This window comes from Bos indicus x Bos taurus, chromosome 28 (assembly GCF_003369695.1).
Source record: "Bos indicus x Bos taurus breed Angus x Brahman F1 hybrid chromosome 28, Bos_hybrid_MaternalHap_v2.0, whole genome shotgun sequence".
Taxonomy (NCBI): Eukaryota; Metazoa; Chordata; class Mammalia; order Artiodactyla; family Bovidae; genus Bos; species Bos indicus x Bos taurus.
In genome coordinates, this window is record NC_040103.1 from 26,634,197 (window position 1) to 26,775,600 (window position 141,404).

The following is a 141,404-nucleotide window of genomic DNA, read 5'->3' on the forward strand; positions in this document are numbered from 1 at the left end:
GGAAATGACAACCCACCCCAGTATTCTTGCTTGGAGAATCCCATGGACAGAGGAGCCTAGTGGGCTACAGTCCATTGGATCTCAAAGAGTCGGACATGACTGAAGTGACTTAGCACATAGTTGATTTGCAGTGTTGTTAGTTTCTGCTGTACAGCAAAGCAGATCAGTTAGTCATATAAACATCTCCACTTAGAAAGGGGAGCTTTGAAGTCAGGTTGCCTGTTGTGAATCCCCGCTCGGTCGCTTACCAGCCATGTGCCCTGGGGCAGATCATTGCCTCTCCCGGAGCCTGCATCTCCTTACCTGCTAAGGAGGAGGTAAGGAAGGAGGAGGAGAAGATGCCTGCTGCCTCCTGGGGCGGGGTGAGGCTGCAGCGGGTTCGTGCATGTGAACTGTGGCACGAAGGAAACACTCAGTGTTTCCCTTCCCCTGCAGGGGAAAGACCATGCAGGGAGGGTGGCGACTGCCATCTCTGAATCTGTGCTTCTGGATTGGGGGATTGTCTGTGCCCCTCTGAGCCTTGGTCAGCACACTCTTGAGAGTGGATGGCATCGCCTAGTCCCCTGCCATATTCAGGTGGGAACACTACACCCTGGCTTGGTCAGGGGGCAGGCCAGAATCTCAGTACAAAGGCAGGCTGCTAAGAGTTGGATTGGCCCATGAAAGTGGAAGAAAGCCTAGGAGTCATTTGTCCCAGTAGTTCCCAAACACCAGACGGTAGACTGTTGCCTTAGAACCACCCAGGGGGCTTTCCCAGGCCCCAGCCCTGGTCACCCTGGCTTAGGAGGGCGGGAGTGGTGCCTGGGAATCTGTGGTCGAGCCCCTCTCGCAGGTGACTCAAACGCACACGTATGCTGGCTGGGAACAACTGCCTGGTTCTGGTCTCAGCTTTACTCCTGACTGCCCGGACGGTGAATGTCTGTCTCAGATGGCTTGGTGGGGGCGGTTGTTTGGGGGGAGGGTGTCCGGAGAGGGCTTCTAAACCAGCAGGTCTTCAGTGGCCTCTAGTTAACGGGACTGTGCATAGCATGCCATTATGCTTCTGAGTTTGTTTTGGAAAGGAAGGGACTCTAATGAGCTGGGCTATTACTCTGTGGCTTCGAGCTGCTCCTGCTCATGGCTGGGTGCCTCCCAGACAACAAAGGGAGTGTGGAGGGGGGAGGTGTCTGCCACTTCTGAGAAGCCTAACTCTAGGCCATCAGGACAAAGAAGGAAACTGGGTCAGGAGTGAGCTCCTCGTCTCTGGGGACAGTCAAGCAGAGACAGGGACCACTAGCCCTCAGAGATCTTGTACAGGGGGTCCCTCTAGGTCTGGCCTCTGAGACTTCATGGCTTTAAGATGTGTTTATTACATCCATCATATTCTGATGGAAGTTGGAGTGAAATAGTGTGATATTTGGGGGTTGCTTTAAAATACTCCAGAAAGAAAACCAAAAGAGGAAAAAAAAAAAAAAAAACTAATGGTAAATGAAGCAAGTGTGGCAAAATCTTGATAACTGTCATATGTGATAGTGGGTATATAGAGTTGATTATGCTGTTTTCTACTTTTGTGCATATATAAAGTGTTCAAAATGAAAATTTAAAATGACATTTATGAGGAAATTCCCTGGTGATCTAGTGGTTAGAACTCTGTACTCTCACTGCCAAGGTCCCAGGTTTGATCCCTGGTCTTGGAACTAAGATCCCACTAGCTGCATGGCACATACAGAAAAAATTTATGAAAATGACAGTTATTAGACTTTATCATGGATGCCCAGGGTTTAAAAAAAAACAAAAACAACTGTACAAAAGGATAGTGAGTGGAGGGCAGGTCTGATTCTCCTCCCCAAGCCTCCTGCTTCCCTTCCCCAGGCCTCAACTATCCTACGAGGGCTGAGCCTTCTTCCCAGCATCTTTGGTAGCTGTCCAGAGATTAACCCCATGTATACAAGCCTATCAGCTGAGAATTCTCATCATTATTTAAAAGTAGGATAACACATCCATGTGGAACAAAATTCAAAAGCACAAGAAGGTGTGCAGTGAAAAGTTTCCCTCCAGCCACCCAGTTCCCTGGAAAGAAAGTGAAGTTCGCTCGGTTGTGTCCGACTTTTTGCAACCCATAGACTACACAATCCATGAAATTCTCCAGGCCAAAATACTGGAGTGGGTAGCCTTTCCCTTCTTCAGGTGGATCTTCCCAACCCAGGGATTGAACCCAGGTCTCCTGCATTGCAGGCAGATTCTTTACCAGCTGAGCCACAAGGGAAGCTCTGCAATACTGGAGTGGGTAGCCTATCCCTTCTCCAGCAGATCTTCCCGACCCAGGAATTTAACTGGGTCTCCTGAACTGCAGGCTGATTCTTTACCAACTGAGCTATCTGGGAAGCCCCAGATCCCTGGAGGTGACTAAAATCACCAATTTCTTATCTGTCCTTCAGAGACATTTAATGTGCAGTTGACTCTTGAACATTGCAGAGGTTAGGAGGGCCCACCTCCGTGCAGTCAAAAATCTCAAAAATTGTAATGTCATGTAATTTATAGCCAGCCCCTAGTGCTATCCCCTGTTCTCCATCTCCAGATTCAACCAACCATGAATCTTGTAGTATGTATTCATGGAAAAAAATCTGCATGTAAGTGGTGCCCTGCAGTTCAGACCCCTGTTTCAATGGTCAACTGTAGTTCATGTCTGTATGTATATATAGGCAACCCTCTGTATCCACATGAGCTGATGCTACTGTATGTACAGCTGATAGGGCTATTACTATATAAGGGACTTGAGCATCTGCAGATTTTGATACCCAATGGGTCCTGGAACCAATCCCAGTGGACCTTGAGGGACAATATCTATACGGCTCCTTAAGTGCTAGAATATGAGAGACTCTGTCCTTCAATTTTCTCTCCTCCCTCCCCCCTTCTCTCCTTCCTTCTCACCTCAGCTGCAGAGCTGAGTAAATAAATTTCCTTAAAATATCATCACCAGTACACGCAAGGCCTTTCTCTTACATTGTCCTCTTTGCTTTATTTCCCCTTCATCGCATTCCTTTTTCTCATAGGCACCTGTGGTAGTGTGTCTGATAAATGTTTTTGCATAATGCACTCATTCTCATTAAAAAAAACTATGGTGATTTTTCTGTGTATGACTGTGGTTACTTTACATCAATGGGTATTGTATGGCTAATCCAGCTCTATTATTTTATCACAGGATACTGTTTTCAAGCTCGTTCCACATTTCTGTGTGTGCACCTGGATTGTTGGGTGTTTCTGTTGAACGGGATTCCGTGGCTGGAATCCGTGTGACTTATCTATTCCCTTAGAGATGGGTGCCAGGGCTGGCTCCGGCACCACTGTCCAGACCACAGTGCCCCCCACTGTGTCTGTCAGTGTTCACTCCCAAACTTCGCTCCCAGCCCTTGAGATCGTTTTCTGTTAGCCCACATACATCTGCCTCGTGTTTTCAAATATCTGTATGGCATTTCCAGTTTCTTGGGTGTTCCAGAGTTTATCTAGCCTATCATCTCTCTGTCCACAGACTTATCGCTTGTTTCCAATCTTACACCGTCTCAAACAAGGAATAACTCTATGCGGTTGTTAATCTGTCAGTTGTGTGGGCACATCTCTAGGCTAAATTCCTAGAAATGGAATTGCTGAGGCGAAGAGTCTGTGCATGTGTCATGTGGACAGATGCCATCAAAAAGTGTGAACGCATCCCTTTCCTATCCTCTTTTGGCATGAAGATTTCTTTGAGGCTCAGAGAGGGTGGGCAACCTGGTTGGAAAAACACAGCCTGTGAATGTTGGCACCAAGACTAGACCTCAGAAGGCTGGGCCTGGGCAGTTATCTTGCCAAGGCACTTCACTGGTTCCCATGTGTCCGAAGCTTTAGGGAGTCTGGGATCTTCCCTGTAAGTCCGGGAAGGTCTTGGGCTCTTCTGGAATGTTTCTGGTACGCAAGACACCTCCCTGCCCACCGATCTGATGAGGGGTCAGCCCAGGAGCTCTGTTCCTGGGGACCAGGGTCTCGTCGCCATACGAAGGCCTTGGGAAGATGCTGCTGGGCCGCTGTGGCTCCCTTGACCCCTGCCCTGTCCCTCCTCCCCTGCAGCATCTTCATAAATGGCTCTGTCAGAGTGAGACATCCTTGGGAGCCTGAGTGGTGTTGCTTGGATACAACTGGGCAACAGATCTGGGTTATTTAAGGGAGAGGGAGAGTGGGAGGGAAGGGGTGACAGCCTGTTTATTCAGGGATGGATGGTCTTCCTGCTGCAAGATTTGGCAGACCCCCTCGCGCCGCCCCCATCCCACCCTGCCTCTTTAGTTTCAGTGTCCAGGGCCTGGGATTCTGCAGTGAGACCCAGCAGAAGGCCACTGGGCACTTCTTACTGATAGCAGTGGGGGAGGGGATTTTCTGTGCGTTTGGGAGGCACTATGCAAATAGGGGAGGGGGAGAAGGGAGGAGGTGAAGGCAGAGGGAGACACCTCAGAGGGGGTCTTCTTTTCTCCCTCTCTCTTTTAATATTTATTTTTTATTTACTTGGCTATGCTAGGTTTTAGTTGCAGCATATGAGATCTAGTTCCCTGACCAGGGATCAAACCTGAGCCCCCTGCCTTGGGAGCTCAGAGTCTTAACCACTGGACCATCAGGGAAGTCCTTGGAGGGGATCTTCTGATGATGCTAGCAGCCATAACTACTGTTATGTTACTGAGCTTCTTCTTGGACAGCAAATATGGGCTTTGAATTTGTTAGTTCACCTAATCTTAAGTGAAGTTGCTTAGTCATGTCTGACTCTTTGCGACCCCATGGACTGTAATCTACCAGAGGAACCTGGTGTGGGGTTTTCCAGGCGAGAGTACTGGAGTGGGTGGCCATTTCCTTCTCCAACCTAATCTCAAAATCTTATCGAAGTGTGTGTGACTATCCTGATTTTATAAGATTTTTTTTTGGCCTCACCATGCAACATGCAGCATCTTAGTTCCCTATTGTTTAGCCGCTAAGTCATGGCTGACCCTTTGCAACCCCATGGACTGTAGTCCATCAGGCGCCTCTGTCCATGGGCTTTTCCAGGCTAGAATACTGGAGTGGGTTGTCATTTCCTTCTCTAGGGGATCTTCCTAATCAAGGGATCTAACCAGAGTCTCCTGCAGTGGATGTGTGGAGTCTCAAATATTGGACTGCCAGGGAAGTCCCAAACATTGGACTGCCAGGGAAGTCCCAATCCTCATTTTCTAGATATGGAAACAGAGGCTCAGAAAAGCTCAGAAACTTGCCTGAGTTCATATAGCTCAGAAGTGGCAGAAGTGGAATTCAAACTCAAGTCTGTCTGATGCCAAAGTCAAAACAGATCTCTTTACATCACTGAGCTGGTGGGACATCCACTTCCACTCAGAGCTAACTTGATCCCCCAGTACCCCAGTTCCCACTCCACCCTGCAGGAAACACATCATTTTGAAATATCAGTTTACTGGTCTGCCTGCCCAGACCTGTGAGCACTTTTGGCAAAGTGGGGTCTTCTCCCTGAGCCCAGGTTCAGGCACATAGTAGGTACTCAACATTGCTGCTTGGAGCTCAGATGCTTGAGCAGCTCACCTGAGGCAAATCCTCTCTCTCTCCCTGATAGCCCTGCGGGGACCAGAAGACAGTGTTCTGCCACTGAGCCTTCTCTGCTCCCACTGAGCAGACCCAGAGCCTTCAGCATTTCCTGGGCTGGGCTCCAGATCTCTACTCCTGTGCTGTCTTGCTGGGAGTCAGCACCCATGTTCCCTGGGCAGGTGTGACCTGATCAGCAGGAGTCTACAGAGGTGTAGGGTAGGGTGATGAAGGCTGCTAGGTATCTGTCCCTGTGTGGCTTGGGAAGGAAAGAAGTTAACTCCTTCAGTGCCCCAACTTTTAGAGGTTATAGCTCCAACTGGGCTGGGCTGAACTGTGTGGGGAGGTGGAAGTAGGGAGCTGTGGCTTGGGAAATGGGGAGAGACAAGCCAGCTGAGCTGTGCAGAGGGACAGGTCAACACATGCGTGGGTCCTGGGCTTGTGCTGTAGTCAGCACTGTCCCCTCTTCCTCCTCTGAACCCCAGTACAACCTTACACTTTGCGGAACATTATCACAGCCTGCCTTCAACCACGGTTATCCATCTAATAATGATAAGCATAAAAGCCGTTCTGTGCCAGGACAGTGCCAAGTACTTTGAAGTCATCATCCCATTTAGGTCCCTCAACCAACCACCAGCTCAGGTGAGTGAGGTGTGCATCTAACCTGAGGGTTAGAGACTCCCATCATTTCCAAAGTGGCCCACCAGTACACTTTTCTTTACTATTCTATTGTATTATTTTCTTCCTAGCTAAGTCACTTAGGAATGATCTTGCTTCTGTTGTTATTAATATTTGCTTCTTTATTGTATCCCCCGCCCCCACTCTACTAAAATGTCAGCCTCATGAAGGCAGGACCTTGTCTGCCTCATTCACTGCTCAAGGCCAAGGTTTTGGACTATAGAAGGGGCTCTGTAAATGTTTGTTGATTGACAGTGAATGAATGGGATATCTGTTGAATGGATGAACCAAGATTCCTTCTCTCATTTTCTTCTGATGGAGCACTCTCCTTGTAGTACTTGAGGAATGTTCTGGAGGTAGAATCACCCTCCTTCCACTTGTCCTGGGCACTCTTTAGTCATGCTCTGAGTGGTGCTGGGGTAGGCCTCTAGGTTCTCTTGCCCTCGGGACCTCACTGTTCTTTGAAGCATTTTCGAACTGCAGGTCACAGATAAAATCAGTTTTGTGCACTGCAATCAGTAAAAACAAAAAGAAATAGGATAGGATACATTAGAAAGTATCAGCGTGCATCACATGTAGTAAAGCTAAGCATTTTTTATATATTTATGTCTCTGTATAGCTGGTGGTCCCAAAGTAAAAAATATATATATATAATACATAGATATGTGTATATATATTTGTATGTGTATATATATATATATGTATTGCTTGGAAAATCCCATGGACGGAGGAGCTTGGTGGGCTGCAGTCCATGGGGTCTCTGGGAGTCGGACACGACTGAGCGACTTCACTTTGACTTTTCACTTTCATGCATTGGAGAAGGAAATGGCAACCCACTCCAGTGGTCTTGCCCGGAAAATCCCATGGACGGGGGAGCCTGGTGGGCTGCAGTCCATGGGGTCTCTGGGAGTTGGACACGACTGAGCGACTTCACTTTGACTTTTCACGTTCATGCATTGGAGAAGGAAATGGCAACCCACTCCAGTGTTCTTGCCTGGAGAATCCCAGGGACGGGGGAGCCTGGTGGGCTGCCATCTATGGGGTCGCACAGAGTCGGACACGACTGAAGCGACTTAGCAGTAGCAGCAGCATATATATGTATAATTGATTTACAATATTGTGTTGGTTATAGGCCACGATAATCTTATGTTAATACAGCAAAGTGATTCAGCTATATATATATATTTTTTCAGATTCTATTCCACTATAGCTTATAAGATGTTGAATATAGTAGATCTTGTTGCTCATCTATTTTATGTATAGTAGTTTGAATTTGTTAAGCCCGTATGCTTAACGTGTCCCTCTCTCCCTCCCGCTTTGGTCACCATAAGTTTGTTTTCAATGTCTGTGAGTCTGTTTCTGTTTTGCATATGGGTTCACTTGTGTCATAGTTCAGATTCCATGTATAAGTGGTATTACACAGTATCTGTCTTTTTCTGACTTCACTTAGTATAACATTCCATCCACATCGCTGCAAGTGGCAATTATTCATTCTGTTTTACGGCTGAGTAATACTCCATCGTATAAGTGTACATCTTCTTAAGCCAAATGTTTGTTTAAAAAAATTTTTTTTAGTTTATTTTATGACTGTGCTAGGTCTTTGTCGAGCTTCCCAGGTGGCTCAACAGTAAAGAATCTTCCTGCCCAAGCAAGAGATGCAGAAGATTCTGGTTCAATCTCTTGGTCAGGAAGAGGGATTCCTCCAGAGGAGGAAATGGCAACCCACTGCAGGATTCTTGCCTGAAAAATTCCATGGACAGAGGAGCCTTGTGGGTTACAGTCTCCTGCTTCTGCTGCTGCTGCTAAGTCGTTTCAGTTGTGTCCGACTCTATGCGACCCCATAGACGGCAGCCCATCAGGGTCTACCGTCCCTGGGATTCTCCAGGCAAGAACACTGGAGCAGGTTGCCATTTCCTTCTCCAATGCATGAAAGTAAAAAGTGAAAGTGAAGTCGCTCAGTCGTGTCCGACTCTTAGCGACCCCATGGACTGCAGCCTACCAGGCTCCTCCGTCCATGGGATTTTCCAGGCAAGAGTACTGGAGTGGGGTGCCATTGCCTTCTCCGGGGTTACAGTCTACGGGGTTGCAAAAAGTCAGACATGACTGAGCGACTGAGCACACACATACGGGTCTTCATTGTTGTAGTGAGCTGGGGCTTCTCTACCCATGGTGCAAGGGCTTAGTTGTGCCACAACTTGTGGGATCTTCCTGTACCAGAGATTGAACCCATGTCCTCATATTGGCAGGCGGATTCTTAATCACTGGACCACGAGGGAAGTCCCTAAATGTTTGTTGATGGGCACTTGAGTTGGTTCCATGTCTTGGCTATTGTAAACAGTGCTGCTGTGCACCTTGGGGTGTATGTATCTTTTCAAATTAGAGTTTTGATTTTTCTGGATTTATACCCTAAAATGTATTTTTTACGTTGAATCTCTGTCAAAAAAGTTTGAACCTCGTGTGTGAATTTGGGAGGTAGGAGATGCTATCCTTGGACCTAGACCCAAATGAAAGCCAACCAATGAAATTAATAATCCTGCTGATAATTATTAATATAATGTCAATTACTGGCCATGTATCCTGTGCCAAGCAGGAGTGCTCAGGCCCCAGCTTCCTGCATAGAGGTGATGGGGAAGGAGTCCGGAGCAAACTGAGATCCTGGAAACAAGGAAGGCTGCCTGGAGGAGGAAGACCCTGAACTCAGCCTCGAAGAACCCCTTGGCCCTGGCAGGTTTGGGACTGGGTCAGAGTGTGAGTTCAGGTGGCAATAACAATAATGGTAACAATAGCTTCAGTCAGTGAGCTCCGGCTGAGTGCGAGCACCGGCTGAGTGCCAGGCACTCCTTTAATCTTCCAGACATTTTCTGGAGGCATGAATAGCTCTTCATACCATTTTGCAAACAAGGAAAAGAAGACTTGGTGAAATATGGTGACTTTTAGGGTAGGGGTCTCATAGTGGTAAAACTGCCAAGGTTAGGTCCAGGGCAAGTCAGCCCTCCTCAGAGCCTGGGTCTTTCAGCCCTGACGGCAGAGGGAAGGGCCTGGACAACGGAGGGCTCCTGGATGCTGGTGGTGGGACACTGGGCCTGGAGGAGCAGCCAGGGCAAAGGGGAATGGTTCTGTGTTGGGGCTCAGAGACCACGTGGCTCTCAGGGAAGAATGCAGGTTCCAAGACACCTGTCCTGGAGGGCCCACATGGGTCCCAGTCTTGGCAATAAGGGGGAGCAGAGCCAGGACAGCACCCTCCCTGAATTTGTTCATTCCCTGGGCCCAGTGTCCCCCAGCCTGTGGCAGGCTTGGCACGCAGTGAGGAGCAGAAAGAGCAGTAGGGCCTGTTTCTCATCTTTTGTCGTCTCATCTCTGTTGATTTGAACCCAGCTCCTCTGCTTTCCAGTGAATTGTTTCTGCCTGTCAGGAAATAATTCTTGGCTTGAGTGTTCCCACAAGGGAACTGGATGTTTGCACAACTTATGGTTCTTCGAAGGGACTGAATTTGGGACTTGCTTGCCTGGGCAGAGGGGCTGTGGATGGCCACTGGTGATTCTCTTGGAAGCGTGAGTAATGGGGTGGTTTACTATCCTTTGCAGTAGCAGCTTGCCTGGTTTTGGATGGTGGTGGGTGAGTCTGTGTGTGTGCTACACTTGCCCACATACACACGCATGCTCACTTGGACATACACACTCATGCCCACTAGACATACCCACACAAACATGCACATTCTCATTCACATCTCTGCAAACATACATGAGCAACACAAGTCCGTATGTGTGGATACATGTGTTTACACGCAAGCACACGGTTGTTGCAGGGCCCCCACTTTAGATGATAAAGGGGTGTTCTGGGTGTTTGTGCATCTGGGGGTGGGTGGTGGCAGTGCTGGTTGGGGTGGCGGGTGAGTAAGGGCGGGTCTTGAGCCATCCAGTTTCTGAGATCCTGTTCTGGGACCATTGATCCTTTATCTGGGAACTTTTGGGCTTCTGCTCTGAGTGTCCAGACCACTCCAGGGGCTTCTGTGGCAGTCTGCACTGAGAGTATTGGCTGAATTGATTCTTCCCTTCTGCCTCGGGTTGGAGAGCAAAGGCAGAGTGGCTTCTTCTGGGTATACCTAGGGCTGCTGTGTCCTTTCCTTTTTCTCTTCTTCAACATTCAGTCCCCGTCCCCCTCCCAGGTGCCAGGGGTAGGGGGTGGGGAAGGAAGACAGCCTGCAGGCTCTCTTGTGGTTGGGGGGAACCCCTAGGATGCTGCTCTGAGCAGGGACTTGGCAGAAGCTTAGAGGCTGAGGGTGGCTTGCTGAGGCTGGACACTGTGGACTGGACACCATCTGTACTTGTCTCTGAGATAACCTTGAAACCCTCATCCCTTTACTTCTGGGGTCTATCAGCTGAGCCCAGAGGCTGTCCATAGGAGCCAGAAGGGCTGTGATTCTGGCTTTTCTGGAGACATCTCTGTCCTGGGCTTTTTGTTTGATTCAACAAGAACACCTACTGTGTGCATGGTGAACACAAAGAAATGAATGTGCCGGGCACTGTGCTAGGGACCGAAAGACAGTTCAGACATGGACTTTTATCCTCCAGGAGCTCAGTCTCGAGAGGCAGCCAGCCATGGATCCCAGCACCTGAGGGAGGAGGAGGGATGCGTGTGCATGTGTGTATGTGTAAAGGTGTGCGCTTAAGCACAGCCTTAGTACACATGCGCACCCCTACCATGGTCCTTGCCGCAAGGGCACATTATCCTGGAACTCAGCACGCTCTGCCTGATGCAAAATCTGGAAAAGACTTAGATGCTGGGAAAGACTGAAGGCAGGAGGAGAAGTGGGCAACAGAGGATGAGATGGTTGGATGGCATCACCGACTCAATGGACATGGGTTTGAGCAAACTCCAGGAGATAGTGAAGGACAGGGAAGCCTGGCGCGCTGCAGTCCATGGGGTCATAAAGAGTCAGATATGACTTAACCACTGAACAACAGGAACAGCACCCTCAGTATGGCAGGGCATCAGAGGGGAATCTGCAGGGGCGGGGGGTGGGGGTTGTGAGGTTGTGCAGAAGAGTTAGGAAGGGAGCAGTGCCTAAGGATGGAGCCACAGTGTGCCATGCGCCACACCAGGGCATCACAGGCCCCAGCTCCCTGACTTGTCAACACTTTGAAGGAGGACAGGCTGTCCTCTGGCTGAGGGACTTGAAGACAGATTATGTCACAGACTATACAGGCAGTAAGGTATGTATCAGCCTGAGCCTTGCTCTACTGGTCTCTGAAGGTAGATCTGCTTCCCAAGGCCACTCCTGGGCTTCCTCTGCTCCTCTCCTCTTCACACACCTTGGATGGGACAGGAGGAAGCCCACACATTAAAAGAGGGGTAATAAAAGTAGTCATCTCATAGAATCACCCAGTGAAGTACTTGAGACCTAGGTGCTGGAGGCCTGGTAAGAGCACCATAAACAACAGCCATTCCTCCTGTCTTTCTTTGTTCCTGGGCTCACAGGGGCTGCAGGGCCTGCATGTCCCTCCCCTAGCCCAGTGCCTTCTGGCCTGACTTTGGAGAGAGGGCAGGCCTGCACTGCCTTCATCACCGGGCAAACTTGGACTTCACTGACTCCCGCTCCATCCCTGCTTGTGGGCAAGGCAGGCAGCGACAGGTGAGGAAGACGCAGGTCCCCAGTGCAGGGCAGAGAGAAGGGGCAAGTGACTCACTAACCACAACCAATTTCGTCTCCCTCAGAAAAACAGTGGTGAGAGAGTGAACGCACCAGCGTTCACTTGGAGGCGCGCACCCGCCGAGGGCTGGCAGGGACTGCTGGGCGTTCCGGGGGGCCAGGCTGGACTGCTTCCCCCTGTCAGGGGAGCCGGGGACAGGCCCTCCTGGGGGTTAGGATTGTGCCTGTCACTGCAGGGAGCCATGGGTGGGGACAAAGGGACCTCTCCCCTTCCGAAGTGTCTGCCGGGTTCTTCCCTTTTTGTCTCCGGGTTCTGAGGGTGTCCAAGGTTTGGGAGAAGCCCACCACTGAGCGGACAGTCTGCTCTTAAAGGGCTCAACCGTTGACTCCTGTGGTGGCGAGGTCCAGGGAGAGCAGTCGCCTAGCCCAGGTTGCACAGCAAGGGAGGATTCTTCCGGCGCCCGCCGAGGCTTGGCTTGGCTTTAAAAAGCAGAGAGCGGCGAGGGCCCGCCGATCTCCCGGGGAGCTGGAGTCTGGGCGGGGGTGTGGCGCCGAGAGCTTTTGCTTCTTTCTCCTGCCAGGGAGGCTGGATGTAGGGTTTGGGCTTCTTCCAGAAAGAGCCGAACTCATGACAAGGGAAGCGGAACTGGTTTCCCAGGCGGTCTCCCCCGCCCCAAACTTTTCCTCCTAGGCGGAGGGTGGGCTGGGGGAGGGAGGAAGAGGGGCCGAGAAAGGTGGGGCCAGCCGTTCCCTCTCCCCCAGGCAACAGCTGCTCTGGAATGCCAATCCGGACGCGGCTTGGTGAGTGTGTCTTTAAATCCGAGACCCCCGCCCCCCTCGGCGGCTGGGGCCCGGGCTCTGGCTGGCTGGACTACGGCGGGCGCGGTGATTGGCGGCCCCGCCCGGTCCGCCCTCGGCGTGGGGGTCGCGGGGCACCGGGAGCCGAGCGGCCCGCTCCTGCTGGGGTGCGCGGCTCTCTACTCAGGCGAGCGCGGCCTCCTGCGCTTGTGCCCTCGCCTCGTCGCACCCGGCCTGCCAGCCTCCGGAGCCGCCTCTGCCCACGGATGGGCTGGGGAAGTTGGGAGGAGCGAGCCGGAGCCAGTACCCGGCGCGACCCGCCGCTGCCTAACTCGGCGCCCGCAGCTCGGGCGCCGCGCGTCTGCCGCAGGAGCGCGGATGCCCCCCGGAGCCACGGGCTGGCAGGTACCGACGCGTCAGGACCCGGGGCGGGCGAGCGAGGGCTGATGAGGGACTCTTCTCGGCACTCCCGGGCCGGGGCTGCTCCGACCATCCACTCCCCATCCCCTAGATCACAAGCCTCCCTGGGCTCTGTGGAGAGGAGAGATCCTGGCCCCCACAACGAAACCCGCACGGGATCGGTGCCTGGGAGAGAAGCGGAACCACACATTAAACAGGAGTTACTGAGTCGTTCTATCTGTCCGATTCTGGGCTACGCACTTTCTCCAGGAGCTTTCTCTCCGACTAGGGTAGGTGTGGGATGACGACACCTCCACCCTTGATGGCTGGTCCTCGGGCGAGACCTGAGAGCTGGGCTTCCCGTGCAGCTGCGGCGAGGCAAGCAGCCTCATGTTCCACACCTGAGGTCCCTGGGTTCCTCTTTAGGCACTTGAGGTCCACGGAACTGGGAAGAGTCCAGAGATCCCAGTGGGTGCAAGCTTTGATGTTGGGCCCCATCTGGTTCTTTCCTTCTGTAGGCCTGGGTCTCCCAGGGGAACCCTTTTTTCATCTTCAGAGGTTTTTCTTGAAGGGGCAGGCGGCCTGTCAGAAAGCAGAGTGCAGTGTCAGGGAGACTGCTGCCCTGGACTCTTAAAAGCATCCAGGACCTCTTAGGGAGTCAGAAATGGAAGAAAAGCTCCCCTGACTTCAGGAAGCTTCCAGCTTCTCGCTCTCTCCACCAGAGTTCCAAGCAACAACTCCTTGGCTTCCTGAAGAGCAGCCTGGACCCAGTGACAGCATCTCTTAAATGCCAGGCACTGGGCTCTGCCAAGGAGGATGGGAGTGGTGGAAGGAGTTGGAGGGTTCTTCCCTTAGGTGGCTTAGCCCCACTGTGCAGCCAGGTGGGGGCGGTGATAGGGGTGGGACACAAGGCATAAACACAGAGAAATATCGTTAGTATAGGGTTTCCATACCAGTCCTGGACTAATAGTAACTGGAAATACCAAGAGAATACACATGATTACTTGCTGAATGAGGGACACAGGCTGTAATTGCCAGGGAAGCTGGGATGCAATTCTCATGCAGCCAAGCAAATATGTTTGAAATATTCTTGTTCTGCCTCCGTACCCCTTCTTTCTGATTACCCTGCTGCTTAGGACCTCTCACCACCTCCAGGGACAGGGAGCAGCAGAAGTGTGCCCCAGCCCCACTCCCAGTTTTTTTTTTTTTTTCCTGCCGACTGAAGCTATTCTGGACTTCAGGAGAATTACGTTTGGTTTCTGGGGTCAGGCTGACCATAGGACCTTCCTAGCTTCCCTGGGGCTTCTGAGGTTTGGGGTCTAGATCCAGCCTTACAGGAGGAAGTCCTCACTTCCTTTCTGAAGAGCCTCTGTCTGTGGCGGCTGGAGATGAGCTTGGCAGGCTGGAGCCAGACACTGTTTCCTGTGAGCGCAGACGGACAGTCTTCCTCTCCTTGGCCATTGGGGTTGGAATTGGGGTGTTGGAAGTGGACAGGCCCGGCAGAACTGGCTTGAGGTTAGTGGTACCTGGGGCATCTCTGACCTCACCTCTGAGGTTCTGCTGTGCCTTGGGCTCTGCTCCCTCCCCCATCATCCCTGGCAAGATGTCCTGGAACACTTTGTAGAGGTGGCAGTGAACTCATGCCTGTGGCCTTGGACACTGTTCTGGGAGTGGGAGTTGCTGAGCTTACTCTTTAGCCCTTGGCCGGCACTGTGAGTACTTGGGTGAACACATACCCACCTGCTTCCAAACAGGTGGCGCCCACAGGGTCACCCAGGAACAGGTGGGGAATGCTGGTGTGGGCAGAGATGTGTGCCAACGTGCTCAGGTTTATGGCTGCGTGGGCTTGGCCGGTGAGGAACTGGATACAGTGGACATGAGAGCAGACCCAGGAAGACAGTGGAGGTGGGCAAGCAACTCAGGGCACAGACATGTGCAGGGGCAGACGGTGTGAACACACAAGTGGGGACAACGGATGGGCTGCAGGTACTGTACAGACAGATCTGTGCCATCGTGGAGACTTGGCTGGCAGAAGTGGACAGATGTATTGGTGGGCCCAGACGAGCACAGACAGGGATGTCAGCTGACATTCACTGTCGAGAGACAGGGAGCCACATGGATGTGACTTGAATCCCTGGGCAGACATGGAGTTGGCTGTGAGCACCTGAAACACAGACACTTAGACCTGCTGAGTCACCGGGCAGCAGACGGCAGAACACAATCAGAGGTGGTACCGAGAGCTGTGGTGCTGGAGAAGACTCTTGAGAGTCTCTTGGACAGCAAGGAGATCAAACCAGCTAATCCTAAAGGAGATCAACTGATACTGAAGCTGAAACTCCACTACTTTGGCCACCTGATATGAAGAGCTGACTCATTGGAAAAGACCCTGATGCTGGGAAAGATTGAGGACGGGGAGAAGGGAGTGACAGAGGATGAGATGGTTAATGGCATCATTGACTCAATGGACATGAGTTAGAGCAAACTCCAGGAGATAGTGAAGGACAGGGAAGCCTGGCGAGCTGCAGTCCATGGGGTCACAACGAGTTGAACAGAACTTAGTAACCAAACAGCAGCAACCAAGATGTAGTCCAAGGCAGGCGTTGTTGAGTTTTTCCTGTGACTCTGTGGCAGCGGTGCCTGAAAGTTGACTTGTTTGGGATAGTGGCTGTGCAGGTGCTGAGTGGTGTGGCTTCATTTCTAGACTCCTGCTTTGGGGTTTGGAGACCCCAAAGAGCTCAGGAGCCTCTGTTTAAACCTGAGAATTCTTTGACCTCCCTATTCTCTAAGGGCTGGGCGCATGCCTTAAGCACCGGCAGAGGCTCCTTGAACTTTGAGGTTCATCTCCTCTAGGTTTGTACAACTTCCTGAAGTGAGACTGTAGGGCCAGGGTAGGGGAGGAACCTGCTGGGGACTCCCCTTCTTAGCCCAAACCTGAGGGTTTCTTGCAGGGAAGGGACAGTCCGGGGGTGGGAGGGGGGGGAGGGGAGAGAAAGAGTAGACTTGCAGTTGGATCTTTGGTGAGACCTTTGCTCTCTAGTGTGGACTGCCCCTCCCCCAAACCTTGGACTTGGATGGGGAAGGGCCCCGCCCCACCATTTGGCTCTGGCCCAACCTGGAGATGGGAAATAAAGTTGACACTAACTCACTGTGTTACCTGGGCAAGCTACTCAATGTCTTAACTCATCTTTAAAGTGCAACCCCTCATCTTTAAATGGGGCCAGTAATCCTTCACCCTTGGGATGTGGCGAGGGTTTAATGTGAATGGAAAGTGTGTGGCCCAGGGTCTGGCACAAAGCAAGCCCTGTTGGTGGAACTTTGGTGACGGGACTTGCTCTGTGGCCAGGACCCCCCAGAGCTGGTCAGCAGCCAGGTGGCCAAGCCCTGGGAAGGTGAGCAGCCCAGCACCTCTGATTTGAAAGCTCGAGGGCTTTGTTCTCACCTCTCACCCCGCAGTTGCTCCTTAGCCCCTGTGGGACCTCTCCATGCTTGCAGGAGGCTGTATGAAGCTTGGGCCTGGCCTGCTGGCCTCTGGGAGGGGAGCCAGTGGTTTCCTAAGAATAGCCCCAAATTATGGCTCTGCCTCCCAGCGGACAGCTGTGTACCTCCCCAGTCTGGGCCAAGGGGCTGGCAGATGGGCCTTTTGTGTTTCTTGTAACTGGCACTCAGCACAGGGTCGAGCTTGGGAGCAGCAGGCTGGATCTGGGCAGAGGCCTTGCTGTTCTTCCTAAGTCTTCTGCTGGGACCAGGGAAAGAGAAGGCCCAGGGAGAACTAGCATTTAAAACCTCCGAGTTCCTCTTCCACTCAGAGCTTGTCCTGACAACTGACCATCTTCATACCTGCAATACATCTTAGTGATTAAGATTACTGGGTCCAGAACCAGATCACTAGGGTCTGAATTTTAGCTTCCTTCCTCACTGGCTCTGTGGCATTGGGCAACTCACTTAACCTCTCTGTGCCTGATTCCCTGTGTAACAGGATTAATAATAGTAACTCCCTTGGAAGAATGTCACAAAGATGAAAGGAGGTAGCCTATGGAGTGCCCTCGCAGTAACGTGTGGCTCATAGTAAGTGCTCAGTAAACATTCGGTGCTGCTCTTACCATGATTACAGTGATCTCAGCAGAGCCACAGGCCTGTGAAACCACAGAGGCCAGGCTGTTTGCACAGTGCCTCAAGGTGAGAGGGCCCCGGGATGCTATCTTGGCTCCAATTCCTGGCCTTTCATGCCCCAGGTTCAGTGTGAGGTGCAGGGGACCCAAGGTGAGTGAGACTTGGTCCCTGCCAGGTGAGGGAGGCACCTGTGTACATTCTACTTGGTACCTGCTGGGGGCCGTGTCTGCTATGGTCAGAGCTGAAGGGAGGGAAGGGCTTGCCTGGGCACGAGGTGATGCTTCGGGGGGCTTTGAAGGATGGCCTAGAGTTTGCAAGGATGAAAAGGGCTTCCCAAACAGAATGAGCAACCCATGCAGAGATGTGGCCTCTTGGCATGTCTAGGGAACATGAGCAGATCCACAGACCTGGGGTGGGGCCCAGGCTCAGCATTCCCGGCCTGTGATCTGCTGTTCCTCCTACACTGGGCTCAGAGGCAGTCCTGGCCTCCCTCTTAGGACATGAGACGCCTAGAGGCCCCTCCTTTTACTTTAAGGAATCGCTTTCGCTGTCTGTCTCCCCATTCTCCAGGGGACCTCCCTGCCCTCTTATGAAGGCCTGCCAGCCCTCTCTGTGTGTTAGTTGTTGTGTCTGGTTGTGTCCAACTCTGCGACCTCATGGACTGTAGCCTTCCAGGCTCCTGTGTCCATGGGATTCTTCAGGCAAGAATACTGGCGTGGGTGGCCATTCCCTTCTTCAGGAGATCTTCTTGACCCAGGGATTGAACCCGGGTCTCCTGCATTGCAGGTGGATTCTTTACCATTTAAGCCACCAGGGAAGCCCTGCCAGCCCTCCCTGGGACCCCTCATTTTTGAGCTGGGGGCTCCAGACTGCCCCCATTGCAGCATCAACATGCCTATTTTTGCTCTTAGCTGAGATACCTATAGGTTAACAGATCCCCTTTCTCAGGAATGAACTGAGGCCTTTGAAACCTCTCCTAAGGAGAGAATGTCTAATAGTGGAATTCCTGGACCTTGGAAGCTGTTTTATTTTCTGTACCTGACGTGTACTGGATTTTCAGCCCCTGCTTGGGCTGGAGCTGAAGCATGCTGATGAAGGAGAGACATGGGGCATCTGGGGTTACCTTCATGCCCATGGCAGGCAATAGGGAGCATCTGGGAACTGGGTGTGCCGCTCCTGACCCTGTGGGCTCCCAGGGAGCAGGGCTTTTGGAAATTCCAGGCAGAGGGAGGGTGTGGTGCTAGGACGGCTGTGGGTCCATGGCTGGGCTTCCCGCCCTCGCCCATGAGAAACAGGCCCCACTGCCAAGAGGCTGGTGCAGGGGCATTTAGGGGGGAGAGAAGTGGGTGCCCTCAGACGACCCTGGGCTTTGCCGGCCTCTACATGCTGCTGGGCCCTAGGCTCTGCTGTCTGCAGGCGGTGGCCTCTGTCCGGGCCCTCCCCAGAGTGGAGACAGGGCCAGTGGGTGTTTTTGAAGATTCTGTTTAGAAAGCACAGAGGGGAACCTCTCCTCCTCTCTTCTTTTCCTGCAGAGCTCAGGAAGACGTGAATCCCTCTCCTGCCAGTCACAAAGAGGCTGGTGGATGTGTCTACTCTGACTGCCGTCCTGTAGTTGCTGAGGCCTTCTCCTTGGTCCCTGAGGTTGGTGCTGACCCCTCGTTTCCCTAGGGCCCTGATTGGCAGGGCCCAGAAGACCTCATCTAGCCTGGATCTGATTGGGCTCATCCCCATCCCCATCCTGGCTTTAGCCTTAGTTTGACCACTTTCTTGCTGATGCTCGGTCCCTGCCACGGATGCAGCCCTGTCGGTTGATGGAGTTCACAGCCTTCAGGAGTCCCTGCAGGTGCCGCTCTGCTGGCTCACTCTGGGGTTTGTGGGGAAGCTCTGATTTTCAAATACCCTAGAGAAAAAGACCCAGAGCCCTCCCTGGAGGTAGAGGCCCAGCATTGCAGAGCCTTCTGGGGAAGTCTGGAGCAACTCTCTCGCCTCTCCTGGGCTCTAAATCAGGTCTAAGGTGCAGGTGGATAAACCCGGGACTAGCAGTTGACTGCTTCCTCTGAGCCCAGATTTCCATCTGCAAAATGGGCATAATAATGTTTCCCTTGTCTGCTTAAAAATTAAAAAAAAATGAGGTGAAATTGACTTGATATAAAATTAACCATTTTGAAGTACAGCTACAAGTGGCATTGAGTTTATTCACAATGTTGTGGCACCACCTCCGTCAAGTTCCAGAACATTTTCATCACCCCAAGGGAGACCCCCTTCCCCATTAAGTGCTGGCTCCCTTCCTCCTGCCTTTATTGAGGTGTGTGCACCATAACATCCACCCAGCCTACAGGTGCAGCTGGCTGAGTGTTGGTGAATCCATGGGCATGCAGCCCCCACCCCATCCATGTGGGCACACTTCTGTCACCCAGAAGTTTCCTGGGGCTCCCCTGCAGTCCGTGGTTGCTCCCGTGCCTGGCCCCAGGCCGCTTATCCCCTGTCACTCTGCTTTTGCTTTTTTCTAGATTTTCACATAAGTGGACTCATCCAGTTATCAGGTATTTTTTATTTCTGCCTAGTTTATTCAACATGATGTTCTTTTTTTTTTCCAATGTATTTTTGGCTGCACTGGGTCGTCTTTGCTGTGTGTGGGCTTTCTCTAGTTACAGTAAGTGCAGACTTCTCTCTAGCTGTGGTGCATGGGCTTCTCATCGCAGTGACTTCTCTTATTGTGGAGCGCGGCCTCAAGGTTTGAGGGCTTCAGTAGTTGTGATGCTGGAGCCTAGGTGCCCCAAGGCGTATGGGATCTTCCCAGACCGGTGTTGAATCCTTATCCCTTGCACTGGCAGGCAGATTCTTTTTTTAAATTAATTTATTTTTTATTGAAGGATAATTGCTTTACAGAATTTTGCTGTTTTCTGTCAAACCTCAACATGAATCAGCCATAGGTATACATATATCCCCTCTCTTTTGAAACTCCCTCCCATCTCCCTCCCCATCCCACCACTCTAGACTGACGCAGAGCCCCTTTGAGTTTCCTGAGCCTTACAGCAAATTCCCGTTGGCTGTCTATTTTACATATGGTAATGTAAGTTACCACCTTACATACACCCTCTCCTCCCCTCTCCCTCTGTCTGTAAGTCTATTCTCTATGGCAGGCAGATTCTTAATCAGTGGGCCGCCAGAGAAGTCCTCAACGTGATGTTCTCGAGTGTCATGTCATGTGTTCTGGGAGTGTATTCCTTTTTTCGTTGCTGGATATGTATCCCAGTGTGTGTAGGACCCATAGCTTGCTTACCGAGTTCCCAATTGATGGATGTCTACCCTGCTTTTGAAAATGTTTTCAGTTAAAAAAAAATTAAGTAGTTATCTTTACAAAGGATTCAGGTAGTAGCTTCCTAGAGAGAGGGAGTGAAATGTGAAAGCCCTTCCATTCCTTACTTCCTCTCTTGGCCCGAGGTGTCCCTGTCAGCCGTTCGTGGACATCCCCCAGTCATCTTTCCTGTGCCTCTGTGTGCATTTGTGTAGTTTTAATTTGGGGACAGAGAATTGTACTTGGCCCATGACTCTGGCTCTGGGCCCACTTCACTTAGCGCTTTGTCTTGGGGGTGTTGCCAGCACAGTTATCCAAGTTCTCCACCTTCCCTGGGAGCCATCCCTGAGCTGAGGGCCCAGAGGTGGGGGTCCTGGGCCAGGCAAACAGGTGTCTACTCCTCCCCCGCCTCTGGCTCCAAGCTGGGGCTCAATGAGCCTTTGCCGGAGACAGAATGAAGGCTTTGTGGAGGTGGTCAATTCCAGGCAGGTTTCTAGAGAAGGAAGGCATTGGGACAAAAGGGGTCAGCCTGTTATGGGTAGACGTGCACTCCGGCTGGCTTTACCAGCGCCTCCTACGCAGCAGCTGCCAGCAGGGGCTTCCTCTTCCTGTCTCTGTGAAGTGTCGCTGGAAGGGCCGAAGGAGAGGGAGGTTTGCTGGGTGGACAGAAGATGGACTGAGGCCTCCCTTCTTGTTGCAGCAGAGTTGCCCCTTGCTGAGGCTGGCTGCAGGCAGCATGCTGGGATGGGGACCCTCTCCTGCGCTGCAGGCTGTGCTGGGCATGTGTGGGTGGAGGGCGGGGATGGCAGCTGCCTCCCCAGGAAGCGGGGCTGCCTGTGCTCAGTTTCGGAGTGCTCCTGCCTCTACCCAAATCCCAGCCAGTTGGGTCACTGGGGTGCTGAATCTTTATTGTCATGCATCCTCCCTTGCCGCTGCCTTTGAAGTATACAAGAATCACATTCCCTGCTTACTTACTGATTGGTTGTATTCATTGTTTTTAAGTTTTTCCCAGTTTAATAATTCAAAACAGTGCCTTAATACTGTTCAGGAGATAGGAATCCTGAGTTGTGATGTCCCAGGGTAGCCACCTGCTCACCCCGGGAGGGCTTAGCTTGTGACTTAGGGTTCCCTCTTAGCCTCTTCTGGCTCCAGAGCCCTTGGGGACAGTACAGGGGAAGGGAGATGTGGAGTGGGCCTGGCAGGGAAGCCATGAATAGGTGGGTTTGTTCATTTCTCTGTGATTTCTCTAGCTTAATGCTGTTCAAACCTGGGTAATAGGTCGACTCCCCTTCCCCCACTCTTAAAAACAGCTTTATGGAGGTTTAACTCACATGCTGTACAATCAGGCATTTAAGGTTTACAATTCAGTAGCTTTCAATGTATTCACAGAGGGGTACATCTGTCACTACAGTCTCATTTTATAATATTTTCATCAGCTCAGAAAGATACCTCGTACCCATTAGTCATCACTCCCCACCCTCCAAGTTTACTGTTTGTCTCTATAGATTTGCTTATTCTGGACATTTCGTATAAATGGAATCATAAGTATGTGGGTTTTTTGTGGCTCTTTAAAGGAAAAAAAGCCTCACTTGTTTATTTGAATTTTCTTAGAATATAACTTAAAGGTACAAATATAAAACTAAGTGTAAATGCCCTAGACATGTTTACATGGTTTTCACATAACTATAAAGCGAGCGTGAAATGAAACCAGAGTAAAACTAGTAAAACCAGAAAGCCAGCGCATTTCAAATGAACAATGTTAATTTAATTGGAAGGATGTGAACTGAAACGAAATTGCCATTGTTGGGTTGATGGCAGAGAGCTGGCGCCTTCTGTTTGCCCCGCTTCTGTCTCTTGTGCCTGCTGCGCAGAGGGGCCTTAAAAAAGGGGCTGGCTGGCTGGTTTGGGGTAATTCTGATTACAGTTGTCCCTCCGCAGCATCTTTGGCGGTGGCAATGGTTTCAGAACCCCCACGGATTCCAAAGTTGGATTCTGAAGTCAAAGAAGCTGAAGCCCTTATGTAAAATGGCATAGATCGTATTTGCATATGACCTATACATATCCTCCCCTGGCTTTTAAATCTTCTCTAGATTACTTATAATACCTAATATAATGTAAATGTTATGTAAATAGTTGTAAATACCATGTAAATACTATGTAAAAAGTTGTCAGCACACAGCAAATTCAAATTTTGTTCTTGTAACTTTCAGGAGTTTTTTTTTTTCCCCCAAATATTTTCCTTGGATGCAGAACTCAAAGATGTGGCTGGCTGACTGTACTAACATTTGAGCCTGAACTGCCAATGAGTAATCCCCAACTGTCTGTTCTAATAGAACATCACTTGATAACCTGGAGCTCTGGCTTGTTTGATCAAAGATAAGGCTGAAATAATGGTGTTATCAAAATCTGCATGTTGTGGCTCTTCAACCCACTTCTTGTGGGAATTTGGCACAGAGGTGGGCTTTGCTCTTTTCACGTGGATGAACATAGTCCTGACTGCTAAGAGACCAGGCTTTTGCACTGGGCATGTCCAGGCTGCTATGGTGGCTCAGTTCTCCACCCTACACCCCTTCTCTTATTTGAACCACAACCTTTGTTTGTGCAGTGATGTCATTTGGCATTCACAAAGAAGGAACTGAATCGTGAATGCAGGAGTGGGCTCAAGCCCTAGATTGCACTGTAGCACTTGCTTGGGAGAGAGAGTCATTTGGATGCATGGACATGCTCTCAGTACTTTTTTTATGAGGTGAAATTCATATAACATAAAGTCGACTATTTCAGAGTGTGCAGTTCAGTGGTATTTTGTATATTCACAAAATTGTGCAAATGTCATGTCTACCTAACTCCGAAACATTGAAAAAAATCTCTTATTTTATTGTGGTAAGAATACTTAACATGAGAACTACCCTCTTAACAAATTTTTCAGTGTATAATATCATTTTTGACTATAAAGGTAATGTTGTGTAGCCGATCTCTAGAGCTTATTCTCCTTGCTTAACCAGAACTTCGTGCCTGTTCGTTAGTAACTTCCCATTTCCGCCTCTGTCCAGTGCCTGGCAACCACCGTTCCACTCTGAGTTTATGAATTTGACTATTTTAAAACAATTTTATTTTATTTATTTATTTTTGGCTGGGCTGAGTCTTTGTGGCTGGGCGGGGGCTTTCTCCATTGAGGTGAGCAGGGACTACCCTTCTGCGCACAGGCTTCTCATTGTCGTGGCTCCTCTTGTTGTGGAGCAGGGGCTCAGTAGTTGTGGCTCGAGGGCTTAATTGCCCCATGGCATGTGGAATCTTCCCCGACTAGGGATCGAACCCGTGTCCCCTGCATTGACAGGCAGGTTCTTATCCACTGTACCACCCCTGGAAGTCCTGAATTTGACTATTTTAGATACCTCACATAAGCGAAATCATGTAGTATTTGTCTTTCTATGACTAGCTTATTTTACTTAGCATAACAACCTCAAGGTTTGTCCACGTAGCATACTGCAGAATTTCCTTCTTTTTAAAGATTGAATAATATTCCATTGGGAAGCACCAACTGGCTTTGGTAAAGTGGTAAAGAACTCGCCTGCCAGTGCAGGAGATGTAAGAGACGCAGGTTTGATCCCTGGATTGGGGAGATCCCCTGGAGCGGGGCATGGCAACACACTCCGGTATTCTAGCCTAGAGAATTCCATCCACAGAGGAGCCTTGGAGGCTACAGTCCATGGGGTCACAAAGAGTCGGTCGTAACTGAAGCGACTTTGCACACACGAACAATATTCTGTTGTGCGTATGCACCACATTTTCTTTATCCACTCCTCCAACAATGGACATTTGGGCTGCTTCCACCTCTTGGCTGTTGTGTCCGGTGCTGAAGTGAGCATGAGTGTTGTGCTGATACCTCTTTTGAGATTCTGATTCAGTTCTTTTGGATAAATACCCAGAAGTGGGATTGCTGGATCATCTGGAAGTTCCATTAATATTTTTAATTTTTAGGAACCTCTGTGCTATTTTCCATTCCCACCGACAGTGTGCAAGGGTTCCAATTTCTCCACATCCTTGCCAACGTTTTGTTGTCTCTTTTTTTGATAATAGCCATCCTGACAGGTGTGAGGTGATATCTCACTGTGCTTTTGATCTGCATTTCCTGGATGATTAGTAATGTTCAACATCTGAGACATATTCATCACCTCAAAGGAAACTCTGTATCTATAAAGCAGTCACTCCTGATGACCCGCTTCCCCCAGCCCCTGGCACCACTAATCTGCATTCTCTCTCTATGGCTTTATCTATTTTGGACTTTTCATACGAGTAGAATCGTACAGTATGCAACTCTTTGCGTTTGGATTGTAATGTATGGATATACCATGCTTTGTTTATCAGTTATTATTTGATGGACATTTGGATTGCTCCTACCTTTCAGCTGTTGTAACCAGAACATTTGTGTACAAGTATTTGTTTGGATACCTGTTTTCAGTTCTTTTGGGTATGTGCCTAGGAATGGAATTGCTGGGTCATATGATAATTGTATGTTTAACTTTTTGGGTTTGATATTCCTGAATTGGGGCTTCCTTGCTTGCTCAGACAATAAAGAATCTGCCTGCAGTACGGGAGACCTGGGTTCAGTCCTTGGGTCAGGAAGGGACCCTGGAGAAGGGAATGGCAACCCACTCCAGTATTCTTGCCTGGAGAATCCCGTGGACAGAAGAGCCTGGTGGGTCACAAAGAGTCAGACATGACTGAGCGACTAACACTTTCACTGTTCTGGGATTAGGTAGCCGTGATGGTGGCACAATAATGTGAGTGTATTAAATACCACTGAGTGGTATAATTCATTTATTTGTTTTAATATTTTTATTTATTTATCTGGCTATGCCAGGGCTTCCCTGGTGACTCAGTGGTAAAGAATCCGCCTGCAATGCAGGAGACCTGGGTTTGATCCCTGGGTTGGGAAGATCCCCTGGAGGAGGGCATGTCAAGCCACTCCAATATTCTTGCCTGGAGAATCGCTATGGACAGAGGAGCCAGGTTGGCTACAGTCCACGGGGTCTGAGAGAGTTGGACACGACGAGCGACTGAGTGCGTGCCAGGTCTCACTTGTGGCACGGGGGTCTTTGTTGTCATTGCAGCATGTGGGATCTTTCAGTTGTGTCCTGCGAACTCTTAGCTGTGGTGTGTGGGATCTAGTTCCCTGACCAGGAACTGAACCCCTGCATTGTGCGCACAGAGTCTTAGCTACTAGACCACCGGGGCAGTTCCTGAGTTGTATATTTTGTAAGGGTGAACTTTATGGGGCATGAATTAAATTCTGATGAGGGAGTGGGTGAAGGAGGGAAGAGCTCCTGACTCCCAAAGCAGATATCCTTGGAATCTGGATTTGAGTCCTAGTCTCAACTCTGAGAAACCCAGAGTCCTCATCACCTCTCGGGATCCTGTAGACTTCCTGGTTGGTGGGGACACTGGGTTCAGCCCCCTGGTCCCTGATTGGGATGGTGGGTGTGAGCTGCCTGCCACCCCGCCATACCTCATCCTGACCCTTTCCAGCTTCTAAAAGAGAGGTACTCACTGTGAAACTCAGTTCCCTCAGTTTCCCCACCTGTGAAATGGGTCCGTGAGCAGCCAGTCATGGCTGTGGCCCAGGCTCTGTGGGCAGCAAGGCCTGTAGCGGGTCATACATGCTGCTGTGATTTCCCTCTGGCCTCCTTTCCCCTCTCTGACTTTCATACTGCTTCCCAGAGGGAGCCACACAGGCCTCTGGATCAGCTCTTCTTTCTTTTCAGGTCCCTGTGGCTTCCTTCTGAGACTGAAGTAGAGACTGCAGCCCCCCACCCTTATCTGTCCGCTCACTCCTCACTGCCCGTGGTTTCCCTTTGTCTCGTCTTAGGGAGTGGCAGGTCTGTCCTGTAGTTGTCCAGGCCAAACCTGAAGTGGCCCATGGTTCCTTTGTTTCTGTCACACCTCAGTAAGCCCTCTTGGCTTCACCTTCAGAATAGGTCCAGAGCCACACTGCTGGTCTGAGCCATCAGGATCTCCCGCGTGGTTGTGGTGGACTCCTAATAGGCTGTTGGGTTCTGCCTTTCTCTTCTGCCCTGTCTGTGGAAAAGACTCTTCTAATACAGCCCCGGGGTGACCTTGCTGAAATGTCAAAGTCTGATCAGAACAGTTCTCTGCCCCAAGGCCCCCAGTAGTTCCTCATTTACCTGCAGTGAAGGCCACTGTTCTTACTGTGGCCTCCATCTAGTACTCACATGCTCGCTCCCACCTGGCTCCAGCCGACTGGCTGCCCCATGGCTTCTTCAACACAATGGGAACCCCAACCGCAGGGCATCTGCATGGCTGACCCTGAGCAGGGATGCTTGTCCTCCCCAGAGTCACAAAGCTTGCCTTGTCACTTCCTTCTCCTCTTTACTCAAATGTGAAGCCTGCCCTGGATGCACTAAAATTTCATACCTCATCCACAGAGCCTTTTTTTTAAAATCACTCATCGCCCCCTGATATGCCATATATTTGACTAATTTATAGTTTATTTCTGTGTGTTAAGCTAGCATGTATGAAGCAGAAATTTTATTCTGTATTGTTAACTCCTAGAACAATGCCCTTCATATTGTAGCTGTTGTTCGGTCACTCAGTCCTGTCTGACTCTTTGTGACCCCATGCACTGCAGCACGCCAGGCTTCCCTGTCCTTCACCTTCTCCTGGAGCTTGTTCAAACTCATGTCCATTGAATTGGTTATACCATCCAACCATCTCATCCTCTGTCGTCCCCTTCTCTTCCTGCCTTCAGTCTTTCCCAGCATCAGGGTCTTTTCCAGCACCAGCTGGCCGAAGTATTGGATCTTCAGCTTCAGCATCAATCCTTCAATGAACATTCAGGTTGATTTTCTTGAGGACTGACTGGTTTGATCTCCTTGCAGTCTAAGGGACTCTCAAGAGTCTTCTCCAATATCACAGTTCAGAAACATCAATTCTTTGGCGCTCAGCCTTCTTTATGGTTCAGCTCTCACATCCATACATGACTACTGGAAAAACCATAGCTTTGACTATAATACGGACCTTTGTTGACAAAGCAATGTCTTTGCTTTTGTAATATACTGTCTAGGTTTGTCATAGCTTTTCTTTCTTGGAGCAAGCATCTTTTAATTTCATGGCTGCAGTCACCATTTGCAGTGATTTCAAAGCCCAAGAAAATAAAGTCTTTCACTGTTTCCATTGTTTCTCCATCTATTTGCCATAAAGTGATGGGACTGGATGCCATGATCTTCGTTTTTTGAATGTTGAGTTTTAAGCCAACTTTTTCACTCTCCTTTTTCACTTTCATCAAGAGGCTGTTTAGTTCCTCTTCACTTTCTGCCATAAGGGTGGTGTCATCTGCATATCTGAGGTTATTGATATTTCTCCCGGCAATCTTGATTCCAGCTTGTGCTTCATCCAGCCTAGCATTTCGCATGTTGTACTCTGCATATAAGTTAAATAAGCAGGGTGACAATATACAGCCTTGACGTACTCCTTTCCCAGTTTTGAACCAGTCCGTTGTTCTGTGTCCATTTCTAACTGTTGCTTCTTGACCTGCATACAGGTTTCTCGGGAGGCAGGTAAGGTGGCCTGGTATTCCCATTTCTTTAAGAATTTTCCATAGTTTGTTGTGATTCACACAGTCAAAGGCTTTAGGGTAGTCATTGAAACAGAAGTAGATGTTTTTCTGGAATTCTCTTGCTTTTTCGTTGATCCAGCAGATGTAGGCAGTTTAATCTCTGGTTCGTCTGCCTTTTCTGAATCCAGCTTGAGCATCTGGAAGTTCTCGGTTCACATACTATTAAAGCCTAGCTTGGAGAATTTTAAGCATTACTTTGCTAGCATGTGAGATGAGTGCAATTGTGTGGTAGTTTGAACATTCTTTGGCATTGCCTTTCTTTGGGATTGGAATGCAAACTGACCTTTTCCAGTCCTGTGGCCACTGCTGAGTTTTCCAAATTTGCTGGCATATTGAGTGCAGCACTTTCACAGCATCATCTTTTAGGATTTGAAATAGTTAAGCTGGAATTCCATCACCTCCACTAGCTTTGTTTGTAGTGATGCTTCCTAAGGCCCACTTCGCATTTCAGGATGTCTGTCTGGCTCTGGTTGAGTGATCACACCATGGTGGTTATCTGGTTCATAAAGATCTTTTTGTACAGTTCTTCTGTGTATTCTTGCCATCTTTTCTTAACATCTGCTTCTGTTAGGTCCATACCATTTCTGTCTTTTATTGTGCCCATCTTTGCATGAAATGTTCCCTTGGTATCTCTAATTTTCTTGAAGAGATCTCTAGTCTTTCCCATCCTATTATTTTTTTCTCTTTCTTTGCATTGATCACTTAGAAAGGCTTTCTTATCTCTCCTTGCTATTCTTTGGAACTCTGCATTCAAATGGGTATATCTTTCCATTGCCTTTCGCTTCTCTTCTTTCCTCAGACAACCATCTTGTGTTTCTTTTTCTTGGGAATGGTTTTGACCACCACCTCTTGTACAGTGTTACAAATCTCCGTCCATAGTTCTTCAGGCATTCTGTCTATCCTGTCTAATCCCTTGAATCTATTTGTTACTTCCACTGTATTTGTCACTTGTATTTGTGGCTGTAGTTGTATTTGTCACTTGTATTTGTATTTGTCACTTCCACTGTAAGGAGTTTGATTTAGGTCATACCTGAATAGTCTAGTGATTTTCCTACTTTCTTCAATTTAAGTCTGAATTTGGCAATAAGGATTTCATGATCACAGTCAGCTCCCAGTCTTGTGGTTGGTGACTGTATAGAGCTTCTCCATCTTCAGCTGCAAAGAACATAATCAATCTGATTTTGGTGTTGACTATCTGATGATGTCTATGGGTAGAGTCTTCTCTTGTAGATGCCCCAGAAACGTTGGTAGAATGGCTACATCAAGAGAGAGTGATTTGGCCCATTTTATAGATGAGGAAGCTGAGTCTCAGAAAGGTTGACTTGAACCTAGTCTCTTGACTCCCAGCCCAGTGCTCTTTTGCTGAGCCATAATTCCACCTCCTTCTCCCTGTAGCCCTGTTTCCAGGGACAGCCATGCCAAGCCTCTGGGGTTTGAGGCGTCCAGGCTCCCCATAGAAGCTCCCTGTGTTAGCATGGTGACTATGGAGTTGGCATTCGTGTAGGTGATGGAACAGCAGGCCCCATTTGTTGAGTGCTCACTCTGTGCTAGGCACTGGGCTTAGCAGGTTGGTGGATTTATTTCTCAGTTAAACCTCACAGCATCCTGAGGAGGAGGGTTTGTCGTTTACCTTCTTGTGAATTGGGCCTGGAGAGTTTTCCTGTGGAAGTAGAGAGCTTTCCTGTGGGCGAAAATGAAGAGGATCTGTAACTTTTTGAACCAGTGAGGCTGTGGGGAAACTGGCCCTCTTAAATGATCCTGGTTGCTATATGGAGTCCTACAACCTTATGGAAAAGTAATATGGCAGTATCTACTCTAGTTTTTAAAATTCACATGCCTTTTCATCAGAGCAGTCTAAATTTCGGTAGCCTATCCTAAAGAAGTAGAACAATCAGGATATAAGACTTTGCTCCAGAGACTACACTGCCTCCTTTCACTTCTGTGTCCTCCTCACGGCAGGACCCTTGCACGGGCTGCATCCTCTGCCTGGCCTGGTTTTCACGTGGCCCGAACCTCCCTGTTCTTTGGATGCCAGTGTAGGCCTTCTGTGACCATCATATCTCAAATATAGACGGTCCCCAACTTACGGTGGTTGACTTAGGGTTTTTTGGCTTTATAATGGCATGAAAGCGATGCATCCATGGAAAACTGTATTTGGAATTTTGAGTTCGGATTGTTTTCTGGGCCAGCGATGTGCAGTGCACTCTTCTTGTGATGTTGAGTAGCGGCAGGTCCATCAGCCACGCCCTCAGTTCAGTTCAGTTCAGTCGCTCAGTCGTGTCCGACTCTTTGCCACCCCATGAATCGCAGCACGCCAGGCCTCCCTGTCCATCACCAACTCCCGGAGTTCACCCAGACTCACGTCCATCAAGTCAGTGATGCCATCCAGCCATCTCATCCTCTGTCATCCCCTTCTCCTCCTGCCCCCAATCCCTCCCAGCATCAGAGTCTTTTCCAATGAGTCAACTCTTTGCATGAAGTGGCCAAAGTATTGGAGTTTCAGCTTTGGCATCAGTCCTTCCAAAGAACACCCAGGACTGATCTCCTTTAGAATGGACTGGTTGGATCTCCTTGCAGTCCAACGGACTGTCAAGAGTCTTCTCCAACACCACAGTTCAAAAGCATCAATTCTTCGGCGCTCAGCTTTCTTCACACTCCAACTCTCACATCCATACATGACCACAGGAAAAACCATAGCCTTGACTAGACGGACCTTTGTTGGCAAAGTAATGTCTCTGCTTTTCAATATGCTATCTAGGTTGGTCATAACTTTCCTTCCAAGGAGTAAGCGTCTTTTAATTTCATGGCTGCAATCACCATCTGCAGTGATTTTGGAGCCCCCCCAAAATAAAGTCTGACACTGTTTCCACGGTTTCCCCATCTATTTCCCATGAAGGGATGGGACCAGATGCCATGATCTTAGTTTTCTGAATGATGAGTAGCGGCAGGTCCATCAGCCATGCCCTCAGGAGGGTGAATAATCAATACGTATGTTACCTGCATGTAACATCATTCTGCATCCACACAACCCTTCTGCTTTTCACGTTCAGTGCCCTATTAAATAAATTACATGAGGGAGTTGGGATTCGACATTGTTATAAAATGTATAGGCTTTGTGTTAGATGATTTTGCCCAGCTGTAGGCTGATGTAAATGTTCTGAGCATATTTAAGGTAGGTTCGGCTAAGCTACGATGTGTAGTGGCTAGGTGTGTTTAAGCGTGTTTTTGATTTGTGATAGTTTCAACTTTTGATGGGTTTATTGGGACATAATCCTGTTGTAAGTTGAAGCTCTATATATCTTTTCCTATCTTATTTTCTAGCTGAGCATCTCAGCCTTCGGAGCCCTCATAGTGTACACAGCGTGTCATTATTGTATTTATTTGTCAATTTCCTCCCTTCCATCCTTTTTCTCTGTTGTGGGAATGTCTGTTCTCAGATGCCTATCTGGTTGACAGGGTCAATAGTAGCTATCTGCTGAATGAGTAGTGATACAATGAAATGGCATGTCACCATTAAACAGACAACAGAGTTGGAGATCTGTGCAGTTAATTGGAGGGGTTTCTGTGTTGTGATGTTAAGGGAAAAAGTCTTGTTATAGAAGGATGCTTAAGTGCTGGGCTTAGAAGGGGATGGGAAGGGCATAGACTTTTTCTTTACGTGTTCTTGTTTGACTTGTGGCATTAAGTACAAATTTCATGATGAAAAGTTTGGCCAACAACAACAAAATCACAAAAGAAAAAAATCATATTCAGTCAGAGGGAGCATCAGCACTTGAACCCCGGTCCTTCTGACTCCCAGCCGTGTTCTTACGCACCACGCAATACTTCTATAACCTTCCCACATCTGGCTTCTCAGAGTCACCTCACTGCAGTTCTCAAGACAGAGTATGAGTTACTAGCTGTTTGTATTTTATTTTGTAAATTGAGATATAATTTTCAGACAGTAAATCAGGGTGTAGTTTGATGAATTGTTACAGGTGTATCTCCTGTGCAACCGGGATCAAGATGTGGAACATTGTCAGTGGCCTGGAAGGTTCCTGGATTCCTTTCCCAGCCAGTTACTGGACCCTCCCCTCCTCTCAAGTGGCCACGCTTCTGAGTGCCTTTCAAGGATTGGTCTTGTGTGTTCTTGAACTTTATGTGAATGGAATCATAGGGTATGAGGTATTTTTATCTGGCTTCTTCTGACTTCTTCCTTTCAATGTGAGCCCTGTGATTCATCAGTGATGCTGCAGCTTGTTCCTTTACACTGCTGTGTAGTATTCCATCATATGGCTGTATCACTATATATACATATATATATATATATATTTTTTTTTTTTTTCTGTAGCTGGACTTTTGTCTTGTTTCCAGTTTCGGAGGGATTCTGAGAAAAACTGCTGAACACTCTTGCCATCTCTTGGTGGACAGAAACACTCGCTTCTCTAGGATGTAGATTCAGGGGTGCTTGTAGGGTAGAATCCTGGTTTTACAAGGAAGGCAGTGAAGGAGATTTCAGAAGATCCAGAAGGGGAAATGACTTGCTCAAGGTCACACGGTGACTTATGGGGGAAGTTCAGTCTACCCACCCATCCCACCAAGGCCTCTCACCTGTGGTCTTACCCACTTTCGACCCTTGGCCTGCTTCTTCCCAGCGTTGGTGCGTGTTGGTCAGTTTATATAGGAAGGGGCCTGGCTGGGGCTGCCTCCTCACAGCCCTCCCAGGCAGCCTTTCGTCTCTTTGTTTAGCTTCCTCCACTCAGGTTGGTGCTACCAACTTCCTGGCAGGTGGTGCCTTTAGCTTTTCACATACCTGTTCCAGCTCTCGATCCTGAGCTCTCCAAGGAATATGAACATTCACAAAAAATGTTCTTAATGGGTCTTAAATTTTTTATTGAGGTGAAATATACAGACCATAAAATGTACCCTTCTAACCGTTTCAAAGTGTGCAATTCACATTGTTGTGTAACCCTCATCACCATCCAGAACTTCTTAGGCTCCAGAACTTCTTAATTTTCCCAAACAGAAACTGCGCTTATGAAACACTAACTCCCCATCCCCTGCGGCTCCTTGCTGTTTTCTGTCTCAGCGAATTTGACTTCTCTAGGTACCTCATACAAGTGGAATCATTGTAATTGTCCTTTTGTGTCTGGCTTTTTATGCACTTAGCATGTCTTCAAGGTTCATCCAGGTTGGAGCATGTGTCAAAATTTCATTCCTTGTGAAGGCTTTAATTGTTCTTTTGAGCACATTTTAAAGGCACCTCAGATCTTCAGGATTGAGTCAGGGGATCAACTTGACGGTGCGAGTGAGGAATAAATAACATTTATTCACATCTACTAGGCGCCAGCCCTTCCCTTATGCTGTCTCATGTAATCCTCACCATATCCTTATGGAATAGGTACTAATATTATCCTCAATCTACAGATAAGGGTATTAGGCTCAGAGAAGCTCACTAGCTTGGCCAAGGTCACACAGCAGACCATTGGTTAGCTGGGATTGGATGCTGAGTCTGCCTGCCTGCACAGCCTATGATCTGAGTCCCCACCACCACCCAGGGCAGTGCCCAGCCCAGGCTTAGAGTCGTTCCCTTGAATCCTTCTCATCAGCTGATGGGAGCTGAGTATGGAGCCAACAGGTGCCAGCTGGCGCTGAGGAGGCAGTGGCCGCGGCCCCTCCTCCTTGGCCTGGGTCCCTCTTCCTGGGCCCTGGCTTCTGTTGAAAGTCCCTTTGTGAAGCAGCGTTCTTGGGCCAGATGGAGCTGCAGGGGTGGGTGTGGGCCTCAGTGTCCCCTGCACTTCATCCGGCACAAGCCTGGCTGGGCAGTCACCAGCAGGATGTCTCTCTTGGCAGACCTTGCTCTGGACGAATGGCTACCAGGAGCTCTGGGTTTGAGAGGATAGATAAACAGGAAGAGGGAGAAGCTTAGAAATATTTTTTTCCCCTTCTGTGCCCTGGTGTTTGCTCCCTGCTCTTTCTTTGGCCGCTGGAAATTTGAGGTGGTAGAGTTGTTCACCTGTCAGAAACCACGCTGAGGCTGGGGAGCCGAGGCCGGCAAGCTTTAGGTCTTAGGGTTTCAGGTTTTTGTTTTGCCTGATGGGCTGGGCTAAGCCTGGGTCTGGCCTGGGTTTGAATCTTGGCTCTGCTATGTCTTTGGCATGTGATCTAAGCTAACTCACTCTGCCTCACTGTGGGTCAGAATGGAGAGATAACAAACTGCTGCTGCTGCTGCTGCTGCTGCTAAGTCGCTTCAGTCGTGTCCGACTCTGTGCGACCCCAGAGACGGCAGCCCACCAGGCTCCCCCGTCTCTGGGATTCTCCAGGCAAGAACACTGGAGTGGGTTGCCATTTCCTTCTCCAATGCATGAAAGTGAAAAGTGAAAGGGAAGTCGTTCAGTTGTGTCCGACTCCTAGCGACCCCATGGACTGCAGCCCACCAGGCCCCTCCGTCCATGGGATTTTCCAGGCAAGAGTACTGCAGTGGGGTGCCATTGCCTTCTCCGAGATAACAAACTGAATATGCATTGAACACGGGCTGTGGGTGCTCAAGTGGCGTGTACAAGGATTATCATCTCGGTTAATCCTCACAGTCCTCAAAGTGGGGCAGGGGTTTGTCTTTGTGTGACAGCTGTTGAAGCAGAGAGGTCAAGTGTTTCTGTCAAGGTCACACAGGTGGGGGTGGTGGAGCTCACAGGAACCTAAGTGGCTGTGTATGTAGGGCCCTGCTGTTTTATCAGTTTGGCATCTGGTGCAGACCTGGGCACACTGGACTATCAGTTCAGATCAGTTCAGTCGCTCAGTCGTGTCTGACTCTTTGCGACCCCATGAATCGCAGCACACCAGGCCTCCCTGTCCATCACCAACTCCCGGAGTTCACCCAGACTCACATCCATCGAGTCAGTGATGCCATCCAGCCATCTCATCCTCTGTCGTCCCCTTCTCCTCCTGCCCCCAATCCCTCCCAGCATCAGTCTTTTCCAATGAGTCAACACTGGACTATAGGTAGTATGAATACCTTTCCCTTCTCTTTTACAGAGAAATCAAGTTGAACTGGGTGTGATGGCATGGTGGAGTAAAGCCAGCTGAGTTCTAGGCCCCAGACTTCCCCCTCGCTAAGTTGGCTCCCTTTAGGTTGCCTCCTCCATGCAGCCATTTTGGGTTGACACAGGGCATTGTCATGGCTCTCTCCTATTGCCTTGGCCTGGACAACACATCTCACCACACAGAGCAATATTCTAACTCTCTGGCATGGTCCTCAAGACACTTGGGACTTAAATCAACCTTACCTTATCCTGTATTCTGGCCTCACAAGGCCAGAATAATATTACTTCCTAGAGGCTCTGCACAGTGCCAGGCATCTCTCTCTCTATGCTGTTCCCTCTGTGCTGAATGACTTTCTTATCTGTCATGTGTTGCTCATCATTCAAGGCCCAGCTCAGTGGCCTCCTCTTGCAGGAAGTCTTCCCGGAGTTCCCAACTCTGAATTAGCATCTCCCTCCTCTATGCAGCTCAGGGTAGTGGGAAAGGTCTCAGAGCCTCTGCTCTGTTGTCAGCCTCTCCGAGCCTCACTTTGCATCTGTGGGTTGGGGATCCAAGGACAGAGGGAGAGGAGAAAGCCTTCATTCTCATGCCCTGGCCTTTGTAAAGGTGGCTGGGGCCAGTGAAGCGTGGCCACCTCAGGGTTAACTCCTTGCCCTGCCAGGGGCGGAAGCGAGGAGGACTGAATGTGAAATGAAGTCACTTCCCTGCCTGGGGTCTGCCGTGTGCCTGGCTTTCCGCCGTAAATCCTGTTTCCTCCTGGACTTCTGAGTGCCCACCCACTCCTGGCTCCCATGACCCTGAAGGTCATCAGCAGGTGGGGCTCCCCATGGAATGTTCGGCCTGTCATTCATCCGGCGAGGTCACTTCCTGTCTGGATAAGCCAGCCACTTTTCCTGCCACAGCCTTGCATGTGGGGGTTTCACAGGAATCATGGGTGTGGGGCCCAAGGGAGGCTACCTGAGGTCAAGTTCAATGTCCAGCTGATGCCTTTTATTCTGGGGGCACTGAGACCCAGGGAGGGCAGGGCACTTCCTGAGGTCAGGACTCTGGAGCACACTGCAATTGTAGGGCCTCTGTGGGTTTCCCCTGGGGTCGCAGGCCTGCAGGGTAAAGGGAGGAGGTCGCTTGGCCTCCCTGGGCCTCCTTTTCTTCTTCTGTGGAAGCTGGGGGAGCTTGCTGTCAGATCTGCCTCTAGAACTGATCTGGTCAGCCCTGGACATCCTTGACCTTGTTTAGCCCTCTCTTCGCTGCAGGACCCTGAGTCTCATGGAGGTTCAGGAACTGACCTGGGTCTCTGTCGGGAATGGTGCTGAGGGTCTAGCCAGGTCTTTCTGACTCTAAAATCCTGGTTTCTTCCATCTTCCAGGGAAGGTATTTAGCTTTTCCTCAATGACGACTCAGGAACAGCCTCACTCTTCTGACCTTTTCCTGTGGATCGTGGTCTTCTTGGGCTGTCGAGTTGACATGGAACCCTGGTTCCTGGCATCAGTGTAGTGTGAATATTCTTTTATCCCCCCTCTTTTTTTTTTTTCTCTGTAAATAGTCTCTGTTCACATAGGAAAATCAGAGAAATAAAAGATATGCAGAAAGGTTAGGAAAATCATCCATGGCCCCACTTCCCGGTGATAACGACAGTGATAACCATTCATGTTTGGAGATTTGTTCTTCCAGACATTTTTCGTTGTGTAGTGTGAGTGCGTGTGCTTGTGTACAGGATTCCTCTCTCCTTTTTAATAGGGCAAAGCTCTAAATTGCTGTTTAGTGTCTCCCCCCCCAACTGAACATACAGTAGATATTTTCCTATCAGTAAATAAGGGGCTCCTTCTTTCTTTGGAAACTCTTACATTGGAGCTTAACAACACATCACAGATGTACAGCTTGAATTGAGCACAGCCTTCGGAGCCTTACCAGGTCAAAGAACATAATTCCTCCAGCACCCTGGCCCTGTACCCCATCGCCACCCCCTCCTTCCTGCTCCAGACGTGACTTCCAGCACCATGCACCAGTTTGGCTTGATTTTGAGTTTTAGACAAATGGAATCATATCGTGTTTGCTTAGTTTGGCTTCTTTGGCTCCACAGTCTGTTAGCGACGGTCATCTGAGGTTCCATCTGTTTGAATGATGATGTGATGACGTCTGTGGTATGTTCAACTTCGACCACTGTTGATGTGAGAGATGTTTCCAGTCTTTGACTAATGTAAACAAAGCTGTACCCAACACCTTTGTGGCCATATCTTTGAGTATTTCCTGTGACTTGATTGAAACTTTGCTGATTGCAAAATTTAGAATGATTGCCAGTTTGTCCTCCAGGGAGCCATGCCAGTTTACACCTTGCCCCGCCCTTAGGAGGGCGCCCATCCCTGGCACCCTTGCAGAGACCAGGTGTTTTCACCCTGCTGAACCTGTGAGGCCATGAAAGGCAACACGTGGCAGCCGCTCCCAGTTTTAAAATTACAGCTTAGGGTGAATATCTTTTCTCACATTTATCAGTCATTTGTATTTCTTTGTTGTGTCTTTGGGTTTTTTTTTTTGTATGCTTTACTTTTAATATATACTTGTTTTCTCATTTTAAAAAAATCCCTCTATATAAAATGATAAATAATAAAAATATGTTGAAAATATTTTTATCCATTTGTCAGTTGTCATACAACTGTGGTTTTTCTGTGTTAGATGAAACCTGACCATTAAAAAAATAATTTTTAATTGGAGGATAATTGTGTTCCAGCGTTGTGTGGTTTCTGCTCTACAGCAGTGCAAATCAGCCGTAAGTATATGTATATATCCCCTCCCCCCTTGAGTCTCCCTCCCCACCCCCAGTTCCACCCTGTAGTCATCACAGAGCTCCAAACTGAGCTCCCTGCCTTCTACAGCGGCCTCCCACCTGTTACCTGTTTCACCTTGGTAACGCGTCTCTCAATTCGTCCCGCTCTCTCCTTCCTCTGCTGTGCCCACAAGTCCATTCTCTATGTCTCCGTCTCTATTCCTCCCCTGCAGATAGGTTCATCAGTGCCGTTTTTCTAGATTCCATATATACGCACTAACATATTTGTTTTTCTCTTAGGTCTGTCCACCTTGGTTCAACTGACTCAAATTTGTTGAAAAGCTGACTATTTTATAATGTAGTCTGCTCCATCAATATTTTACTATATTTATCCCCTAGCATTTTGCATAGAAAGTCCTTTTCTGCCCCAAGAGTATATACGTATTAACTTACGTTCTCTTTTTCCGCTTCCGGGTTCCCTTTGTAGTATGCTGTTGTTCATCCCTCTCTGCTTACCTCGGAGCCTGACGTTAGCTGAGGGACAGCTTGGTGGTTAACAGCCTGTGTGCGCGTGGAGGCTTTTGGCCGCCTGTGTGCCCTTAGGCAGATTATGCAGTCTCTCTGTGCCTCCGTGTCTGTACCTGCAAAAAATGGGATGCTAGGCCACAATAACCACTGGGTTATGGTGGGGGTGAAACCATGGCTATTTGCAAACTTTTTAGTCTCAATACTGCTTCCTTTATACTCTTTATACCCTTCTTTAATACCCTTTTTATACTCTTAAAAATTGAAGCCTCTTGTTTATGTGGGTGATATATATTTATAAATTGATATTGACCATGTTAAGAATTAAAACAGTATACTTAAAGACATATTTATACATTCATTTCAAAATAACAATAGCAAACCCATTATATGTTACACATAAATAATTTTTTTTTTCTGAAAAATAACTATGTTTTAAATATAGTGGGATAAGTGGCATTGTTTGGCCAATCTATAAATCTCTTTAATGTCTGGTTGAATAGAAGACAGCTGGATTCTGATATCTGTTCCTGCGTTTGGTCTGTCATGATATGTTGATCAGTTGAAGTATAGGAAGAAAATCTAGCTTCACACAGGTAAGTCATTGGAAAGGGCAGGAATATTTTGTTAGCCTGAGGATGTTTTCCTTTGATGCTGCATAAAAGTAATAATTTCTTAAAGGGAATGTAGAATCTGAAAACACATTGATGAACTTTTCATATTTTGTTACATATTTTGTTACAATGGCTTTTTGACCAGGTGTGGTTTGGTAACATATATCAGTGATTGGGAAAATACTGGTTCAGTGAGTTTGGATCTTCCAAATGTGGGACAGTTCATTTCATCATATCCCACAATTGCATGTGTTCGCATCATCAATCATATCATTGCAAAATCTTTATGTTTTAGGAAGCTTTCAGATTCACAGTGACTGATTCAGGATTTCCAGAATTCTGATTTTTCTTTAAATGTTCAAACTTATCACTGGCAACAAATGCTGTCGGTTATTTTCCTTGAAGGGACAGGCTCACTCTGTTCGTTTTGGAGAAAATGTCTACCAGATATCCAGTTCTGAATAACATTTTTTTGGTCTGTCAGCCATTCTTTTGCATAAAAGGGATGCTCCACGGACGAAGGGGCTGCTTCAGCCGACAGTGCAGACCAGTTCACGAGGGTTTATCTTGCAGACAGCTGTCGTGTGCTGGAAACTAGTCCATGTGCTTCTTCCCAGGTTATTACCCGCATTATTGAAAAGACATGTACTCCACTGCTCTATCAAGGACGTCCTTAAGCGACACTGGTGTATTTTGTCATCGCAATTGACGACCAGCCCAGTCTGGGGCCACTGCTGAGCCTCCTGCTGAGTGTCTAGCACTTCCACCCACTGTGGCCTTTGCTCCTCATGGTGAGAAGGGCAGTGATGGCTTAGTACCTGAGATCACTTTGACCCTGTGCTTCATTCGTTGGAGCAAAAGAGCTCTTCCTGGTCAGGGTCTTCCCTGCTCAGAAAAGTGAAGCAGATGTACAGGGAGGTGAGGGAGAAGGGTAGGAGGCCCCCGGTCCTGGCTCTTTCTTCCACTGTCTCTGTGACTGAGCAGGTCTCTGGACCTCAGTGTGCTCTTCTGTAAAATGAGAGGGACAGACTGGACTCTCAGAGGTGGGTGTGACTCTAACTTAAGATACATGTTGGTGCTTAAGGGGAATTTAGACCCTGTCCCATGTCTGCATGTGTGTGTGTGCTGGATGTTGGGGGATGAGCCCCAGGGCCGGGGGTGGGCTGGTGTGAGCCCCTGCCCTGGGCCCAGGCTGAAAATCTGAAACCCTGCTCTCTCCCCTCCTCCCCAGCTCTCCCCTGGCCCCACCCACAGTAGGGGAATCCTGGAGCATGGTGACTTCCTCTGTGTTTGTTCTGTGGCTGAGACAGATGTTTCCTGCAGCTGGCCACTCAGCCTCCTGCCCTATTTTTAGCTCCATTGTTACCCGCCCCAGGCATCTGGCTGCCAGCGGTCCGTGAGAGGCTGTGGCCCTGGAAGGGGTGCTCTTCCCTGGGTCCAGCTTGTTCTCTGCCTGCTGCAGGTCCCTGGGTTAAGCTTCCCAGTGTCTTTGGGGAAAGTGAGGCTGGCTTCAGGAGAAATGGGAGAGTGATGGGTGGACAGTTCAGTGGAAAGGGCCCAGGCTGCGGAACCAGAGGCCTGGCTCTGTTATGTTGTGTAGTGAACTCTCTGAGCCTCAGTTTTTCCATCTGTTAAATGGCACAAAAGCGTGTGCGTCTGCCTTTCTCATAGAGTTGTTCTGAAGCTGAAATGATGGTAGATGTGCAATTTGTTTAGCACAGTGACATTTGGAACCTACAACTACTGGGGATTCTACCCTGGGCGGGGGGTTGGAGTGGGGGCGGTGCGGAGGAGCATCAGATCCAGAGTGGGGAGATGAGGCGTCTACTTACCAAATGCCAGTCCAGTGGGTTCAAGGTCAGGGTCGTTTGGGGTCCAGCCTGTGTGTTAGAAGATTTGGAGGGGACAGGGACATTTCCACTGCATGGTAATGGATGGGATGAAGGCGTGAGGGTAGGGATGGCATTCCTGGTTGTAGGACCAGGAGGGCAGAGGCGTCGAGACAGGGAAGGGCCAGATGCATCCTGGGAGATTCCAGCAGTCAAGGGCCTTGAGCATCTCTGGCTAGCAGCTCTGGCGGTGCTCCTCCCTAGGAGGGGCCCCACAGTGGGTCTGGGGACCAAAAGCTTGGCAGCCCTCTTCCTGGGCTAGCGGTCAGCACGGCAGCTCTGCTTCTAGTTGTTTTATACATTGAACTTCTGTGAAAGATTGATTTTGCGCAGAGGGTTGAGCTGCTAAAATCTCCTCCTACTAATCTTGACCAGGCCTCCTACTTCCTAGGTGGACATCAAGTGTGACCCACAGAGGGCTAGGTTGAATTTGAGGCTTCTCAGAGAACCTGTGCTGGAGGGGAACATCTCTTGGAGCTTGACTTGCTCCATCCCATGGGGCAGCTGAGAATTTGGCTTTGCCTGGAGTGGCAGGGGTGTGGAGGGTAAATAGGGGATGCTGAGGGTGGGAACGGGAGGCTTGAAGGCCAGGCAAGGGAGTCTAGACTGGAGGCCACAGGGCTGGGATGGATGGGGACAAACTGCAGAATTGGGTCATCGTTCTTCCCAGCTCCTTAAAATGATGCTTCAGGTCCCTATGGCATTGCTGGAGGTCAGGAATGGGGTTCAAGTGTAAGTTCCCAGTGGCCCTTTGGAGCCCAGTCCCTGGAAGCAGCCAGCAGAGTGTTGGCAGGGTCAGGGCTCTAGGTGTGGTGTCAGGAGACTGTAGGCTCTGCTGGCCTAGAAAAGCCCCAATGGCCAGCTACTTGGAGCACCGTCACTGGGCGTGGGGGTGTCCAGGTGCTTCTAACCCTGCTCTCTCTGAGGCCCTCCCACTATTCCTAATCCTAGATGGAGAGGAGCTTCAGCCTCTTTCAGGCACAGAAGGAATGTCCTTCCCAGAGTTGACTGACACCTCCCTAGGGATGTTGATACTCCCCTCCTGTTCGACAGAACCTATAGGCAGAGTCCCTCCCAGCCAGATTATACCTTCTTGTTTTCTGCAGAGTTCTCAGAAAGGCCTCGAGAGGGACTCGGAGAGACTCCAGATGGGGAGACTTGTGGTCTCTCTCTTCCATTTCGGAGGAATGGAGCCCAAGCCTCTATCTATAGGGTAGAACAAACATTTAGCAGCTTGGAACCTTCTAGATTTCTGCAGCTGACTTGGAGAAGGCTTCTGCATCACATGGTCTGTCAGTCAATCGTGGCGTGACATTTGTGCATATCCTTAGCTACCCCTTGGGCCCTGGTGGCTGTGGACAGTGTCTTCTGTATTCCGTGAGCCGCTGTGGCTCCAGCGTGGGCTGGACTCACGGGATCCTGGTGTTGTTGACCTGCCGGAGCACGACCAGAAGGAACTTGATGTTCTGAGAAAGGAGGAAGAAGGAAGTTGTGCCTTGCAGCTTGTGGTCATTGAGGGCCATCCCTAAAAATAACAGAGTGCATTCGTCAGGATTAGATTTGGCTGCGAGTAGTAGGAAAAGCCAAATGACAGCGGTTTACACAAGATGGAAGTTTATTTCTGTGTCCTGTCCGAGCCCGGAGCTCTGCAGTCCAGGCCACGATATGGTGATTCTGCTATACAGATTCCCGGGGTGTGGCTTCATGTGCTCACAGCTCAAGACGGCTGCAAAATGTCAGCCATCATGCCTGTGTTCCAGGCAGCAGGCTGGAGGAAAGGAGTAAAGGGGGCTCATAGGGAAGGATCCGGAATTTGCCAAGGACACTGCCCCTCATGTTTCATTAGCTAGGATTAGTCACCTGGCCCAAGTAGCTTCGGGGGAGATCAGGAGTTTGGGCCTGGCTGTAGGCAGTCACATGCTCAGCTAGCTGCCCTGTCCCTCGTCCGGTTTGTTTAATACAGATGAAGGGAGGGAGTGGGGCTGAAGGGGATGTGGGCCTTACTTTTTTTGGGGGGGGCTGCTATGCATCTTATGGGATCTTAGTTCCCCAGCCTGGAATTGAGCCTGTGCCCCTTGCAGTGAAAGCACAGAATCTTAACCAAAGGACCACTGGGGAAGTCCCCACTGTGGGCATTTACCGGAGGTTTTTCTCAGGCTGAGAAGCTGAGCCAGTGGTTCAAAGGTGGCAGAATCTCCACCAGGGAGATTTCTATGGAGGAGGCCAGTCCTGCCTTGGGACCAGAAAGCCACATGCTCCAGGACAGGAGTGGAAGCAGGGGCTGAGCCCAAGACAGAAAGGCTTTCCAGGGGCTGGAGCCAGCCCCATGGAGTGGTCACAGTGAGGGAAGTGGGCCACCCTATTCTCAGAGGGTTGGTGTGTGCTGAGACAGTGTGGGCCTGTCTGGGCTGCTAGGACCTGGGGGAAGAGGACACGCTTGGGAAAGATGGAAGACCCACAGGGGCGGGGACACAGGTGGACTGGATACGGTGCTTGTGGGGCTGGCCCAGGACGAGGGCTCTACTTGAGCACTGTCCCCACCTGGCCCACAGGCCTGGGGGGTGGCAGGGGCCCCTCCAGGGGCGTCCCACAGCACCCTGTTGCTGGGCATATTTGGGTTCTCTGGAGATCTGGAGTTGTATTTGAAATTCCTTGACTTTCAGGTCCTAGCAGCTAATGAGAATGGAAAGAAACAAAACCACAGGGCTCAAGCACTTTGCCTGTGTGGACTGAAGACTTTCTCCTTCCAGATGAGCTGCCTTCTCTGAGGCTTCAGTGAGGGGAATGTTTGGGAAAGTAGCTTCTTATAAGGCACAGTACAGTTCAGTTCAGTCGCTCAGTCGTGTCTGACTCTTTGCGACCCCATGAATCGCAGCATGCCAGGCCTCCCTGTCCATCACCAACTCCCAGAGTTCACCCAGACTCACGTCCATCGAGTCAGTGATGCCATCCAGCCATCTCATCCTCTGTCGTCCCCTTCTCCTCCTGCCCCCAATCCCTCCCAGCATCAGAGTCTTTTCCAATGAGTCAACTCTTCGCATGAGGTGGCCAAAGTACTGGAGTTTCAGCGTTAGCATCATTCCTTCCAAAGAAATCCCAGGGCTGATCTCCTTCAGAATGGACTGGTTGGACCTCCTTGCAGTCCAAGGGACTCTCAAGAGTCTTCTCCAACACCACAGTTCAAAGGCATCAATTCTTGGGTGCTCAGCTTTCTTCACAGTCCAACTCTCACATCCATACATGACCACAGGAAAAACCATAGCCTTGACTAGACAAACCTTTGTTGGCAAAGTAATGTCTCTGCTTTTAAATATGCTATCTAGGTTGGTCATAACTTTTCCTTCCAAGGAGTAAGCGTCTTTTAATTTCATGGCTGCAGTCACCATCTGTACTGATTTTGGAGCCCCCCCAAAATAAAGTCTGCCACTGTTTCCCCATCTATTTCCCATGAGGTGATGGGAAGGGTAGCTAAATTTTAAACATTTTTTAATTTTAAAAATACTTTAAATACCAATTTTTTATTTTGAAAGATTTCAAACCTACTGAAAAGTTGAAAGAAGAGAACGCAAGTCCCTCCTCACCAGTTGCTAGTATTTGTTCCCTCTGCCCCCTACTCCCTAAACCATATGAAATTCATAGATGTTAGGATCCTGCACCTGTAAACCCTTCAGCTTGTATCTCCTAAGAATGAGGACATTCTCCTTGTTTCCACATTTCATTATGGCATCCAAGGAAGTTGAGCTTATTTATCCAACAAAATATAATCTGTGTTCAGATTTTCTGACTTTAACTCAAAATGTCCATTGTAGCCCCCTGCCCCCATCTCCAATCTAAGGTCCCACCACATAGGCAGAGTTCCTCTCAGGACAGCTGAGCCACCATGGGGAGCTCCTGAGGTAGGGAGCTCCCTAAACCTGGAGGCAGACAACGAGGGGTGCTGGAAAGGACCCTTTTCCTTCCTGAGGGTCCCAGATTCCAGGAGCCTGCAGGCCCCACTGGAGCATCTGGTGACATGTGCCAGGGTCTTTGCTGGCTGCAGAGCAGGCAGGAGTCCCCTCTCTGTTCTCCACCTGTCAGGTGAGCTGAGAAGGAGGCTCCTTTACCCTTCAATGAGAGTGGGGGCCTGCTGTTCCACCTGCAGCTTCTCCCAGCCCAGGGGTCCACCTGCAGGGTGATCCCCTTACTCTGACCTTGGCTCCCACTCACTGCAGTTCCTCAGCTGGCTGCCCAGTCGCTCTGCCCCGCCTGCCTTTGTCCCACCTCCAGTTCCATCTCTTGGGGCTCCCCGTTGTTTGCAGGCCGAAGTCTGGAACTCAAGGCCTGCCACACAGAGGGAGCCCACTGCTGAACACAGGGCATTATTTCTAAACATGCATTCACCTTCTGATTTTAATTTTTAACCTTTTTTTTTTTCAGTTTAGAAAAAATGGAAACATTTCAGAAAGATATTCAGCTGATGAAGGTCTCCTGCAATCTCAGATCCCAGATAGCTTCATTTAATTTTATTAAAATATTTATTTTTTTATTTGGCTGCACTGGGTCTAGTTGCAGCAGTGGGATCTTTAGTTGGGGCACGCAGGAGCTAGTTTCCTGATTAGGGATTGAAACTCGGCCTCTTGCATTGGGAGTGCGGAGTCTTTGTCACTGGATCAGGGAAGCCCCTTTTACTTTTTTTTAAAATTGACCTCATCCTAGTTTTAAAGAGGCTAAGGAGCAGAGATTGTGTGAAGGGGTGGGTCTGTGTGACCCGTCAAAGACAGGAGGTGATGGGCCATGCAGCAGAAACCGGAATTCTGCCTCTACCAAGCCATATAGCCTGGGGAAATTCACATAGCTGGCCCTGCTTAGCAGTTTTCTTTCTGCAAAGTGGGAGCCATACACCCTATTCACCTCCCTTGAGGGTTGTTGTCAGGAGCAAAGATAAACAACAAAGGCAGAAAACCCCACCAGGCTGTAGGAATGGAATGATTATTATGGGAACATGAACGACCACAGGCAGAGGGCACAGGGTGGCACAGGCACCAAGCTGAGGGTGTACTGGGGGGTTAGCGGTGGGTGAGGGGGGGTACGCTGGGTGGGGAGCTGTGGCCGCTGTCCAACTTTGAAACTACTGCAAATAACCATACTTAAAAACATTCCCAAAGTAATAATGTTTGTTGTAGGAGATTTAGAAGTGGTGAATAAGCAAAAAAGAAGATGAATAACCATATTCAGTCCCCCAGCTCAGAAATAAATACTATAATGTTTAGACGTCTTTCCACCTTCTGTGCCTGCTTGGGGAGTATCATCCTTGGTCCCATCAGCAAGGAGCTGGCCAGGGTGAGAGGGTGAAGTGATGGAGCTGATTTGTTCCCTCAGCAAGTGTGTATCTGGCTTTTCCCTGGAGCCAGGCAGCAGGACCCAGGACGTAGGATACCCACTGCTGGGAACAGCATGCAGTGGAAGAGAATGGAGAGTCCCATTTTGTGATGCTCACAGTGGGCAGTGGGAGCTGAGAGATGGGGGTGGGTGTGTAGTCAGGGAGAGCTTCCTGGAGGAGCTGGCAGGTAGGATGTGGAAGGGTGGGGAGGAGGGCAGTCCTGGTGAGAGAGTCTAGGGTGGGAGCATCTTTCCCCATACCCTCTTGTGTGGGCTGAGACTGGTCCTTGATGCCAGGCGCTCTTCTGTGGTCCTGAAAGATGCCCCCAAGTCGTCACATGGTCATCTCAGAAACGTTTCCTGAGCATCTGCTGGGACCCATGTGCAATTTGGTGCTGGGGCCAAGCTATGGTCACTTTAGGCACTGACCAGCTCTTGGGAAGTTGGAGAGGCTGCTGCTGTAGACATAATCCCATCCGTGAGGCAACTGAAAGTAAAAGGAGGTCGTGAGCAAGAGAAGTGCTGAGGGCTGGGGTGTTGACAGCCAGTATTGCCAGGACCTCAGAGAGGCTTCTGAGGCGGGACATTTGAGCCACGACCAGGGGAAGGGGCAGCCGCGTGAACAAGCTAGAGGGTGTCCCAGGCAGAGGAGTGGTGGGTGCTCGTGAGAAGGGGGCCTGTGGTGTTGGAAGGAGGAGGTGGACTTGGCCTGTGGCTGGAGCGTCAGAGCAAGGGGAGGGGGCGGGGGCCTGTCCGCTGGGGTGAGGGCTTTGCATGTCACAGCATGATGGACGGAAATGACATGACCTCCGCCTGAGTTTCCTCTGCCTGTGGTCGTCCGTGTTCCCATGGTAATCATTCCTTTCCTGCAGACTACTGGGGCCTTTCTGTGTCTTTGTGGCTTTTCTATCTGTGCTACTGACAACAACCCTTAAGGGAGGCGAGACAGGGTTTATGACTCCCACTTTACAGAAGAGGAAGCAGCTAAGTAGGGCGGACGATGTGATTTAGGGCTTTAAAGATCCTTGTGGCTGCTGCTTGGAGGATGGGTCGCAGGGGGACAGAGAGAAGGAGGAAGCCTTCTTTCCTGGAGGCTGCTGTTGTTGGACTAGTCAGGGGCCAGTGACCAGCCATGGCAGAGCAGTTGGACCGACGAAGGATATGGGTGGGTTTTCAGAGCAAAGAGAGGACTTGCCCAAGGCTCCAGAGAAGAGCTAGACTGTCTTTGTTCTTTTCTCTCTTTTTTTTTTAATAACTTTTTTATTTGAAAAATTTATTGGTTGTGCTGGGTCTGAATTGCTGCACGTGGGCTCTCTCTAGTTGCACCGAGTGAGGGCTGCTCTGTAGTTGTGGTGTGCAGGCTTCTCATTGCAGTGGCTTCTCTGATTGCAGAGCACAGGCACCAGGGCGTGTGGGCTTCAGTAGGCGCAGCTCCTGGGCTCTAGAATAATGGCTTGAGTTGAACACGACCGAAGTGACTGAGCAGCAGCAGCAGCAGCAGCAGGTGTGGTGCGCAGGCTTAGCTGCCCCACAGCTTGTGGACTACTCCTGGACCAGGGATCAAACCCATGTCTCCTGTGTTGGCCGGCAGATTCTTTACCACTAAGCCTCCAGGGAATCCCCTCTCTTGGTTTCTTACCAAGACCAGAAGCAGATTGAAGCTTTCCTAGGTGGCTTAACAAAGCAGTGAAACGAGGAGACTTACCATTGTGTGTTTCTACAGCAGGGCAGCTGCTGTGGCCCAGCCCCGCTGGGCCCTGTTGTTTGCCCAGGATGACAGCCAGGGGACTACTGAGCCCACTTATTCCTCCAGACTTTCCTTTGATAGGCAGTGTCTAGATGTGGCCCTGGTCCTGGCCTGGGAGGGTTAGATCTGGTACCAGTCTGTGGTTACAGGGAGGGGATATGGAGAAGGTAGGGAGAGAGTACAGGGAGCCTGGGATCTGGGGTGATGTGAAGGGCAGCTAGTGAGCTGTGCCCTTGCTGTGTGTTGAGCTGGGTAGGTGTCACCTTAAACACATTCACTTACTTCATCCCCAGATGATCCAGTTAGGGAGGCAGAGTTGTAATTGGGGTTATAGAGTTTATAGTTGGGGAAACTGAGGCTCAGAGAAGTTAAGCCATGTGCCACATGACTAGTACGCAGTAGGGATGGGAATTTCGGCCCCAGAGTCCACCTTTCACACCAAGTTATCTGTCTGTGTCTGTGCTTAGTCGCTCAGCTGTGTCCGACTCTTTGCGACCCCAAGGACCGTAGCCCACAAGGCTGCTCTGTCCATGGAATTCTCCAGGCAAGAATACTGGAGTGGGCTGCTGTGCCCTCCTCCAGGGGATCTTCCCGACCCAGGGATCAAACCCAGGTCTCCCACCTTGCAAGTGGATTCTTTACCATCTGAGCCATCACACTGAGTTGAAATCACTGTTTCTCCAACTAGGTGTGAGGATACTGGGGAGTTCTCACTTTTCTGTCTGTTGAATGGATATGCTAGCACTGCCTTCCTGGGTTTTTCTCATGCCCCACACAGAAGGTTATAAATTCATACCTGCCGCAGTCACTGGGCTCAGCTCTGAGGAATCTGAGCTGACCGAGGGGGACCTTCAGGGACCATGGAGGACTTGAGACTCAGCAGCACTGTCCAACAGGAATATGGATTTCCCTGCTATCCAAAAGTAGAATGTTCTATGAAAGTTTTTTTAGCTGAAATGGCGTTAAGCGGAGACAGAATTACCTTAGGACACCTCTTGCTGATGAATGCACAAAATGAATGGATTTAAAGCACAGATGCTGATGCTGAGATGCAGAGAGTGGTTCTGGGAAGGATTTTGGCAGGGCCACTCTTCCTGCATGGGGTGCACTGCCTCTGTCGTGTCTCCTGCAAGACAAATGCTCAATGCTATTTTTATCTTCCACTTTTTTTTTTTTTTGGTAAAAGCAAAATCCTCTGGATTTCCTTTGGTTAGTGAAAACAGTTATTAACGTAGGTCTTTTGGAAGAGCAAAGTGGCATAAAGCGAACTTTCAAAAAGATGGGGGATACCTGTATAAAGTGAGCCGCATGTTTTTTCAATTAATGGTTTATAATGCTGTGATAGTTTCATCATATGTGTCATTTTTTTTAATTGATTAAGTTTTTGGCTGTGCCATGCAGCATATGGGGGTCTTAGTTCCCTGACCAGGGATTAAACCCATGGCCCCTGCAGTGAAAGCACGAAGTTATAACCATTGGACTACCAGGGAAATCCCACATGTCATTTTAAATAGCCACATAAAAAAGTAAAACTAAATAGATGAACTTAATTGTAGTAACATATGTTATTTAACCCCAATATCAAAATACTGTAATTTTGACATATAATCAACTGAACTAACCATATCATCAACGATACTAACTTGTTTGAGATGTTTCACGTTTTTGGTGCTAAGTCTTTGAACCCAGTGTTTATTTTGCACTTGCCGTGCATCCCAGTTGGCAGCTACTGTATTGCACAGCGCAGCTCCAGAGTCTGATTGATGCGTGTTAGTCTGACATGCATGCTAGCAGCTGATTTTTATGGAGCACTCACCGACCAGGCCCTGTTCTGCAGGCTTGTCTAATTACACGGTGGAGCCTTGACCCCACAGGTTTGAACTGCGAGGTTCACGTATGTGTGAGTTTTTGTCATAGATCCCTGCTGCGTGGCCTGTGGTTGGTTGGATCCTATACTTGGAACTGCCGGTGCACACCGTGGATGGCACGGAGGGTCAACGTTGCTAACCCTCGTGTAGTTCAGGGATCAGCTCTGTTGTTTACCCGTCACGGCAGCCCCATTTCACAGACATGGCGACTAAGGTCCAGAGAGGTAGCTCTGAGGTTTCACAGTGGGTGAGTTCTGGAGTTAAGGAGGAAGAGGTGATGGGAAGGAGCAAGCTCCTCTTTGTTTCTAACAGATTTATTTAGGTAAACTTCATACAACAGGATTCACCCATGTTAAGTGTACAGTTCAGCACTGGCTAATGTATGTAGTTATGTAACCACCACATTCAATACATGGAGTAATTCCCTCTCCCAAAGGTGCCCTCAAGCCCCTGCGTATTGGACTCCCCTGTCCCTGACAACTATCCGTCTGCTTTCTGCCCCTAGAGTTTTACCTTTGCTTTATGTCATATAAATGTCAAACTGTATAGTTTGAAGTCTCTGAGGCTTGGTGTGTTTCTCTTAGTATGATGTTTTCAAGGTTCATCCCATGTCATGTGTGTATCAGTTACTTTTTCCTTTTTAAAAATTGCTGCATCGTATTCCATTGTGGGCTTTCCTGGTGGCTCAGTGGTAAAGAATCTGCCCGCCAGTGCAGGAGACGTGGGTTCAGTCCATAGGTTGAGAAGATATCCTGGAGAAGGAAATGGTACCCCACTCCAGTATTCTCGACTGGGAAATGTCTCCGGTTCTTCCACAGCTTTACCAACACTTGATATTGTTGGTCTTTTCACGTTTGTCATTCTAGTGGATTTTGCTAATGATGTAAGATGCTGAACCACTTATATATGCTTATTTGGCATCCGTATGTACCTTCAAATCCTTTGCCATTTTAAATTGGATATTTTGTTAACTTAATATTGAGTTGTAAGAGGTGGCACCTCTTTTTTGTTGCTGCTGTTGTTCAGTCGCTAAGTCATGTCTGACTCTTTGCGACTCCATGGACTGCAGCATGTCAGGCTTCCCTGTCCTTCACTGTCTCCTGGACTTTGCTCAAACATCCAACCATCTCATTCTCTGTCATCCCCTTCTTCTCCTGCTTTCAATCCTTCCCAGCATCAGGGTCTTTTCCATTGAGTCGGCTCTTGTATCAGGTTGGGAATAAATGAGATATATTAGATGCTTTGCCGTCAGAGGTCCACCCATTGGTCTTCCTGGCATGCCCCTGGGTCAGTACTCAAGATCACTGGCTATCTCGGGTACCTGTTAAGCCCTCCCCTTTCTGTTCACCCCAGGTAGGCTTGGGAATCACATACTTATCAACAACCCCTGACTTGGCCAGCAGTATAGTGTCTGCTCAGTACAGTCTCCCTGTGCTCACAACAAAGGCTCTGCTTTGCCTCAGGCTAGAGTCAGCACGCCCAACCAGGGGACTTGGGATAGGGGCTAGGAGCCTTGGGTCCCCCTTCTTTTCTTATGACCTCTTCCCTTTTGGGCAGGAAAGGCAAAGAAAGGAATGGGGCAGGGTGATGGCTGCCTCAGGAGCAGATGTCCAGCTTTCTGCTTCAGTTGCGAGGGCCAGACTCTGCTTTGGAATAGCCACCATTCATCTTTTCTGAGCTCACAGGGTTTGACAAGCTGGAGATCATGGTTTCTGTATCATGTCTAGGACAAAGGATAGAGGGGAGGTGGTGGTTTGAATTAGAGATGGAGAAACTGAGACCAGAGTGGTCCTGGGTCTGATCATTATGTGGTGATATGAAGGGAGTGATGAGTGCAAGCCACGTTTCCAGATACCTGCAGAGCCACTGTGTGATGTGAAAATGTCTCTGAGTTCAATGGTGACCGTGTCCTGGGCTCCGAGACATGACAGGGGCAGCCTTCACTCGTGACTGAAGGAAATGCTTGCTTTTAGTCAGAAGTTAGGAAAACAAGGCATAAATGTTTGCAAACCATCCGGGCTCATAGACCCTCCTATCTTACTGTCCAGTCTCATCCTAGTCTACCCCTGATTCTCCTTCTAGCAGAGGGTTGAGCAGTAGGGACCTGCCCCACTCTGCCCTTGCTGGCCCCTGGCCCTGGCCGTGGAGAGCAGTGGTGTCACCGCCGGGACTGCCAATCTTAGGAGCCAGGCCCATGTGGGAGTGGCCTGCAGACTATCTCACCCTCACTGTCACTTTATGACGGGGACACTGAGGCCCAGAGGGGAAAAATAAGTTGCTGACGGCCCCAGAGCATGGGGCCTGCAGGATGAAGGGCCCTATACTGGCGAGGCTCACTCTAGCCCGAGATGAAAGAGATTTTGGGGGAGAGTTGCAGAGTGAGAAACCTGGGAAGCCTGGGGTTTCCCCCTCCTGTCGACATTGCGGAGACAGGTCAACTTTCAGAGGCGGCGGTCCTTGCCCCACTCCTGCAGCCTACAGCTGTGCGCATCTGTACTGTCTCTGGGCTGTCCTCTCAGGGACCGGCTGGGGCCTGTCATCGCCTCTGAAGCCTGTGAGACACTAGAGCTGGAGCTGTGGGGGCGGCGAGGTGGAGGTGTCAGGCCCGGCCTCACCCCGTGGGAGCAGGGCTCGGCTTTGGCCTGGCAGCTGAAGCCAGCTGTTGCCTCCTGCAGGTCTTTCTCATGTCCCGTCCATCACTCCCTCCTTTGGGACAGCCGCCGAGCCCATTCTTGGAGGCGGCTGTTCCTGCCTTCACCCCCACCCACCCTGCCCAATGCCTTCTTGGCCCAGGCTGCTGAGAGAGGTCTGTGGAACGTTGGGGAGCCATGGAGAGAAGGTTCTGGCTCTGCTGACAGTCAGCAGGAGATCCACTGTGGAGCCCCTCACCTTCTCTGAGCGCCTGAGTTTCTGTTTGGAAATAAAGGCTTAGTCCTTCCACCTTCTACCAAGAAAAAGAAGAAAAGACAGAAAAAAGAGAGAGATTGGCCCGGGTGTGGAGAGCTATGACGAGGCTCTTATAAACACAAGGTGTACGTGTTAGCAGAGCTGTCACATGCCTGCTGGGAGTTGTCAAGGATGACAAGGCTGAGCTGGAGAGAGAGGGGACCCTTCCCAGACTGGGAAAGGAGAGGCAGTGGTTTGGGGTGCTGGGGGGTACGGAATGAACAGTCATTCTGTCTGGGTGACTCTGGGAAGGGGAGCTTGAGGGCACCGCCCTGGAATGCTGGGGGAGCATTGCCTGGGAACTCTGACCCCTGGGGGAGGGAGGGCGTGGTGAGCTCAGCCTTCAGAGTGACCTGCTTCCCGGGCTTCGTGCTGACTCCTGGCCCCACCATCCACTTCCTGAGATGCTGCTGCTGCTTATGAGAGGGCAGGGCTGGGAGTGTGTGGATGGTGGGGAGCAGCTCATGCCCAGATTAGGGCAGCTTGGGCAGGGGAGCAGAGGGGAGTCATCAGGTTCTAAAGACTGTATCGTCCCTGTGCTTTCAGAATGGAGGGCTTCCCTAGTGGCTCAGATGGTAAAGAATTTGCCTGTCAATGCAGAAGACCCAGGCTCAGTCTCTAGGTTGGGAAGATCCCCTAGAGAAGGGAATGGCTACCCACTCCAGTATTCTTGCCTGGAGAATCCCATGGACAGAGGAGCCTGGCAGGCTATAGTCCATGGGGTTGCAAAGAGTTGGACCCAACTGAGCGACTGACGCTCTCAGGGTGCAGGTGGGAGTGGGAACCAGCGGGCAGGGAACTCTCTCCCCTTCCTGATCCTGGGCCATCAGTGCCGTGGGGAGCAGCTGCCGCTGGGCTCTGAGAAAGTTCTGTGAGCCTCTGTCTCCCGTGTCTGTCACCCTCTTCTTGAGTGTGTGGAATTCCCAGCCCCTTCTCAGGTTCCTGAACCCGTCGCAGGGTTCTCAGACCCCTGAGCCAGTCTTCCCCACACCCTCTGCCAGCTATTAGTGGCTCTCCTGGCCTGCTTCTCCAGCCATTCTTTTGTTTTAAGTAGGTTTTACTACCCAGTGTTCAGAAAATGCACATAAGGAAAAAGGAGAAAGTAAAAACTGTCTGTAATCTCATCACCAGCTGATGGCAGGTTAGCGTCTTGGTGTGTGCCCTCCCAGACTTTTCTCCTGATTTGTGCTCACGTATTAAAATGGATTATATCCTGTGCTTGCTTTGCAGCCTGTTCCTCTTCCCTTCTGGTTGCCTAGCTATCTTTCCACATCAGTCAATATATTTTTAAGGCTGTTTAACATTCCACCTTAGAGATGCCCCATAATTTATTCAACAAATCCCCTGTTGCAGGCTGTTTCCAGTGTTTTGTTACTATAAATAGCATTGTGATCAACAAAACACCCTTGTAGCCCACTCTTTGCACACATCCTTCACTACTTCCCTAGGAGAGAGCCCTGCAGTGGGAATTGTGAGACCACAAGGATGCCTGGCGTGCCGGATGTCGGGCAAAAGCTTTGGCTGTTGAGATGTTATTGGTGATGTAGATGTTGTTGATGTAGAGTTCAGGGGCCTTGATCTGCTGAGAACGCCCCCAGTCTGGACTTCCCTGGCCTCTTTTGTGACATTCACAGCTATGTTCTGTTCCCATCCAAACCCTTCAAAGCCATCTCCAGACTTCCCTCTGCCTCTGGTTCTCCCTCTGGTGACAGCCTTCCCTTTCTCCGGGTCTGGAAGGCCTGATCTCCATGTGGCCTGACCTAGGTACTTGGAGCCTTGGGTCCTGACCTGGTGGGGATGGCTGGCTCTTTTCTGACTGTCGTATGTTCGCTAGGGAGGGGTAAACTGTAAGGGATCAGGGCTGTATCTTCTTATCTGCCCATGTCCATAACTCTCCCCAGAGCAGTGGCAGAGGGCCAGGCATAGCGGTAGGCCTGTTGACGTGCTTTGCTGAGCGACAGCTGCAGGCAGAGTAGGCCCTCTCTGGGCCTCAGAACTTTGTTCACAGGGCAGAGGTGAGGGGTGGGCTGGGTCCCTTCCTGCTGTGACTTTTCCCACCCCCTCCTTGATCGCATCTCCTCTTACCCCACAGGTCTTGGGTCCTGAGGCTGCCAGCAGACTATGGGTACAACAGCCAGCACGGCCCAGCAGACGGTCTCGGCAAGCGCCCCCTTTGAGGGCCTCCAGGACGGTGGCTCGATGGATGGTCGGCACTCACTCAGCGTCCACTCCTTCCAGACCACGGGCTTGCACAACAGTAAGGCCAAGTCCATCATCCCCAACAAGGTGGCCCCCGTCGTGATCACGTGAGTGGCAGGACAAGTATGACCCTGTCCCCAGAAGACATGGCTGGGGGGAGCTGCCTGGAGGGGTGGTGGCATACAGCACTTAACGTCTCCAATCTGCTTCCATTGAGGAAGACACTGAGGCCAAGAGAGGTTAAGCAGTGTGTCTGGAGTCACACAGCAAGTGGGTGGCAGGGCTGCTGTCTTTTGGGGTTCTCTTAGCTCATATTACGTTTCATGTCGTGGCTGTCAAGGAGTGTAGGAATGGGAGGAGTGGCTGGCCGGGGGGAGGTTGGGACACTCTTTTGAGAGTAATTTTTTGCTGAACTTTTTAAAAGGAAGTTTATGTACTTAGATACATAAAATTTAGATTTTCTTCCCCCCACAATCTGTAATTATGGTTCAAAACTGAGGTTGACACCAGGCTGTTAAAGGGCCTTGGGCTGAAAAAGCTGGAAGCTGTTGGTCAACTTTCCTAATTGGGCCCTTCAGGGACTTTTCTGGAGATTACTGAGGGTTTGTTCTGGCCCCATCCTTTGAGAGACCTGGATACCCTGCATGTGTCCTGTGGGCCCAGGGGAGGAGCGGGTGCCGAGAGCTTGAGGCCAGGGAGCCAGAGGGACATTGGCTCTGTCTCCTGGTGATTGGGAAGCCTTGTTTTTCCTCGCATCCACCCACTGAGCTCCCTGCCTTGGGACCCCTCAGGATGGAGGAAGGTAGACATGATTAGCTAAGAACTGGATGTGTTTCCTGGAGTGACGTTTGGCGGAGGCCTAGCAGATGGGGCCTCTGTGTAAGGAAACTGAAGGAGTGATAAATCCGGCCTGCTGGCTTTGAGGCCTGACAGGAAAACTGGAATCATAATACATTACTTTGCTCATAAGGGGAGGAAGGAGATGTTAAATGAAAGGGACCTGATATGTAGTTTTTTGACTAGCGCACGACAGAACTTGGTTTGGATCTTGAGCACAGTGTTGGAAATCCTGGGCCCAGCTCTGCCTGTCCCCTGCTCTGTGACCTTGGGCAAATCCTTTTCCCTCTCATAAGGGCTTAGTTTCCTTATCAGGATCTGTGGGGATGAGGTTCAAAAAATTTAAGCATGGCACGGCTCAGAACATTCTCTGGCTTGCTGTAAAAACCCACCTCAGTGGTATCCTGCATGCCTCCTAGAGCCGACTGTGACCTAGCGCTCCTTGCGTTGCAGCTTGTTTGTGGTAGGAGGGACCTTAGAAGATCATCCAAAACGGGCTGGCAAACTGTATCCTTCAGGCCAAATCAGGTCACCACGTGTTTTGGTAAATAAGTCTTTGTTGTGACACAGCCACGCCCCTCATTTGCATATCACCAAAGGATGCTTAAGGCTGCAGTGGTAGAGTTGAGTAGTTGTGGCAGACTGCGGGGCCCACAAAGCCTGGAGTGTTTGCTATCTGGTCCTTAATAGAAAAGGTTTTCTGACTCCTGATCTAATCAATAGCTTTTTTAGATCAGATATGAAACCTGACCTAGATATAGAAACTGAGTTCTGGGAAGGCAGGATTTGCCCTTCACGGGTCATGTGTGAGAGGGAGACAGAGCTGGCTGAGGGACCCCAGGTCTCACGACTCCTGTCTAGTGCTCCCCACCCTACTCATTCCATCACCCTTATCCTTTGGTAAAGAGATGTCAGACCCCAGATCATGAGCCCTGGGAGGCTGTGTCAGATTCTTTGCTATAATCAGCACAGACGCGTTTTGGGTCTGTAATGCACAGCCGTCCCTCAGGTTGAGCGTCTTCAGAAATCTGTGTGTTTTGTTTGAAACGGCCCTGGGTGGAGGTAGAACTTTACTAGTAATTAGATTACTAGATGATTAGAGTCCCTGAGGCACTGTGCACTTACTTCATGAGTGCTTTGTCTTCTCACAGCAGCCCTTAGGAGGTGGGAGTGACTGGAGACACTACAGACCATGTAACTTCAAAGCCGTGGAGTCCAAGTCATACCCTGGCCCCAAGGCCTGTGTCCTGAACCACTACACTGTGCTGTGGGATTGTCAGTGTGGGGGTTCTTAGACACATCTGATGGAGGGACCATCTGGGGCCAAAGTAAGCCTTGTTTAAGGAGGCTTTAAACAAGACGGCAGCTTCTCTCTACACAAAAGTCCAGGAGGTATTCCAGGCTGGAATGACTGCTCCATAATCGGCCAGGCTCCTCCTTTTGTTGCCCTGCCATCATCAGCATCTACCTCCTGCCGTCACTTTTGGGTGCTTGCCAGAGAGAAGGAAGGAATACGTCTTCTTTCCTTTAAGGGAATGGCCCAGAAGTTGCATACTTCTCCTCACATCCCATTGGGCAGAACTGAATCACATGATCACACTAGGTGCAAGGGAGGCTGGGACTTAGAGTCTTCAGCTGGATGGCCCCGTCACAAATTCAGGGAACTGTTGCTGAGGAAGAAGGGGAGTGTGGATACTGGGGGACAGCAGGCAGCGTCTGTCATAAATGCATGTGTGGGATGGGGTGGCCCTGCTGTGGGCCGGGTGAGGGTGGAGTGTATCCTGGCCACTGTGCTTGCCTGAGGCCAGCTGCATCCTGCCCCTGGCAGGTACAACTGCAAGGAGGAGTTCCAGATCCACGATGAGCTGCTGAAAGCCCATTACACCCTGGGCCGGCTCTCTGATGCCACCCCCGAGCACTACCTGGTGCAGGTGAGGTCAGGCCTGCCTCTCTCTCCCTTCCTGCCTCCCACCGCTCCAGCCCTCCTTCCTCGCAGGCTCCCTCCCTAATCTCCCCCTGCTTCCCCTGTGGCCTCCTTCTCTGCCTCACCCCATCCTCTGGGACCCTGATCCCACTTGCTCTCCCTCTCTGATACCCTAGGGCCTGTTCTTGCTGCCCTGTGGGGACCCTGCTCTTCTGTCCCCATGTGGCCCCTGCCTGGCCCCAGCCTGGCCACACCCCTCTCTCTGAGCACCAAGGAAGACGCACATGGGAACCTGAAGGGCTTGGGGCCCCAGACTGCTCTTCTCAGGCTAGGAATCGTCATCCCATTGTCTTTTGAAGTTTTAGGACTTCTTTAGTGCATAGATAGAGATGTAGACATAGATGTATATCTATCTAGATCTATCTTTTTTTTTAACCTTAAAATATCCCCTGGAAAGTAAAGTCTCCAAGGGCAGATGAGTTTTCATGTGTCTTGGTGACTGCTATAGTCCCAGCTCCTAGAACAGTGCTTGGGTAATCATGTAGGTGTTCAAAAACAGTCAGTGAATGAATTAATGGTAGTCATGATGATTAAACTGTATTTGTTGAAAGAGGGTCTGGGTGGGAGGTAGTGGTGGATGGGGAGGTGGGTGAACGGGTGGATGAGATGACTTCATGGTTTCTTTTTGCCCGGGAATAAATCTCCTAGTTCCTCCTGCTCTCACCTGACCCCTCTTTTCTCTGGTCTGCATCCCCAGCTGGGGAAGGGAGAGACCTGCCCATACGCATAACTGCAGGCCCCTGGGAAGTGGCTCACACTTTTCTCCTAGTTGGTTGCTGGTGTCCCAGCTGTAATTCCCTGTTGAACCCCTTCTCCATGGGCTTCGCCTCTGGGTGAGAGATGTTTGTTTTCTGCCCTGGGGGCTGTAGGTGCGCCCTGCAGGTGGCTTTGGTCTCCATTCCCGGTCCCTGTAATGCTTCTCCCTGCTCTGCTTCCTCAAGTCCTGGCTCAGGTGCCACTTCCAGCCTGAAGCCTTCTTTGATTCTCCTTCAGGAAGAGTTGTCTTCTCTCTTCCCACACTATATGACACCCCTCCTGGCATCACAAGTATTCTCTCTGCTTTTCCCACGAGTCTGTAGACAACCTGAGGATCATGTTCCCCACCCCGTCTCCCTGCGCCCCATCCTCTGGGGCCTGGGATAGAGCCTTGTCTGTAGAAGATGTCCCTGCGTCATCTGAGTGACCCCTGTGGCTCTCCCCTGCCAGGGCCGCTACTTCCTGGTGCGGGATGTTACTGAGAAGATGGACACGCTGGGCACCCTGCAGAGCTGTGGGGCCCCCAACTTCCGGCAGGTGCAGGGCGGGCTCGCTGTGTTCGGCATGGGACAGCCCAGCCTCTCGGGGTTTAGGCAGGTCCTCCAGAAACTCCAGAAGGATGGACACCGGGTAAGCATGGCCATTTCCCAGGCAGGGGCCAGTCCCCCAAATCTGGGGAAATGGGAGGGGCAACTGCAGAGGCTCTGGAAGGGCCTGGGCATATTATGGGGGAGGTGGTGACTGGTGACCAGGGCCTGGCCCTGAAAGTCGATGGTCATTGTGCTCAGCATGACTGGGAAATTCTGGGCAAATGTTTGTTGCATTGTCCTGTATGGACATGGGAGCCCCGAGGTTAGCAGCCCCTCTATACACCCATAGGATGATGATTACAGCTAAGACTTACATCCTCATGTTGATCCTACATGGGTGGGGCAGCTATTGTCCCATTTTACAGAGGAGAAAACTGAGGCCCAGACAGGATAAGAGGCCCCTGAGTGGTGTCCCAAGACCCAAACCCAGACCTCTGGACTCCATGTGTCTGCTTGACATGACTCCTCTCTCCGCCTGCTGTGGAGACGGGGTTTTGAGTGTCTCCAGGACAGAGGTGGAGGGTCCACTGTTATTGCAGGCTCGTAGCGGGCAGTCTGATTTAACCTGGGTGAAGATGGAGAGGCTTTAGTGAACCAGAGTGAAGAGGGGGTGTTAGCTGAGCATGGATCCCATTCCATCATCCCAGCAAGTTCTCTAGGGCGGAGCCTGCCTACCAGCTCCCTCTGTCTGTATGGTGCTCAGTGAGTGATTGCATGGTGGCGGTGGGCATTCATGTCTTAAGCTGATGTTTATCAGCCCTTGATGTACTCAGGGATCTATGCTAGGCTTTGTGGGGACATGAAAATGACCAGGACATGATTCTACCTGCAAGGACCCTGTAGTCCACAAAGGGAGAAAGATGTAGAGAGGAAGGAGGGTCAGGAGCTGGTGGCATTTGGCCTGAGCTTTGTGTCTGGGGTAAGATTCAGGTTGCAGGGGCAGAGTGGGGTGATGGGCCCTCGAGGGGGTCCGGGGAAAGGGCGGTGGAGCGGGTGTCCACGCCAGATAGTGGTGATGGCTCCTTCCTCCTTGGATGCCCGACAGGAATGTGTCATCTTCTGTGTGCGGGAGGAACCTGTGCTGTTTCTGCGAGCTGCTGAGGACTTTATACCCTACACGCCTCGAGACAAGCAGAATCTTCATGAGAACCTCCAGGGCCTTGGACCCGGGGTCCAGGCGGAGCGCTTGGAGCTGGCCATCCGGAAGGAGGTGAGGGCCACCTGTGTGGGTGGGAGGCTGCCCTTCTGGTAGCCTCAGGCACCTGAGCTGAGCCCCAGCCCGCTCTGCTCTCACCGGCTCATGCTTGCCCACTAAGCTGTCCCACTTGGGCCAGTGGCTGCTGCAAGGCCAGCTCACGGGGCACCAGGGTGAGGACTTCTCTTCTCAGCTCTGTTTGCCTCTGGTCTTTCCCCACCCTGCTTTTCTCCTCCAAACTCAGCATTCTTATTTAGAAAAGGGTCTGGTGGAGGGCAGAGAGTACTTAGCTGAAAGTCCCAAGACCAGGTTCAGCCTTCGTGAGCTGTGAGGCCTGGGCTGGGCCACTTCTCTCCCTGGGCCTCTGTTTCTGAGGTTCCTCTGACCTCCTCCTTCACAGCATGGGGACTTGTCCAGGTCTCTGGGGCTGTTCACACACCACAGAGCTGTGTAAACAGTGTGTAGGGGTCATTGTGTTCCCCCTCCTCTGAGACACCCCCAGGCAGGAGCAGAGGTCGCACTGGCTGTGGTCGTCTCCCCGTCTCCTTCTCAGGCCTCGTCCCCTCCAGCTCCCAGCTGACCAGCTTCCTCCTGTCCTTCAGTCTGGTGGTTTGGCCAATTCCTGCTGCCCACCGGGCAGAGCCTTCCCAGCCTGGCCGCGGTGTGGGACGCAGCAGCTGAGGCACAGGTGGCTGCCCTTGGGCCAGCGGTCACCCCGGGCCCTCCAGCACTGCCAGGGCACAGAAAGCACCTCTGGCTGTAGTTCTCCCTGGAGGGCAAGCAGCCTGTCCATGGCCTCCGTGTGGCTTAGGTGCCTCCAGAGCTCAGCCAGCAAGGTCCATCATGGCCCTCTGGCCCCTGGCCTCCATCTAGATCCACGACTTTGCCCAGCTGAGCGAGAACAAGTACTACGTGTACCACAACACTGAGGACCTGCGGGGGGAGCCCCACGCCGTGGCCATCCGGGGCGAGGACGATGTGCACGTGACTGAGGAGGTGTTTAAGAGGCCCCTCTTCCTGCAGCCCTCCTACAGGTACCGGGGGCCAGGCCTGCGCAGAGGCCCCAGCGTGCTGGCCGTGGGTGCTCGCTGGGCCTGCTCTCCTGGTGCGGGCTCAGTCTCACCATCTGCAGGTTGGGCTGAGTCCCCCATGCCTGTGTCTCCCCCGGGAATGGTGGATGTCTGGGGTATGGGGTGTGTGGCTTACCTGATGGGCTGTTCCCTGTCACCCGGCAGGTACCACCGTCTGCCCCTGCCAGAGCAAGGGGCCCCCCTGGAAACCCAGTTCGATGCCTTTGTCAGTGTCCTCCGGGTGAGTGGGGACTGGAGGAGTGGTGGGAGCTTGGTGGGATGCGCAGGTGCTTGGAGAGTGGGTCTATGTCAAGGCCGTGTCTCCTTGGAGATGCTTGGGTGGTGTGTCTCCTGGAGGAAGGCAGAGGGGGTTGTGTGTGTCTGTGTGGGTGTGTACTTGTATACTGTCTAATGGCAGAGCCCAGCACGGGGCGTCTGGAGGACTGGGCTCTCTGGCTGTGGCTCGGCTCCTCACTTCGTTGTGTGATCCTGGGTGAATCTCCTAACTTTTCTAGGTCTCAGGTTCCTCATTTCTTTATTAGAACTAAAATTTCTTACCCGTGGGTCTCCAGCTGATATTTCCTGAGAACCCGTGTTGCGGTCTGTACTCCCCCGGGAGGTCGCCGTATTGAGTCTGCAGTGTAAACTGCATAGCAGTGTAGCTGTGGCCCTGTGTCCCCTCTGAGTAGTTCTCACCTCCAGGGCCTCGCTGAGCCCCCTGGAGTGTGGGAAGGGGGCAGGGCCTGTGCTCCTGGGGCCGGTGGAGCAGACCGAGCTGTGGGATTGCTCCAGAGGCTGCTGGTCTGTCTCCATCTTGCCACAGACCAGGGGGAGGCATCAATGCCATGATGCCCCTCCACCCGCATCCTAACTTGGTCCTCAACTGAGGGCTCTCCGGTCACACCATTCCCTGCTCTTCACGGTCCTTTCCCAGGAGACCCCCAGCCTGCTGCTGCTCCAAGATGCCCACGGGCCTCCCCCTGCTCTCCTCTTCAGCTGCCAGACGGGTGTGGGCAGGGCCAGCCTGGGCATGGTTCTGGGCACACTCCTCCTGTTTCACCGTGGTGGGACCGCCTTGCGGCCAGAGTGAGTGGCATTAGAGCCAGTGCCCCAAGGGGCCTCGGGGATCAGGGGAGGAGGGGGCGGGCTACCCCAGGAGGCTGGGGACACATCAGAAACCCAGAGCTACAGTTGGATATTGGGCATCGGCAGCTCCTTTCCTGGTTTGCACAGACTTCCCTGGGTGACCTGGAGAAATTCACTTGACCTTTCTGGCCTCGGTTTCCCCAGCAGGGCAAAGGCCTGTTGTTTCCCCTACCTGATTTGGAAGGGAAACTTGAGCTTGTAGTCCAGTGCAGTCCAGGTGAATGGGAGGGTGTTGACGGCAGCCTTCGGGAGTGCTGATTATGCTGTTGTCCCTGCCTGTCAGGGCTGCCCCTATGAAGACCAAGCCATTGTCCATGGAGCAGCTCGAGGTGGTCCAGAGCTTTCTCCACATGGTGCCCGAGGGGAGGAGGATGGTGGAAGAGGTGAGCATGGGGACTGGGTGAAGAGCTGGGGGTGGGGGCAGTGGGGAGCACTCGCTGCCCTTGCTGAGGAGCTCTCCTCCCCAGCCCTCCCTTCCTAACCAGTTTTTCTCTTTGTCCTTCTCTTCTGCCTCCTGCCATCTTTCCTTGGCCCTGCTCCTTCCCTGCCTCTGTCCTCTCTCCCCTGCCCCGGTCCCTGACACCAGGTGGACAGAGCCATTGCCGCCTGTGCAGAGTTGCACGACCTGAAGGAAGTAGTCCTGGGAAGCCAGAGGGAGCTGGAAGGCAGCCGGGCACAGGTGAGGCGCGGAGAGCTGCTACTTTGGCTGGAGCTCGGCAGCCTCGTTGGGTGAGGCCTGTTGACTGGCCCCTTTCAGCCTGGCTTTTCTTGATTGCTGCTGCTGCTTCCATGAGTAGAGAGCAGTTTTCAGAGGAAGGGGAGATAGGGAGCTGGGCCTGCAGGAAGGGAGGAAGTTTACTTTCCCTGATTAGGACCCCTCACTGCAGAATAAACAGGATGGAGGAAGGGGCTGCTGGCGAGGTGCTGGAGGCCTCTGACTGCAGATGCTTTCCAGGCTGCTCCGGGCCCCCTCTGCAGTTGAAATGCTTGCTGTTTCGTTGGGAAGGCTGGGGTTAGGTCCAGCCCATCTTCTGGAAGAGCTATGCGCTCTGGGCTGTCTCAGCAGGCCCGTCCCCGTGCTCTGGAGAGAGGAGGCTGGCTTGACAGTATTTGCACACAGCTCATGGAAAGAATCTAAAGCCCACAGAGCCTTTTTCTGCTTTAATGCTTAAAGAAATATCTTTTAAAAGCAATATTATGGAAAATTGAGAAATTAGAGAAGTAAAACTGCCCGTCACCCAAGCACAGCTGCTATGAGCGTTCTGGGCTGGCTTGCTTCAGTTTTCGTGCTTCTGAGGTTCTTCTGCAGCTTGTCCAGGGCATGTTTGCATCCTGTTTGTTTCATGTAGCCCTGTCTTTTCCGTGTCATACCTGCTTGTCATCGTTGAGATTTATTGCTGTGGAACCAAAGCCATTGTGAGGCTCAGCTTTCCCTGGCCTGTAGGTTAGGAGCAGGGCTCTGGCCTGATTACCGGGCTTCTGTTTTCTAGCTCGGCCACCTACAGGCATGTGGGCCTGGCCAACCTCCTTCACTGCTCTGTGCCTCAGTTTCCCCACATATACAATAACTCTCCGTAGGGTTGTTGTGAGTTAGGGGAGCTCAGGCCATAAGGTCTCAGAAGGGAGCCCGACAGAGCAGCTGTTCCTGGGCATCCCCTGCTGTCATGTACAGGCCCCTTCCTATTGCACAGTGGGGTCACCAGTGAACCTACTTTGCATTGAACTGCTTCATGCAAATGAGGCTGTTTTGTATTTAGGATTTTCCACCTTATAAGGTCTGGATTAGGACTGGACAGACTATGGCCCACAGGCCAAATCTAGCCCACCACCTGTTTTGATAAATAAGTTTTGTTGACAGGAGATCTCGCCCATCCATTTATGTGCAGGCTACGGTGGTCGCGTGCTGCCTTGGCAGTGTCGAGCTGTCGCAACACAGATCTGGTAGCCTGCAAACCTAGAATATTTACTGTCTGGACTTTTATAGAGATAAGTGTGCTGACCTCAGGTCTAGATTCCCAGAGGTGGGATTAAACTTCATCCAAGGGCATGGCCTCTTTTTCCGGGCCTATACAAATCTCACTTGACCTCCAGAAGGTGATGCTGACCCAGAAGGAGAAGCCTGAGATCCACAGGTGAAGAGAAGGACCCTTGGAATTCTTTGTGACAGCCCCCCTGCCCAGTGGATGCTGGGGCGGGGAAGGTTACAGCTCTTAGGCCGGGCCTTTGGCTCAGGGATGGGTGTTTGTACACTTGCTGCTTCAGCATGGATTGTGTGGGTGGCACTGGGGCCATGCAGCGAGGCCCAGCCTCTCTGGGCACAGCCTCATCGAGAACTGGAATGCTTGGTCCAGCAGCAGCTCTGTTCACCAGCAGCTCTCCCTGAACGCGGATAAACCACAGCAGATGGGATAGAGTTAGATGCTTGCAGGAACTTCCAGCCTGGCAAAACAGTGTTATGAAGGGCAGGTAGATTGCCCTCTGGGAATTTCTGAGGCTTAACTTCCAGGGATGAGGTTGGGTGACCTGAGCTGCCCGATCTTTACCGCTGGCCCTTCTGGGTCCCTCCCTCTCAGGGAAGCAGCAGCCAGCACGGTGTCCAGCAGAGGGCGCTTCAGAGCCTGGAGCGGTACTTCTACCTGATCCTGTTTAACTACTATCTCCATGAGCAGGTGGGGCTGGGGGATGAGCGGACACACACCTCTTCTCCTGGGGCCCCTCCAGTCTCCCCACTCGGTGACTGGCATGGGGTCGGTGGGGACCTCTGTGGAGCTGGGGAGGGGAGTGGGGACGTTTGTTGCTTTCAGAGGAAGGGGGGAATGGAGGAAGTAAGGAGAGACCCAGATAGAGGGACAGTCCCTGAGCAGGGCCGCCAAGGAGAGGCCCCATCTCTCTTTCCTCTGGGTCCATCTCTGTATCCTTAGCCAGGGCATCAGGGCCTGTTACTCTCTCTCCACCCCCTTGCCCCTGCTCTGGGCTGTGATGGGTGTCTCCTGGGTCCCCCACTACAGGGTAGGCAGGAAGAGTTTGGGATGGCCCCGTGCCCCTGAAATCCCGTCTCTCTCTGCCTCGGGCTGCAGTACCCGCTGGCTTTTGCCCTCAGTTTCAGCCGCTGGCTGTGTGTCCATCCTGAACTGTACCGCCTGCCTGTGATACTAAGCTCAGCGGGGCCTGTGGCCCCCAAGGACCTCATCGCCCTGGGCTCCCTGGTGAGTGTACCTGACTGACTGGGGAAGTGGGAGTGGGTGTGGGCTGGCCCTGGGATTGGTTACAGCCCTGATTCCTGTGGGGTTGGGCTAAGCATTGCCCTCAGTGATGATGGGTGATGGAATCTGCCTGTGAACAAAATGGGGCCATTCTCAGGCCTTAAGAAGTGCTTACAGCTCTGGTTACTGTTCAGTACCTGCTCTTCATTCTCAAACCCAAGTGCTCTGGGCAGGGAGTGAGGAGAACTGTTTCTGGTAGCTTTGCCTCCAGTGTTGCATCTTTGAGTCTCCGCTTCCTTATCCGAAGATTGGGCACCATCGTTCTTGTCCATGCCGGGGTGGTTATAAGGCTCCAAGTGTGCAAAAGTGCTTTGTAAACTGTCAAGTGCTGGTCTTATCCCCCGTCCCCCACGCCCACCTGGGGCCAGGCTCTGAACCTCAGTGGCTGCTGTGGGTCCCAGGCTTGCTCCTGTCCCGACAGGTGGCAGATGACCTCGTCTCCCCGGATGCACTCAGCACCATCAGGGAGATGGACGTGGCCAACTTCCGTCGGGTGCCCCGTTTGCCCATCTATGGCATGGCCCAGCCCAGTGCCAAGGTGACCACCCTGGGGGCACACTTGTGGGGCAGAGGGAGGGTGATTGAGCCCTTTCGCTGATGGCCTTCCTGTCCCCCAGGCCCTGGGGAGTGTCCTGGCCTACCTGACCGACTCCAAGAGGAAACTGCAGCAAGTCATGTGGGTCAACCTGAGGGAGGAGGCTGTGCTGGAGTGTGACGGGCGAACCCACAGTCTGCGGTGGCCTGGGCCCCCCATGGCCCCTGACCAGCTGGAGGTGGGGCTCTCCTGCCTTGTACCACCCCTCCGTTGGAGGCCTTCTGGGGAGCTGGCCTGAAAGGGTCTTCAGAAGCTTGTATGCTCCTGTTGTACAGTTGCAGAAACGGGCCCCGAGAGGAGCATCTCAGGGAATGACTGATTCAAGACTGTCATGCTAGCCCCGGGTCTGGTTAGAAACCTGGAGGCTCCAGAAGGGGCAGTGATAGGCCCCAAAGCCAGGACTGGCCTGGCCATAGCCGGCTCTGGTCTTTCAGGGCTGGCCTGGGGGTTGCCTTGTGGCCTGAGCCCTCTGTCCCACCCTCCCCTAGAACCTGGAGACCCAGCTGAAGGCCCACCTGACCAGGCCTCCCCCCGATGCCGACGGCCCGCAGACCCACAGGTTCCAGACATGCCTCACCATGCAGGAGGTCTTCAGCCAGCACCACGGGGCCTGCCCCGGCCTCACCTACCACCGCATCCCCGTCCCAGACTTCTGCGCCCCTCGCGAGGAGGTGAGGGCCGAGCGGCTGAGGCCTCCGGGGAGGGGAGGACGCCCTAGCTGTCTCCCTCGGGCCTGGGTCTTGGCTGTGGGCACAGCTCCCCAGGGGGACTAAGAGCTTGTTCTGCACGGTTTCAGAGCGGCCTCCGTGGTTTATTCACGTGCCTTCCAGGCTTTGCGTTCATGTGTGTGCACGCCTGTGTGTTTTGTGTGATGTGTTTGTCGGGTGGGTGAGTATGTCTGTGCTCTTGGTGGAGTCTGTGTGTGTTCAGAGTAGTTGTGAGTGTGATTGTGGAGTGTGTGTGTGTATGTGGTGGGTCTGTGTCTGGCGGCTGTGAGGTCCCGCTTGTCTTTACTAGGGGACGTATAGAGAGCACGTTTTGGGGAGTGCTGTGAGGTGGTGTGTGTATGGAGTTTGTGGAGGGGATGCTGCAGGATGCTTTGTGTGACGGAGGGGGTTTGTGCGTCCGTGTGTTAACTATAGGTTTGTGCATGTGTGTGTCTTGTGTGGTCTGTGTCTCTAAGGTTTGTGTGGAGTGTGTGCCTGGCATGTATTGTGTGGGGGTCACTGTGTGATGTGTCGGTTGTTTGGGGGCATGTCTGTGTCTGCACCTGGCCTGTTGTGTGGGGGTCACTGTGTGATGTGTCGGTTGTTTGGGGGCATGTCTGTGTCTGCACCTGGCCTGTTGTGTGGGGGTCACTGTGTGATGTGTCGGTTGTTTGGGGGCATGTCTGTGTCTGCACCTGGCCTGTTGTGTGCCGGGTGTGATGAGTGGTGATGGGCTTGTTTCCCCCTCACTTGGCTCTGTGGTCTGGTTGCCTGTGGTTTGTTGCCCCCTAGTGGTCATGTGCTGCAGTGCTTGGCTGAGGTCCAAACTGCCCTGAAGCTGGGGCCTGGGTTGGGTCCACCTCGGGTGGGCAGTAGGGCTGGGGGTCCACAGGTAGCCTGGGGACACAGCATATGGGAATATGTATGTTCTCCCTGGCAAGTGGTAGCAGCTGGGGCCTCAGGTGTGTGCTTGTGTTCGCTCACCCGTCCAATGCAGGGTTATATGGTGGTATGGCTATTTACACGCACAAGGTCTTGTGTGTACCTCAGTGAGCTGAGTGTGTGCATACCAGGTTATGAGCCTGACACGACCGGGGTGGACAGGCACTCCCAGGGCAGCCACCTGGGCCGCCTTGGGAATCGGTGCGGCAGGGGCACCCACTGACTCCGACCTCGGTTTCCGTGTGCAGGACTTCGACCGGCTGCTGGGGGCCCTGCAGGCCGCCCTTGCCAAGGACCCGGGGACTGGCTTCGTGTTCAGCTGCCTCAGCGGCCAGGGCCGGACCACGACCGCCATGGTGGTGGCTGTGCTTGCCTTCTGGCACATCAGAGTATGTGAGGACAGGGGTCTGCCCAGGCAGGGGGCCAGCTGGTCCCTGGGGACCCCGGCGAAGGCAGGAGGGTCTGGGGGGCTGAGCTGGTGCCTGGTGTGGTCCCAGAGGCCCCTCCCGTTAGCCCTGCGCAGATAGCGTGTGGGCTGGCAGACCCCCAGCATGGGCTCTAGGTGCGGGGCTGGGGGAGGGTGCAGTCTGGTAGCTGGGCTCCCAGTCCCAGCAGCTGTCTTCTCTCAGGGGTTCCCCGAGGTGGGCGAGGAAGAGCTCGTGAGCGTGCCTGATGCCAAGTTCACCAAGGGCGAGTTTGAGGTGAGTGTGCCCCCTAGGGTCCCCAGGGGACACCTGGGGGAAGAGAGAGGGTGAGTCTCCCTGGCAGTCCTGGAGGGATGTTCAAAGCTCCTCCCAAAGCCATCACCTTCTTCCACCTCCTTGTACCAGCACTTCCCTGTCTCCATTTCACAGATGAGCAAACTAGGGCACAGGGTAGCTTGGCTCTGGGCCCTGGCAGATGTCTGTGAGAAGTGAGGGCTGGACCCCTCCCCATTCTTCCTGCTCCTGCTGCTGGGTGGCTGTGTGCCCTTGTGAGGCCATTGGCCACTGTCTTGTCCGGGCAACATTGAGGACCACCTCACAGGCGCCTGGGGCCCAGCTGTGGCTGGTGGCCTGGTGCAGGGCCATACTCCACCCCACCCCCATTTCAGGCCAGGGTCCTGGATGGACTGCACTAACCGTGCACATTTAGCCACCCAGGTACTGTACCCTGCCACGTGTCATCTTCCCTGACACCCCGCAGGTAGGTGGCAGTGTCCCTGTCTGACGGACGGGGCATGTGAACTCAGGAGTTGGCGTGGGCTGCCCAGGGTCAGCGTCGTGCTCAGCTCCTGCCGACCTGGCCAGCCTCGCCCCTGCCCCTCTCCCGCCCTGCCCCTCCCTGCCGTCCTGACACCCGGGCCTCGGTGCAGCACCTCAAGCTCACCAGGCGCTTTTGGCCTCTGGGCGTTTGCATATGCTTTTCCCTTGCCCTGGACCGCTTCTCTCTTCTTTCTCCTGGCTGATTCACAGATTCTTTTCCTTTTATTTTTTTATTGTGGTAAAATATACTTAGCATAGAATCTGCCTTCTTAACCATTTTTCAGTGTGTGGTTCTCTGGAGTTAAGTACATTCACGCTATTGTATGGCCTTCACCACCGTCTCCAGAACTTTTTCCTCAGGCCAAATTCACCATATCCCCTCACTCCCCATCATCCCTCCTCTAGCCTCTGGGAGCCACCATTCTACTTTCTCTCTCTATGAATTTGACTGTTTAACGTGCTTTCTATCAGGAGAATCATGCAGCTTTTGTCCTTCTGTGGTTGGCTTATTTCACTCGACATGATATCTTCAAAGTTCACTCATGTTGTAGCTTGTGTCACGATTTCCTATTTTAAAAGGCCACATAACATTCCATCGTAAGTACTGACCGTGTTTCATTTATCTGCTTTATCTGTCTGTGGAGACCTACGTTGTCCTCTCCTTTCGGTTATTGTGAGTAACGCTGCTGTGAGCATGGGTGTACACATATCTGTTTGAGTCTCTGCTTTCAATTCCAGAAGAGGAATTGCTGAATCAATTGGTAACTCACTGCTCAAGTGTTGAGGAACTGTATTATTTTCCACAGCAGCTGCAGATGTACATTCCCACCAGCAAAGTACAGGGTTCCGGTTCCTCCACATTCTTTCCAACACTTGTTGTTTTCTGTTTTCTGTGTGTGTTTTTTTTTAATAGCCTTCCGAGTAGGTGTGAAGCGATACTTCACTGTAGTGTTGGTTTGTTTTTCCCCAGTGATTAGTGATGTCGGATGTTGTCTCATTTAAGGCCGTTGGCTCATCTTCTTCATAGAAATGTCTGTTCAACCCATTTTTGATTTAAGTTGTTTTGTTGGTGTTGAGTTGTAGGAGCTCTTTTTCTATTCTGGATATCAGTTCCTTCTTAGACATGTGATGGTTTGGTGGATTGCCTTTTTGCTCTGTTGATAGTATCCTTTCATGCAAAAGTTTTCAGTTTTCTTTTTTTTCCCACATCACGCAGCATGAGGGATCCTAGTTCCCCAACCAAGGGTCAAATCCGCACCCTACCCCTGCGGTGGAAGTGTAGAGCCTTAACCACTGGGCCGCCAAGGAAGTCCCAAAAGTTTTTAATTTTGATGAAATTAGTAGATTTTTTTCTTGTTTTCTGTGCTTTTGATGTCATGTCCAAGAAGTCATTGCTAAGTGCAGTACTATGAAGCTTTTCTTCTAAGAATTTTATGGCTTTAGCTCTTAAGTTTAGGCCTTTGATCCATTTTGAATTAATTTTTGTATATAGTATACAGTTAAGGGTCCAAGTTTATTCTTTTGCATGTGGATATCCAGTATGCTCAGCACCACTTGTTGAATAGAATGTCCTTTCCCCATCAACGGTTTGGCAAAGATTTTTGACCGTATACATGATGGTTTATTTCCAAGTCTGCCAGTCCTTCAGATGTGATAGCTAGAACTCTCTCCATTCACACCCAGTCCTGTGCCAGGAGCTCTGTATGTGCTTCCTTCTCCACCCTTCACAGCTCCCAAGGGTTAGGTGCCCTGACTACTCCCAGCTGATGCAGGGAGCCAAGCTCATCACCCTAGAACCACATCAGAGATGGGATGGGACCAGAGCACAGCCAGGAAGTCAGCCTCTGAGTCTGTGTTCTAACGTTACATCCTGTGACCCAAGAATACTCTATACCCACATCCTCACCTTCTCTAGATCCTCATGTCTAGACCAGCTTCCTCTGTGATTACTTCAGATCTGGTCAAGCCCACAGTCCAGTGGGGAGCATTTAATATAGAGTATGAAGAGGGCTGAAATAGACATTGGTGCTGAGGGCTGTCAAGCTTGGGGGAGTCCAGGAGGGCTTCGTGGAGAAGGTGACATTTGAGTGCATTTTTAGGACAAATGAGTCTGCCTGGGGCTGTGGGGAGGGGTATGCAGAGAGGATCAAGTGTGCAGAGGAGGGAGTCTGGAAAGGGCAGGAGCTAAGGGAGGCTGCAGTTGGGCAGAATGAAGGGTTTGAGGTGGGGGCCGCTGGTTGTGAGAACCTTGGAGGGCCATAGTGTGTGTTTGATCTTAACCTTGAGGCCAGTAGGGAAGTAGGGGAGGTTGGGATCAGAGTCTTATGCTGGAGGGCCAGTGTGTGGAGGAAGGCATGGAGAGGGAAGCTGGGGCCTACGTGAGGATGGGCCTGCCCAGTGAACAGGAGCCCAGTCCCCACTGGTCGGTCTGGGGGACCATTAGTGTTGGGGCAAAGAGGGAAGACCGCAGGATGACCTTGGGTTTCTGGCTGGTGCTGCTGACAGCCGAGGAGAGGAAGGGGAAGAACGATTTACCAGGAGAGGCTAAGAGTTTGGTGCCTTGCATTTGAAAAAGCTGCAGCCCTCTGCTGGGGAGCTGCCCCTGGGTCATGCTTGGACCTGCAGGTGGTCCATACTCCTCTCCAGTGAGGTGTCAGAGCTTGGAATCCAGGCGTGGATTAGCCCAGGGTCTCCCAGGTGATGAGCCCTCTCCTCCCACTGGGCTGTAGCTCCACTTCTGCCAGTGTGCCACCTCAGGGCCGTTCTTCTGAGAAACACAGGGGTGAGGGAGACCTACCTCCCCACCCAGCCACCACCGTGATCCCGCTAGGACGCAGCTGTGGAGATGGGTCAGATTGAGAGGAGAGCTGAGTTAGTCGGGTTTTGGTCTTTTGTTCATTTAGCATCATCCCACGGAATGCCTCCTAGGTGGAAAATCTCTTGCTCTTGGGGGTCAGGGAGCTCCTCGTCTGGTGGGGAATGGATGTGAACAGGTGAACACGTGGGTGCGTGAGATGGATGAGTAGGTGGCGGTCAACCTCGGGGCTCTGAAAGGACTATGTGGGCTTTTGGGGTGGGTAGACTGAGAGGGCTCCAGGAAGGCATTGGGCCCATAGGAGGAGTTCTGAGTGAGGCTGGGAGGCAGGCGGGGTCAGACACTGGGTGGCCTTGTAGACATGCGGAAGCTTTCGGTTTTTATGTTGAGTGTAAGGGAGCCAGGAAGAGACTGAAGTTACCCAAATAGGAAACACTCACATTTATACTCTTGTAAGGCCTCTCTGGCTACCAGTGGGTTGGGGGTGCTGGAGGCCTGGATCGCTGCTGGTGCAGGGTAGACTGAGTCAGAGCGAGATCCACAGCAAGTGACTGGGAGGGTGGGAGGAGCCCTGCACTGCAGAGTGACCGTAACTGGCCTCAGTCTCCCCAGGTAAAGGGAAGGCTGTCTACACTGGGTTTCCCAGAGCTGGGTGTCCCTGAAGTGCCTGCAGGGTGGACGAAGAGCCAGTGGGGCCCCACCTGAGGCTTATCATACACCCGCTGCTCACCCCGCCAGCTCCAGTTACACTACAACTATCCGTTTTATGGATTAGAGTCCTGGATAAGGTTCCATTTGAAGCAAGGTTCCTATTGCTTGAAAAAATAAGCCCCTAGGGAGCCGTGGCCTCTGAGATATCCGGGAACGCGCTTGGGTCCCGTCCCTGTCTGAGAAGTGAGGGGCCATCAGGGCCAGCGCGGCCCTTAGTGTTGGCGAGCCAGTTGCTGGCGCTGGAGGCCCCCAACTTGGTTTTTGTTCGGCTCATCCCCTGCCTCTGGCCCCAGGTGGTGATGAAGGTGGTGCAGCTGCTGCCCGATGGGCACCGGGTGAAGAGGGAGGTGGACGCGGCGCTGGACACGGTCAGCGAGACCATGACGCCCATGCACTACCACCTGCGGGAGATCATCATCTGCACCTTCCGCCAGGTGAGCCCCGGCCCACGTGCCGTCCCCGCGTGCACAGCCCAGGAGGGGGCTGACCTGGGTGTGAGGCGGCTAGGGCGCCCCACAGGACCCTCAGGGGCTCTCAGTCCCTTCTATGCCTCCTGGAAGTCAAGGTGATCCCTGCCATGGAAGCACGCCCAGCCCTGACTTTCCCCGGCTGGATTCTGCAGTGCTTGGTGGGGTGTGCAGGGGTGAGGTTCAGAGGATTCGGCAGCTGCTGTGGCCCTGGGACCCATCAAGGATGTGACTGCTCAGATGAACACCCTGTCCTCGATCCCTGTGGTGCCAGGCATTCACCCTCCAGTTTCTGGGCCACGGGAGGCCCTGGGGGTACTGGGCAGGAGGCAGGTGGGTGGATGGGTCCTGGGGAGCGGCTGTTTAATATCCGGCAGGAAAGCCATCCAGTGTTTTCACAGCTGATGCTGCCTGAGGGACTAAGCATTCAATTATACACATCAGAAGTTTTCTATAAAAGTCCAGATTTCATATAAAAATTCAGAATTTTATCCGATCTAGAAAAAACAAGCCCTTTAGTCAGCCATGGTCCCAGGCACTCTGTTGCACGTGGCCCAGCTGGTGGAGTCACATAACCCACGGGGGCTGCTCTGGCCGTCAGACTCGGGGGCCTCTGGTCTCTGTGTGGAGCATCAGTTCAGTTCAATTCAGTTCAGTCGCTCAGTTGTGTCCGACTTTTTGTGACCCCATGAATCGCAGCCCGTCAGGCCTCCCTGTCCATCACCAACTCCCGGAGTTCACTCAGACTCACATCCATCAAGTCAGTGATGCCATCCAGCCATCTCATCCTCTGTCGTCCCCTTCTCCTCCTGCTCCCAATCCCTCCCAGCATCAGAGTCTTTTCCAATGAGTCAACTCTTTGCATGAGGTGGCCAAAGTACTGGAGTTTCAGCTTCAGCATCATTCCCTCCAAAGAAATCCCAGGGCTGATCTCCTTCAGAATGGACGGGTTGGATCTCCTTGCAGTCCAAGGGACTCTGAAGAGTCTTCTCCAACACCACAGTTCAAAAGCATCAATTCTTCGGCGCTCAGCTTTCTTCACACTCCAACTCTCACATCCATACATGACCATTGGAAAAACCATAGCCTTGACTAGACGGACCTTTGTTGGCAAAGTAATGTCTCTGCTTTTCAATATGCTATCTAGGTTGGTCATAACTTTACTTCCAAGGAGTAAGCGTCTTTTAATTTCACGGCTGCAATCACCATCTGCAGTGATTTTGGAGCCCAAAAAATAAAGTCTGACACTGTTTCCACTGTTTCCCCATCTATTTCCCATGAAGTGATGGGACCAGATGCCATGATCTTCGTTTTCTGAATGTTGAGCTTTAAGCCAACTTTTTCACTCTCCTCTTTCACTTTTATCAAGAGGCTTTTTTGTTCCTCTTCACTTTCTGCCATAAGGGTGGTGTCATCTGCATATCTGAGGTTATTGATATTTCTCCTAGCAATCTTGATTCCAGCTTGTGCTTCTTCCAGCCCAGCGTTTCTCATGATGTACTCTGCATATAAGTTAAATAAGCAGGGCGACAATATACAGCCTTGACGTACTCCTTTTCCTATTTGGAACCAGTCTGTTGTTCCATGTCCAGTTCTAACTGTTGCTTCCTGACCTGCATATAGGTTTCTGAAGAGGCAGGTCAGGTGGTGTGGTATTCCCATCTCTTTCAGAATTTTCCACAGTTTATTGTGATCCACACAGTCCGACCTGTCTAATTCTGTTCCTCTCTGACCCAGTGAACTTGACTGTCTGCTGGGCAGAGGAGGGTGCTGGCGTGGGAGGGGACAGTTGTGAAGGGAGCGGGAGCTTTGAGAAGACTGTGCCCCAAGTGAGTGAGCACCCCCCTGGGTGCTGACCTGCAGTGGGGCAGCGGTCCCCAAGAAGGGGCGGCTCCGAGCCAGCCCCGCTCGGCCTGCACTGGGCATGCGTTGTGAATGGCTGATCCAGGCCAACCTTTGCTCAGGGTCACAGATCAGATCACGGTTGGGGGAAAGGGTGTTTGGTTGGAGGCAGGCCACCTGGGTTATGCCCGGGGTCAGCGGTCAGTTGGAAGGGATACCAAATTTGGGGTGGGGAAAGTGGTTAAGGAGTTTCAGACTTTGCTGAGCTTTGAAAGATGGAGTAGTTTTCCCCACGGCCAGCAGCTCCCTTTGAGTTGCCTGTGGGTCTCCCACATGGCTATCTGGTATTCTGCCACCAGGTGGCAGCAGTGAACCGAGAGCCTGAGCGCCTCCTGCTCGGGAGACATTGAGAGCGCAGAGAACCACGCTTCCACTTCTCTCTGTAGCTAGAGGCCTGAGTAGTAGGAAAGGAATGCCTAGCTCTGCTTCAAAGTACCGCAGGTCCCCTCCCGACGCTGACCACACTCAGTCAGAGTACCCCTCTTCACAGCCTCTTCCTTCTGGTCCTGCTGGCTCTTCGCTGCTTTCAGGCAATCCAGGGGTCTCCCCACCCCACCAAAGCTGATGGACCCTCCCTTCCTCTGAGCTCTGCAGCCATGGATGTTCACTGTGGGACACACAGAGGGTGCAGCAGGGGACATCAGGGGAGCATGAGCCTCGGGGAGAGAGGAAAGGTCCCACAGAGCAGCCCTTGAACCGTCCTGATGTAATGAGAGCCAGGGGGAGTTGCTTCAGATGGGAGGGACTGCATGGGCAAAGGCCAGGAGCTGGAAAAGTGCAGAGAGAGTTCAGAGGTGGTGAAGGTGCTTCGGTGCCCACGAACACAGTTGTGTTGGAAATTGTCAGAGATGAGCCTGAATGGGTAAGCTGGCTCTGCTCTGTTGGCAGTGGGAGGGGAGGGTGGGGTGGCTGGGACTAAGAGCAGTAGATGCTCAGGCTGCCTTTGGAGTTTGGCGTGTTTTAATGGAAACAGAACCAGCAGAGGACTCTCGTTCCCTCCCCATAAGATCTGGCCACTTACCCCTATTCCAAAGGCCAGGATTGTGCCAACCTCTGCTGTGGGAAGAACCCCTGAACCCCATCCCTGGTTTTGGTGATTGGGGGAATAAGGGTCTGGGACAGAAGCAGGGTCCAGAGTCATTCCCCAATGTGGCCACCAGGTGGCCCCAGTGAGCTGCGCTTGGGCTAAACTGAAAAGAGCTGAAGAACTGAGGGGCCTGAGACACCCTCCAATTCAATTCTCACCCTGGCTGTACAATAGATTCACCTGGGAGCTTTAAAACAGGCCCATGCCTGAGCTCCATGCCCAGAGAGTCTGATTCCATTGGTCTACTAGGGATGGGGGTGGCCAGGGCATGGATCTTTTCCTAAAGTAACTTAGGTAATTCCGAAGAGCGGTTAAGGTTGAACACTACATACTCTAAGCCAGGGCCCCCAGCTTTAGGAGGTTCCGGAGTACCTGGAGGGTGTTAGATCCATGTTTCTGGGCCCAGCCTGACCTTTGCTTCTGTAGGTCCGGGTGCCTAGCAAGCTCCTAGATGCTGCTGCTACTCCTGGGCGGGGGCCACACGGGGGGTCTAACATGTCGTGTCTTGCCCTCTTGCTCTCTCCTTTGCTTTAAAAAAAAATATATATATATATATATATATATTTTATTGAAGTATAGTTCACTTAAAGCATTTCAGGTGCCTAGCAAGGTGATTCAGTTTTACATGTATGTATATATTATTTTTCCGGAGAAGGCAATGGCAACCCACTCCAGTACTCTTGCCTGGCAAATCCCATGGACAGAGGAGCCTGGTAGGCTGCAGTCCATGGGGTCGCTAAGAGTCAGACATGACTGAGCGACTTCACTTTCACTTTTCCCTTTCATGCATTGGAGTTTCCTTGCTCTCTCCTCATTTTCATGGGTTAGAAGAGTAACTATTGTTAAGATGGCAGTACTCCCCAAACTGATTCCCTGCCTCTTCCCAATTGACTCTGTCAGCAAGTGCACCCCACCTCCCCTTCCTCTTGGATCTGCTTGACCCCCACTCAGGGACCTTAGGGAAACCCATCACTCCACACTCTGCCAGAGCACCCAGCCACTGCCTCCTAGAGGGGCAGTGAGATACACAGTCTCCCATACAGGAGGCAAGGACCTCAGGTCCTATTTCACCCACAGAAGTCCTCAGTGACCAGGTAAGAAGCCACCTAATCATTTGGACCACAGCTATCATGGGTGGCTAGACTCAAAAAGGACAATTTCCAGGGAATTTCCTGGTAGTCCAGTGGTTAGGGCTTCATGTTTTTCCTGCAGAACGTGTGGGTTCAGTCCCTGATCGGGGACCTAAGATCCCACAAGCCATGCAGTATGGCCAAATAAATAAATTTTTTAATTAAAAAAAGAAGGCCAATCACCAGTAATAGTGAGGATGTTTATTGCTACTGTATAGAAACACAACTGGTATTTATATATGGATCTTCTATTTCACAATCTTGTAGAACTCATTTATTAGTTTTAATACTTTTTATTAGTGAATTTCCTCCAATTTTATGTATACAAGATCATGTCATCAGCAAATAGAGATAGATACTTTTGTCTTTCCAATATGCATGCTTTTTATTAAATTTTCCCTGGCAAGGTCTTCATGGACAATGTTGACTAGAAGTGGCAAGAACAGACATCTTTGTCTTGTTCCTGATCTTAAGAGGAAAGCTTTCTGTCTCTCACCATTAAGTATGATGTCAGCTGTGGGTTTTTCATAGAAATCCTTTGTCAGACTGAAGAAGTTCCTCCACATTCTTAGTTTATTGAGTGTGTTTTTTTAATGAAGAGATGTTAAATTTTATCAAATGCCTTTTCTCTTTCCATTGAGATGATTCTTTGGCTTTTGCCCTTATTCTGTTGGTAGAGTGTATTATTGGAATTGATTTTTGGGTGTTAAACCGAGCTTGCATCTGTGGGATAAATCCTTCTTCGTCATGATGTATGATCTGCTTATGTATTGCTGCGTTTAGTTTGTTGAGGATTTTTGCATCAAATTCATAAAAGCTACTGATCTGTAGTTTTCTTTTTCTATGATGTGTTTGTGTGGTTTGGTATCAGGGTGATGCTGGCCTCATACAATGGTGTGTGTGTGTGTGTGTGTGTGTGTGTGTGTGTGTGTGTGTTAGTTGCTTAGTCACGTCCGACTCTGCGACTCCATGGACTGTAGCCTGCCAGTCTCCTCAGTCTGTGGAATTCTCTAGACAAGACTACTGGAGTGGGTTGCCATTTCCTTCTCCAGGGGATCTTCCTGACTCAGGGATCGAACCCAGGTCTCCCTCATTGCAGGCAGACTCTTTACCATCTGAGCCACCAGGGAAGCCACCCATACAGTGTTACCCTCTGACTTTTACAGAGAGGGATACAGAAGCCTAAAGAGGGAGAGAGGGTATCCCGAGTGTGTTAGTCAGCTCGGGCTGGCATACCAGAATCCCACAGACGGCATGGCGTAACCAAGAGAAATTTCCTGTCTCACAGTACTGGCGGCTGGCAAGTTCAAGACCAAGATTCTGGCTGATTGGGTTTCTAGTGGGGGCTCTCATCCTGGTTTCCATTCAGCTGCCTTCTCACTGTGTCCTCACATGGCCTGTGTGTGTGTGTGTGTGTGTACAGAGATGGGGGAAGGCAGGAGGCTCTCTGGTCTCCTTTCTTATGAGGACACTAATCTCAGAGGCCATCTAATCATAGACTCCCAGAAGTGCTGTTATAGAACAAAGACGGGACCTGAAGACCTCATTCCTTATTTCACACACCAGATTAAACAAAGGGAAGGACCTTTCAAGGGTTGCCAATATGTGATGTTGTTAAATGTGTTCATTTTAAAGGAAGAAAGGAAGGAAAGGAGCAAAACTGAAAAAACCCAACTACTATCTAACATGGTTGGTGTTTTATAAAAGAAAGGTTATTTTAATACCAGAAAAGTAGAGTGAGTGTTCTCAGAATAAAGGATAGGCCTTGAAGAGATTTGTATGTCTAAATGCCTGTGGACTTGGGGAACTGGTTATGAACCTAGATTTGGGACTTGCAGCTTTTGGCAACGTGGCTGCTGTTTACTTCGAAAGGCAGCATGCCTCCTCCAGGGTCACCCTGTACCTGCCCTGGCCTGACTGGACCCAGAGTCCCTGTCCTGCCTGGGAGCAGGGTGACCTGAGCTGTCCCAGCGGCTTCCAGACTTGAAGGAGCATCTGGCCTCCTGCTCGTCTGTGTGTGTGTGCGTGCGTGCGTGCGTGCACCCTGGAATGGACTTAATTATGATCGTCAATCCCTGTGTGGATGGGAAGGAAGCAAGTTAGGTTGTCCTGGGTGGACTGGCGCAAGGAGTGAGGATGTGGGAGCTGGAGGGAGCTGGGTTCTGACAGGGCCACCTTCATCCTCTTTGGCCACCTGTGTCCCCCACCTGCCAGACTGGACTCTTGCAGCTTCCTGGTAGGGCTGTGTGTGGGAATGGCAAGGGGACTGGAAGCACAGGGCTTGGCTGGTACAAAGTGAATGCTCCAGAAAGGGAGCCCCAAGGATCTTTGTGGGGCAGCGTATCCTGTGATGTTCTTCCTAGCTTTAACCCCCTGAACAGACTCTCAGAATTTAGTGCCCAGGGGACTTAGAGAGCATCTGACCGCTTTGTTTACAGATGAATAGAGGAATGGGATGCCCAGGCTCCCACATGAGTTGTCATAGGCAGAGCAGAGGTGAGAGGCAAAGACCCTCCCTCCCAGCCCTGAGCCCCTCCCCTGATGCCCTTGACCTCAGGTCTCGGTCCTTGTTGCCCTGGTGGGCTGCGGGGGGCTTGCTGAGGCTCCAGAAGGCAGCTGTTCCCTCTCCCGTTTCCCTCGATGGACTGACTCCTCTGGAATTTGGCAGCTGTGTCTCACTTCTGGTACATGGCTGTGTTTGTAGATCCCTGCCCTCTGGTTTCAAGCCAGAAGCCCTGAGGTGCTCTCCAATGGAGACTGCAGCGTCTGCTCAGAGCAGGCCAGAGTGCTGCACGTATACGCTTGTTTGCCCAGCTAGAGCCCCAGAACCTCTGCCTGGCAGTGGGTGTACCACCTACATCAGCTGTCCACTTGCCTGGCAACATTCCATATCCAGTCCGCACTCTGTTCACCTCAAGGTTTCCTCCCAGGAGCCCACCGCCTTGGGATTCTGAAACCCTCTGCAGCACATGGCTCCTCGGCTTCCTGCCCTGTACCCCAGAACCCTCAAACAGTGCATTTCCCTTCCCGGCCAGGTCCAACAGTCAGCTTACACCCTGATCACAAGCAAGTAAGAAAACAACTCCTGGAACTCGGCGAGTGCACTTCTGCCGGCAGTAGAACCATTTCAGGGCCCTCGGTGGAGACGAGCGGGAGGGTGTGGAGGTCGCTGCTCTGTTGAGGATCAGGAGGGAGGGCTCAGAGCGTGTGTGAGTCTCCATCTGCACCGTGAGGCCACACAACAGTGATGAGGACTGTTTGTTGCTTTTTTTGTGGTTATGGGAACGATATCAGACCATTACCCAGTCTCCCAGGAATGGTTTCAGCTTGCCTTCTCTTTCTAGTCTGTGTGCCTGTGCACATATGTCCTCTAACAGGAGGATCGTGATAGGTGCCCGGGCTGTCCTGTGTGTTCACCTGGATGATGTTCTTGGATTGAAACGTGTACTCAGTTAGCACATTGCTTGCTGAGTGCCTGTCCTGTGTCTGGGGATGGAATAGTGAGTGACGCTTCACTGAGATTACTTTCTAGGAGAATGAGGAGAGGCTCATAAATAAATAGTTGGGGCTCGTGGACTTTTTAGCCTGTCTGTTGAATACCCTTTATATCCCCAGATGTAATGTTGGCATGATAACATGGTGGAGTGGGCACGTCCCAGCGTCCCCTGCTCTTCCTGTGGAGGTGGCCCATGAGATTGCTTCCTGTTGTTCTCTGAGCAGGTGATGGTACCGTGGATCTCACGGTGTGTGCTGCTCTTTCATCCACGTGGCTTGGTTCTGTAGGCTGATTCTTAGAAGTAGGCTTATTGACTGAATTGAAAAGTAGGAACTTATTTTTTGTAATTATTTTGGAAAATGTCAAAGTAGGGAGAATAATTCCATGAACCCTTGTGTTCCCAGCTTCAGGAATCAAGACCAGTCTTCTCTCATCTGAAGCCCTGCCAGTGCTGCCCACCACCCTCTCTGGATTATTCTGAAGCAAGTCCTAGACTGAATATTACTTTCTCTGAAATATTTCAGCATATACATTAGAGAAGGGATCTTTTAAAAAAGACAATCGTAATGCCATTATCACACCTAAAACAATAGTGATTTCTCACCCTGCAATACCTAGTTGGTGTTAGATTTTCTTACTGGTCTCCCAGGGTCTTTCTGCAGTTGTATAAGAACCCAAAAGATCCACATGTGGCATTTATCTGATGAGACTTTAAGTCTCAATGAACATAGAACATTCGCCCTCCTTTCCTCCCCTGAAGTGAGTGTGATGAGGTAACCGGTTATCTTCCTGGGCGCCCGGTAGTCCAGATCTTGCTGATTGCACCACAGGGTTTGTTGAGCCTGTGTCGCAGTCCCTGTGCTCCCTGTAAACCTAGAGCCCTGGCTCCATCAGGTTTGGCTTGGTGTTTGGCCGGCACAGTTGTGGGTGATGCTGTGTGCTGCTGCGGGGCCCTGGAAGGTCCTGTGGTCTCTCTTGTGAGCTGGCAGCCTCTGGTGCTCATCTTCTGGATTCCTTATTTTATTCAGGGTTTACAAAACGGTGATATCTTGGCTCTCTCATTCCCTCTGCATTAATTGATTGCAGTGCTTCCAGAAAGGGACTCCCCCTACATGCTGTGAGGACACGAAGGCAGGGCCAGTGCTTGCTTTCCCCTAGATTTGCCATTCCCAGAGGAGCTTTGGGAGATGCTTCCCTGAAGCCGAAGGGAGGGACTTGGTGAGCCCTAATGTTCCTGCAGACCCGGATGGCACTGGAGTCTGTGTTGAGGGTCTGGGGCTGACTAGGTGGGGGTGGTCTGAGAGAGGGGAGGTGGATGGAAGGCTGGGAGTTGCTGGAGGTGGGAGGACCCAGGCCCCATGTGTCCTTGGCCAACTGGGAGGTATCCTTGCCAAGCTGACTGTACATTTTCACATCCATGGTCTGGCCCAGTCTTCACTGTGTGCCCATGCCCGACCAAGGCAGCCTGTAACATTACCTCCAGTTGAGGAGGGGAGGCACCGGGCTTGCCCAAGAACACACAGCTGGTAGATGACAGCGGGAGGAGGGCGGGACCCCAGCCCCTGACTCCCAGGTCAGGCCCTGGCTGCTGTGCCACACTGCTGCTGAGGAGGAGAAGCACCATTTCCCCTCCCTTGCCCACCTCCAGCCCCACTGGGAGAACAGTACAACCTGGAAACCACGGCCCTGGCCCTTGTATTCCCAGCCTGTGTAGGGGAAGGGGGCCAGAAGACAAGAACCCATTTCAGACTCAGGTCATGGCTATAGAAGGGCGTGGGACCAAATCTGCACACACATTTTCCATAGAGACAGACCTTCCCTGATATAGCAGCCTGGGCACCTCTCTCCACTGAGGCCTGCCTCAGGCTGCCGGGCCTCTGGGCTGCAGCTCATGATGCCTCCTCCATTCCAGACTGTCAGTGAGATTGGGTCTGGGCCTGATCACCCCATGTATGTGAAGGGGCCAGAATGCTCAGGGTGTTTAAGAAAAAATACCTCAAATGGAAAAATGAAAGGGAAAATGCTTTGAACTAAGCCACTCCATGAAGTTGGGGTAGAGGTGAGAAGGCTGGGCCCCTGACTGAGGAGAATCCAAGATGGCCACCAGCCCACCGTGGTGACACCATCTGGTGGATGAGTTGTTTCCTGCTGGGCCTGGAAAGGGAAAATATTTGTGACAGAAACCAAGGTCAGGGCTCCTGCAGGAAGTCCTGTTAGAATCATTAATGCCAGGGGTACTTTTCCTTAGCCTTGGCTAGTGATGTAAATTCTGTATTGGTTCTGTGTTTAAAGCAGTATGGTTGTCTCTCTTCCATCCCTTCAGAAAGAGGTTGAGGAAAATCTGAGGTGAAGGTAGCCACAGAGGGAGATGTAAAACGTCCCTTGGTCTCAAGTTGAGGTTTATTTTATAGACTGATGCTTTAACTTTGAGCTGTTCTTTTTGAGTTTTCTGAGAACTTCCCTCTCTTTCCTTGGGCCCACAGAACAGCTGGGGAGGAGGCGAGGGTGGGTTTTATTAGACCGATTTTCCTGCGGGAGACACTGAGGCCTAATGAAGTTTTGTGACCAGCTGAAGGCAGGATCAGAAGCTGTCTCCCAACTCCTCGGCCCACATTCCTTTCCTCACTGCCACAACCCAGGGAACAGTTCTTTTGTGGCAGAATGAAAGGGTTGGCAAGGAAGCCTGGATGCACCCCCCTGGATTGCTAAGAGGTCAGAGAGGTCTAGCTCAGCGCCCCAAGGACTAAGATTATTTCTTAAGAAAAATGTAGAGAGAGACAGCTCTGGCCCTGACCCCCACATGGGGTCTCTCTCGGTCTCTCCAAGACTCTGGCTTGGCCAGAGTTGTTCCTTGGAGACCTCATCCCGGTAGGTAAAGTGTCTTAGGTCGGCAGTTAGAGCAGTCCTGGAGTGCTGTGAGTTGTCGCGTAAAACACGACAGAGGATCCTTCCTGAGGCTGTTTAACCTCGGCCCAAAATAGAGCAGCTTTCAGATGGGGTGGGTGTCTGTAGGTCTGTGTGTAAGCGTGAATGCATGAATGAGTGTGAGTAGGCTCATGCTTTCAGTCTGAGGCCTCCTTAGCTTTTCCTTCTTTCCCATCATACGGCTGAGCTGGAACTGCTTCCATCCTCCGGGCGTACTTGCCTGGTTTCTTCAACAGCGTCCATCCAGTGAGCACGGATGGTGTGCCAGGCGTGGTTTTCGAGCAGGCACCATCAGACTTGGGGTTTTCAGTGGTTTAGAAGGGGTCCACATCTCAACCCCAGCATATTCCCCCCTCGCCTGATACCCAGCCTGTGTGCTCACAGCTGTTGTTGTCAAGTTTGTGGTTGTCACTGGAGTTGACTCTTTCTGCTGGATCGTCTCTGTTCCATGCACAAGGGCTCATCCTGAAACCCTGACTCAGACCCTGCCTGGCTCGGGCAGGACTCCATGAATGTCTGCCCATGAGTGGATGGAAGGGGGACGAGGGGATAGTCACTGCGTGATTAAACAGGAAACTGGCCCCCAGCATCTCTGTGCCTTTTGGTTCTTTGTCCACATCGTTGGTCTCCAGGAGAGGACGCTCTTCTCCAGTGACTGACAGCCCTAGTGGGGGTTGGTAACCTGGGTGTTAGCCCAGGCTCTGCTGGTAACTTCCGGTGCAGCCGCGGGCCCATCACTTTGACCTGCCTGGATCTCTGTTTTTCCATCTGTCGCTTGGGTTCACTGCTGCTGCCCGGCCTGCTTTGAGGGGTGGTGGTGAGCACCAGCCTGGGTACGGATGACGTGGGAGTGGGCTGTAGGGTAGCTGGGACACCAGGCAGACTCCCTGGGTCGTGTGCTGGGACAGTGGGCTCCTGAGGCTGGCACCGTATCTGGTCGGCCCTGAATCCCAGAGTCTGGCCTATGCGTGACAGTGTTTGTTGAATGAACAGGACACAGAGAAGCCCATGGTGCCAAGTTTAGCTCCTTCATGCTTTGAAAGTGCTGATCAAAATATGACATCTTCGGAAAGCCAGTTACCCACGTCTGGGCTGAGGGCCTAATCCTTCTTGGGGATTAGGTGTGGAAAGCTTCTTTGGGCTTGAGGCCCCTCTTCCCCACAGGCCTGAGGATGGAGTCTGTAGGGACTCATGTGGAGCCCCCAAGGAGAGGGTAGCATTGAACTTTGAGAAGAAGGGTGGGGTCTGAATTTGGGAACCCTGCCCCTTAGGAACTGCCATCTTTTTTTTTTTTTTTAATATTTTGGCTGCATATTTCAGCATGTTGGATCTTAGTACCCTGACCAGGGATTGAACCCATGTCCCCTGCATTGGAAGCTTGGAGTCTTAACCACTGGCCCACCAGGGAAGTCTAGAAACTGACCATCTTTGAGTGCTGTCAATCTCCTGACCAATCTGAACCCTGCTTCAACTGGAGAGCAGTGGTTACCAAAGGAGGGCTTGTTCTTGGGGAGCAGGCAGGGAGAGGGCAGCAGGGGGCTCCAGTAATGGCTCCACGTTCTTGCAGGCTCACACTGGTGCTGTGGGGAGAAGAGACGGCAGGGACGGGGGTGAGGGCAGTGGCAGGGAGGCCGGCAGGAGCTGTCCCTGAGATGTGGTGGCTTTACCGGAACAACTTCTGGGAGTGTGTTGATGTAGAGTCGGTGGGATTCTCTGATTGGTTGGATGTGGGACTGAGACCCACATTAGAAAAGACCCCAGTGCTGGGAAAGATTGAGGGCAGAAGGAGAAGAGGGTGACAGAGGATGAGGTGGTTGTATGGCATCACCAACTCAATGGACATGAACTTGGGCAAACTCTGGGAGATGGTGAGGGACCAGGAAGCCTGGCGTGCGGCTGCCGTCCATGGGGTCTTGAAGAGTCAGACATGACTCGGTGACTGAACTAAACGAAACTGGGGCTGAGAAAGGGAGAGGTCGAGGAGGAATGTCAAGTTCGGGCCTGAGCAGCAGGAAGGATGGAGTTTCCTCTAAGAGGGCAAGTTATGGGCAGGTCAGGTTTGGGGAGGGCTCCCAAGGTCCGTTTGGGGTGCGGGTGGAATTGTGGAGTCTGAACTGTATCCCCGTGGAGCTCATGAGCAGTGGTTGCACGTCTGAGTCCCGATGCAGGTGTGTGTGTGGGAGTCCACAGGGTCCTGCCTGCACTCTCGGTCCCCGGTGACACTGAAAGGGTGACATGACCTAGGAAATGAGTGTCCATTGACTAGTCAGGCGCCCTCTGCACACCGGGTCCTGGTCAGACACTTGGGGCTGTGGTGGGGAGGCAGAGATGGAAACTGCTTATAATCTGACGTCTGCCCCAGCTTATCGTTGTCTTGAGGAGACCAGTCATGCCTTGGAGAAGCAGTCAGAAACCTTCATGATGGGACCTTGCTGGTGGCCCAGTGTTTAAGACTCTGAGCTCCCAATGAAGGGGGCATGGATTCGATCAATCCCTGGTCTGAGAACTAAGATCCCGCATGTTGTATGACATGGCCTAAGAAAAAAAAAGAAACCCTCATGATGGAATGTATTGTAGTAGTTAATGAATTGGTGCAGAGAATGGGAGCCAAGAAGGGCAGGTTGTGGGACTGGATGATTCAGAGCCTTGGGAAAACAAGGGCTTGTCCAGGGCCTGGAGGGACAAGATGAACATCACCTGGCTGGGCGAAGGGAGAGCATTCCAGACAGGAGGAAGAAAGAGGGTAAAAGTACAGCTCCAAGAGTGAGGCAGGGAGTGGTTGAACTCAAATGTGGTGAAGGGGGCTAGGGTGCTGGTAGGAAAGCTGGAGTTTTGGAATTCATGTCCCAGCTTAGAACTCTGCGACCTTGCTGAGCCCCATCTGCAACATGAGATGTCCCTCTTCCCTCACGGGGTCGCTGGAGGGCATATCAGAATCTCATCATCAGATCTGCACGAACATGCTCAACCCGGTACCCGCGCTCAGGGGCCCTGTGCACACCTGGGGGGCTTTCCGGCCCTGCCCCTGTGGAGCTCTCCCAGGTGGTCCAGCGAGCAGCAGAGCTTCGGGGGAGCCACTGCAGGCGCCGCGGGGCCCGTGCTGATGCTGGGTCGAATGGAGGCGTGAGAAACCTGACCTCCCCAGCACCTGGGCCACCTTTCCCGGGTCCTGTCTATTTTCGTGCTCAGTCCCCAGTGGATGAGGAAACCTTTGCTCTGCCACAGCTAATGACAGCCTAGCCTGCCAGGCCACTTAAAAACAGCCACTATTTTTATCTACTGGAGGCAGCTGGCCTGTCTTCCTCCCCAGACAGTGCTGACATGGGGTGACTTTGAGGAAACCAGGGCTTTGCTAGGAAGGTGGGTCATTATCTCAAATCATAGACTGCGGTCTGGCAGGATGCACCTAAGGAACCTTCCGGCGGGTGTCAGGCGTCACCTTGACCCGGTGGTCTGAATTTAGAGATAATTCTACCCTACCTTGTCAGTAGGACTCGGAAGGAATCACTTGACCTCTCCACCCCAGATGGTCCTCAGAATCCTTGCTGGAGTTTCAGGGCACGGCAGGATTGTGTCCCCCCAGCCGCAGCGGGTGCCAAGAGGATAAGGGCTGGTGCAGCTGTGCCCCTGGGCTGAGCCCAGAGCTGGGGCCTCTTCACACCCCAGGACCTTACTTCTGAGTTCTCGAAAGTAGTTTGCAGTGGCTCTCGCCTGGTGGGACAGTGGGTGAATTCCTTTCCTTTTCTCTAAGAAACTGTATTGAACTAGGCTCCTGGCCTTTGGATGGAGATTGGGGAGCAGGGTAAGGGATGGGGTGGTGGATGCCCAGTGCTTCTCAGTATGACGTATTCATCCTTAGAGACAGGCAGAATTGTGCTGTGTTGGCCACAGTTTGTATTTAGGTAAAAAAATTTTTTAAATTTTTGGTTCACTGCTTAATTTCTAAACAAAAAAAAAGTTTTTTGTTTTTTTTTTTTTGAGCACTTGGTTGCCTGACTCCTAAAACAACAGGTATCCTGCCCTGACCCTGCCCAGTCATCTAACCCAGGCAGCAGCCATGGGGCTATTCCCACCCTCACATCCACCGGAAACCTTCACCGGCTCCTCTATCTGTAGGGTCCGGGGCTCCCCTGGCTCTAGGTCCCTTGCTGCTACAAACTCCTCCCCACTCCCTCCGTTGAACCCACCTCACTCTTCGACCCTTTCCTCCCCTCTCAGGACACCTTCCTGCCCCCTTCTTCCTAATGCACCTCAAATCCTCCTTCTCTCAGAGCCCCTTCCTCTTCCAGCTACCCGTCTTGCCTCGATCCCGCCATCTGGCTGCTCTGGGTGTTTGCCGACTGTCCTTTGCCTCCCCCAGACCACAGGCATCTCTGCGGGCAGGGCCTGTGTGTGCCCCACCTTTGTGCCGGGCCCCCACCCCCTGTTCCATGAATGGTTGGACCCGTGTGGCTTCCCAGGACTTATAGGTATTTCCTTGTACCATTCTTTACTGAGCTCTCTGACCCCTGGCGACGTGGGGCTGAGTTTAAATGGCAGAACTGGGACCGGAACCCAGTCCCGTCTCCCAGGGAGTCAAGGCATTGGCCGTGGTCCCCTCACCCCAGTAGGGCCCCGTTCACTGTCCGCCTTCCACTCCTGCTCCGTTCCCAAGGCTCCAGAGATGCTTCTGGAAGGTAATGGGAGGGGCCAGCTGTGCAAGTGATCGTCCACTCCCGACCCTTGGAGCAATGATGACAGAGGCCCCAAAGGCCGAATCACCCGAGGCAGATGCGGGAGGGGCCACAGGCCCCGCGAGCCTGTCTCCTCCAGCTCGCTGTTCAGGGTGCTGTGGGTTGTGTCACGTCCGGGGTAAGGGCCCGTCTGGGAGCCTTCCCAAAGGAGATGCATGAGACTGACATTGTGTGCCTGCATGGGAAGGCTTCCAGCTGTGGCCCAGCTGTTAGGAGACCGCCCTTCCTGGTTCCTGGGGGCTGGGAGTCATCTGTGCCCTCCCCTGGGTGCTCCCGGTGCCTGAAGGTACAGCCGCTATGCCGCACCCTCTTCCTGGAGCAGAGAGGGCTGCTGTGGGCCCTGGATGGTGGCCAGGCCTGGAACAGTGGCGCGGCAGTGAGAAGAGGGAGGGTGCGAGGTGAGGTGGGGTGTTCAGTCCTCGGGGCTCCCCCTGGTGGCGATCCATCTGTGGTGGGCTTAAGGGGCACACTCAGGTGTTGGGGTGGACACCCTATGGCAGGGAGCTGGCCCTATTTGTCCTGGGCCTGTGCCCCCGGCTGCCCGCTGACCCCCATGCTGAGGAGAAGCTGGAGAGGCCCCCGAGTAAGCCTCCTTCCTCCTGAGCATCAGTCTGCCCTGAGTCCTCCATTAACAGGTCACCCCTACTCTCAGACCTTCAGTGGCCCCCCAGTGCTGAAGTCTCAGCCCAAGCTCTGTAGATGCCCAGGGAACTTTTCACAATCCAAGGCCCAGGCCCAGCCTGTGGAGACGCTCGTCTGGCCTGGGGTGGGGCCCAGGCATCTGCATGCAGGGCAGGTGATTAGAGGGCGGCCGTCTCAGCCCAGGGCAGCTGCCAGTGGGTGCTAACCCATCCCTTTGCACCCTCCTTCCAGCCAAGCTGGCACCTTCCCGATGCCCACCTGCCTCGTACCACCCTCACCTCTGTCTTCCCCTTCTGGTGCTTACTGTCCATCCAAGTCCACGGAAGCCCTCACGGTCCAGCTGCATCCACGCTGTCTGGGAAACTATCTTTAATCCCTTGGCAGTCTCTTTGCCCCTTAGCAGAGACCTTGTGCTCTTCTAGAATATGCTCGGGGATCACTCTTTAAAAGGGTCTGTGTCCCATCCCAGCCTTTTCCTTCCCTGAAGCGCTGCACCTCTTGCTAATTCTGTTTCTGTGGTCTTTCTATGACCTGTCCCCAGCCTTGGAGAGAGTGTGTGTGTGAGAGAGATTGTGTGTGTGTGTGTGTACGTGTGCAGTGTGTGTGTGACTCTGGTTGTGTGGGGTGTGTGAGTGAGGGTGTGTGGTATGTGAGTGAGGTATTTGTGAGTGTATACATACATGTGTATGAGTGTGGGTGTGGTGTGTACAATTGTGAGAGTCTCTGTGTGTGGGATGTGTGTATGTGTGTTGAGTGTGTAGGGTGTGTGATTATGAGAGTCTGAGTGTGTGTGGAGTATGTGAGTGGTGTGTTTGTATATCTGTAGAGTGTGTATAGTGTATATATGATTGTGAGAGTCCGTGAGTGTGTGTGGTATGTGTGACTGGGTGCATGTGGTGTGTAAGAGGGGTGTGTATGTATGAGTGTATGTGTGTTGTGTGTGATTGTGAGGATCTGTGTGTGGTGTGTATATGAGAATGTGGTGTGTGAGTGGGGTGTGTGTGTGAGTGTATGTGTGGTGTGTGTGATTATGAGAGTCTGTGGGTGTGGAGTATGTGAGTGGTGTGTTTGTATATGTGTAGAGTGTGTGTGGAGTGTATGGTATATATGACTGTGAGAGTCTGTGAGTGTGTGTGGGGTGTGTGTGCATGTATGGTGTGTGTGATTGTGAGGCTCTGTGTGTGGTATGTGTGTGAGATTAAGATGTGTGTACATGTGTAGAGTGTGTATGGTATGTGTGTATGAGTGTATGTGGTGTGTGTGATAGTGAGGCTCGTGAGTGTATATATGATTGTGAGAGTCCGTGTGTGTGGTATGTGTGACTGGGTGCATGTGGTGTGTAAGAGGGGTGTGTATGTATGAGTGTATGTGTGTTGTGTGTGATTGTGAGGATCTGTGTGTGGTGTGTATATGAGAATGTGGTGTGTGAGTGGGGTGTGTGTGTGAGTGTATGTGTGGTGTGTGTGATTATGAGAGTCTGTGGGTGTGGAGTATGTGAGTGGTGTGTTTGTATATGTGTAGAGTGTGTGTGGAGTGTATGGTATATATGACTGTGAGAGTCTGTGAGTGTGTGTGGGGTGTGTGTGCATGTATGGTGTGTGTGATTGTGAGGCTCTGTGTGTGGTATGTGTGTGAGATTAAGATGTGTGTACATGTGTAGAGTGTGTATGGTATGTGTGTATGAGTGTATGTGGTGTGTGTGATAGTGAGGCTCGTGAGTGTATATATGATTGTGAGAGTCCGTGAGTGTGTGTGGTATGTGTGACTGGGTGCATGTGGTGTGTAAGAGGGGTGTGTATGTATGAGTGTATGTGTGTTGTGTGTGATTGTGAGGATCTGTGTGTGGTGTGTATATGAGAATGTGGTGTGTGAGTGGGGTGTGTGTGTGAGTGTATGTGTGGTGTGTGTGATTATGAGAGTCTGTGGGTGTGGAGTATGTGAGTGGTGTGTTTGTATATGTGTAGAGTGTGTGTGGAGTGTATGGTATATATGACTGTGAGAGTCTGTGAGTGTGTGTGGGGTGTGTGTGCATGTATGGTGTGTGTGATTGTGAGGCTCTGTGTGTGGTATGTGTGTGAGATTAAGATGTGTGTACATGTGTAGAGTGTGTATGGTATGTGTGTATGAGTGTATGTGGTGTGTGTGATAGTGAGGCTCGTGAGTGTGTGTGGGGTGTGTGACTGAGTTCCTCTGGGGTATGTGTGAGTGTGTGGTGTATGTGATTGTGTGTGGCGTTTGTGAGGATGGGGTGTGTGTACATGTGTAGAGTGTGTGGTGTGTGTGTGAGAACGGGGCATGTGTACATGTAGTAGTGTGTGTGTGTGAGGATAGGGCATGTGTACATGTGTATGGTGTGTGTGGTGGGGCATATGTACATGTGTAGAGCATGTGTGAGTGGGGCGTGTGCACATGTGTAGAGCGTGTGTGGTGTGTGTATGTGAGTGTGGGGCATGTGTGCCTGTGTGGAGCGTGTGTGGTGTGTGTATGTGAGTGTGGGGCATGTGTGCCTGTGTGGAGCGTGTGTGGTGTGTGTGAGTGGGGGCTTGTGTTTCTGTGTGGAGCATGTGTGGTGTGTGTGTGAGTGTGGGGCATGTGTGCCTGTGTGGAGCGTGTGTGGTGTGTGTGGTGTGTGTGTATGGTGTGTGTGTGCCTGTGTGGAGCGTGTGTGGTGTGTGTGAGTGGGGGGCTTGTGTGCCTGTGTGGAGCATGTGTGGTGTGTGTGTGAGTGTGGGGCATGTGTGCCTGTGTGGAGCGTGTGTTGTGTGTGTGGTGTGTGTGTATGGTGTGTGTGTGCCTGTGTGGAGCATGTGTGATGTGTGTGAGTGGGGGGCGTGTGTGCCTGTGTGGGGCATGTGTGGTGTGTGTGTGTGAGTTTGGGGCATGTGTGCCTGTGTGCAGCGTGTGTGGTGTGAGTGGGGGGCGTGTGTGCCTGTGTAGAGCATGTGTGGTGTGTGTGCAAGTGGGGGGGCATGTGTGTCTATGTGGAGTGTGTGTGGTGTGTGTGTGAGTTTGGGGCATGTGTGCCTGTGTGGAGCGTGTGTGGTGTGAATGGGGGCGTGTGTGCCTGTGTAGAGCGTGTGTGGTATGTGTAGCATGTATGTGAGTATGGGGCGTGTGTGCCTGTGTGGAGCGTGTATGGTGTGTATGTGAGTTTGGGGCATGTGTGCCTGTGTGGAGAGTGTGTGGTGTGAATGGGGGCGTGTGTGCCTGTGTAGAGTGTGTGTGGTTTGTGTGGTGTGTATGTGAGTGTGGTGCGTGTGTGCCTGTGTGGAGCGTGTGTGGTGTGTGTCGTGTGTGTGTGGTGCGTGTGTGCCTGTGTGGGGCGTGTGTGGTGTGAGTGGAGGCATGTGTGCCTGTGTAGAGCATGTGTGGTGTGTGTGCAAGTGTGGGACGTGTGTGCCTGTGTAGAGTATGTGTGGTGTGTGTGTGAGTGGGGGGCGTGTGTGCGTAGAGCGTGTGTGGTGTGTGTGGTGTGTGTGGTGTGTATGTGAGTGTGGGGCGTGTGTGCCTGTGTGGAGCGTGTGTGGTGTGTGTCATGTGTGTGTGGTTCATGTGTGCCTATGTGGAGCATGTGTGGTGTGTGTGAGTGTGGGGCATGTTGCCTGTGTGGGGCGTGTGTGGTGTGTGTGTGTGAGTGTGGGGCGTGTGTGCCTGTGTAGAGCATGTGTGGTGTGTGTGTGACTGGGGGGGCGTGTGTGCCTGTGTGGAGCATGTGTGGTGTGTGTGTGGTGTGTGTGTATGGTGTGTGTGTGTCTGTGTGGAGCATGTGTGATGTGTGTGAGTGTGGGGCGTGTGTGCCTGTGTGCAGCGTGTGTGGTGTGAGTGTGGGGCGTGTGTGCCTGTGTGGAGCGTGTGTTGTGTGTGTGTTGTGTGTGTATGGTGTGTGTGTGTCTGTGTGGAGCATGTGTGATGTGTGTGAGTGTGGGGCGTGTGTGCCTGTGTGCAGCGTGTGTGGTGTGAGTGTGGGGCGTGTGTGCCTGTGTGGAGCGTGTGTGGTGTGTGTGTGAGTGGGGGTCATGTGTGCCTGTGTAGAGCATGTGTGGTATGTGTGTGAGTGGGGGGCGTGTGTGCCTGTGTAGAGCATGTGTGGTATGTGTGTGAGTGGGGGGCGTGTGTGCCTGTGTAGAGCATGTGTGGTATGTGTGTGAGTGGGGGGCGTGTGTGCCTGTGTAGAGCATGTGTGGTATGTGTGTGAGTGGGGGGCGTGTGTGCCTGTGTAGAGCATGTGTGGTATGTGTGTGAGTGGGGGGCGTGTGTGCCTGTGTAGAGCATGTGTGGTGTGTGTGTGACTGGGGGGGCGTGTGTGCCTGTGTGGAGCGTGTGTGGTGTGTGTGGTGCGTGTGTGCCTGTCTGGAGCGTGTGGGTGTGCAGTGTGCTGGGGTGGGGATGAGCTCCAGTCTGACCCCCGTCCCGTGCCGTCCGTCCTGCAGGCGAAAGCGGCCAAGTCGGAGCAGGAGGCCCGGAGGCTGCGGCTGCGGAGCCTGCAGTACCTGGAGCGCTACATCTGCCTGGTGCTCTTCAGCGCCTACCTGCACCTGGAGAAGGCCGGCTCCTGGCAGAGGCCCTTCAGCGCCTGGATGCGGGAGGTGAGGGCGGGGCCGGGGACAGGCTCCTCCATGCGGCCGAGGTTGTGTCTCGCTCAGCTCTGGGCCCAGCACGGCGTCTGTGCTCGGCAGGCCGTGAGCCGGGGATGCGAGGAGCAGACAGAGCCTGGTGGGGGCTGGGCTGGGCCCCTGCTCCCTGCGTCCCCAGGCAACGTCGCCTGGGTGCTTCACGCCCCAGGCCGTATTCATCCTTCGCCTGTGCGCTCTGGCTTCCCGCGCCCCTGCCGCCCTCCAGCCACGGGCAAGGCAAGTAGCCGCTCTGGGCCGCTGCCCTCAGAGTTACCACGGAAGTACTCTTGGCTCAGTGGGCGCCACCTCAGGAGGCGTGGCGGGGATTCTGTGAGGTATGTGCACTGCCGTCTGCCCCAGCTCGTGTCAGCAGGGCTGCCTCACGTGGCCGCTGTACGCTCCTGCTCTAGAGGAGGAGTCTGGGCGCAGAGGGATTCAGTGCCGTGTCCATAGTCAGCGCTAGAGCAGTTGGTTGGCTCCAGAGCCCACCATTTCCGGCCTAGGACAGACATGTCTCGGGCCCCCTCCTCCCTCCCCTCCGCTTGGCTCTTCCCGGCTTGGCTAGTTCTGGAGGCAGAGCTGCCGCCTCGGCTCCTCTAGGGTAGGAGAAAGGTCTCCCTTCCTGCTTGGCAGAGTGGCCTGTAATTACCCCTCCGCTGGGACGCTGGCCCCTGCTGACCTCACCGGCTTGTCCTGGTGGTTGGCATCTGGATTCCAGGCTGGAATTAGCTCCCGTGGGCAGGGTGGACGGGAAGGCAGGAGTGATAGGTGTAAGAAGGGTGTGGGGCTTCGGGAGGTGTGCAGGTGGGGTCGGAGCTGTGAGGGGACAGAGGCTGGGAGGCCCCTGCAGGGCCCGGTGCCAGGATGGGTGGCTGCTGGGCGTTTGTGCCGAAGACAGGCCTTCAGGGTGGTCCTGAGGTGCGGGTGGGTCACACCAAGGTCACAGTGGGGCCACCCTCCTGAGCAGGCCTGGGCTCAGCTTCCTCTTGGTGGTAGTAGGGGACTTAGGACACTTCTGCTTGGAGAGCTGAAATAGGGGGAAGGAGTTTGATCCCCTCCGCAGCTGAAGCTGAGTGGTAGGTCGTGGGAGATGTCGAGGTTCTAGCCTCGGGGGATGAGCAGAGGGGCAGGGGGTGAGGGTTGCCTGCGGATGTTAGTTTGGAGTGGAGCCTGCATCCTTCCCATCCCCAGGATGGCGGGGAGAGAAGAAGGCTGGTCGTTGAGTGGTTTGAGTCTAGGGCCAGGGCCTGGGCCCTATGGCTGTATGGAGAATGTCTAGGGAGGCCTCAGTCAACCTGCCTGAGCTGAGGCCCTGGGTGGACCTGCCGGGTCCTCAGTTGGAACTCATAGCAAAAGAGCTCTTGCCGGCTGCTGCTTCCACGCTGGCTTCCCCAGAGCTCCCCGCGGGCCCAGCTGTAACACCAGGAGCAGCTGGGCTTGCGCTCCTGTGTGCGCCCATGGGCGCATTGGGGCTGAAGGCATGGGGCGTGCTTGGCCTCCCCCTCTGCTCTCCGCTTCCTACCTGCCCTTACTGCCTGCCGAGCGCTTTCTGTGCAGCGCAGCCCTCCATGCTGTGCTCTGCCATCACAAGGAAACGGAAGCTCGGAGTAGTTAATAGGAATCAAGATGCAAACTTGTGCAGGTCGCTGAGCTGGTGGGAGGCGGCGCTGGGCCAAACTCACACATGTGTCATGGAGCCCAGTGAGGAGTGTGACAGAGGAGGGCACGGGACCCAAATGACACTCTCCCTTCCCTCGAGCACTGCCCCAGTCTCTCCTGTCCTCCCCAGGTGGCAGCCAAGGCCGGCATCTACGAGATCCTCAACCAGCTGGGCTTCCCCGAGCTCGAGAGCGTGGAGGACCAGCCCTTCTCGAGGCTGCGCTGCCGGTGGCAGGAGCAGAACCGTGGCCCTGAGCTCTCCGCATCAGGGGACTTCCTGTAGGAAGGGGGCTTCCTGTGGGATGCGCTGCCCCTGCTTCTGCTATCACCGCCTCCTGCAGGGCCACCTCCCTCCCCACATAGTCTGGGGGTACCCGATGCTCTTCGGTGGCAGTGGCCCTGAGAAACGACTCCTCGGCTTCCCAGAGACCCGGGTGGGTGGGGATCCCCTTTTTGAAAGAGTTGTTATAGCATAGGTGGCCACTGTGATGTCTCGTGAATGGCTGCTCCTGGAGGGCCTGCAGGAAGGCCCGGTGTGGCATCAGCTCTCCAAGGCACTCACTCCCCAAGTTGCCAAGCCAAACCTCTCACCACTTCCGTCCTCCCCTCTGCCCCGAGCAGTTCTGATGGCCCCTGGCCTAGAGCAGTCCTGGCCAGTGTTGGTTCCTTCTCTCACAGCTCTCCCACATGGCTTCTCCCCTTTTGCTGCCTGGGCGTTGCCCTGGTGGCCCTGGGCTCCCTGGGAGATGGACTTCGCTCTGGCTAGATTTGTTACCTTAAAGGCAGTTTTCTGCAGTGTTCTTGCCTCTCATTCCTTGTCTCAACCTCAAGACATGAAGAAAGACAACCACATTCCCTGTGTGTTCAGTGGAGGCCTCTGCCCCTCCTGCCTTTGCCCCCTCCCCTCCCCTGGGCTGGCAGGACTGTAGAGGTTTCCATGGAGCTGAAAACAAGAGGGAACCCCTCTTGGGGTTGGAGGGGGCAAGAAAGAGCTCCCAGAAGGTGCATGCCACCCTGTGGGAGAGGCCTGCTCCATTTCCCTGGAAGCATGGTGGGGAGGTTTGGGGAAGCACCTCCTCTCTGCTCTGCCTGGCCCCCCAACAGTGGTCTGAGCCCCGACCTGGTGTGGCAGGAGCTGTGGGGACTCCTGGGTGACCCGGAGTGAGCAGTGGAGTGTGTGAGAGTGGGCCAGGGATGGCACAAGGGGGCACTTGGATTGCAGGCCATCCTTGCTGAGCACCCTCGAGTTGCCTTGTGATGGGAGCAGAAGAGGCCAAGGCCTGCCGAGTTGGCAGCTGCTGGGACCAACTGTGTGGATGGTGGGAAGGTTGCTCGGAGACGCAGGCAGGTGTTGAGCTGAGCCTGTGGCGCTCCCTCTGGGGACTGGTCTCCCCCAAAAATGCAGGGGCTGAATGGTATGGACTCTGTCCCCCTGGCCTGGCTCCTTGGGGCCAGGCAGGCCTCTTTTGGTTGGACACCAGCACTTGGGCAGAAAAACAGATGATGTATCACTGGTCGTGGTATTTTGAAGAGGCAGATGAGGCCAAAGTTGTTCACGTCTACCTAGTATTGGAAAATATATGACCATTTTGGCTGAATTCTTTTGCAAATCTACTGTAAGTCTTTTCACTACCTTTTTAGATTTGTTGTTTTTGGTTTTATTTTTGCATGTAGTAAAAAGTGTTAATTTCTCTGCAGACAAGGTCTAGATGAGGGGTCAGAGATCAGGGCTGAACTGGGAGGGATCCTTTGCGTTCTCATGGTTGGCCCTGACTTTCAGCTGTGCTGGGACTACTGGCTGGTCACATCACCTCTCTGCCTCAGTTTCCCCATCTGTAAAATGGGAGAATAATACTTGCCTACCTACCTCACAGGGGTGTTGTGAGGATTCATTTGTGATTTTTTTTTTTAACAGATCTTTTGAGCATTAAAAATGGCTAAATGTGAAGTGTGTTTGGCTGCCAATATCTTTAGTGGGGCAGGTATTACAGAACTGGTGCAAGCTGGGGTCCCTGTTCCCTCAGAGTAAGGGTGGGAGGGCAGGGTGAGCCAAGAGCACCTGCCCTTTGTGCACCTGATTCTCAGAGAAGGTGGGTTTTCCTGGACATCATTCTCTTTCCTTCACATCCCCAATCGTGTATGACCATCTCGTTCTGGATGCTCAGGGCTGACGTGCTGAGGAGCCTCTCCTTGAAGAAAGTAATGTAACAGGCTAATTCACACTAAAGTGTGAAGGACTGTTATATTTAGGGAAATGGAGCAAAATTGAATTGCATGGGCTATGAAGCAGAGTGAAAGCAGGGTGGTCCTCAGCCTCTACTTCCTTTTCTCATCCCTGCAGACTCTTCTTGGTCCCTTTAGGCCCCCAAAGGCTCGAACACATTTGTGTTGAGAAATGGATGTGTAAAGAGGCAGGAGGGAGAATGAGGCAGGCAGAGTGCAGACCCAGTCTTCTCCCTAGGCTCTTGCAGGATTAGGGGGAATCAGAACTCTGGGCTGTGCTTCTGAGGTCAGCTGGAATGAAAGTTTCAAGGTCAGAATGGAATCCAGAGCCCCTACTGCGCTAGGATTGGTTTTCTCCCCAGCCTGGGTGAAGGGAGACCTCCTGGGTTACTTCCCAGCACCCTGAGTCCAAGGATGCTCTGTGTGGCTTCTGAATGTGAGTGCAGTGGTGTGTACACCCACGTGTGTGTGTGTAAGTGTGAGGGGTGGTTCTGCACTTCTCTGCCTGGGATGAAGGGATTATAAAAATATGATCAGTACAAAAATCTGGGATCCTTGATAGAGATGCGGCAGGCTCTTGGGACGACCTGGATTGGGAACTGGAAAACTGCCCAGGGAGCCCCAGAAGCCCTCTGCAGCATCCACGGGGTACACTGCTCTGGTCCCCCCCCAGGAGGACCAGCTGCAAGAGCAGTTGGCATAACCTCCAGCCATTGCAGCTTCGATCCTGTACAGCACTCTCCCCACTCGGGCTCTCCCGGATGATGACCGAGCCCAGCAGGACTCTGAGCCACTAGCTACACTCTTTCTGTCTGTGGCAGCTTTGCCTGGAGCCTCCCCACTGGTCTGGCTGGGCGTTCCTCAGACCCACCCTGCTATGTGGGGCTCTTCCTTGCCCCTCTCTATTCATGGGTGTCAGACCTGCATCGTGGTTCTGTCGGCTCTTCCTGCCTTCTTCTGCTTCCTCCTTCATCCTTCACAGGGGTTTCCACAAATAAACCTCTTGCAAGTCAAATCCCACCCTAGTGTCTGCTGCTCTAGGATCTCAGTGACACGTCCTCACCCTCATCTTTGTCTCTCTGGGCAGCTGCTTGGTCCTTCTTTCTGGTGAAGGCAGCCTTCTCTGGCACTGCTTAGGGAAGCCACCAGCCCGGTTTCCAACTTAATATGTATAGTTCCAGCCAGAATCAGTTGTCTTTCTCTTTCTTTGCATCGCTCTGCCCTTCCATCTTGAGTGTGGGGCCACTGGGCCTGTGGACTGTGGCCGGAAGGGCAGGAAATGATTGCTCATCTTCCGTATAGATGAGGGTGGGGTGGGGAAGGCAGGACTGAGGCACTCAGTGTGATCTGGGTGGATACCCCCAAATCTGCATGTGGCAGTGCCAACCTCTGATTTTTTCTAAATAAAGGGAATGCCCATTATAAGGGGTTTTCAAGATGTACCTCATTTGTCCTCCAGAAATGTCCTATTTGATGGTCTCAAATAGCAGTTAATGAGCTTAGCGTTTCTCCAGCCTGGCCAGCACTGCTATTACATTTTTTTTTTAACTTTATTTTATTTTGGGGTTTAGCCAGTTAACAGTGTTGTGATAGTTTCACGTGAACATCAAAGAGGCTCAGCCATACATGAATACATGTGTTTTCATTCTCCCCCAAGCTCCCCTCCCATCCAGGTCTATTACATTTTTTTTAAAAGTTCTTGATAGTTTTGTAGCTCAAAATAGAATTTCATACGTGTTTAATTTTATATTTTGTATATTTACTTATTTTTAAAATTGTATCATTGCTGTACGGTATTATACACTTAAGACATATAGTGATTCATAATTTTTAAAATAAATTTTTACTGAAGTATAGTTGCTTTACAATGTTATATTAGTTTTCATAATTTTTAAAGCTTATACTTCACTTAGAGTTCTTGTACAATATTGGCTATATTCTCTGTGTTGTACGATATACGTTTGTAGCTTTTTCTATACCTAATAGATTGTACCTCTTACTCTCCTACCCTTGTATTCCCCCTCCTCACTTCCCTCTCCCCACTGGCAACACTTGTTTGTTCTCTATGTCCATGAGTCAGCTTTTGTTTTTTTTGTTATATTCACCGGTTTATTGTAATTTTTTAGAGTCTACATATAAATGGTATCATACTCTATTTTTCTTTCTTTATCTGATTTATTTCACAAAGCATAATATTCTCTAGGTCCACCTATGTTTCCGCAAATGGCAGAATTTCATTCGTTTTATGGTTGAGTAATATTTCATTGTGTGTGTGTGTGTGTGTTTATACACACACACACACACACGGACTGCATCTTCTCTATCTGGTTGTCTGTTCATGAGCACTTGGATTGCCTCCACGTATTGGCTGTTGTTGGAGAAGGCAGTGGTACCCCACTCCAGTACTCTTGCCTGGAAAATCCCATGGACGGAGGAGCCTGGTGGGCTGCAGTCGATGGGGTCGCTAGGAGTTGGACACGACTGAGCGACTTCACTTTCACTTTTCACTTTCCTGCATTGGAGAAGGAAATGGCAACCCACTCCAGTGTTCTTGCCTGGAGAATCCCAGGGACGGGGGAGCCTGGTGGGCTGACGTCTATGGGGTTGCACAGAGTCGGACACAACCGAAGCGACTTAGCAGCAGCAGCAGCATTGGCTGTTGTAAATAGTGCTGCAATGAACGTTGGGGTACATTTGTTTGAATTAGTGTTTTTGTTCTTTTTCTGGACATATATTCAGGGGTGGAATTGCTGGATCATATGGTAGTTCTATTTTTAGTTTTTTGAGGACCGTCCATACTGTTATCGAAGAGACTATCTTTTCTCCATTGGATAGTTTTGCTTCCTTTGTTGAAGACTAATTGATCATAAGTGCATGAGCTTATTTCTAGGTTCTCTGTTCTGTTCCACTCATCTGTGTGCCCAGAGAGTATCTGACTCCAAGCCTGCGCTCATTTTAGAGATGGATATTGGTGCCAGCTCTGGGTCCTGGAATCCTCTCTGACATTTTCAGTGATAGGAGAGAAACGTCAGTCCTTCTGGAAGTGTGCCTTTGCTGGGGCGGGTTGGGAGGGGGATGAAGGGAAAGAATGATTTCTTTGAAAACCCTCCCATGAGGTCTTGCGGTTCTCAGACTTGATGCTTTTCAAACCCTGTGTCCTTTCAAGAGGTTCCCCTCAACACCCACAAGAAGGGCTTGTTTCCTATGAGTCACTCTGATAGATTATCTGTGACAGGGGCTTTTGAGTTTCATTTTGTGCCTCCCCTTAGCGTATTTTTTCCCTACCATCTGCCCACCTCACCCGTTGACATGCCATACATGACAGAGTGGCCATGCTATCCGAAAGTAATTTTCGTTCTTTCTTTGGACTAAATGAGACCATCTTATGGGCTGAATTAGACACCAATAATTTATGAAAACACCCATTTCTCCATTCCCACCCTAGCATTTGAGGTCACCAGTCTTCTTAATTTTTGCCCATCTGATAAAGGAGAAAACTGTTTTATTTTTATCTTAATATGATTTTCCCAATTACGAGTGAGATGGAACATCTTTTTATTCCTTTGTTGGCCATTTGGATTTGCTCTTTTATATGTTTGCTTATTTTTCTATTGGGTTTTTTAAAAAATTAATAGGCGTAAGATATTAACATAATCTGCTTCGTTTGTAGGTAGGTAGATCTATAGCCAGTTCTTTCTCCTAGTTTTATCTGGTCTCATAATTCTTTTGGAGTGTCTTTTGTCAAATTTTTGTGTTTTGTGTCAGCAGACCTTCTCTACCCAGGATTATTGATCTATTCTCTGCTTTTCTTTGATCACTTGTACAGTATTGTCCTTTATGTTTCATTCTTTAATTGACCTGGGATAAATGTTTGTGAGTGACATGAGGTACAGAATGTAATTTATTTTTTTTGAAATGGGTATCCAGTCGGCCCACGTTAATTTATTGAGTAGCCAAGATTCTCTACTCCTTGAACTGCAGTCCTTGTCATTTGATGGGTCCATACGATAGACGTGTGGTTGCCCTTGCCTGTAACATTCATTCATCATCCAGCCACCATTTCTGACTTTCCATTCTAATTAAAAAAAATCTTGACTGGATTTTTAATTTTTTAAATCTTTATTACTCTTTTCTGGCCTTTTACTTTTTCTTGGGTCAATTTTGATAAAATGCCAACATTTCCCCAGAATAACATATGGACATCTGTCAAGAATTTTGAATTTATTAATGTAAAATCATATGTAATATTCTCTTAAATATTTAAAAGCCTCCTGTGGGGCTTCTCCAGTGGCTCAGATGGTAAAGAATCTGCCTGCAATGCAGGTTCAGTCTGGGTTCAGACTGGGTTCAGTCTCTGAGCTGGGAAGATACCCTGGAGAAAGAAATGGCAACCCACTCCAGCATTCTTGACTGGAGATTTCCATGGATGGATGAGCCTGGTGGGCTGTAGTCCATGGGGTCACAAAGAGTCTCATCTGTGATTATCTTCTTTCTCAATTTTAATATTTATGAATATCTTACATATTTTTCTTGGTTACATTTGCAGGTTTTTCTATTGAATTGTTGCTTTCAAATAAGCTATTTTCATTCTTATAAATGTGAACACTGAGAATTTGTGATCACATAAAGTAATAGAGGTGAATTTTTGCTATAGTAATGCTGCTTGATTCTGTGAACCTCTTCTGAGTAATATGCCAAAAATCACATCATGATATCTCTTTAAAACATTAAAATTTTTTTCATTAGCTGTCAATCAAGGGAGTACACCTATAATTTTTTTAAAAATAATTTTGTTCATTTATTTTTGGTTATGCTGGATCTTCACTGTTGCATGGGCTTTTCTCTAGTTGCGGCGAGCAGGCGCTACTCTAGTTGCACTGTGTGGGCTTCTCATTGCAATGGCCTCTCTTGTTGCAAAGCAGAGGCCATAGAGCTCTTGGCTTCAGTAGTTGAGGCATGGGGGCTCAGAATTTGCAGCTCCCGGGCTCTAGAGCACGGGCTCAATAGTTGTGGTGCACAGGCTTTGTTGTGCCATGGCAGGTGGGATCTTCTTGGATCAGGGATCGAACCCCTGCCTTCTGCATTGACAGGCGGATCCTTTACCACTGAGCCACCAGGGAAGCCTTCCTGTAATTTTTTTTTTTATAAGCAGAGAATTGGAAAACACCTGAATTGCAAAAGGATCTATTACCTGGATATTGGAGTCATTAACTCTCTCTTTTCTGGAAAATATGCTTTGAAAAGTTTATTAAGATTTGTCAAGTGACTACTAATTATATCTCTCACTCTGAGGTACCCTACCCCCTATATAAATTAGCACACACAAAATAGGTGAGAAGAATATCGTTCATTTTAAAACTCTTTTACAAATACTCTAATCTTTCTTTTTTCACACTTCCATAAAGTTTTTTAAAAACAACTTTATGGAGGTATAATTGACATACACTAAACCACAAAGTATATAATTTTTTAAGTTGACATATATACACACCTGTGAATGATCCTCAGGTTAATGAAGTCAAGTTAATGAACAATATCCATCATCTCCCAAAGTTTGCTCAGGTCCATTTGTTATTCCTCCATTCCCCCTTCCCCATCCCTCTCACCAGGCACACTTTGATCTGCTTTTTGAAATCATAGATTTGTTTGCCTTTTCCAGGGTTTTATATAAATGGAATCATCAACTGTACTCTTATCTGGCTTCTTTCACTCAGCATGATTATTTTGAAATCATCTATGTTTAATATATGTCAATTGGTCATTCTTTTTACAGCTGCATAGTATTCCATCATATAGCTGTACCTTCAGTTGGTTAATCCAAATTGTTGCTGGGTATTTGGGTCGTTTCCAGTTTTAGCTAGTACACGTAAAGCTATTAGGAACATGTGGAGGTCTTTGTATGGACATATGTCTTCATTTCTCTTGGATAAATACTTAGGGAGAGAATGAATGATGTGGCATATGTATGTTTAACTTTTTAAGAAACTGCCAAACTATTTTCCAGATGGTTTCATCCCCACCAGCAGCACATGGGCGTTCCAGTGCCTCCACGCCCTTGCCAACCCTGGAATTGCCAATCTTTTTCACGTTAGTCATTCGAATAGGTGTGTAATGGGTATGTTTCCTACCACCTCGTGGCTCAGCAGGTAAAGAATCTGCCTGCCATGTGGGAGACCTGGGTTTGATCCCTGGGTTGGGAAGATCCCCTGGAGAAGGGAAAGGCTACCCACTCCAGTATTCTGGCCTGGAGAATTCCATGGACTGTATAGACCATGGGGTCGCAAAGAGTCAGACATGACTGAATGACTTTAACTTCACTTCACTTCACTTCCTACTACAACCCTCCCAGGTCACATTTTTAATTTTTAAGATTTTCGGTTCATTTCTTAGGGGAAGCCTAAAAGCATGCTAAGCCTCATCTCTTCGAAGACGTTAGCATGGTATGGTGTGTGTGCTCAGTTGTGTCTGACGCTGTGACCCCATGGACTATAGCCCATCAGGCTCCTCTGACCACGGCATTTTTTTTTCCAGGCAAGAATACTAGAGTGGGTTGCCACTTTTTACTCCAGGGGATCTTCCCAACACAAGGATTGAACCCACATCTCCTGCATTGGCAGGCAGATTCTTGATCACTGTGCCACCTGGGAATCCCCTTGAAGACATTAGTCATTCGTATGTGAAGGCTTATTCCATTAGCTCTGTTTTATTGGATGTTAGTTCTTCTCTTTGTTGAGTTTGGTGTTTGTTTTTCGTGTTGCTGGTTTTCCTTCGTGGTTGCTGAGTTTGGTTGTGCGCTCATCTTTGTCTTGAGATTTGAGGTTATTCTGTTTGTGAGACCTGTGACTCTTTAGCATGTTCCAGATGACTGACTACTGGGCAGGGATGAGTGGTGCTGGTGACAGTGTGTGCTGGTGGCCGTCCTTCCGGACAAGGGTGTATATCAGCCCTGGGCTGCTGCCCCAAGTGCCCCCTCACTGCTACTACCTGACGATACACTACCCTGACCTGACCTGGGCTCCTCAGGGGGCACAAGGAGAGCCAAATTCTCCAGCCACCTCTGCTGGAATGCTCCAACCTATGTCCTGATGGGTGTTCAGGCTTCCTCCTGCCTCCTGGCCTGGCATCTCTGAGCTGAAATCTTCCTCAAAGCTGGTTCCTCCTCTCTCAGAGGCTTTCACCTGCATGACTTGTGGGCTGTCATCTCCCCTGCCCATCCAGTTCCGTCAACCTCTGTCTTTCAGGGATTCCTCACCATTTCTGACCCCTTCTTACTCGAGCACTGGCATAGAATTTAACAAAGCAATACTTCAAATGATATTTTGAGGACTGTGGGTTGGGAGGGGGAATGAGAACATATGCTCAATCATAATTTATGTATTAAAATAGCTCACACTATGTAGCTATTGCCCTGTAACAATTAGGATTCTGGCAACAACCTTGAGATCCGACTGTAAAGGGAGTTTAATGAAAGGACCATTTGCAGAGGTGTGGACAGGGCTAAGGGAACCAGTGGTGAGGTGCTCAGGAACTAGTCGCAGGGGGAATCTGTAGCTGTCCCTAGACCTAAGGGGGCAAAGGGACAGCACTGTGTTACCTGCCCCTGCCTGCCACAGGGGACTCGCGGCCATCCAACAGAAACTGCGTTGAGGATGGGGTAACCACGGCCAGAGCAGCATCATTGAACGTGGGACTGATGGAGGAGGGGGTAACCACGGCCAGAGCAGCATCATTGAATGTGGGACTGATGGAAGAGGGGCAGATGCTTTGCCTTGCTGTCCTCTTCTGTCCTCTGAGCTCCCATCAGTACCTTCCTTTGATTGCAGGGGGCACCAGTGACATGGTCCACAGGGTGGGTCAGCCTCTGGAGAAAGGGCATACAGGAGAACCAGTGCAGCCTCTTCCAAGGGCTTCATGCATGTCATCACCCCCAGTAGTTCTGCAACAGCCCAAGGAGGTAGGCATGTTCCTTATTTTACGAAAGAGGAAGCTCAGGCACCTTGATCCAGTGATACCTCCAGATTTTCCTTCTGCGCTTCCTGTTGCTGTTCCTCCTTTCTCTAGCCCACTGCTCTGGATGGTTTCAAGCTCAGTTTGATTCAGGTCTGCTCACCCCTGCCATCTAAGTGCCCTTGAGATGCCTAGAGAAAGGATTCTGACTTCTCAAGATGCTGTGCCCACATTACCTCCAGCGTTTCATTACGAAAATTTCAAAAGTACAGGCAGGTTGGAAGTATATGGAGAACAGTCTGTACTTCTGTGCCGATTTCTCAAACACACTTTCACACTATTGTCATCAGCTTGTCTAAACCTCCTCTAACTTGTCAGTTCCTTAAAGCTGCGATCCCCAACCTTTTGGGCACCAGGGACTGGTTTCACAGAAGACAGTGTTTTCATGGACTGGCTGTGGGGGGAATGGTTTCAGGATGACTCAAGCACATTTCCCTTTCCGTGCACTTTATTTCTATTATTATTACATCAGCTCTACCTCAGCTCATCAGACATTAGACCCCGGAGGTTGGGGACTCTTTGTATCTCAGGGTCTGTGATGGCCTGGTACACGGAATGTGGTCAGTAAATATTTGATGAGGTGATAATTCACAAGGCATTTGGTGTTTCTCAGGAAAAGGGAAGGAAAGTTTCATTTATTGAATGCCTATGGGTGGTTTTCATACATCATGTTGGGGCACTGAATTCATTATTTCACCAGAGCGTCCCAAATCAGAGGAGGCTGGGATTATGATCTCTGTTTTATGAGACCAAGAGAGGTTCTGTAATTTACTCAAGGCTCATGTCATATCCCTAAGGGATCTGGGATTCTGGACACCAAGATTCCCTCAAACCCATGCTGGTGACTCTGTGCCCTCTCTGTAGCCTAGAGGCTACTTGGGGTTGGGGACTGTGTTTGTGCTTTTCTGAATGTCCCAGGACCTGGCAACTAGCAGGCACACTCAATGTTTTTGGAAAGAATGAGTGAATGAACCTTTGCCGAGTATTTTCAAACTACTGGAATATGTCACTCGCTGCTGGAAATTCATTCACCATGGGAATATGACACCTAAAGGGAGCTCGTGCACCTCTTCACTTAGCAAAGGAGGGGTCTGAGGCTGGAAGGGCAATGACAGCCAAAGTCATGCAGGGACCAGTGTGCTGACTCTCTGCAGTGCGCTTTCTTTTCCCTTTCTCTTCAGATCTATCTGAGCATCTGGACTGGTACCACTCGATAACCCAGGGCCTGGAGACCCACAGAAGCCACCTTTCCTAAGGCTATGTGGGTATCTTCCCAGGCCCTAGCTCATAGTGCCTGTCTTTCTTCTTCTTCACTGAAGATCCCCATGGGCTTCAGATGCTTGAAGTTGTGTGTGAAATTGTGTTTATATACTTAGCTCAGGAGAGGATCCAGTGTTAGCATCAGGCTTTCAAAACAAATACAAAAACTGTGACTCCCCAGAAGTGGGTGGGGGCTCCTTTATGTGTTTCTCCAGTGGTTCCCCAACTTCTTGATTGCAGAGACAAATAGAATTTTTCAAAAAATATTAGGTTGTAAATTTTTGCAAAGTTGCCCCACTAAAAAGGAATGAACCCCTCTTATAACACTATCATATCATAAAAGGGTATTTTTAACCTCTCCAGACAAGGACAAATTCTCTGGAGGATAAAAATCATGGACCTTCCAATTAGATGCAATAGCTGTAACACCCTACATGGTCCTTATTTTGCTCATGTTACTCTTGACTGAAGAAGTCAGTGTGGGCCAGCCTTTGGGAATCTTGCCCTCCACCGAGAAGCAGCTGCTTAGAGCTTGTGTACTGGTGGCTGTGTAGAATTCTCCTGAAAGGCACCCCCTACAGGTGGCTGGGCGTGGGTTCTGTTGGATCCCTGGGTGGCATTTCCACTAGTTTGACTGCCAATTGGCATGAACTCTGGTCACATGGGGAGGTTATATAATTGTCTATTGGCTTAAGTTTTCTCACAAGAGTTTTGGGTGAAATTCTGGAGAATGCATGCTCTAAGTGACAAAAGCAATCTCCTGTCCCCGATTCCCTGGGAAAGGAAGTACTGGGTGGGGGCGGGGAGCTGTGGCCATGTGAGACGACCCCACTCCCTTAGGGTTACTTGGGTCCCTGTGTCCATCTTCTGCTGATGCAGGAGCTAGGCCTTTGTCCCTCCTGCCTCAGATTCCCCCATCAGGGCATTGGGTGGCGTTCTCTCTGGCAAGGTGCACTCTCTCGTTGGCCGGACAGGCAGGCTTGTGGCTTCATGAAGAGGTTTTCCAGGGAAGGTATACTGACGAGGGACTTGGCCACGAGCAGGAGCGTCTCGGGGCAGAGGTGAGAGCAGAGCAGCACAGGCGCTGCAGTTGGCGGTGTCTTTGTGGCTCCTGTGGTACCACTCACGGTAGCATCTGTGTGAGTGTTTCTTGAGTGACAGGTGCTATTGAGCATCTCATGCGGTGATTTACCGCAGCCCCGTTTCTGCGTCTCTAAAAGAAGCTGACAGTGCTCTCCTGCTCCACACCCTGACTTGCTGCGCCAGCAGGATTCCCTAGCTGCCTGTGGGATCTGGGGCAGGACAGGCATCCACCTGTAAGTCGGGCCCCTTCCCGATGCTGCTGCTGCACCCGACGTGTTTGTAAGGTGCTTCTGCATCCGGTCCTCTCCCCCACAGGAGCCCACGTGTGATCTTAGACCCTGCCTGAGCTGTCAGTGTGTCCGGGCAATGTGAGGAACAGCAGACCCAGAGGGGAACCTGCTTGCTCAAGGTCACGTAGCAAGCAAGGGCGTAGCCTGCCACACACATCTGGTCTGGGAGGGCTGTGAAAATGCTCTTCACTCCAGGTGGTACCAATAAAGGCCCTTCTGCCCAGTTTGTTGATGCAACCAAACAGTAAACAAATGCTTTTTGCAAGCAGTTGGGGGACATAATTAGGGAAGAATGGACCAGAACATCTAAATCATTGAACTTTTTCAAGGAAAGCCCTAGTGTTATTTTCAAATACACTACAGATGAGAACCAAGAATAAACTACCGTCTGGACCCAGCTAGGGCCCTGCAGCACCTGCTTAAACACCAGATAAGAATCATGCGGGATTACTCGTGGTTTGTAAGCTGATTTGCACGGTTTGCTTAATAAGCACACTTACATGGTTTTAAATGGTTTCCAAAAGACTTGAAAGCAGTTTGTACTCTTAACGAAGTTAAAGAATCCCCCGCCATGTCATTTGCCCTGCAGATTGATTCAGCAAACTGTATTTTTGTTTTGTTTTTGAAATCATAAACAGATGCTTATGTTTAGACTGCTGGCTCCAGCTTAAACATAGGCTTTCTGTTTCTTCTTTGCCCAGCTTGCTTTTAAGGGGCAGGGACGGGGCTTCTAGCTGGGTCGGAGTCCTGTCCCTGTGCCTCTCCTGTAAGCTGCCTTCAGCAACTGGCTGCTCCCTTAGCAGTTGGCCTCCTGGGAGAGGGGAGGGTCGTGGGAACTGAAGGGAGCGGCTGATGAGGAGTGAGGCCTTCTGGGTCAGTGTATGTGGCCTGGAGCAAGTCCCACTCCTGCCCTGCCCGTGGGGTCTTTGCCTGGCAGCCAAGGGGGTTAGAGTGACGGAGTAGCATGGTGCCTGACACAGGGATGCCCAGGAAATTCGTGCCCCCTGCTTTCCCTCCAGGCTCCTTGGAATCCCCAGCCAGCCTTCCCCACCCTCTTCTGGTCCAGAGGGTGGGCATGGGAGCTGGGGGTCTGGTTCATTGAGTGCCCCAGGGAGGGGAACCAAGTGCACCCCTCGTTCTAGCCCCTGGAGAAGCGATGTACAAACCTGCAGGTGCCATTTCCAAGTGCCAAGGAAGACAATGGGGGCACCAGGGTGGGCTAGGAGCCTCCAGTGTAATGTGGACCAGAGTGGAGGAGCGAGGAGCCAGAGGGGAGGGGTCCTGGCGAGAGCCCTATGCCCTGGCCAGGACAGGAGGAGTGACTGGGGGCACCCGGGCACTGCTACAGGCCTGCAGTAGCGAGGGGTGGATGCCCGGGGAGGACAGATGGGGAGGTGGGGAAATGAGAGCAGAAGCAGGACATACCCAGCGCCATCGGCAGCAGAATCCCTGGTTCGAATCTCTCCATTCCCAGCATAAGCAACCGGGAGACTTTGGACAAGTTCTCAAATCTTGGTTAGCCTCAGTTTCCTCACTTACAAAGTAGGGCTCTTAGAAAAAATAAATGAAATCGTGCATGTTTACACAGCACATGTCTCACAGTAGGCACTTTTAAGAAGTGGTCAATAAAGGTAAAACCAAACTAGAAACCTTGAAGTCTCATCCTCACCTTGGTATTTGTCATGAGCTTGTGCATGAGAGTGGGGTTGGCTCTGGTTGGAAGTCCCTTCCTCCCAAATATTGGCTCCCCACACTGGGGGTCTCAAATTGTTTCAAGGTAAAAGGAGGAAGAGTAGAGGTGGAGTTGGCCTTTTGGGGGGGTCGGGGCCATGGGGGGCAGTGGGAAGGGAGGAGCAGAAGCTTTCTCTCCAGCCCACCCTCGACTCTTCTTTTCCAGAAGCAAGGCTCCAGTGCTCGCTCTCCCACCCTCCCCGGTCTCTTTGTCTCCCCCTCACCCCACAAGCTCACAGTTACATGAAGCAGGGGGTATATATGCCAACATTCATTCATTCAACAGTGTTTATTGAGTACTTGCTAAGTGCCAGGTCCTATTAGGGACATGGAGGCAGTGATGATCAAGACAGTACCATGCAAAAGAGTCTCAAGGCCTAGAGACAGCCCCACCCATTTGGCTTTCTTCACTGCCCCCCACCCCCACCCCGGGGCGGAGCATTGCTCTAACAGGGTGTTCTGGGAGGGGTGGCGGAGCAGTGAGCGGGGCTAGGTCCTTGGTGCTTGGAAGGCTTGGAGTCTCATGAGCCTACCATGAACGTGAGGTTGGTCTCCCTAATGATGGAGAGCTGAGTTGGATCTTGTTTTAGGTCCTGGCCTGACAGGTGGGAAGATAGACACAGGAAGGTCAAGGCAGAGGCCAGCTGAGAAGCCAGTGGCAGGCTGCCGGAAACAGAGCGGTGGTTTCTCAAGAGGTTAAACACAGAAATACCATTTGACCCGGCAATTCCACTCCTTGTTGTTTATCTAAAAGAAGTGCAAGCAGGGACTCAAACAGAAACTTGTACCCCAGTGTTCGTCATAGCATTAGTCACAGTAGCCAAAAGGTAGAAACAACCCAAATGTCCATCCATGGAAGAGTGGATAAACAAAGTGAAATATCCATGCAGTGGAGTATTACTCAGCCATAAGAGAGTAAAGGCCTGACACAGCTGACAGTGTGAATGGACCTTGAAAACATTATGTGGGATGAAAGAAGCCGGAAACGATAGACAAATATTGTATGATCCCAATCATATGAGGTACCTCGAGTAGGCAAACTCCTAGAGACAGAAAATAGAATAGAGGTTACTAGAGGCCGAGGGAGGGGGAGTTATTGTTAATGGGAACAGCGTTTTTGTTGGAGATAATGAACAAGTTTCAGGTATAGATGGGCTTCCCTGGTGACTCAGAGCTTAAAGCGTCTGCCTGCAATGTGGGAGACCCGGGTTTGATCCCTGGGTCAGGAAGATCCCCTGGAGAAGGAAATAGCAAACCACTCCGGTACTCTTGCCTGGAGAATCCCATGGACGGAGAAGCCTGGTAGGCTACAGTCCATGGGGTCACAAAGAGTTGGACACGACTGAGCGACTTCATTTTCACTCTTCTTTCAGGTATAGATAGACTCATTGGGAAGGACCCCGATGCTGGGAAGATCGAAGGCAAAGGAGAAGGGGGCAGCAGAGGATGAGGTGGTGAGATAGCATCACTGACTCAGTGGACATGAATTGAGCAAGCTCTGGGAGATGGTGAAGAACAGGGAAACCTGGAGTACTGCAGTCCATGGGGTTGCAAAGAGTCGGACTCGACTTAGCAATTGAACGACAAAAAATAGAGAGGATGCTTACATGACATTTTGAATGTAATTAATGCTACTGAACTGTATGCTTTCAAATGGTTAAAATGATCAATATTATGCTCTGTACGTGCGTGCTTGGTTGCTCAGTCATGTCTGACTCTTTGGGACCCCATGGGCTATAGCCCACCAGGCTTCTCTGTCCATGGGATTCTCCAGGCAAGAATAATGCAGTGGGTTGCCACTTCCTTCTCCAGGAGATCTTCCCAAGCCAGGGGTAGAATCTAGGTCTCCTATATTGCAGGTGGCTTCTTTACCATCTGAGCTACCAGGGAAGCCCTACTATGCTCTGTATGTTGTCTTATCATATTAAGTTAAAAAAAAAGTGAGTGGCCGGTGGCATCAGGGAATTGCTGTTCCTGAGAGCATCTCCCTAAAGTGAGTCTTCTGCACATGAGGGCTTTGTGTGTGATGGTTGGGAAGACAATGAGGAAAAGATGTTAGGGGAGATGGTGCAGAATATGCTCTGGACAACTCAGGAGTCATACAGTGGGACAGCCAGAGACGCGTGCTCCTCAGCTTTCTGGGAGACCTCATTTCTAAAACAGGGATGAATACATCCATTTCGTAGGGCTGCTGGGAAGATTAAATGCGCTAATGCATGTACAGCCATCCAAATTCTACCATAAGCACTCAAGCACTTATTAGTATTTTACTTGTAGTGTTAGTAAGAGAAAAATAAGGGTAGTGTAGCGGCAAGGAGAGGCAGTAGGGGGTCTCTCAATTACTGCACCTTGGAACAATGCCTCACAAAATGAAGTCTCATGAAGCCCCATATTCCCGTGGGAGAAGGATCTGCAGAGGTGGGAGTGACATCTTTAGTGACAGCCTCCACGGAGGCGGGACCTTGGGGGAAGGTCCCCCGTCCACCGATGATGATTCCTGTGAATAGAGAGGAGAGGGAGACAAATATGTTTTCCTGGGGGGCCAGCCTTCTTTCATGGTGGTGGATCTCATGGGGAGTTTGGGTCTCCCAGGGGAAAAGTCAGTGTCGTGCCAGTAAGCTGACGTCATGGGCCTCTTAAGAAGAAACAGGGAACCGGCTGTTGTGGAGATTAACTGCGAGCTCCAGATGTGCAGTCAAGCCCGGCAGTAAACAGATTGCCATTATAGTCTGCAAAACAATAGCAGCTGTTCTGGTTTGGCCGGCAAATCTGGCTTTGTGAAGAGAAGTGCCTGTGGAGCAGTACTTCTGAGAATGGGGTGGGGGGTGGTGATTGTGGGGTTTGCCCACCCAGCAGATTTGGGGTAACAGGGCTGTCGGGTTCTTCAGCCACACCCACTGTCAGGGACCAGCTGACTTGAGGACTTAGGGTCAAGTCCCTCCTAGCTGAAAAACCATGCAGAAATCATTGTTCTAGCTCCTTGTTCTATAGCTGGGACCTGGGGGCCTGAAAGGAGTTTTCTGTGATTATGAGGTACAAAAGAGAACTGGTTGGGGTTGGGGCTCAGTGTTGGATCAAAGTCAAGGTTCATATGGTTGAGTTTCTATGGCCAGTTTGGGGTGAACCTGTGGCTGGAGTCATTTCACTGCAGCCTGGATTGGCCATCAGTCCTTGGCTGCTCTTGAGGATCCTGTCTGTGATGGAGGTTGGTCTCTTTCTGTGCAACACTAACCCTCATCACCCCGTGAGAATCTCACCTGTGACCCTGGTCTCATCTGTACCACACCCACCCGCCACCCTATCACCCTCTCCCTAACAGTGAAAAGCCAGGCAGATGCCCAGTCTGCCCCTGTCTGTGTGTGTGGCTGCCTGGGCTGTGGAAGTCTTGGCTGGAAAAGACCTCTTTAGGCAGGGGTAGATGGGGGAAGGAGAACTCTGTGAGCAGGTTAAGGTGGTGGGCCTGCCCCTTCTGGGGTCACAGCTTGCCTAGACCAAGTGGGTACCAGCTATGCCCAGAGAAAGTGCTGTCCCAACTGGGACTTTCTCAGTTGGTAACTGAGCCCATTGAGAAATAAAAGGTCTGGGTAGATAATAATCGAAAGCCATCCTTCACCTTCCATGAAAGGTTCTTGTTTTCACTGTTGGTATCAGACAGGAGGAGGACTGACTGACCCAGTCCCCTGTCCACCTTGACCTGGACAGTGGGTGGCCCTTCTGTGGCTCCTTCACACAAAGAGGGGTGAGGGACAGCCATTGCCTGGACTGGAGTCAGCTTAGTGGTCCTTCTGCCCAACCAAGTGAGAGATGGGACTGTATATTTAGACACAGGATCCCTGATCCATGACCATGGCTGGATGTTGTAAAGGGGCAGGTTTCTGTGTCATATGATGGTTCATGGTTAGAACTTTCCATATGTAGAACAACTTCTGGAGGTAATGAGTTCTATCTCTGGGAGAATTCAAGTGAGGCTAGAAGATTCTTTGGTAGAATTCATTCATTCATCTGATCATCCAGTGTTTTTCAAGCATCAAACTGATGTCAGGTGCTGGACCAATTGATTCAACTGTGAATAAGATAGAAATGGCCCTTGGCCTCACAGTGCTGTGATGGGGAGATAATGAGGTCTATGGGAGCAGGGTATGGGGGGCCATGACCCAGACCTGCAAGCCAGGCTTCCTGCAAGAGGGCTTCCTGGAGGAAGCCACCTTTGAAAACTGAAGCCTGAGGCTGAGGAGGACTTAATCTGGATGTAAGATAAAAATTCCAGAAAGAGGAGGCAGCCCTCGGGAAGGGCTAGAGACAGTGTAGCCATCAGAAGAATCAGCTTGCTCAGTGAGGAAGGGCTTGGTGGGGGACAGGGTAGAGGCAGAGTTGATCAGGGCAGAATGTGGGTCACACTAGGGGCTTTGAACTTTATCCCAAGAGCCACAAGGAACCAATGAAGAATTTTAAGTGAGGCAGTGGTATGGTTTGCTTAGCTGGGTTTCCCCAGAGACAAACCTTGAGACAGGGATTTGCCAATGAATTGTTTGTGTAGGAAGTGATCCCAGAAAATACCCCATAGTGGAGTGGAGAATTGAGCCAGGGAAGGGAGACAGCCAAGAGAGCTTGTGTGGTCAAGCAGGTCACCACTGTGGATACTGGAGCTTAACTCTGTTGGGAAACTCTAGGAGTCACTGAATTTGAGTATGTCCCTTGGAGTTATCCCCACCTCTGTTCCAGCCCTGAGATGGAGAGAGCTGGGGTATTTATATACCACCTCCCATCAGGCAATGGTTGAGGGCTGTTCTGGGCTGAGTGGGGCATGGCATGATTCCCCAGCACTTCTGGCCTTCCCCTGGAGCCCTCAGGCAGAGAGGCAGGGCCAGCCTGCAGTAGGGCCCAGGGGATCCGGCAGGGTGTGGGCACCACTGTGGCTGTGGGGTGGAGGGACAGTGAGGGTGGACAGGAGCCTGGAGATCAGTGAGAAGGCCACAGGAAGACTTGTCCAAGCAAGAGATGTGGATGGCCTGGGTTGGAGAGGCTGTGATTGTGAGCAGAAGGGGGCGCTTGTTAGGAGGCTGAGTTGGCCAACTCTGGTAACAGATGTGGGGGAAGGATCACTGTAGAGAGGATTCACAGCTTCTCAAAGCTGCAAGGGGCCCCTGTGTCTCCCCTCGGGCTCTCTCCACCCCCACATGGCTGCTCTCCAGCAGATCCTCCCCTGCTCACACATGTCAGAGACACTGACACGGTCGCCGCACCAGCTGGGGCCACACCTCAGAGACCACGAAGCGTGTCTGCAGGGAGATGAGGGTGCTGTGGTAACTGCTTAGAAAACAAAACCTTGGCTGTTGTCAACCCAAGCCCCGAGTCGTGGAAGAGATCACTTGGGCCCAGGTGGCAGGGGCAGTGCCACCAGCAGAGTGCCACCCTGCTCCATGAATCTCTTCCACGCTCACATCATCTCCCCATCAGACACAGCCCATGAGAAGGCAGATGCTCCACATGGCTTGTTCACTGGCCCCAGGACCCGGTTGACAGAAAGTGCTCGGTAACCATGGGTGAATGCTGGAATCTGTGAATAGTCCCTGCTCCATGCCCTGGGGAGGGGAGTACTGGGAGCAGTTGAGTGTGACTCTAAGGACAAGGTCCTACCAGGGTGGAGTGGGAGGAGGGTTGGGAAAGGGGGTGGTGTGTTGAAGCAGCAAGGGAGAAAATGGAATGGTGTCATCACCAGGGTTTTTAGTTGCCAGGAATAGAAGCCAAGTCTGGATGAAATAAGTAGGGAAATAATTCAGCCCTAACCAATGATGGGTGGGAGGTGATGTATGGAAGCCCATCTCCCTCCCTCCCAGCTGGGATAACTCTTCGTTGGCTCTGGTTGCCCACATGGTAACTTGCTGGATCATGCCTCTTTTATGGCCACCCTCCCTCCCCTGGCCTACTACCCCTCTTCTCTACTGGGCTCCCTGGGGTCACTGCCCACATAATTGCTGGTTCAGCATCAGCTTCTGTAGGAATCCCAAACAGAGCTGGTTGCATCTAACTGGTAAACCAGTCACACATCTTCTCCTAGTTGCAGGGGAGGTCGGAGAAGAAAGAATAGGGCATTTTCAGCTTCTGGGGCAAAGTGGTCCCTCTTCCTACCAGACTCACTAGTATGTTATCAGTGCCCCTATAGGAAGCTGTCCTAGTCTGTTCTGGCTGCTATAACGAAATACCACAAGCAGGTGGCTTATAAACAACAGAAATTTATTTTTCACAGTTCTGGAAGTCCAAGGTGCTAGCAGATTCAGTGGGCTTGCTTTCTGGTTCATAGAAGGTATTTTCTCACTGTGTCCTCACACAGGGGAAGCAGCCAGGGATCTTTCTGGGGTCTCTTTTATAAGAGCAGTAACCTACATTAAGGGAGAAGGCAACGGCACCCCACTCCAGTACTCTTGCCTAGAAAATCCCATGGACAGAAGAGCCTGGTAGGCTGCAGTCCATGGGGTTGCTAGAGTCGGACACGACTGAGCGACTTCACTTTCACTTTTCACTTTCATGCATTGGAGGAGGAAATGGCAACCCACTCCAGTATTCTTGCCTGGAGAATCCCAGGGACGGGGAAGCCTGGTGGGCTGCTGTCTATGGGGTCACAGAGTTGGACACGACTGAAGCGACTTAGCAGCAGCAGCAACCTACGTTAAGAGGGCTCCACCCTCATGACTAATTGCCTCCAAAGGCCCCACCTTCTAATACCATCACCCTGACAATTGCTATTTCAATGCATGATTCGTGGGGAGACATAAACATTTAGACCATAGCCTGGGCATATTCAAATTATAACTTGAGGAGGGTTTATAAAGGGGGCTTCCCAGGTATCCCTAGTGGTAAAAGAACCCGCCTGCCAATGCAGGAGCATGTGAGACAAGGGTTCTATCCCTGGGTCGGAAAGATCCCCTGGAGGAGGGCATGGCAACCCACTCCAGTATTCTTGCCTGGAGAATCTCGTGGACAGAGGAGCCTGGTGGGCTACAGTCCATGGGGTCACAGAGTTGGACACGACTGAGCAACTAAGCATGTGCATTTGTATTTATAAATGGCCTCTTGACAAAGGTGTAGGGGGCTGTTGAGAAGCGGAAGGGACAGTGTGATAACTCAGGATTGGTAGTGGTGGAGCAGTCACCGTCCCTAGGTCTGAAGGGATGAAGGGAGGGAGCAATGTCTGGAACACAGAAAGAAACATGCAGAGACATTGAAGAGGAGTGGTGACACAGGGACAGCGAGCCCAAGGCCACCTCATTTGTCTCTGAGATCTCCCTCCTGCCCTCCCATCTCCTGCCCACTGACAGGCTCAGATCGGCCAGCCTCCGGGCCAGAGCAGGATGGAGCAGGGTGAAGATGAGAAGTGGAGGGCGGATGGAAGACATCAGGCACAGCAAGGAATTTCCTGAACAAGCGAGGGGCCCCAAGTGTGACAAAGTGTCAGTGGAATGTCAATGAAAGTGTTGCATTGGAGCTGAGGGCTCCTTGGCTGCCCCTCAACAGAATCAGCCGTTCTTTTTCCTTGGTAACACCACCCCTTTCCCTGTGGGTCCTCCTGTCCGAGTCCTGCTGGTCTCTGCAGAGCTGTTCTCCAAGTGGAGTGCCCACGACTCACAGAGCCCCGGCTCAGCCACTGACCTCTGCAGCCCTGGCCCAGTCGCTTCTTCTGAGCCTCTGTTTCCTTAAATGCAAAACCAGGAGGGTTAATCAGATGACCTCCCAGGATTGCTTCTATAGCACTGACCTTCTAGGAAGGCTCATGACCCCCTTCCAAACAGTCCTGGGAAGGGAGTAAAACACAGATCATCCTTTTGGGGAAACCAAGGCTCAGGGGAACTTTCTGGAGGTCCCTGACCATGTGGGGCCTAGACCAAGACTTCCAGTCTCTGGACAGAGCTGTTTCTGGAGCCAGGCCTGCCCTGGCCCCACTCTCCTCAAGGGTACGGCCCATAGCCATGTTATTTTCAACAACTACAGCAGCCAGAGTGAAGCTGCATGATTTCTCTTGTGCTCTTGTGTGTGTGTGTGTGTGTGTGTGTGTGTGTGTGTGTGTGTGTGTGGTTGTGAAGGGAAAGGTGTAAGAACAGCAGTTTCAACCAGGCTTCTAGAGCTTGCCAATCCCCCTGCCCCACTTGGGGACTCAGGGTCAGTGTAATGTCACTGCTGGGCTTTTGAGCCTATGGGTCCACAGACCTCAAAGGGCTTAATTTGTAGGGAGTTTCAAAGAGATCCAGGAGGCCTGTGCCAGCAACTCTGAGCCCCACCAACAGTGGCCCTGCACAGCCAAATCTTACCAGGTCTAGGAGGCTGCCCACTGCACGGGCCTGTGTTCTGGGGCCTGTGTTCCAGGCACATGAAACTAAGACCAGGTCGTGTTACATCACAGCCTGAGGCTCTGAAGGGTCCTTCATGCCAAGGCCAGGAGCCCTTGAAACCACTGCCTCTCCCCTAGAATTGTAGGATGCAGAGACCTGTTAAGTCAGCCAGGTTCTGAAATTAGAATTTTCAAATGATTGCTCTGGAACAATCATGACCTGCGTACATGTCCTCTGGCTTGTACTGCGCTTGCCTATGTTGGTTTATTTTTGCAAAGTGAAGTGAATTGCCAACACTTAGGAGTCAAGCTCGGAGAAGGCAATGGCACCCCACTCCAGTACTCTTGCCTGGAAAATCCCATGCACGGAAGAGCCTGGTGGGCTGCAGTCCATGGGGTCGCCAAGAGTCGGACACGACTGAGCGACTTCACTTTCACTTTTCACTTTCATGCATTGGAGAAGGAAATGGCAACCCACTCCAGTGTTCTTACCTGGAGAATCCCAGGGACGGCAGAGCCTGATGGGCTGCTCTCTATGGGGTTGCACAGAGTCGGAGACGACTGAAGCAACTTAGCAGCAGCAGCAGCAGGAGTCAAGCTGGGATTTCTAGTTACTTTAAGGAATTAGGAAAAGCTCCGGGCTCATGTTCCTGCCTGGGAACCTTTGGTTGTCACAGAGATGCCCCTCCCCTGCCCCGACCCTGGATAAGACATGCCCTTCAGCTCATCCCAGACTTCACCATTCCCTCTTATCTCCCCACTCAGAGCTGAACATCCACTCGTGTTTATTCCTGTTTATGCTGCTCTTTCTCGAATCAGAGAGTTATGAGGAGACTGAGATATTTTGAGTCCTCCCCATTTTCAACAGAATTGGGAAAACAGTTAATTTATATTACTTGCCTGCCCCTGGGGTCAACCACCTGTTCTGTTGGGTCGGGTTGCTAAGGTCGGAGTCCATCTCCGAGGCTATGGCTGGGCTCTGTCGTCTCCTCTGCTACCACCACCACCACCATCATGGTCACCATCACATCACATTTATTGGTCAGACTGTGTACACAATGAGACAAGTCAAGACAGTCCTGGATTTTGGCTGAGAGGCAAAGCTTGGTGGGCCAAGAAAACAGAGTAACCGGAGCAGCTGGGGCCAAAGACGTTAGGTCTAATATGATGAAGAATTCACCACGCTAGAAGCGGGGCTGCGAGGGAATGGTGTAAGTGACACCAGGCAGCCTGGCGGGCACAGCGTCCGGGCTTTCTGCCCTGTCCCTGACCTGTAGGGCAGTGAAGCACTGGCTGCAGGGCCTGACCCAGCTCCACCTACGTTCCTGGGCTCGAGAATATTGAAGAGCTAAGGCAGTTTGGACAGGGCTGAGGGCTGGCCTGTAAATCCAGCCACCTCATTGGAAGAAAAAAAGAAGTCTCAGTTTTCTGTCTGTCTAATGGAGATATGGAGATATAGGCCCTCTGGGTTCCTGCACTGGGTTCCTTTCCAGTTTGGCACAGAGGTCCTCTCAGGACCCACTTCTCTCACCACACTGGCCCACTCCGGTTTCCTGGAGGATTCCCCAGAAGCCCTTGGGGGGCATACTGCAGGCACCTCTCCCCCGTCAGGTGAGGCAAGCATTTGACCTGGTAGGAGAATTTCAGGAGACCGTGGTCCATGGGGCATGACACCTCATGTGAGCCAGACTTTGGGGTGCGGTCACAAGTGCCAAGAAGGTCATCGTCCCAGCCAAAGTCTGCATCCCAGACCTGCACCCTCAGGGGGCCCCCGGTGGCCAGGAGCACATCCCCGAAGTCCAGCCGCGTCATCCACCTGGGGTTGTTATCGTTCCATACTGTGGCGGTCCTCTGCTCCTGGCCGGCGAAGAAGACCTTCAGATAGGCGTCCGTGGCAGTGATCCAGTCTCCCCACAGACCTGATGCCTTGAAGTTCATGACCTCCAGGTGGGCCAGTCCCTTCTGCCGGGGACAGCAGTCCTGGGTGGTGGCTGCTGAACCAGGACACATGCACTGGCATGGGTTCTTCGGGTTCTTGTGTTGCCCCGGGGGGCACGGGCGGTTGCAGTCCCTCCAGCGTGCCCTGTCAGTCACGTACTTGCTCACGGCCTGCCTGAGGGCCTCCCGCCGCGGGTCCTGGCTCTCCACAAGCATGTGCAGAGGCTCCAGCGTGTAGTCCACCAGGCCAGGGCTGTCCTGCAGTGAGGCCACCCAGGCTGAGAACTGCTCGGGCCCAGCCTGGCTCCCGAAGAGCAGGTCATGCATGGTTGAGTGGTGGCCACCATCGACATTGGAATGGCGCTCCCGGTAGGCCTGGTGGAAGGAGGTCCCCACCTTGTGGTTCTTCTTCTTCTCCTCACATGCCTTGAACGATGGCGAGGCACTGGCCCTGTCGCTTATGCTGACCTCAGCCTCGACAGCCAGGCAGTCCTCGACCTCGCTGGCTGTGAGCCCCTCCAGGGCCAGCTCGCAGGTGCGCAGGGCGGTGAGGGCCGAGATGCGGCCGCCCAGCTCCATGGACCGGATGAAGTGGGTTCCGTAGCTGGAGATGAGCCTGTGGTAGTCGGGCTTGGTGGAGGTGTTGAAGTGGGGGGGCAGTGTCTTGAGGGCCCTCTTGAACTCAGGGTGTACTGGGGGAGTGTGCACCAGGTGAAAACTGAGAGGTGAGAAAAAAGCAGGTGAGCCCAGTGGTGGGCCCCTTTCAGTAACCCCCTTGAGATTGCCCAAGGTCGTATTAAATGTCAGAGCTAGGGCTTGAACCCAGGTGACGTGGCTGCAAAGCCCAAGCTCTGAATCACCCATCCAGCAGGAAAACCCACTCTGCCCATTGCCCCTTGGTAACCTAGATAGTTTGTATAGGTTTTTCTTACTCAAAAAAGTTTGTTTTTTCTCTCAATTTTCTAATTTTAAAAGCAATGATACCCTACTGTTGGTAACCTTCTGGCTTTGGAGCCTAATCCTGTAGGCTTTGTCTGTCTGTCTCTTGGGCTGGGTCCTGTGTGCTCAGGCTCCTGACAGCTCTGGCCATGCAGTCAGGAGGTGCCCTGTCTCACTGTGTGGGAAACATGGCCTTCCGTGAGAGAAATCAGGGTCGGTGACTCTAGGTCCCATGGAGACATGCATTTCTCAGGGTGACAAAGTCCCTGAGGACTTGGGGCGTGTCTACTTTTGTTCAACCTGTAGTCATAATTCCCAGCACAGAGCCTGAGAAGGCAGAAATGAAGAGTGCTTGAGTGGATGAAACAGGCCCAGGGAAGAGGGACTGAGCTGGGTCTCCTGCCCACTGGAAGCTGGCAATGCCCAAGAAAGAGGGGGTTTGGCATCTCCTCCTGGTGGAAGCAGCCTCCGGTCCCCACCTTACCCTTCCAGGACTCCCAGATCACCCTGAGTTTCCCGTTTCTTTTCTCAAGTCCCCTCCACCCCCAGTGCTCACCTGTAAAAGCGACACTCCACTAAGTCCATGCTGAAGCGGTAGTTGTCCTGGTGAGTCTTCTGGGCGGCGAAGTTGGCATCCTCGGAGTGGGAGCCCGCCACTGTCACACGGACATTAGCATTTGGCTTGGGAGACACGTCCAGCCCCACCTGCCAGTCGTTGCGGATCCTGTTGGCCGCCTCCCCAGCCACATCCTCGGTGGAGCGGCCCTCTAGCTTGACCACCCTGCGCTTGCAGCCCGCTCCGTGGGCACGCCAGTCGGTGATTGCCAGGGGCAGGCGCTGGAGGACATCCTTCTGCAGGGCATTGCGGCAGAGGGTGCAAGTGCCGTCGGGCCGCAGGAAACGCTGTGTGTCCACTGGGAACGAGCCTGAGCGCTGGAGGCTGGTCACATCCACGCCCTCCCCTGCCAGCCAGGAGCCCGGCACAAACTTGAGGGCGCGCTGGCACTCAGAGCGCGCGGCTGTGTAGCAGGGGGCAGGGGCAGGTGTGGGCAGAAGCAGGAGGATGCCAAGGAGGAGCACTCGGGCAGCCATGGAGCTGTGGAGACAGGGGGCATTTGGTCTCCCAGAAGCTGTGGGCAGGGGTGTGGAGGGTGGCCAACCCTTCCTCCAACTGTAGGTTATCAGGACATATGCGGTGGAGAGGGATGGAGATACATCTCTCAAGTCACTGGACGTCAGAGCTGGTATGGCCTTTACAAATCTGGTCCACCCCCTGCATTGTATGGCTGGACCCAGACAGGGGAAGGGACTTGCCCAAGGTCACACAGCCAGGCGGAGACCTTACTAGGATTTCGAATAGGAATCCAGATGGATGGTTTTGTCCCCAGGACCACAGCTACTGTTGGTGGAGAGGGGTTCTGCATGCAGAGGAGGGGGCAGAGAGTAGTTGGACAAGATTTGAGGAGGAATTTGGGAACTCTAGGGTAGCCTGGATTCTGGAGAGGGATCATTTTGGATTCAAGAACAAGCCATGCTTTCTTTACCCACTCCACCTCTCTCACTCCACCCCCTCCCCCATTAAGCTCTTAGCAGTACTGGGGAAGAAATGAGGTTGCACATCACCATCTTCCTCCCCATTGTGCCTTAGGGGCCTCTCTCTGAGCTCATGGAAGAACATCAGCCTGAATTCTAGGATAAAAGCTGCCCAAGCACCTGTGTCCCTAGATCCAGTGTGGGGAGGAGCCATTCGGCTTGGTCTCCTCCTGATGCTCGTCTCCTCTTTGGCCTTCCCTGCCCGGCTCTGCGGAATTCTGCTCATATCTGTGAGCTGCCTGTCACTAAACACTAGCTAAAATGTTCTTCCTCAATTGGAGGTGGCTCAGGAGCCTCACTGGGGCTGCTTATGAACTGGAATCTCCACTCTATCCCTGTCCAAACAGCTCCTCAGAGACCGCTCCCCTCTCGCACCTACCAGGGACAGCAGCTTGTTGGAGGCCCAGGGGATCATGGAGGGCAGGAACCTACCCTGCATTCTAGCTTGGAGCCTCCCATGCCTTCCCCAAAGGAGTGGCAAAATTCCAGGCAACACAGCAGGCCCCAGGGAGGTAAACAGGAGAAGGGGAGTCTTTGGAATGCCCTCAGATCATCTCACTTAGGGAGCCAGCATGGTTCATAACTTTAAAAAACTGACTCTGGGGACCTTCCCGGTGGTTTGGCAGATAAAGCTCTGTGCTTCCACTGCAGTGGGTGCAAGTTCGATCCCTGGTTGGGGAGCTAAAATCCCACATGTTGCATGATGTGGCCAAAAAATTATTACTCATTTCCACCCTGACCCCCATCATATTATCTCCCAGGGAGCCTGTTTCTGGACTCTTTTTAGTTTTAATTTGAAGGGGCCTTAAAGACGATGTACTCTAACCTCTTCATTTTGTATAACAGAAAACTGAAGCCCTGGGAGGGCGTGAAGCAGCCCAGAGAGTCAGTAGTAGAGCACAGTCTAGACACTGGCCTCTTGTCTTAAGGGACACAGCACTTCCTGCTCCATCAGGCTCTTCCCCAGACAGGCTTTTATGCCCCTCTGTCCCCACCCAGGGGCTCCCAGCCTCCCTGGCTCCCTGCTTCCTCCCTACCTGGAGTCCATGCTGAGATGCTCCTAAGCAGACACCTCTCCCCACGGACAGCTCCTGAAATGGTGGCGCAGCCCCCCACACAGGCTCACCACACAGCTCATCACCCAGGCCACAGCTCACATCACGTCTGCTTCCTGCCCCGCCCCCACCAGCTCTAGTCACGGGTCCCTTGTGCTCTCACCCCCCCACCTCCCGCCACCGCCCACCGGCACCCACCCTGTCCTCACCTCCCCATCCGGCTTGCTCACAGCCCTCAGGAAACAAGCGGTGAGGGCCAGAGGCTCATCTGCCATGCAGCGCTGCCTGGGGCATGGGAACCCGGGGCAAACAGGTGAGGTTCCGCGGGTGGAGCAAGAACACAGGGGTCTGAGAGCTTTGAGATTCAACTCTGGAGTTGATGACAGGCCAGCAGGAACAGTTTTCCTGCTTCTCCCCGCAGCATCGCATGTGTGAGCTGTAAGAGGCAGTATAGAGTAGGAGCTTGGGAACCAGGCTGCCTGTACTTGGGCCAGCTCGGATGCCCAGTAGCTGTGTGGCCTGGTCAGCGTCTTTAGCCTCTCTGTGCTTTAGTTTCCTCATCTCAAAATGGGGCTACTCTTAGTGTAGACCCCATGGGTTATGAAGATTTGAAGGGTTACTATGTGTGAAGCGCTCAGACCAGCGCCTGGCCCTCTGTGAGTATTAAAGCATGTGACCATTCCTTCCTCCCAGGGCAGTGGGGAGAAAATAAATTCTTGTTCAGACCTCTTTGCCCACTTCCTGCCCACACCTGCAGCCCAGCCCCAGGGCCAGGTTCTGGACTCCAAACACATGTTCCAGGACAGCATCTCCTGCTCCTCAGTCTGTGAGAACCAGTGGCCTCGCTGGTTTCCAGCCTCCACGCTCTGGTCTGGAATAGTACCCATAGCGTGGATGGGTGGACAGCTGTGTGACCCCGTTGGGGAGAGAGATGTGGGTGGGACCAGGGGCCCGGGGTCTTCTCCAACTTCTGTCTTTACCTGAGGTTTCCATGGGTTGAGTGACTCACAGACCAACTTCTGGGAGTGGGGGCAACATCATAGTGGTCTGAGGCGGAGATAGCTCGTTAAGTGGGGCACCGTTCTTTTGAGTTCACCCCCCAACCGCATCAGTAACAGGAAAAAATAGCCACAGGCCCCAGACCACGTGTGACACCACTGGATGGCTCATTCTTCCGAGTTTATGCCCCCTGCTGTGTCCCCTGCTCTTACAGGAACTGGGGCTTAAGCCCTCTTCTTGAAACCCAGCCCTATCTCCTCCCCACGATGTTCCCCTTTCTCTCTTAGAATTTACAGCCTCCTGACCCCCTTCTAGCTCCTGCCCACAGCCAAGGTCAGATATCCAGGCTGTGGAGTTCAGTTTTGCCTGTGTTCAGAAGACCAGCTTAAAGAGCGTGGAACCCCGTAGAAAATCTGTAGGAAGACAAAGGGGTGATAGGGGATACTGGTTCCAATCCCAACTTCAGTGTAGGCTTGCTGCGTGACTCTTGGCAGTAGAGTTTACACACCTTTCTAGGTTCGCTTCCTCATCTATAAAATCAAAGAGAGGACTTTGAAATTTCTAGGGATCCTTAGGCTTCTAATGATGAAATGTGCACTTGGCAGTTTTCATCTGGTGTGTAAAGTAGCTAATGTCCAAGACATGCTGGTGAGGGGCAGTCCGTGAAAGAGCAGTGATGACATTGACATTCGCAACTTCTGATGACAGCTGTCCTCTCCAACTGAAACTTCGCACTTGAAATGTGTTTTAATCACAGTTTTTCCCGAGAGACATTAAGTTGCAATTTTCAGAAACCATCTGTATGGTTTATTGTTAACAACTTTGTTGAAATATAATTCACATACCATACAATGCACCCATTTAAAGTATATAATTCAGTGGGTTTTAGTGCATTCACAGAATTGTGCAGCCATCACCACCATCAATTTTAGAACATTTTCATCACTTCCTCAGAAAAACCATGTACCTATTAGCCGTCACTGCTCATTTCCCCGGATACCAATCTACTTTCTGGCTCTGTGGATTTTCCTTTTAACTGAATCATACAAGGTATGACTTTTTGTATCTGTAGTATCATTCCACATATTTCCAAGGTTCGTCCAAGTTGTAGAATGTATCAAAACTGCCTGCTTTCTATGGCTGAATAATATTCTGTTGTGTGGACATACCACATTTGTTTATCCATTTATCATTTGATGGATGTTTTGGTTGTTTTCACTTTCTGGCTATTGTGAATAATGCTGCTATGAGCATTTGCATACAAATTTTTTGTGTGTGAGCATATGTTTTCATATGTCTTGGATCTACATGTAGGAGTGGAATTGATGGGTCTATAGTAACTCTTTAGGAACCATTTTCCTATGTGCCCCATTTTACATTCCCACTAGCAGCATGCGAGGTTCCAGTTTCTCCACATCCTTGTTATTATCTGACTTTCTGACTGTAGCCACTCTTGTGTGTATGAAGTGTTGTCTCATTGTGGTTTCAATTTGCATTTCTCCAACGGCTAATGATGTTGAGCATCTTTTCATTTGTTTATTGGTCACTTGCGTGTCTTCTTCCCCACTCCAGTACTCTTGCCTGGAAAATCCCATGGATGGAGGAGCCTGGTGGGCTGCAAGTCCATGGGGTCTCGAAGAGTCGGACACGACTGAGCAACTTCACTTTCACTTTTCACTTTCATGCATTGGAGGAGGAAATGGCAACCCACTCCAGTGTTCTTGCCTGGAGAATCCCAGGGACGGGGGAGCCTGGTGGGCTGCCGTCTATGGGGTCTCACAGAGTCAGACACGACCGAAGCGACTTAGCAGCAGCAGTGTGTCTTCTTTGGAGAAATGTCTATTTGAGTCCTTTGCCCATTTTTGAATTGGGTTATTTGTCTTTTTATGATTGATTTATGATAGTTCTTTATCTACTTCAGAGTCTAGACCCTTTTCAGGAATGTGATTTGCAAATATATTCTCCTATTCTATGAGTTGTTTTTTCACTCACTTGATGGTGTCTTTCAAAGCATGAATGTTTTTAATTTTGATGAAGTCCGACTTACCTATTTTTTTTTTGTTGTTTATACTTTTAATGTTGTATCTAAAATCTTTGCTTAACCAAGGTCGTGAAGATTTAATCATGTTTTCTTCTAAGAGTCTTACAGTTAACTCTAACATTTAGGCCCATGATCTACTTGCAGTATTGTCCAACTACATTCTTTTGCATGTGGATATGAATTTATATGGGCTTCCCTCATGGCTCAGTTGGTAAAGAATCTGCCTGCAATGCAGGAGACCCACGTTCGATTCCTGGGTTGTGAAGATCCCCTTGAGAAGGAAATGGCAACCCACTCCAGTATTCTTGCCTGGAGAATCCCATGGACTGAAGAGCCTGGCAGGCTATAGTCCATGGGGTTGCAAGAGTTGGACACGACTTGGTGACTATCATCTCATCTCTCACATGGAGTTATATATTTATTTATATATATTTATATTTATCTATCTATCTACATAGATATATAAAGGTCACAAAATGTTTACTCTTGACAGAAAAACTTCATGGATACTCTAGTAGAACGCATGAGAAAGATATTGATCCTGATGGTATCTACCTGCATAAACTATACCTACAGTAGACATGAACCATAATCAAAGAGAGATCCTTTAACAAATCCAGTGTTTAGACTGTACTTACTGTGCTTATTTTAGAGATCCAGAATGTAGTCCCAGACATTGTTCCCTTCATCCTGTCGTCATTCTTCGTTCTCTTTTCCTTACAGATTTGTGGAACTTTGGGATTCTTCCTCAAATGAGTTATCCATAGTTATGCTCGAGTCCCCATCTTTAGTTTCATTAAATAAATTGGAGTTTTTCCCACTTTCTCCATGCTGTGGCAGAGTTTGTGGAAGGCTCAGTCTTTGTAGTTGGGTAGATTTGTAGATTTGTAACTGTAGGGTCCATGTCTTCAATAGCTCTATCTGATTTTCTGGCTTTTTTTTTAAAATCTGATATTGGTTTTGGCAAGTTACATTTTTTTAGGACACCTTGTCTGTAAAACTTCACACTTGTAGACATGAAGTTGTTTACAATTGTCTCTTTCTCTTAAAACTTTTTTTTTTTGAATCAGTAGCAATACCCCTTTAAAAGATGGTAATTTTTATTATGGTTTTTCTCTTTTTTCTAGATCAGTTTTGTTAAAGATTTTCATTACTTTTCTCAAAGAATCTGCTCTTGGCTTTATTCATCTTCTTTATTGTATCATTATTTTCCATTTTGTTCATTTTATTCTTATCTTTTTATTTGCTTCCTTCTTCCTGTATTCTTTGAACTTTTGTGGTTCTTTTTCTAATTTCTTGAGTTGAATCCTTAGTTCATTAATTCTCAGTCTTTTTTTTAACTGATGTATAATTGACATGTAAACATTAGTTTCAGGGGTACAACATAACAATTTGATGTGTATATATTGTGAAATCGTTACTACATTAAGTCTAGTTAACATCTGTCACCCTGCTTAGTTACAAAATCTTTTTTTACTTGTGATGAGAACTTTAAAGATCTATTTTTTTTAAGTTTCAAATAACACAGTATAGTACAATTAACTATAGCCACCATGCTGTAGATTATATCCCCATGACTTACTTATTTTATAGCTGGAAGTTTGTACCTTTTGACCTCCTTCACTCATCTCATTGACCCTCCAACCCCACCAATTTATTCTCTGAATATATGAATTTGGCTTTTTTTAAAAAAAATGAGTCCATATATAAATACGATCATATGGTATTTGACGTTCTCTGACTTATTTCACTTATCATAATGTCCTTAAGATCCATCCATGCTGTTGCAAATGGCAAAATTTCCTTCTTCTTTATGGCTAAAGAATAATTATATGTGTATATAAAATTATAAGATTCTGGGAGGGATTGGGGGCAGGAAGAGAAGGCGACGACAGAGGATGAGATGGCTGGGTGGCACCACCGACTTGATGGACATGAGTTTGAGTAAGCTCCCAGAGTTGGTGATGGACAAGGAGGCCTGGCATGCTGTGATTCATGGGGTCGAAAAGAGTTGGACACGACTGAGCGACTGAACTGAACTGATAAAATTATATATATATATCCACTCATCCATTGGTGGACACTTAATGTTGTTTCCGTATCTTGGCTATTGTAAAGAATACTGCAGTGCACATGGGCATGCAGATGACTTCTCAAGTTGGTATTTTTGTTTTCTTTGAACAAATACCCAGAAGTGGAATTACTGGATTAGACTTTCTTCTTTTTTAATGTAAGCACTTAAGCTTCTATGAATCTTTCTAACTGCATCTGTAAAGTTTCGAAATATTTTCATTATTGCCTAGTTTTTTCATATTTCTAAATTTCCTTATGATTTTTCTTTGACCTATGAGTTTTTTTTTTTTTTAAGTGTGCTTTTTGCATTTTCAGGAAAATGGAGTTTTAAATGCTTTCTTTTGCTTATGGGTTTCTAACATAGATGCATTGTAGTCGGAAACATGTTGTCTATATGACAACCATTCTTTGATGGTTGTTGAAATCTTCTCTGTGGTCTACTGAATGTGCAGTTTTTGTAAATGTTCCTGTGTACTTGAGAAGAATATCTCTTTGCTAATTTTTGGATGTAGGGTTCTATATTCAAATCTTTGGTTTTGTTGATACACTAATTACTGAGAGAATCATGTTAAAATCTGCCGTTGTGAAGACAGTGTTCAAGGTCTGTAACTTTCTCTCTGCATCTAGAGTTCTGCCAATTTTAGCTTTGTGTTTTGAGGCTGTTTTATGAAACAAGTGTAGTGTCGTTTCATCTCAGTGAATTTAATTCTTTGTTTAATGGCCCTTTTAATCCCAAATAATGTTTTTGCCACAGTATCCATTTTGTCTCATATTAATAAAACTATCCTAACTTTTAAAAAACTATATTTTTAAACTGTGCTAGATCACATGTAACATAAAATTTACCCTCTTAATCATTTTTAACTGTATCAACTTTCTTCTGATTAGTATTCACTATGGAGATTGGGTTTCCCTGCTGGCTCAGTGATAAAGAATCCACCTGCAATGCAGGAGATATAGAAGACGTGGATCCGATCCCTGGGTTGGGAAGATCTCCTGGAGGAGGGAAAGTCAACCCACTCCAGTATCCTCGCCTGGTGAATCCTGTGGACAGAGAAACCTGGCGGGCTACGTTCATGGGGTCACAAAGAGTGTGACACAACCGAAACGACCACGAACTCACACACTGAGATCCTCTCTCTTCACTTTCAAACTCCCTGTGTTCCTATGTTTTAAGTGGGTCTCTGCTAAACATAATTAGATTTTGTTTTGTCATCCAATTTGAGTAACTACATAACTGCATTAAGTCCATTTACATGTATTGATTATTGTTAAGAGTTGATCTCTACCATCGTGGGTTATATTTTTTTTCCTTGTACTGCTTTTTCTGTGCTTCCCTTTCCCCACTCCTTTCCTGCCAACCAATTCTTTTAGATTGACTAAATTTGAAAGAAAAAGTACATTCTTTTTTTCTCTAATGGTTTAGTTCTTAAAATCTTTCTGATTTTTTGTGGTTACCCATAAAACTGCTAATAACATCCATTCTTTGTAAGTATCTTTCTAGGGATACTTAGTATACTATTGGAGAAGGCAATGGCACCCCACTCCAGTACTCTTGCCTGGAAAATCCCATGGATGGAGGAGCCTGGTAGGCTGCAGTCCATGGGGTCGCTAGGGTCGGACACAACTGAGCGACTTCACTTTCACTTTTCACTTTCATGCATTGGAGAAGGAAATGGCAACCCACTCCAGTGTTCTTGCCTGGAGAATCCCAGGGACGGGGGAGCCTGGTGGGCTGCCGTCTATGGGGTCGCACAGAGTCGGACACGACTGAAGCAACTTAGCAGCAGCAGCAGTATACTATTACCTAAATCACCCTTTCTCATTCTGAGGGTTATTTTTTTTTTCCAGTATTTTAGTTCTAGCTTACTTTTTCTCTACTAAATTAATCACTATTAATACACTCAAAGTTTGTTTATATTTCCCTACACATTTACCAGTTTCTTTGCTCATTATTCTCTGGGCTTCCTTTGAGGATAATTCTGCTTTTTCTTAAAGTGTGCCCGTTAGAAGGGTTTTCAGTGGGTGTCTCCGGTGGTACACACTCTCAGTTTCTGTTTACCCAAAATGTCTTTGTTTCACCCTTGTCTTTGCATCATGATTTCAGCTGACTGATGCTTTGAAGTTATTGCTGGTTGGCATGTCTCAGCTCTTTGAAGTTTTTTTTTTTTTTTCACTGTTTCTGGCTTCCATTGTGGCTGTAGTTTAATTGTCTTCCTTTTATAGAGAATTTTCTTTTTTGTGTGCAGAGGAGGGACTGTTTTTAAGAGCTTTTCATTTTTGATTTTCTGAAATTGTACAGCAAAGTGTGTATCCAGATATGAATTGGTTTTAATTGATCTTGTTCGGGATTTATTCTTCTTGCACCTGAGGATTCACATCTTTCATCATTCTAAAAATCATCTTGGCTGTTATCCCATGTATCCCATCTCCCTCATTGTCTCTATTTTTGACTTTTGGAATGCCAATTAGCAGCAGAATAGGCCTTTTCCTTCTCTCTTCCTGATCTGTTATACTCTTTCTTATTGTCTACTGTTCGTCTCTCTGTACTGTGTTCTCATTATTTTTCTCCAGTTCTTTGTTTCAGTTCACTGATTCTTACTTTAGCTTTGTCGAATTTGCTATTTAATTCATCCATCAAGGTTTTGTTTTGAGGTATGGCTAAATTTATTTATTTTTATTGTGTTTTTCTCTTTTTATTTTTCAGAAGGCAATTTGGACAAGTCTCACATTTTCTTAAAAGACCACAGGTATACTGAACTGATAAAACGTATGGGGTTTAGCGTTGGTTTGGAGCTCAGATCCCAGCTCTGTGACTCATCTTTAGCAAGTGAATTAATTTCTTCAAACTTTTTAGTTTCCTCATTTTTTTAAAAGATAAACTTGATGTATTAATGATATTTCATCATTAAATACCAACATCTTAGGGTATAATCTATACTTTTGAGTAAAAAGACTACTGGGTTGTGAGATATGTTTAAGGATTAGAAGCCTGTTACAGTCACATCAACAAAACTGCTAGAGACTGTGGCAGGTGAGGAAGAATTCTAGTTTGGAGAGATGTGGAGATCTGAAAAAAAAAGAAAAGGAAAAAAACCTACAAGAGCACAATTTAGATATGAATATACATTTTTTCTTCAGTAAACATTTTACTTTTTCCTATTATTATGACTTGCTTAAATTAACATTTTAAAAGTGAAATTTATTTATTTCAAAAATTAAAAAAAATATTATTGGAGTAAAGTCAGTTTTAGTTTCCTCATCTTAAAAATGGGGTAACAGTAGCACATAGCTCACAGAGTTATTTTAGGGACCAAATAACACATGAAAAACACATAACATAATACCAGGTATAACATAGAAAATATCAGCTACTATCTAAAATCCCTGAAAAGTCCCCACTGCCTGTGGGGAAATCTAGAACTGAGATTTTAGCCTAGGTAATACATTCACCATGATGCAAAAATCAAAGCAATAAAAAGATATACAGTGAATAAACTTCCTGATCCTTTCCCCGCCTGCCTAACCCTCTAATTTATGTTCACAGGTGCCACTTTTTTCTTTTCTTTTTTCTTTTTTGAGTTTTTTTGGTATCTTCTCAGATTTTTTTCCACACTAATATAAGCAAATACTCGTAAAATTTTTTATTTTCTCTCCTCACACAAAAGAAAACATGTTATACATATTGCTTTGCAGTTTGATTTTGTTATTAAATAATATTCTTTGAAGATATTTACATATCAGCATATAGAGAGTTTCCTCATTCTTTTATTTTTTAAACACTTGCATAGTATTTTATTATGTAGATGAACCATAATTTGGCCAGCCTCCTGTTGATGGACATTTGAGTTGTTTATAGTCTTTTGCTCTTACAAACAATGCTGGAGTGAATAATCTTGTACATATCTCATTTTGCATATTTGTAGGTATATCTGTGTATAAATTTCCAGAGGTTGAATTGTTAGATCAGAACCTTATACATGTTCAATTTATGTTTACATACACACATATGTATACATATACATATATATATTAAGCATATACATATAGAGTATATATATGCACACACACACACATGGCTGCCGTCCATGGGGTCTTAAAGACTGAATGACTGAACAACAATATATACACATACATATATATGTATATTTATATATACCCTCCATAAGTTTGACATCAATTTTTGTTCTTACAGCAATGCATGTGTAGGCCTGTTTTCCTTAGTCTTATCTGTAGAATATGTGGTCAAACTTCCTGATTTTTGTTTAGTTCATTTTTACTTTCTTTTTTCTTTTTTGGCCATGTCACATGGCATGTGGGATCTTAGTTCCATGACCAGGAATTGAACCTGTTTCCCCTTCAGTAGAAGTATGGAGTCTTAACAACTGGACTGCCAGGTCCCTCATTTTTCACTTTCAGTGATTTATTTTTTACTTATAAACTCTCTGTTTCATTCTGTTCCAGCTTTTGTGATAATGTTTTCCATTCCTTTAAAAAATTTTGAAAACATTAACACATACTCATTTAGAATTTTATGTCAAGTCATGCCAATACCTGGCACCCTTGGTGCATCAACTGCTTTGTGTTGTTATGTCAATTCAATCTCCCCTCTTAGTGCCTTGTATCTTTGAGCGTTTTGTTTGTAAATTGAGATTGTGGGCTTATGCGTGACTGTCTTCACCTGGGTTGAAAAATTCCTCCAAATTAGGTTTGCATTTGGTTTTGTGAGGCACTTCCCAGTTTGACCAACCCAACTATTTGTATTTATTTTTTGGCTTGGCATATTCTAATCCATACATGTGGCATAAATGTGAACCTCTAATGAAGGGAGAGTAGGTCTGTGGTTATGATGTTTTAGGAGAGATTGTGTTTTTCCACTCAGATTGAGAGTGAAACAAACAATTGTCTTTCTTGGCTCCCTTTCCCAGTAAATAAATTTCTTTTTCTAGTCTACACTTTGATTTACATTATTAGCTCTTTGAGCATTTATTTAGGTCTTATGTGAGATGATTTCAGCTTCTCTACCTCCACACCCCTCCCCAAGACATGGTTGCCTTTTACAGCTCTGGTCATTGTAACTTAAGCTCTGGTTTTCCTGGACAGACACATACCCTCAGGGCATCCGCTGCTGGTCTGCCTGCTGCTGCTGCTAAGTTGCTTCAGTCGTGTCCAACTCTGTGCGACCCCATAGACGGCAGCCCACCAGGCTCCACTGTCCCTGGGATTCTCCAGGCAAGAACACTGGAGTTTTCCCCCTAATTATTACTTCTTTGGTTTTTGGCATCTTGGGACTTTTCTTACTTATTTTCAATTTCATCTGTGTTTTCTGATACATGTTACTATATTTACTCTGGCCTTTGTGGTGTTTTGCAGCAAGGGAAATTTTAAGGATAATTATTCTATAATATTTGATCTCACAAATACTCATTTAATAAGTATTTATTCAAATGTTCATATTATTCAAATAAAATAGCACCTACCATGTGCTAGGCTATTCTATTTTATTCCAAAAGATTAAAAAGATTATGCTTATTGGTATAGCAACCACTAGCTAATTCACGTACTATTAAATTAATGGGAAATTCTTTCCTATTTTAACAAAGAGATATAAGCATGGTGGATGCTGACATTTTCATGTGAAGTCAGCCCAACTTGGATAGCACTAAGAGGGCATTTGTAATACTCTTGTTTGAGGTTCACCCCACCACACTAATCTCTACTGATAAATCTGTATTAATAAAACAATGTTAATAAAATCTGGAATGCTAACGTGTATATCACACAAATGAGTAGTAAAAAGTAGAATCTCCTTTAAAAATTCTTTTTTAATTTATTTTTTTATTTTTTGGCTCTACCATGTGGCATGTGGGATCTTAGTTCCCTTACCAGAGATTGAATCCCCACCCCCTGCATTGGAAGTGCAGTCTTAAACACTGGACTGCTAGGGAAGTCCCTTAAAAAAATCATTGGAGATAATGAAGGTTGCTCTAAGGATATGTTACTGTGGCAGTGTCTCAGAATGTTGAAACTATGAAGATGTCAGGCTCTTCCTCTCTCCTGTCCCTTCTGTATTTCTCTTTGAGACTCTGCACCTCTTTCATCTCCTCTTGTTTCTCTGCACCACTCTTCAATTTCATTAGGTGCCTGTTTGGCTCACTCAGCTGCTTCGGTGGTTCCATCATGGCTGTTTAAACATGGCAGCCTTGGGAAGCCTGGTGGGTCAGCCAGCAGACATGGCAGCCCAGCCTTCCCAGTTGGCTCCCAGGGCTCACCCTTTTGATCGTATAGCATGGATTTTACATTTACAAAGACTGTCACATACATTATTGAATCTATATCTAACAGTGTTGTGACATAAGCAGAATCTTGTTATTCCTAATTATTTTATTAAGTGAAAAACTGAAACCCAACAAGTAGTACTTGCCCACCATCACACAGCCAACAATTGGCAGAGCAGGGACCAAACCCAGGTTTTTTGGCTCAAAACCAAGTCTTTCTTAGGAGCCCAGCTCACATACAGCTGCCTGGTAAGTCCGCATCCAAATGAAATTCCAATGTCTGGAAAAAATGAATTTCTAACTCATCAGTGAGCTCCCAATTTTCTGAGATTTCTATTAAAGAACAGAAGGTCTGGGATTTCTTTGTGAGAATGGTGGCCTCAGACTATAGAGTTTAGAAAACCAGTGTGGGTTTCGTGAATGTCTTGAGGGCTATGCCTGGCCGTATCGGGAGTTTTGCAGTGGATTACTAGTGGCCAAGGGCTTGTGAAAATATACACGTCTCACTGAGCTTAAACCTGAATGGAAAAAAAAAAAAAAGAATTTCTGAGTAAGAGTCTGACTAATGGCTCTATGGAAGAAATTGAGCAGTGTCTGAGACTTTTCCATGTGCCTTTCAGCTAGAAAAATTTCATCTTAAAAACTCTGTACTGTGCACAGTCATCTATTGTAACTCAACGATGAAGTCTTTACTGAACACCTACTATAAACTAGATGCTGGCAGTAATAGATCCATACAAGATAAGACTCTGTCTTTAATGGAGACTATAGTCCAGAGAAGTTTTAGCACCCTCCTTGACTTTATAGTCTTGTTCACTGCCTGGTCAAAACCACTGCTCAATCCCAATTGACAATCAGCCTTGGATAAGTAATCTCTTTTAGCCTCAGCGTCCTCATATGTAAAATAAGGCCAATGATTGTTCCTACTCAGCTGTGCCTGTAACTCAGAGTATTGCTGTGGAGATTAAAAGGTAACGTATGCAGCTGTGTCTCTTTTGCTGTCTCGCATGCAGGGTTATCGTTACCATCTTTCTAAATTCCATATAAATTTAAATTAAAAAAAATAAAAAATAAAAGGTAACGTATGTAAAGGGCTTGGCACAGAGTAAAAGATCTAAACAAAAGGTGGGTTGTTGGCATAAAATCTTAAAGAGGGTTTTGGATGTATGGCTTAGAAATGAGCAGCTAGAATAGTCCAGAGTGGTGGCTTTAGATTCCGTTATCCCACTGATGTCACCAGACTAGGGTGCTCTTGAAGGGTTGGCAGGTGGCAGACATTGTGCAGAGGTTTTCAGGGAGTGGAATAGCAGGAGCAATGGCAGAAAAGAGACTCACATCAAGGAAATAGCTTGTGTTTATGAGGAGGCCTAGTGTGTAGGGGAAAGATAGGTAGGTATTAGTGATTATAAATATTATAAATATCACACATTTAATACTCACTACCTGCCAGGCACCTTGAGAAGTGCTTTAAAATTATGATGTAAATTAATCTTCCTAATACCACATGAAATATCCCCATCAAATGCTGAAACTTGCCAGCCAAATACCTCTTTTAAGACAAAGCCTTACACTGAAGAGAAATGGTTAGGAGTGGAATCTGAACCAAATGGGACAGTGAAGAGTCAAGTACTTTGGCCACCTGATGTGAAGAGCCAACACTGGAAAAGACCCTGATGCTGGGAAAAATTGAAGGCAGAAGCAGGTGACAGGGGATGAGATGACTGGATGACATCACTGACTCGATGGACATGAGTTTGAGCAAACTCCAGTAGATAGTGAAGGACAGGGAAGCCTGGTGCGCTGCAGTCCATGGGATGGCAGAGTCGGACACGACTGAGCGACTGAACAACAGGAAGCAATTCTTAAATTCCTGTCATGTTTTAAAGATATTTTCCAGTACAACAGAAGGGGGAGCCCTAGAATCATGAATCTTGGCCAAGAAATCTGCCCATTCTTCCCATTCAGGAGCACAGGGAAATCTACCCCACTTAAACATGGGCAACAGCAAAGAGCTGAAGGGAGAAACTCAGGGTTCTTGTAAGAAAAGGAACTGATGGGCATAATAACAGGCCAGCAGACAACGAAGTTCTCTAGAAAAGCGTGCCTATAAAACAAATGAACTTTTTAATTTAATATTTCAAAATAAGTTAAAAAATTTTTAAATGACTAAAGGTATGAAATGAAAGCATAACACAGGATAATAAAAATTCATAGATGAGATGATGAGACAAAGAAAGACTTAGAAAGAGTTCATGTAGAATTCAGTAAGGAAGAAGTGTTTTTCTCCTTTAAAAAGAAAAACCATCTCAGAAATGAAAGCATGTGAATACAGGAGGGAGTAAATAACACAAATAATATAATAAGAGAAATAGAAGATAAAAAGGAGGAAAATTAAAAAGAAATAAACTGGAAAATGGGGGAAAAAAAGGATATGAGAGAAAATGATAGATATGGAAGAGAAGATCCAACCTGTGTATAAAAGAGAACCTGAGGGAAATCCAAGCAAAGAAATAGAAAAAGGGACAGAGTTAATACACAATCTCAGTGAAAGACTTTAATTTACTTCTCTCTGTAACTAATTAAACAAATAGGCAACAATAAAATCAGTAAAGATAGAAAAGATTTGAAAAGCACAATTGGTAAGCTTGATCCAATTAATATCCATAGAACAGTGCACTCATGTACCGAAGAAATACGTCTTCTTTAAGTGCACACTGAACGTTCCTCTAAATCACCTATCTGTTGGGCCGTAAAATAAGTCTCAGAAATGGAATCAATTTCAATGGATTGAAATTTTACAGGGATTATAGTTATCTAATGGTTTTAGCTAGGAATCAATAATAAGAACAACAGCAACAAAAGAAAATCCCAAGATGTTTGGAAATCAGCAAATAGACCCTAAGACAAAGAATAAATTAGACAATACTTTAAACAGAATGATAATAAAAATATAACATGCTAAACTATGTGGGATATGATGAAAGGCATGCTTAGAGGGAAATTTGCAGTCATAAATGCGTGTATCAGATAAGGAGGAAGATTTATTATCAATAATTAAGGTATCTATTCCAAGATGTATAAAAGGGTAGAAGATTAAATCCAGTGTAGAAAGGAAATAATAAAGAGAGGAAATTAATGAACTAGAAAGCAAATATGCTATAAAGGAAAATCCATAAGTATAGTTGTGTTTTTTTAAAATGACAAATAAAAATCATTAACCTTTAGCAAGAGATATATAAAAAGAGAGAAAGAGAAGGCACAACTTGACAAGATCAGGAATGAAAAAGGTGATATCATTACAGGGCCTGTGAACATAAAAAAGATCATAAAATGATATTAGGGACAATTTCATGCCCATGAATTTGACAATGTAGATAATTAATACTTTTCTTAAAACTGTAGCTTACTAAAGCTAACATGGAGAGAAATAAAAAACTGGAATAAGCTCATACCTAGAAAATAAATGTTATTCCTTTTTATAATTAAGATGTGTGTTCCACAAAAGTCACCCCTTTAAAGTATAAAATTTAGTGGCATTAAGTACACGTGCAGTGTGGTGCAGCCATTACTGTGATCAGTTCCAGAACACTTTCATTATCCTTGAAAAGAAACCCATATCCATTAGCAGTCACTCTCCAATTTCTCCTCCCCTCCCAGTGCCAGTCCCTGGCAACAACTAATCTACTTTCTCTCTCTGTGGATTTGCCTATTCTAGAAATTCCTTATAAATGTAACCATATGATATATATATGTGGTCTTGTGTGGCTGGATGCTTTCACTTAGCATGAGCCTTCAAACTTTATCCATGTTGTAACATTTACCAGTGTTCTATATTTTTCATGTCTGAATAACATTCCATTGTATAGTTACAGGTACCACATTTTGATTGTCTAATTATCACGTGATAGATTGTTTCCACTTTGTGACTATCATGAACAATGGGGCTATGAGCATTCATGTACAAATTTTTGTGTGGATGTACTTTTTCATTTCTTTGGGACATATACCTAGGAGTGGATCTGCTGGGTCATACTGTAACTCTAGGTTTAACTTTTCGAGAAATCACCAAACTATTTTTCCAAAGCAGCTGCACCATTTTACATCCCCACCAACAGTGTATGAGGGTTCCAGTTTCTCTACAACCTACTCAACACTTGTTATCTGTTGTTTTGATTATAGCCATCCTAGTGCATGTGAAGTGGCGTTGAGTTATTTGTCTTACCATTTAGTTGTAAATTTCTTTGCTATATTCTGGATACTAGACTCTCTTCAGATCTGTGATTTGCAAAACTTCACTCCCACGCTATGGGTTGTCCTTTTCACTTTCTTGATAGTATTCTTTGAAGCACAAACGTTTTTAACTTTGATAAAGTTCAATTTATTTTTTTCTTTTGTTGCTTATGTTTTTGGTGTCAAGTTTAAGAAACAGTTGCCCAGTACAAGGCAGGATTGCCTAATCCATGAGGACTTACAGTTGTATTTTATTCTACAAATTTTGTGATATCAGATTTTGCCTTTAGGTCTTTGATCCACTTTTTTTCAGGTGATAAATTGATCTTGCTAAATATCCTAAGAAAATCTCCACTATTAGAAAACATGATCGCTATCAATGATAAACATTACCATGAAAAAGAGTATGGATATGAAAAATCTAATCCTAAAGCATACACTCTGAATGATGTAATGGTGGAATAAAGAGAGTTCCTGCTTACTATTATTTTTCCCTTTCAATTTTATTGAGATACTCTGTAAATTTAAGGTGTATGTACAGCATAATGACTTGACTTGCCTATGTTGTGAAATGATCACCACATTTCAAACAAATGATTAAGTTAACATCCTTTGATCCATTTTGAGTTAACTTTATAAATGATGTGAAGTAAAGGTTCAACTTCATTTTCCCCCCATGTGTATAGCTAGTTGAGGCTTCCTTGTTGGCTCAATGGTAAAGAATCCACCTGCAAGGTAGGAGCTGGATTCGATCCCTGGGTAGGGTAGATCCCCTGGAGGACAAATGGCAACCTAATTCCAGTATTCTCACCTGGAGAGTTCCCATGGACAGTGGAGCCTGGTAGGCAACAGTCCATAGGGTCACAAAGAGTCTGACATGACTTAACACACACACACACACACACACACACACACACACACAGCTAGTTGTTCCAGACCATTTGTTGAAAAGACTAATTTTCCCCTATTGGTTGATCTTGGAACACTTGTTGAAAATCAGTTGACTATAAAAGCATGTATTTAGAGATTTCCCTGGTGGCCTATTGGTTAAGACTCTGCACTTTCACTGCCAAAGGTGCAGGTTTGATCCCTGGTTGGGGAACTAAGATCCCACAAGTCACACAGCATGGCCAAAAAAAAAAAAAAGCATGCCTTTATTTTTGGGTCCTCAATTTTATTTCATTGATATATGTCTATCCTTGTGCTACACCTAAGAACCTTATGAAGGGCATTCTCAAAGAGCAAGACCTCCAGTTACTAGGAGTGCTTTAATTCCATCACTAAGCTTCTCTTCTGACTGCGTGCACTGGCAGTGGAGTCAGCTTACCCTCTCCTGTGGCTTCTGTTGCCTTCAGAGGCTGATGAGCCTCACATTTCTCCGCAGCCCAGGAAGCTGGGATGGGTTCCCTTGACTGAGTTCCAGAAACCTCAAACCTTTGTCCCGACCAACTCTTCCCTTTCCCTTCTGAACTTGTCTTCCTCATTTCAGGGGATGACTGCCACCGGCTTCCAATCCCCAAGGCAAGAACCAATGGCATCATCTTTATTTGCTCCTCCTTTCGCCCCTCCAATCCGTCAACAACAATATACAGTCACTCATCTAGACCTAAAGACAATAGAATCAGGCCTCCGAATCTTGCCTGTGGCTTATTGCACAGCCCCTCATGTGCTCAGATCCACTCCTGGTGAATAGATTGCTCCCCTATCCAACCACCTTCCATGCCCCCTACCGCTTAAGGGATAAACATCCAACTTGGGAGGGCCCCAAATAGGAGCT

At 49.9% G+C, this 141,404-nt stretch overlaps 2 protein-coding genes across 12 annotated transcripts; one reads left to right on the top strand and one right to left on the bottom strand.

Moving 5' to 3' along the window:
- Positions 1 to 12,471: 12,471 nt before the first annotated feature.
- PALD1 (phosphatase domain containing paladin 1) lies at positions 12,472 to 97,512 on the top strand. Of its 11 annotated transcripts, XM_027530438.1 has the most exons (24): positions 12,725 to 13,093; positions 13,200 to 13,377; positions 18,730 to 18,838; positions 19,708 to 19,740; positions 39,666 to 39,839; positions 54,949 to 55,162; positions 57,721 to 57,823; positions 59,083 to 59,262; positions 60,268 to 60,432; positions 61,291 to 61,451; positions 61,653 to 61,728; positions 62,422 to 62,573; positions 62,917 to 63,016; positions 63,220 to 63,312; positions 65,207 to 65,302; positions 65,711 to 65,839; positions 66,318 to 66,434; positions 66,514 to 66,669; positions 66,980 to 67,162; positions 68,389 to 68,529; positions 68,770 to 68,841; positions 73,204 to 73,344; positions 93,723 to 93,878; positions 95,695 to 97,512. In XM_027530438.1, exons 6-24 carry the CDS (start codon positions 54,978 to 54,980, stop codon positions 95,845 to 95,847), a joined length of 2,559 nt encoding a protein of 852 aa, XP_027386239.1. In that variant the 5' UTR covers positions 12,725 to 13,093; positions 13,200 to 13,377; positions 18,730 to 18,838; positions 19,708 to 19,740; positions 39,666 to 39,839; positions 54,949 to 54,977; the 3' UTR covers positions 95,848 to 97,512. The 11 variants fall into 11 exon arrangements, with proteins under 11 accessions (XP_027386240.1, XP_027386244.1, XP_027386247.1 ...); XM_027530437.1 differs by lacking the exon at positions 39,666 to 39,839; XM_027530440.1 differs by lacking the exon at positions 19,708 to 19,740.
- A 21,981-nt stretch (positions 97,513 to 119,493) lies between these two features.
- Positions 119,494 to 124,119, bottom strand: PRF1 (perforin 1). The gene is made up of 3 exons (XM_027530889.1): positions 123,989 to 124,119; positions 121,915 to 122,454; positions 119,494 to 121,137 (listed from the first exon to the last, which is right to left on the bottom strand). The coding sequence occupies exons 1-3, from the start codon at positions 123,997 to 123,999 to the stop codon at positions 120,009 to 120,011; spliced, it is 1,680 nt and encodes a 559-aa protein (XP_027386690.1). The 5' UTR covers positions 124,000 to 124,119; the 3' UTR covers positions 119,494 to 120,008.
- Positions 124,120 to 141,404: the final 17,285 nt, after the last annotated feature.

Coding starts and splice junctions, on each gene's coding strand:
- PRF1 (XM_027530889.1), bottom strand. Junction 121,138..121,914: donor GTGGAGTGTCGCTTTTACAG/GTGAGCACTGGG, acceptor CTCACCTCTCAG/TTTTCACCTGGTGCACACTC.
- PALD1 (XM_027530439.1), top strand. CDS start 54,978: ATGGGTACAACAGCCAGCACGGCCCAGCAGACGGTCTCGGCAAGCGCC. Junction 59,263..60,267: donor TCCAGAAGGATGGACACCGG/GTAAGCATGGCC, acceptor GATGCCCGACAG/GAATGTGTCATCTTCTGTGT. Junction 65,840..66,317: donor TCATCGCCCTGGGCTCCCTG/GTGAGTGTACCT, acceptor CTGTCCCGACAG/GTGGCAGATGACCTCGTCTC.